Here is a 117,711-nt window from a genome sequence, read left to right as displayed (position 1 = left end):
AGCTATATAATTATAATATTCCTCTTTTGTTTTTGTTCTGTTTGTGTTACATGCTGTAGTTTTGATAACTGTAATGGTTGAATGTGACTTTTTTTTTTTAAACACTGCATTTTTTTTTATTTTATTTGAAAACCTGTATAATGCGCATGGATCTCAAAGCCATAATGTTGATGTCTCTAATTAAAGATAATTGAAAATGGTTCCCATGTTCCTTAATATTTCATGGAACTATTTTGCTTTCAGCTGGAACTTTTTTTTTTTTTTAAATCTGAAATTCTTGATGTCATTAAGTACACCTTATGTTAACTTTTGTTATTGGCAAAGCCATAATGTTAATGTCTCTTACGTATTCATGAAAATATTTTTCATTTTCATTCAAGGGAATGATTTTCCATTCAGGAGTTTGTTTTTTTAAGGTTAAAAAAAGCTGAATTAAACACTGTTGAAGTTTACATTGCTTTTTCAATCACAGTTGATGAATAAGGGCCATTTTGAGTAACATTTTTTTTTCCTTTTGAACATCTCAGTGTGTCCAAGAATTAGTTGGAAATAAAAAAAATTCACCTTTACCACAATCTTCTTACTATTTTGTTTGATGCTGTTAGCAAAGTTGATTTGAAGCTGAAAAGCTGTTGACTCTCACACACATCATTGGATGAAACTTGGGTTCTTGTCAGGGCAGGTTTTATTTTGTGTAATAATTAAAGACTATTTTTACACTATTTAGCTGGACAAACTATTGATTTGTCACAGTGTTTATTTTATATATTTGTATTTCTTCTAAATGCTCAGAAGAAGAAGCCTTAATTTGTCACGTATACACTCAAGCGCTGCGAAATTCCTCCTCTGCATTTAACCTATCTGAAGCAGTGAACACACACATGCACAGACTAGTGAGCAATGAGCGCGCAAACATACCCAGAGCAGTTGGAGGTTCGGCTGCTTCTCTAACATTCAGGCCATGGCTGCCCGCATGATGAATCTACATACAATGAATATAAAAGTCTACACACCCCTGTTAAAATCACAGGTTTTTGGGATGTAAAAATGAAACCAAAAATTCAAGTGACAAATATAAACTTTTTTTTTTTGTGGGGGAGGCAAACATAATTTCTGATTGATATGTGGCAGTCTGACAATAGATGTGACAGATATCACATTAGGTGGCACGGTGGTGTAGTGGTTAGCGCTGTCGCCTTACAGCAAGAAGGTCCGGGTTCGAGCCCCGTGGCCGGCGAGGGCCTTTCTATGTGGAGTTTGCATGTTCTCCCCGTGTCCGCGTGGGTTTCCCCCACAGTCCAAAGACATGCAGGTTAGGTTAACTGGTGACTCTAAATTGACCGTAGGTGTTAATGTGAGTGTGAATGGTTGTCTGTGTCTGTCAACCCTGTGATGACCTGGCGACTTGTCCAGGGTGTACCCCGCCTTTCACCCGTAGTCAGCTGGGATAGGCTCCGGCTTGCCTGCGACCCTGGAGAACAGGATAAAGCGGCTAGAGATACTGAGATGAGATGATGGCAAGCTGTCCTGGCCCAGATGCAGCAAAACAGGCCCAAACCATGATACTACCACCACCATCTTGTTTCACAGATGGGATAAGGTTCTTATGCTGGAATGCAGTGTTTTCGTTTCTCAAAACATAACGCTTCTCATTTAAACCAAAAAGTTCTATTTTTATCTCTTCCGCCCACAAAACATTTTTCCAGTAGTCTTCTGGCTTGTCCACGTGATCTTTAGCAAACTGCAGATGAGCAGCAATGTTTTTTTCTGGAGAGCAGTGGCTTTCTCCTTGCAATCCTGCTATGCACACCATTGTTGTTCAGTGTTCTCCTGATGGTGGATTCATGAACATTAGCCAATGTGAGAGAGGCCTTCAGTTGCTTAGGAGTTACCCTGGGGTCCTTTGTGACCTCGCCGACTATTACACGCCTTGCTCTTGGAGTGATCTTTGTTGGTCGACCACTTCTGGGGAGGGTAACAATGGTCTTGAATTTCCTCCATTTGTACACAATCTGTCTGACTGTGGATTGGTGGAGTCCAAACTCTTTAGAGATGGTTTGTAACCTTTTCCAGCCTGATGAGCATCAACAACGCTTTTTCTGAGGTCCTCAGAAATCTCCTTTGTTCGTGCCATGATACACTTCCACAAACATGTGTTGTGAAGATCAGACTTTGATAGATCCCTGTTCTTGAAATAAAACAGGGTGCCCACTCACACCTGATTGTCATCCCATTGATTGAAAACACCTGACTCTAATTTCACCTTCAAATTAACTGCTAATCCTAGAGGTTCACATACTTTTGCCACTCACAGATATGTAATATTGGATCATTTCCCCCAATAAATAAATGATCAAGTATAATATTTTTGTCTCATTTGTTTAACTGGGTTCTCTTTATCTACTTTTAGGACTTGTGTGAAAATCTGATGATGTTTTTGGTCATATTTATGCAGAAATATAGAAAATTCTAAAGGGTTCACAAACTTTCAAACACCACTGTAAATAACTAACAAGTTGATTTTATATATATATATATATATATATATATATATATATATATCACTATAACACTGAAATAGTTGTCAGGTGGATATTTTACACAATTTATATTTATGTAATAAAACAAACAACAGGGATTTGTATGAGAGTTACTCTGGTTTACGATTACTTCCGGTTTATGTCTCGAGAGGGCAACTTCCGTCTCTAGTCACACCAGTATTCTCAGTTATATTTTGCTTTCATAAACCACAAATATGTATAAAACTTTATTATTACGTCGTGCATTTATTTTTTTTTTTCTGGAGCATTCTTACAATTCGAGCCAAGTGAAAATGTTCACGCTGACTGTTTCCTGATATTTACATGGTATCTTGCAAGTCGCTGCAATCTACACTATTTTCTACCCACCCGTTTTCGGGTAAACTTCCTCATGTGCTTACCGAGTATCCTGTGCGTTGATTGGCTTGTAGCACGAATCTCCTCAGCAGTCAGCCAATCATAGCACAAGAAGGCGGGGTTTACGGAATACCGGTTGGAAGTAAAATATCACTAGCAGAAAACATAGCCTCCAGAACTTTCTAGACGCTAAGTGTGAGAGCAGACAGCGGGCTCATGGCAAGCGACAGGTGCGTGTTTCTCAAACGGGAATGGTTAGTGTTAAAAATGTGTTTTAAAGGCCTGTTAGTCGAGTAAATATTTTCTCGTTGCAGGTGTTTTACTGACAGTTTCATAGACGCGGATCCAACACGAGCTCTGGAGGTAATGAGAGAAGCTGCTAAGTGTTAGCTTTGGGCTGTTTATGGTAATTAGCTAACTCACTTCACGGCCCTGAAAACTTTGACCTCATCTACACATTCAGCATGTGTTCAGTGACCAGAAAACCGAGTGATAATTTCCCTTCAGTTAGGTAGCAGAGCTTTTGGAAAAACAAGCAAAACCGAAAGTGCTAGCTACCTAAGCTAATATGAACAATAATATAAGTTCATGTAACACACCTGTATAATAAACTAGCTGTGGTGGTCAGGGATGGGCTTTGACACTGATTCTAAGTGTAAACCCTGTACCATGTCTTATCTGCTTGAAGAATCTATCTATCTATCTATCTATCTATCTATCTATCTATCTACAGTCTTCTTATTCTTTTGGCTGCTCCTGATTAGGGGTCGCCACAGCAGATCTTTCATCTCCATTGCTCCCTGTCTTCTACCACTTTCATGTATCTCCTCTTTGGCCTTCCTCGTTTTCGTGTGCTCTGCATCTCTTCTCAGGATGTGCCCATACCATACCAGTCTCATCTCTCTTAGCTTAATTCCCAAGCTGTCCCTCTGATGTGCTCGTTCCTTATCCTGTCCAACCTCCCATCGCAAACCTTAACATCCTCAATTCTTCGTTAAGGGTGCGATCTCCAATCCATACATCACAGCTGGTTTTGGTACTATCCTGTACACTTTTGCTGGGACTCTCCTATCACAAATGACTCCCGAAATCCTCCTCCAACTGCTCCACCCTGCCTGCGCTCTCTTTCTCACCTCACTCTTGCAGCAGCCCCTATTTTCCTGCACAGTTGACCCCAGGTACTTGAATTCACCAACTTTTTTTACGTCTACTCCTTGCATCTTCACTACACTCTCATCCCCGTTCTCATTGATGCACATGTATTCTGTTTTGCTCCTGCTCACCTTCGTTCCAATGCATACCTCCATCTCTTCAAACCCAACTCGACCTCCTTTCTACTTTCACCATATATCACAATATCATCCGCAAACATCATGTTCCTCGCTTCGTCCGTCAAGCTATCCATCACTATGGCAAACAAAAAAGGACTCAAAGCAGATCCTTGATGGAGTCCCACCTTCACCTTGAACCATTCAGTTGTTCCAACTGCACGCCTCACTGCTGTTTCACTGTTCTCATACATGTATCTATCTACAGTACCCAGTAAAAAGTTACTTCAGAGAGGTAGCCCCAATAAGAACCCCCATTGAAATAAACATAAATAGAACAATTTTTTTTTTTACATGAGCAATAACTTTTCTGAAACTAGTATTGGATAACCCTGAGTACTCGCTGTCCTATTTATTTTGCAAACTTTTGTTGTAATGAGATGTGGCTTGCTTTGCAGACTTGAGCAATTTGCCAGAAACCTCAAAGCAATCTGTGTCAATGAATTTGTTTATCTTGTAAGACCTCACATTCACAAGTGTTTGAAAGAAAGAAAGTGAAATTCCTCTCTGCATTTAACCCATCTGAAGAAGTGAACACACACGTGAGCAATGAGCACACACACACACACCCAGAGCAGTACCCAGTATGCTAACAGTGCCCGGGGAGCAGTTGGGAGTTCGGTGCCTCGCTCAACGGCACCTCAGCTCAAGGCCGTCCCATAGTAACCTAACCGCATGTCTTTGGACTGTGGGGGAAACTGGAGCACCCGGAGGAAACCCATGCAGACACGGGGAGAACATGCAAACTCCACACAGGAAGGCCCTCTCTGGCTGCTGGGTTCAAACCCAGAACCTTCTTGCTGTGAGGCAACCTTGACAGCTGACTCTTAAATTCTGTCTTGATGTGACGCACCATACTGAAAGCCCTTTCTGCATTACAGTTAGAATTTGGCAGTACCAAATTACTTTGGCCTATATGGGGGGGAAAAAAGGTGGCAAAATATGTAGACAAGGTGAAGCCATGCCCTAAAGGTTACTGAAACAGCTTTGGGACCAAAACATCACTGATTCAATTCCCTAAACCAGCAGGAATGGCTGAAGTGCCCTTGAGCAAGGCACCGACAGTGTCTTGCAAAAGTATTCATTCCCTTGAGTGTTTGTCCTGTTTTGTTGCATTCCAAGCTGGAATTAAAATCGACTTTCTGGGGATTGGCACCATTTGATTTACACAACACTTTAAAGGTGCAAATTGTTTTATTGTGACGCAAACAATAATTAAGATGGAAAAAACAGAAATGTGGAGTGTGCATAGGTATGAAACCCCTAAATAAGAGCTGGTCCAACCAATTCACTTCATAAGTCACGTAATTAGTTAAGATCCACCTGTGTGCAGTCAAAGTGTCTCGTGATCTGTCACATTATGTCTGTATAAATCAACCTGTTCTGGAAGGACCCTGACACACTACTAAGCAAGCAACATGAAAACCAAGGAGCCTCCAAACAGGTCAGAGACAAAGTTGTGGAGAAGTATAGATCAGGGTTGGGTTATAAAAAATATCCCAAACTTTTAAATATCTTATGGAGCCCCATTAAATCCATTATAGCAGAATGGAAAGAATATGGCACCACTACAAACCTGACAAGAGAAGGCCACCCACCAAAACTCACAGACCGGGCAAGGAGGGCATTAATCAGAGATGCAACAAAGACACCAAAGATAACACTGAAGGAGCTGCAGAGATCCACAGTGGAGATGGGAGTATCTGTCCATAGGACCACTTTAAGCTGTACACTCCACAGAGCGGGGCTTTATGGAAGAGTGGACAGGAAAAAAAAAAGTAATTGCTTTAGAAATCACATTTGGAGTTTGCCCAACAGCATGTGGCAGACTCCCCAAATACATCGAAGAAGATTCTGTGGTCAAATGAGACTAAAATTGATCTCTTTGGCCATCATGAGAAATACCATGTGTGGTGCAAACCCAATACCCTGAGAACACCATTCCTACAGTGAAGCATGGTGGTGGCAGCATCATGCTGTGGAGATATTTTTCATCTGCAGGGACGGGAAAGCTGGTCAGGACTGAAGGAAAGATGAATGGCACTAAATACAGAATTGGAATCAGAAAAAGCTTTATTGACAAGTAATTGTTATAACTACAAGGAATTTGGCTTGGAATTAATAGGGTAGTCACACGAGAGGTGGAATGAGCCAGAATGCCATCGGAATGAAAATTCTTCGTATATTCTGGGATATTCGAAGTGCATTCTAAAAATTCTGAGTGCGTTCCAAACATTCGGACCCATTCTTGTGGCCGGCCCGAATGTTTTGCTCATGCTCAAAACATTCGAGGTGCATTCGAAGAGGAGAAATATCGAACGACATTCGAAGTGTATTCTAACTGCATTCTGACTGCATTCTAAGTATTCTCATGGCATTCCAACAGCATTCAAAACATTCTGATTGCATTCGAGGGAAAAGTCGAAATGGCAAGCCACTTCAAATCCTGCCAGAATGTGCCTCGAATGAGCTGAAATGCCACCGGAATGAAAATTCTTTGTGTGTTCCGGGATATTCGAAGTACATTCTAAGTATTCGAGCTGCATTCTCTTTGAATTCTTAGACGTTCGAAACATATTCGGCGGCTATTCCGGGAGCATTCTGACTGCTTTTGAGGTGAATTCATCCAGCATTCGAGGCACCTTCCGATCAGACTTCGGGTGGTATTCGGGCAGCAATCGAACCGCACTCATACGGCATTCGAAGTGCATTCTTAATATTCTTACTGCATTCTAATGGCATTCTAGGTATTCCTACTGTGTTCCAACTACATTTGAACTGCATTCGAAAGCTAATACACCCGGAATGTGAAAGAATCATTCGAGGTGGTTTCGAAGCACATTCTAAGTATTTGAACGGGATTCTTACAAAGCTGTAAGAATGTTGGTCAGTTTGAAATTCCCGCCCGAATGTAGCACGAACTTTTTAAAAATTTTCCATTCCGGCTGGTTCTGCTTGTTTCCTGCTAATTCCGAATAAGTGTGACGGGGCCTTAAGGTGCTCAATAAATAAATGGTAAATAAAGATAGTCTATTCTAATAAAGGAGCTACATAAGAATGGTCTATTCTAAAATATTAAGAAATAAGAACTTAATAAACAAGAGAAAATAAAACTGTGCAAGTAAACAAATTGCAAATTAGGTAAACAACTGGGAGGGCAGAGTAAATGGGGTCACTGGTCTTGTTTATTGAGGTGGGGGGAGCAGAGTGGGTCAGGAGTCTGAGGTATGGAACTGGTGGGGGGGGTGGAGTAAGTGGGGGTCACTAGTCATGTTTATGAGCAGCGGTAGGAAAGAAACTGTTTCTGTGGCGTGAAGTTTTGGTCTTGATGGACCGCAGCCTCCTGCCAGAGGGGACTGTCTCGAGTTTATGTCCGGGGTGGGAGGGATCAGCCACAATCTTTCCTGCCTGCCTCAGTGTCCTGAAGGTGAACAGGTCCTCAAGTGAAGGTTGGCTGCAGCCGATCACCTTCTCTGCCGAGCGAATGATGCCCTGCGGTCTACCCTTGTCTCTGGCAGGGGCGGCAGCGTACCAGGTGGTGATGGAGGTGGTGAGGATGGACTCATTGATGGCTGTGTAGAAGTGCACCATCATTTCCTTTGGCAAGTTGAACTACTTTAACTGCCGCAGGAAGTACATCCTCTGCTGTGCTTTTGAGATGAGGGAGCTGATGTTCAGTTCCCACTTTAGGTCCTGGGTGATTATGGTGCCCAGGAAGCGGAAGGACTCTATAGTGTCCGCTGGTGATCCATACAGGGTGATGGGGCTGGGTTCTTTCTGAAGTCCACAATCATTTCCACTGTTTTTGCAGCATTTAGCTCCAGGTTGTTTTGGCTGCACCAGGTCACCAGATGGTCGATCTCCCACCTGTAGGCGGACTTGTCCTCACCAGAGATGAGTCCAATGAAGGTGGTGTCATCTGCAAACTTCAGGAGCTTGACGGACTGGTGGGTGGAGGTGCAGCTGTTCGTATACAGGGAGAAGAGCAGAGGAGAAAGAAAGCAGCCTTGGCGGGGGGGATCCGGTGCTGATTGTCTGCATGTTGGAGACATTGTCCACGAAGGCGCACAAGTGCTGCAGCTCATTTACCTCTCCTCCGGCGCATCACTCTAGCAGCAGTGCAGGTGAGGACACCTTTGACCAGAATGGACAATAAATCTACGGATGGTGAAGTGAATGTAGGAAATAAGTCCACTGAAGTCGTTTCCCTGATGTTCAGGAGTTCTTCTCATGAAAGAAATTCAGGAAGGGTTACATGAAGCACTATTTACAACCAAAAACCAGACAACACAGAGCACACCAAAACTCCGAGGTGGTCATCTGTGGTGCCATCTTGAAAAACAAGGCAATTCTGGAGGAAAACCTGTTTGAGTCAGCCAGAGGTTTGAGACCAGGATCACATTCCAGCAGGACAATGACCCTAAACATACTGCTAAAGCTACACTGAAGTGGTTTAAAAGGAAATATTTTAAATGTCTTTGAATGGCCTAATCAAAGCCCAGACCTCAATCCAGGTGAGAATCTGTGGTATAACTTGAAGATTGCTGTACACCAACACAACCCATCTAACTTGAAGGAGTTGGAGCAGTTTTGCCTTGAGGAATGGGCAAAAATCCCAGTGGCTGGATGTGCTAAGCTAATAGAGACATACCCCAAGAGACTTGCAGCAAAAGGTGGCTCTACGAAGTGTTGACTTTGGGCAGGGGTAAATACCTATGCACACTCCAGATTTCTGTTTTTCTTTTTTTTTAATCTTAATTATTGTTTGCGGCATAATAAAAAAAAAATCATCTTTAAAGTGGTAGGCATGTGTAAATCAAATGGTGCTAACCCCCCAAAAATGCATTTTAATTCCAGCTTGTAATGTGACAAAAACATGACACACACACACACACACAGGAGAATGAATACTTTTGGAAGACACTGTAACCCTCAACTGCTCCCCAGGTTGCTTGGGATAAGAGCTGTTGCTAAATGCCATTAATGGACAACCCTGATTCCAAAAAAGTTGGGACAAAGAACAAATTGTAAATAAAAACGGAATGCAATGATGTGGAAGTTTCAAAATTCCATATTTTATTCAGAATAGAACATAGATGACATATCAAATGTTTAAACTGAGAAAATGTATCATTTAAAGAGAAAAATTAGGTGATTTTTTTTTTTTTTTTTTTTTAAATTTCATGACAACACATCTCAAAAAAGTTGGGACAAGGCCATGTTTACCACTGTGAGACATCCCCTTTTCTCTTTACAACAGTCTGTAAACGTCTGGGGACTGAGGAGACAAGTTGCTCAAGTTTAGGGATAGGAATGTTAACCCATTCTTGTCTAATGTAGGATTCTAGCTGCTCAACTGTCTTAGGTCGTTTTTGTCGTATCTTCCGTTTTATGATGCGCCAAATGTTTATGGGTGAAAGATCTGGACTGCAGGCTGGCCAGTTCAGTACCCGGACCCTTCTTCTACGCAGCCATGATGCTGTAATTGATGCAGTATGTGGTTTGGCATTGTCATGTTGGAAAATGCAAGGTCTTCCCTGAAAGAGACGTCGTCTGGATGGGAGCATATGTTGCTCTAGAACTTGGATATACCTTTCAGCATTGATGGTGTCTTTCCAGATGTGTAAGCTGCCAGTGCCACACGCACTAATGCAACCCCATACCATCAGAGATGCAGGCTTCTGAACTGAGTGCTGATAACAACTTGGGTCGTCCTTCTCCTCTTTAGTCTGAATGACACGGCGTCCCTGATTTCCATAAAAAACTTCAAATTTTGATTCGTCTGACCACAGAACAGTTTTCCACTTTGCCACAGTCCATTTTAAATGAGCCTTGGCCCAGAGAAGACATCTGCACTTCTGGATCGTGTTTAGATACGGCTTCTTCTTTGAACTATAGAGTTTTAGCTGGCAACGGTGGATGGCACGGTGAATTGTGCTCACAGATAATGTTCTCTGGAAATATTCTTGAGCCCATTTTGTGATTTCCAATACAGAAGCATGCCTGTATGTGATGCAGTGCCGTCTAAGGGCCCGAAGATCACGGGCACCCAGTATGGTTTTCGGGCCTTGACCTTTACGCACAGAGATTCTTCCAGATTCTCTGAATCTTTTGATGATATTATGCACTGTAGATGATGATATGTTCAAACTCTTTGCAATTTTACACTGTCGAACTCCTTTCTGATATTGCTCCACTATTTGTCGGCGCAGAATTAGGGGGATTGGTGATCCTCTTCCCATCTTTACTTCTGAGAGCCGCTGCCACTCCAAGATGCTCTTTTTATACCCAGTCATGTTAATGACCTATTGCCAATTGACCTAATGAGTTGCAATTTGGTCCTCCAGCTATTTCTTTTTTGTACCTTTAACTTTTCCAGCCTCTTATTGCCCCTGTCCCAACTTTTTTGAGATGTGTTGCTGTCATGAAATTTCAAATGAGCCAATATTTGGCATGAAATTTCAAAATGTCTCATTTTCGACATTTGATATGTTGTCTATGTTCTATTGTGAATACAATATCAGTTTTTGAGATTTGTAAATTATTGCATTCTGTTTTTATTTACAATTTGTACTTTGTCCCAACTTTTTTGGAATCGGGGTTGTAATATAATGTAGACTATTTATGTAAACTGCTTATTACTGTTATTTAACTCCTATTTTCTTTTATATTCTTTTGCAACTTTAAGCAAGTCTTCAAGGAGTTTGGCCTCTTCATGTAGCCTGGGCAGCTCGCCAACTATTATAAATAATCTGCACATGAACAAATGACACCTGTTAAACTCACCTCAATATGTTTTTTTTCCGGTCATTTGCCCCACTGTGGGCAATGCTGAAGTCACTACTGCAAACAGTACAGCGTGCAACACCACCTTTTTTTTTTTTTTTTTTTTTAAACCCCTATTAGGTAAGGGTACACTTGTGTAGTCTGAGCTGAAGTGGGTTTTGCATTTTCCTTTTTTTTGGGATGCTTTGCCACGACGCTCCTAGATACACTGAATGGTCTGGGAGAAAAGACATAAAACCCGCTCACACTGAAAACTGACTGCTCCGTCTTGCTAAGTAGACCAATCAGGATGCACTCTCACTCTCGCTCTCTCTCTCTCCTTTTTTACTCTCTTGCTCGTTCTCGGTTCCTGGATATTGTATGTAATTTGTGGGAGTCAGAGAGTTGGTATCAATATGCGTGAGGCTCCCGGCAGGGCTCGAAATTAACTTTTTTTCTTTGTGTCCCCCAGTGGTCCCGAATTCTGTGTTGTATTGTCCCGAATGGAAGCAATAGTGTCCCCATTTTTTTCCTCTCTGAAATAACCAGTGGTTAATATTATCATATGAAGTTACTATTATATTTGTAACTATGCGATTTTGAACCCTTTATATCATTTTTACAATAAGTCACAAGACACAAGCGACACATGTCCTATACATCATCTACTTCAAAATTACAGTTATTGCATTTTCAGTTTATTAAACTTTGGCGATCTCACTGATACTGATAATAGATACCCGTTTATTTAAAGGGGCCAACTAGCTCATTCAGAAAATGTTTCAACTCCCTACATCTGCAGTACACTTTAGTTGAAAATAAGACCCCTTTTATGTTAATTTCATCTACTTATACCTTGAATATCTGTGGGCACTTATAAGGCCAACTTATAATTTTCACCATTACCGTTATCCATTTTTATGAACTTTCCGTTATCCATAGCCCTGTGATGACCTGGCGACTTGTCCAGGGTGTACCCCGCCTTTCGCCCGTAGTCAGCTGGGATAGGCTCCAGCTTGCCTGCGACCCTGTAGAACAGGATAAAGCGGCTACAGATAATGAGATGAGATCGTTATCCATTTTTATGAACTTTCCGTTATCCATTTTTATGAACTTTCCGTTATCCATTTTTATGAACTTTCCGTTATCCATTTTATGAACTTTCCGTTATCCATTTTTATGAACTTTCCGTTATCCATTTTATGAACTTTCCGTTATCCATTTTTATGAACTTTCCGTTATCCATTTTATGAACTTTCCGTTATCCATTTTATGAACTTTCCGTTATCCATTTTATGAACTTTCCGTTATCCATTTTTATGAACTTTCCGTTATCCATTTTATGAACTTTCCGTTATCCATTTTTATGAACTTTCCGTTATCCATTTTTATGAACTTTCCGTTATCCATTTTATGAACTTTCGCTGCCGGGTGCAAATGTTAGCACCATCAGCATAGTGCCAGGTCCAAGCCTAGCTGTGCTGCTGACTGACTAAACTTTGTGAACTAGAAAGACACCAAGAAAACTCACTTATTCTGTTGAACGGTATCTTCCGTCAATATCATCCACATCATTCCTGTTGTATTTTATAACGTGTCTAACAGTGTTCATTAAGTTCATTCAGTTGCTAGCGTTGCCTGCAGACCAGGCGATGACACTTTGGATCCTGAAGGTCCCGGAGACGTTATGTCTGGGCTTTCAGTTTCTTCCCCGCGGTCGGTCCGCTTCAACCACTTAAGCATTTTTGTTCTGGCAAGAGTCGGCGCAGCGTGTGCGGTAGCAATTCCATTCCAAGTCCATATAATGCGGACTCCGGCCGAAGATTCTAGAACAGAATGCGCTGCTCTGTAGCCTACTGAAGCAGGTGCATCGAAAGTGTAGCTACTAATGTATTTTTCGCTGTTAACGTTTTAAAATTAACAAATTAGGTGAATGTCTACGTATGTGTTACGGCTTTGTAAATAATATTAATGTCGAACTTTTTTTCTAGATCTATTTTTTTCCATTGTCCCGGGATTGTCCCAGATATGATAATTTTGTGTCCCGATGACATTTTTTATGGTCCCCGGGACGTCGGGACACCGTTAGTTTCGAGCGCTGGCTCCCGGAACTTACGAGGGAGTTGGGATGTCTGTCTTTACTTTCTGTTTACCGCCATCAGTATCAACTCTATGAATGAATAATCACAACTTGGAAAGCAGAAGTCTTCTTCGTGTTCAGCTGTGTAACAGAGGTCTGTAGGTTTTGTGCCAAAATAGTTTGGTATATGGAGCCATCCATGATTCCTCTATCATGACTAGAGCCCTCGGCCAACGAGAACCAGCCCCATAGCCTGATGCTGCCACCACCAAGTTTCACTGTGGATATGGTGAATAATAACCTTGACTCCGTCTCAGTTATATTCACTTCACCTTCAGTGAATAATTGTTAAAGATTAATCCTGCTTGTTCTCATATTGCTTCTATAGTAACCGCTCATACACAGGAACTAGTGCAACAGATGCTCCACGTAATCCAAGGCTAATAATGAATGGATTTTAAAAGCATGTTGTTGAACAAAGTAAAACGCATAATTGTTGCTGTCATGACGGTTTTGTTTGAAGACACAACATTTTATGGAAGGATTTTTGATTGTAAGTGCTTGCAAAGTTTATCAGCACAGGAAAGTCTTTATAAGTTCGAGTACCAGTTTCTCTGTAAAATGACGAGCCATACTTTAAGAGAGATTAGATCAAGTGGAGAAAGAGAGAGAAGGCGATGTGGGTGATGGAATGACTGTTTATGTAACATTTACTGAGAAGAGGAACTAACTTGTCTTTTAAATGTTCCACAGCATTAAATCTAAGTATAAACCGTTAAAATGCATGACCTGTAATTCATTGTAATTGTTGGCAAATCGCTGTGTTGAGCAGATCTTTGGTAAGTCTGCAGAAATACTGTTCTGAAGTCCCTATTCATGGTATTGGGTTATCAGCAACAATAATGACAACTGATCATTTGTTGGGCAATTCCATGTAAATGTCAACCTCACCATGCAAAAATAAAGCAACATGTAATACATCAAAACCACTCCCAGAGATCTCACCTAGGCCTGTATTTTACAGATGTGAATAAGTTGAACCAATTTGTAACCAACCTAATATGTCACTGTCAGTCTTTCTTTCTTATAATGTAAACCCCAAGCTAAAATCAACTTTGATCATGTACAATTCTATATTATTCCCACAAGCCACAGAAATGTATGCTAAAATCCACAAAACAGCAAAACAATAGCCATCCTAAATATTATTTAAGAACTTTGATAGTTTTAGCTGATATTTAGAGAGTTTTTCAAAGGGTTATGGTGGTTAAATTGCTGATTTTCTAAACATATGCCATGTCTATTTCAGATGCGTCACATCCATAACGGAATTTCGTCACATCCATAACGCTGACTTTTCCTTCCGAGACTCTGCATGAAATACAAAATATTTTAAACAAAGATTTTTTAATATTCACCTTGGACCCCTCTATCAAATGGATATCTCCATTTCGACATTAGGTTTACAATTTCACAGAGTTTGATAAAAATGTACAGTCACCCAAGAAAAGTGATACTTTTTCTGTCACATCCATAACGCATCTTTTATTGGCATTTTCTGGCATGCCCTAGATGTACTATGGGAATTGTTCTTGTTCTATCACTTCTCCAGTATGGTACAGCCTTAAAATATGCAACACCTGTTTAAATACTGGGAGACAATAAAACATGCACTGGGTCATTTGTTGCCATTTTGAGTTCAAGGGTCACGTCCATAACGCTGGAATTGCTCTGTTATGAGGTTTTTTTTTTTTTTATTTGTTTTTTTGTGAGATTCAGGAAGTGTGTGCTAGGACATGCATAATAACACTATTGTTTGTCTCAAATGCCGCTTTTCCACTACAAACGCGGCTGAGCCGTGCCGTGCCGAGTCGAGCTGAGTCGAGCTGAGCGGGGCTGTTGGAGTTGCATTTCGACTACAACCGCGCTGAACCGTGCTGGCTGGAAGTGGGTGGACACATTGGGTGGAGTTAGCGAAAGTGGGTGGACGTCACGTGATGTCGTTAAGCAGCGCAAACAGTGACATCAGTGACAGTGGCGGAACAAGTCAGAGCCGGGCCGGGGGCGGGGCAAATGACCGGGCCCTTTATTAAAGCTTATCATAACATCATTTTAGGCTACAAAATGTCCGCAACTGCGGTGTTTACCAATTTCAACACTACCGGGTGCAACTATGTTATTTAGTACATCAAGTCCTTCAAACGAACATGTAACTCAGAAACAAAAAACATTAGGATACTGTACATGGCTCATAATAAAACATCAATAGCCTATACTGCACACATTATTTGAAGGGCATACGAATGAGCGCTCAGAGGTTGCAACGGTGACAGGAAGAGTCAGAAATAAAAGGAGGGCGGTGCAAACCTCACTGAATGCACTGTGTTTACCAATTTCAACACTACGGGGTGCAACTATGTTATTTTGTACATTAAGTCCTTCAAACGAACATGTAACTCAGAAACAAAAAAACATTAGGCGACATACTGTACATGGGTCATAATAAAACATCAATAGCCTACTGCGCGCATTATTTGAAGGGCATACGACGAGCCTTGCGCTCCGCGAACTCGTCCACGATGCTCTGTATGTCACTGATTCAGTGATCTTTTAAGCGGTAGTCTCACGACCCGAATAGTAAACAATAAACATGGAGGACATGGAGTCGTTAGTGTTGCTGGTCTTGGTGCTGTGGCTTGTTGTCACCGACAACGCCAACAGATACTGGCAAGAGCGTATAGATGAGGCGAGGCGCATAAGGCTTCAGAAATTCTCGTAATTCGTAATTATTCTTCTTCCGGGTTTGCGGTGTTTACAGATCCCAGCGCGCTCGCGGGGCGTGTGTGGGCATGTGAGGACACTCCTCCTCACCAATCAGTGCACAGGGGAGTGTCTGCTCACGCCCCCAACCTCAGTCGGCACGGTTTGGCTCGCTTCAGCCCCACTCCAAAACGGTGCGAGTTTTAGGGGCTAAGCAGGGCTGAAACGAGATGAGTCGTGCTGGTTTTTGGTAGTCGAAACGCGAGCCGTGTCGGGCTGAAGTGAGCTGAAGCGAGCTGAAGTGAGCTGAAAAAGGGTAGTGGAAAAGGGCCAATAGACACTGATGATAGCTATAGGCTACATCCACACGACAACGGCAACGAGATATTATCAAAAAAAAAATCGCGTCCACATGGGCAACGGATCAATAAAATATCAGGTCCATATGGCAACGCAACGCTTGCTGAAAACGATGCAATACACATGCCACACCTCTAGGGGCGCTGTAAGACGGTCCCTTCGGAGACACCAGAACAATAGAAGTAAGGATGCATGCGCATAAACTATTATGCGCGAGACTTCATATTAGCCACAAAGTCAGAAAAATCTGTTCGTAAAATTACATTATAATGACCAAATACAATGAACAGTATTTTTCCAGTCTCACCTGTGAAAGGTAATCCCATGTGATCTCGTTTGGACGGTAAACCTGTTGGTACAGTTAAACGCAGCTAATCTTTATTCTCCGCTTTGACCTATCCAATATGGTGGCGAGGATGACGTATGATTCTACGCGGAAGGCGGCGTCTTTAATGGTCCGGAATAAATTGAATGCTACACGTTGATGGATTAATTTGTTCTTCTACGCCCTTTTTGAGGAATGTATTGTAGGACTTAAACCAACATCTGAAGAGGTGAGCTCGCTCCTTTTTTTTTCCCTATTTTTGCTGGCGGGATTGACTCTCTCTCTCTCTCTCTCTCTCTCTCTCTCTCTCTCTCTCTCTCTCTCTCTCACACTTTGCACCATTACACAATAAATATTCACAGTGAAAATATTTTGTAAGCGCGTTTCATGAACCAAGTTATAGGATTTGTTGACAACTCGCATCGAGTTTGTTACACTTCTACCCGGCGTGAAGCACATGTGGTTGTGACGTCAGCGTAAACAAATCCGTTCTACTCATCCAGACGACTTCGCAACGGCGCCGTTGCCAGATCTTTCCACTCTGGAACCCGTTCTCAAAAGATTTCGTTTTGGGGCACCCAAAACGCCGGTGCCGTGTGGACGCCAGGCCGAAACGATAAACAATTTTATCAGATTCACCTGAATCCGTTGCCGTGTGGACAGGGCCATAGTCGCAACACACACAGTAAGTTTGTCACTACAAATTCCTTGAATTGCAGATTTTATAAGACATGGGGCCAAATTACTCAATTCTGATTGGTCAGTCAAGGAGGGCTTTTTTCCTTAACACGGGGCCATATTTCTGAAATGCTATTGGCTAGTTCGTTGCTTGGTTACGGTTACAAAAATTAGCAAATTTTGTCAACAAAATGGCTGACTCAGCAATGGCGCGTTTCGCTATATTTGACGAAGAAATGATAAACCAATTGAAAGCTGCAAGCGAAAATGAAAATACCCAAAAAACTGAATTTTTGGCTTTCTGTGTTTAAGAAATGTGCCGCAGAAAGACAAATAAACGACTCTCTAGTGGCGTATGAATGTTGAGTTAGACAAGGTGCTATCGCAGTTTTATGCAGAAATGAGGAAAGAAAATGGGGAAAACTACGAGCCAGACTCTCTTAAAGTAATGCAGGCAGCATTGGATCGGCATCTGAGACAAGAGAAATATCCGGGATCAATCCTGAAAGATGTTAAAATCCTGCCCAAAATCCTCGTGTCGTGTCGCCGTGTCATGATAAACGACGCTTTAGAAACTGATTCAAACGTGCAAGATAGTCTCGCGCCCTGATTGGTTCAGAAAACGTGAATGACGAATGTTGTGAACTTGAATGGCTTCCGAAGTATGAATTTGGCCCTATAGATTATAAACAAGTAATCGTATGGTTCCTTGTAAAATTAACGATCAATTTCACTCGTGATTTCGAAGTTTTGAAATTGCCCGAGTCCAAAACTTCGAAATCACTCGTGAAATTAATCCTTAATTTTACTCAGCCCCATATGATTACCTATACCAGCATTTCTCAACCTTTTTCCGGCACGGCACCCTTCAGAAGTATGCAAATTCTCAAGGCACCGCCATATAAAATATACGCAGTCATGCTGACCCCAGCAGTGACGATGTGACATGGGAAAGGGGGCCGTGAGACAAATTTTGATGATGCGTGAGGTGGCGATGATCTGCATTAGTGTAACTATCGTTTTTTGGAGTTTTAATTCATTTTATTTATTACAATGTTAGAATATATAATTTTACTGTCCCTCCATGGCCCCCTTCTGGGAGGGGGTTCATGGTTGCCTGGAGGAGGCACTACGCATGGACATTAACCTGGACTTTAGAACCATGTATTTATGCGATCTTGAGGAACTTGACTGTGGGAGAACGTTGAAATATTTGCTGAGGGTATTACTGGTGGCGGCTAAAAAGGCCATAACTAGAAAATGGCTTCAAAGAGACCCACCAAGTGTGGATGAATGGCTAGATGTGGTGTACGATGTGTATAAAATGGAAAGGATTACCTACGCAATGAGAAACCAACAAGACAAGTTTAATGATGATTGGATGATTTGGCTATACTTTGTGCTACGCAAGAGACCAGATTTTCTTTAAAGTTTTTGTTTCCTGTTTTTGTACTATTTTTTTTTCTTTTTTTTCTTTCCTCCTCAGAATGTGAAGGTTTGTTTTTAAATATCTCCCCTGGTTCCCTTTTGTTTTTTTTTTGTTTTTTTTACTTTATTGTTTTCGTGTACAATTTTGAATTGAAAAAGGAAAACTTCAATAAAAATTTAAATTACAAAAAAAAAAAAAAAAAATATATATATATATATATATATATGTATATATATATATATATATATATATATATATATATATATATAATTTTTTTTGTCTGCACCCCAGCGTGCCGCGGCACCCCGGTTGAGAAAGGCTGACCTATACTAATACCTGTGCCTGGGTTTGTACCCTTCCATTACTCACTTTCAGTGTGCGGTGTTTCCATATAATGCTAAAATCTGCCTCTTACTGAAAGAACACATGGTTAAAAAGTAAGACGTGTTTATTCATCAATAAATTTAAATATTGTTACTAGGGATGTTAACCGATGACCGTTTGACCGGTGGTTGACCGAATCAACATCAACCGGTTAATTTTTTTTTGGTTGTTGGTGAAAAAAAAAATCAATCATTTTGAAGCTGCCGATTTTGGAGTGGAGAACCTGGAATTCTGTGTTGTAAACGCTTGGGCCATGCCATGCGGTGTAAGGACGACAGCTGACAAATCAGAAACACCCATTCAGTCATGTCCCGCCCTCCCGCCCCAGTCAAAGACAGCTGACAAATCAGAAACACCCATTCAGTCATGTCCCGCCCTCTCGCCCCAGTTCAAGACAGCTGACAAATCAGAAACACCCATTCAGTCATGTCCCGCCCCAGTTGAACACAGCTGCCACTCAGCGAAAGAAAAGTGTAGACACAGGCTTTTTAGCTTACAAATTACTATTCTGTTTTTTTTTTTTTTTAAATTATTATTAGAAGGCACATGGAGTTTAGTCCTGCCTTGGCCAGTGCATTCTGAAAGTATGTTTCGGTCTGTAGCCAACAATGCATGTTATTGCAGATCAGATCTCTCCACACAAACTAAAGGCGCAGATGCCGACTTTTTCACGGCTTTTTCGTGGACTGTAACGGCATTTGCTTATGTAGTAATTTTAATACAGAATTTACTCTGATGAAATTATTCAGACACTCCAACGCCCCCCTCCCAAAAAAAAATCGGATCTGCACGAGCCGTGAAAAAGGCACGCTGTTTGCATCCCTGTTTAAACTCACAGGTTAACTGACTTTAACCGGCTAATGAGGCTCGGTGGTCGGTAAAGATTTTTTTGTTTTCGCCATCCCTAATTGTTACCATTGGCCAATTGTTGTAGTATAAGAGGAATAAAACACTTCAGAATATGGCTTTATAGGGGAAAAAAATTGGCTTCAGGGAGGTAACTGTGCTTCATTCCGCGCCACATCACCCTACCCTGCTGTTGATTATTTTTATGTTATAGCATTCCCTGTTGTGTTTAATTAAAACCTTGTATACTGACCGCTTGTGTAGTTTTCTATGTTCTTTCTGCTGTAACACCCAGTGTTTTTTCCCCCCAATGTCTATCTGTTTACCTGTCTGTCCAAGATATTATTATTATTATTATTATTATTATTATTATGGCCATATACGCCTCTGCAGTGTTGATCTCTCAGAAGCCTGCCAAGAGGAGAAATTAAATTTACCCAAATATATATTTTTATTTGCTCTGTGATCATTGTGAATGAGGTTTTCTGTGGGTGTTTCGATTTAAAAGTCTGCACCGGCATGTTAAACACAACATTTGACCTACTACTAGACACATCAGAGTTGCAGTATATAGTAATATAATTACTGTGTGCTAGTTTGGTCCATGTCATGCAGCCCTACTATTTGTCTGTATATCTAATCTTTTGAATGACAGTGAGTGAGTTAAATTATACTCTTAACATAACTACAGGCTTCCGAACCTAGCAAATGAATGCATTAATAACATTTTTATTGCAGTAGCACGTAGTCCTTTATCACGGTTTCTTGCTTTTTACTAACAGGAGCTGAATGCGGCTTTAGGCGAGACGGCTGATAATGCAGAATGGCTGTGTCAACGAGCCTATGCACACATCCTGCTCAAAGACTATAACAGTAAGTTCGTGTGTGTGTTTGTAAGTGTGATCTTATTTTCATGTTATGAAGTTCCTGTGGCTGTTTTATCAGTTCACTCGTCATGTTCTTTCAGAATGACAGTAGGTGTTCTGAAGAGGGTGTTTTTTTTTTTTTTTAAACCATTATGTTTATATATGTGTGTGTGTGTTGTTGTTTCCTTTTATGGTTTGTTTGAAGGGTTTAATACTGACACTCATTATGGTATTGTAATGCCTCATTTGATAGTCAAAAGAAAAATACTTGTAACTTTGCTCACACTGTCCATCCCAATGCTTTTGTTTTTGCTTCTCTTGCTTGTTTATAGGATTTCGCACATGTAACTGAAAGGGGGTTAAAAACCAAAAAAAAACCATTGTCGTATTCATACTTGAGTTACATAAGCATAAGTCCACACGCTTCAAGCATGTAAGACTGGCCCTAATGATTATTTTTGTATCAATTGATCTAAAATCATATTTTTCCCTTATTCATCTAATCTCACGACTCATTTGTTAATTTAAAATGCTAATTAAAACATTTTCATTACTCCATTAAATACCAAAAAGTAAACACTACACACTCTTACTATCAGAATATCAACATTTCATTGTCTAATAAATGTGTTATTTACCAGCTGGGAGGTCCGTATCGTGAAATACCGTGACCGAGGTCTTGAAAGTACTGAGCGAGGCCCTCTGGGCCAAGGTCAGTATTCAAGGCCGAGGTCACGGTATTTCACCATACGGACCGACCTTAAAGGAACAGTCCACTGTACTTCCATAATGAAATATGCTCTTTTCTGAATTGAGACGAGCTGCTCCGTACCTCTCCGAGCTTTGCACGACCTCCCAGTCAGTCAGACGCGCTGTTGCTCCTGTTTACTCCTGTTAGCAATGTAGCTAGGCTCAGTATGGCCAATGGTATTTTTTGGGGCTGTAGTTAGATGCGACCAAACTCTTCCGCGTTTTTCCTGTTTACATAGGTTTATATGACCAGTGACATGAAACAAAGTTCAGTTACACAAATTGAAACGTGGCGATTTTCTATGCTATGGAAAGTCCGCACTATAATGACAGGCGTACTAACACCTTCTGCGCGCTTCGACAGCACATTGATATCTGAGCTCCGTATCAATGCGCTGCCGAAGCGCGCAGAAGGTGTTAGTACGCCTGTCATTATAGTGCGCACTTTCCATAGCATAGAAAATCGCCACGTTTCAATTTGTGTAACTGAACTTGTTTCATATCACTGGTCATATAAACCTATGCAAACAGGAAAAACGTGGAAGAGTTTGGTCGCATCTAATTACAGCCCCAAAAAATACCATTGGCCATGCTGAGCCTAGCTACATTGCTAACAGGAGTGACAGCGCGTCTGACTGCGTCTGACTGACTGGGAGGTCGCGCAAAGCTCGGAGAGGTACGGATCAGCTCGTCTCAATTCAGAAAAGAACATATTTCATTATGGAAGTATGGTGGACTGTTCCTTTAAGCTGGTAAATAATATATTTATTTTTTTCTTTCCCAAATTCTAACAGAAAACGAGAGCGCCCGAAAGGGAAAACCGAGCCGAGGCACCATTTTGAATCCTCATTCACGGCTGTCATGCAAATTGCTTCCTCCTCGGTATACAAGTGCACTTCCATGGCAGGAAAAAAAACTATATTTTGCTGCCTATGTAGTCCCCTATTTATACAAATAGGAGTCATTTAGGATTCAGCCATGTTTTTGCTCGGCGTTAGCAAATTACAGGTTTTTATCTTTCTCCTGAAATGTTTTCTTTTATTTCTTCTTCCTCAGGGTAGTAAAACTCGCTTTCGCTGTGAACACTGTCGTTATCGCTATCCATGATGCAAAATTAATGCTATTATGCTGAGAAATGCTGGAAAAATTTATAAGATTTTTGATAATCTTTTCAATAAATCTTATAAAAAAAAGATAAATGTTGACAAAAAATGCTACTATGTTTGCTGCTGTTGTGAATGAGCGAGTTACCAGAGGTCCGTAACCGAGGTCCGTACCGCAGGATACGGACCCGCTCGCCAGCCAATCAGAGCGCAGGATTTGGACCGTGAAAAAAATAAAACAAGTTATTCAAACTAGGAATCTTTCCAAATAAATTAATTAGTTCCAGTTCGGCAGTTTAACAAAAGCAGTGCAGTTTGTGGTTATGCAGTAATGCTGGAGAGGAAATGAAAACTTGTGCAGTTTCAACTGGACATCAGGATAAATAGTCGGCTCGAATTTCACTTTTTCAAGTGACGCAGGATGTAATGAACTAATGTGATCAGTTTGAATCTGATTTCAGTAACAGACAAAATGCATAAAATTTTCCTCAAACCCCCCCCCCCCCCCCCCCCCACACACACACACACACACACACACATGTAATGTATTGTTTGTTTATTTCGCTGGCTCGCATTATGTCGGAGGTAGTGCGTGCACGCTCCTGTGATGTCTGAGGCAGGCAGCAGAAGCCGGCGCAGCACCAGTCAGGAAAATAAGTGATCATAGAATGCAGCGCTTTTCCAAACAGCATTATGTATCAGTATGCAGTACAATGATCATACTTAACATTAGGGGGAAAATGAAATTACAGCTTAGGCGTCCTCAGGAAAAAAAAAAACCTCCCAGAATGTTTTCGTCTTGGATGCCTCTGAATAATTGTTGTACTCAAGTTAAGTTTATTTGTATAGCGCTTTTAACAATACACATTGTCGCAAAGCAGCTTTACAGAATTTGAATTACTTAAAACATGAGCTAATTTTATCCCTAATGAGCACGCCTGTGGCGACGGCGGCAAGGAAAAACTCCCTCAGACGACATGAGGAAGAAACCTCGAGAGGAACCAGACTCAAAAGGGAACCCATCCTCATTTGGGCAACAACAGACAACATGACTATAACATTAACAGTTTTAACATGAAGTCAGTTTCGTTGATGATGTAACTCTTCATTGATGGAAACTTGAGTGCAAAACTGTTCATGACAACTGCAGTCCTAAAGTTAGCAAGTCAACTGTAGTCCTCAGCCATAAAAGCATTACTGTAAGTGTCCAGAGTGTCCTCCAGGTGTGGCTTTCGTCTGTCCATATGGGGCAGTCCTCCACAAGGGCAATGTGATGAGACTCCAACCAGACATAGGGCATCAGGAGGGATCAGGCAGGTCTGAGGAGCAGAAGAGGTCAGCATCTCGATCTCAGGCTTGACATGTAACTCTAAGGGACAGATGGGGGGGGGGGGAGAAAACGCAGGTTGTTAGGTATGCCCATGCCTAATAGTAGTCGTTGTACTCTTACGATATGCCATTTCACATTTGTAAAGTGTACACAGGACTAGGGCTGGGCGATATGGCTGAAATCTGTATCACGATATAAGTGTTTCATATTGGTCGATATCGATAATTATTGAAACATTTTATGACCTATTTAAAATAAGGACCAGGAGGGAACAATACTAAATTCAAACATTTATTTTAAACTTCCTCTGACAGCCAATAAGCAAGGAATGTCAACACGCATGTTCAATGTTACGATCACAACAAAAACTGAGCAATTATCAATAATAAAGTGCTTAAAAAACTCAAGTGTTATAAAAACATGAGCAAAGTGTTAAATGTAAACATAGCAAAACCTGCTATGTGAGAAGGACTGTCATATTTTTAATTTTTTACTGCAAGTTTAGTGCAAAAAAAGTTCACCGTCTGGTGAATAACATTTAAAAACATAAATAAAAATATGCAGTGCTTTATAAACATAAAAGAAATTGAGTGAAACTGAGGTAGACTTGGACTATTCTTAAACTATTCAAGTATATTTTCATTGAAGGTTTAATAAAATAAAAATAGTGTTTTGTAAACATAGAAGAAATTAAAGTAAAACTGAGGTAGACTTAAGACTTTACATCTGTAACATCTGACCTTACTGACTTTATCCACAATTTCCTCGCTCGTTCCGGCACTCATCTTTCTTTTCTTGGCCACGCTGTTTCTGGAAAAAAAACAAACACGACCACGAGACAACGAGATGGCGCAACCAAACGCGATACTGTTACATGATTGGCTATCAGCGTGTCACTCCCTATGCGTTGCTAGGCACCAGAGGACGAGTGCCTTTGCTCATGCAACCAAGCTTGCTTCGCAACAACAGTTGATTGAAAGCGGACCTAAACCAGAGAGGGCTCTGGCTAACGCTTGTTTCTTGAAAAAAAACAAAAAACATTCTATCGAAACGTTCTATCGAACGCATTTTCTGTTGATATCAATTATGTGTCTATCGCGATACGTATCGTTGTCATTTTATCGCCCAGCCCTACACAGGACATTATTTTTTTTCCCTTAAAATATTCCCAGACTCCGTATTCCTTTACACAGGGGATCTCCACTGCTAGGCGCTGCTGTCTTGCGTTCTTCCAAGTTTGCAATAACTCAGTGTGTTGACCTGCACAACGTTTATCGGCGTATTTACATAATCGATTGCGTTACATTGTCCCAGCATTAAACCCATGATTCCAGTTTACATCCTTGCTGCGCTTTCTTGTGTTACTGCCGTAGTTATATACTCAAACGATGTCGAACTGTAAGTCAGTATGAAGGGAGGCACTTCTTCTTGTATGGCAGGACGACAGTTGCGAAATATAACTAGCTTCTTCACCGTGCCTTACTGTACTGTACAGAGGAGAGAGCTGCCACGCTCCCGTAGTTGCGTCAGAAGAAAGCACACTGTAACGTGGGCTGCTTCTGAATAACGAGTCATACGTCTGTACAGTATTACTCTGCCACAGTATCCAGTGATGTTTACTCCCTTATATTATATAGACCTGTATGTTATGTTACCTGCCAACCTTTAAACATTTTGTGAAGGACCTCTGCAGGTTAACATTGGAACACTCTAGTAAGAGCGCAGTCTTTTTCTGCCTGATGCTGGGCATACACTGTGCGAATTTTGGCCCGAATTTGACAGGATTTTCACTCGTGCGACTATTTTGGAGATCGGGCCGAGTTTTGGCTCAATCGTGCGTCTCGGATCGTGTAGTATACATGGGGTAACGACAAGCGATTAACACCCCACGACCTCCTCCCGATCGATCGGATGAAAATCAAAACTGTTTGAAATCTTGAGCATCGGATCCGAGCATCGCATCCGAGCATCGGATCGTATAGTGTGAGAACAGGAATCGTAAGCCGCGTGCTGTTTACCCCTGCGATTCACTCGTACAGTGTGAGCAGCAGCTGAATACCGCGATTGAAAAAATCGCACAGTGTATGCCCACCTTAAACAGAAAGGGAGACCAGGCAGGAATCTGGAATGATTTGTGAAAACTCTGATATTACTTGATGCTGTCTAGAAGTCCCGCCCATTTTCCTCCATCTCACATATTCACTGTGGACTTGTGTGGCGCCTGCACTTTCTGTAAGTGGAGAATTTTTGAGTTTATTAATATGAAATAAAAGCCATCAGTGTATTTACCAAGTAAGCAAAAACATCTTGGTAAATGTGCAGCCTTTATGAAGAATTCTGATTTCCTGTTTCGGGTGAAACAAAGTTTTGGATGCTGCCCTGCTAAAGCCCAGCACACACGGGCGATTTTTTTATTTTTTTTCCGTCACTTGGTTGTGCAACTTTTTGACACAAGTGAAAAATTGCTTCATGTGCGGATATTCGCGACGGCAATTCGTTTATTGCTTGCGACAGAATAAACATGCTTGATATTCTGAGACAAAAAAACCTGCCAATCGCTGACTTGTTGCAGAGATGTTGCAGAGATATTGCAGCGCGTGCGTGTCTTTGTGATCGCAAAGCGATCACCTCCAAAGGCTAAGCCCACGAAGTAGTCATATGATTTCCACATGACTTGCATCCCCCTCCCTGAATCGCCCACTGGTCGCAGATAACGCGCACACCAGGGGAAACTTGCGTCCAAAAATCGCAACACGCTTGCGACGAGAAGTCGCCCGTGTGCACCGGGTATGGTTGCGAGTCCTGGCTGGGATCAGGCAAGAACGCAGCCCAGTCTGTATGTAACACAGCCTTGAAAATTCTTCTAGGAGTCAGACAGACGGCACCCGATGATCTCCAGTTCTAAAAGAACCAGTACCGTTTGTTACAAGCGAAAGTGATAAATGTTCAGCGAAGATTTCTGTCACATGTTAAATAACAAGCGGGTTCCCCAATAACCCGTTTTACACCATATGGATGATCTGTAGTGATGCTAAAATGTCTGGCATGAGGTACCTACAAAGTGTCCTAAATGCAGATGATCATGTGATGGCGGATATAACATGCTGCGCAAACGTTGTCCTCTCATCAGAACGGTCTAAGACGTATAGGAATTTGAACCCGGACTTATCCTCGCTAGGTATATATACCTCGTCTGACATTGCAGACCATGAGAGAATAGCAACCACTAGGTTGCACCTTTCGGCTCATGGTCTTGCTGTAGAGACTGGCCGATGGGCTAGGACCCCACGCAATGAACGATTATGCCCTTGTGCTGCGGTTCAAACTGAAGAGCATATCCTTTGTAAGCGCCCATTGACAGCAGATATCAGATCAGAGAACTCAGATATGAACTTTTTGAACATTCATGATTTTTTTGAAAAACTCTGATAAAGTAAGTGTGCAAAGTCCATGAAAAGGTATTAGTCGTTTTCATGACCCCAGGGTTTTCTTTTGAGTAATAGGGCCTAGGTTATACCTTGCTGTCTAGCTTTAAATCCTCTGAAATTCTACTGTGTTAGGTTCATATTTGTAGCCCTTGAGAGGTTCTTGTTGTTTTATTTGTGCTTATTTCCTCATCTTGGCTTGATTTTTTTTTTTTGTAAAAGCTGTATTATTCATGTTTTTTTTTTGTCCACCCTGTTCGCTGTACATATATCGGATATTATAGCAATAAATAGAATAGAATGCCTTTATTGTCACTATACACATGTACAATGAGATTAAAGCATCTCCAATAACAGTGCAAAGAGTGTGTAGAGAGAGAGAGAGGGGGGGGGGAGGGTGTAAGGAGGGTAAGGTGCACAGTCCTGAGGTGTATGTGTTGCACATTATGGAGTGAGGTATTGCTCATTGCACATTATAAATTATTGCACGAGAGAGTCACATTCTAAGATAAAATATTACACATTATGAAGTATTGCAAGCAGGGCTTTGAACCAGAATTTTTTTCCTATTGGTTCGTTCCGAACAGAAACGGAATTTTAACGTTTCCGGTTTTGGGTTCCACCATTAAATAGACGTTCCCGAACCGGTTAGAACAAAAAAATTGCGTTCCCAGAACGGTTAATTACGTTCCCTGTCAGCTGTTTAACAAATGGCTATAAAATTATGTCTCTGTCTCATCCAGCTTAAGCCAAATGTAGGCTAATTCTATTACAACCTTCATTAAATAAGACAAGAAATAATTCAAAACAATTATTATTTCAAATGTTGGCGATTTGGATTCTCAGTATGTCTTCCCATCTACACAAACAGAAAAAGTGCCAAAAATGAAAGATAATTCGTTTAGTGTGCTACCAAAGGCTAGTCAGGCCCTATAGAGGGCTACCGCATGACGTCACCGCGCCGCGAGATTTTGTTAGGCGCCATATTGGAAGACCAAGTACACATCTATGCAAGTACATACATACATAAAACAAACTACACCTGAAATGTAGCCAGGGCCGGTTCTGCCCTAATCTGGACCCGGGTGCAACATCGCGCAACCCCCCCCAAAAAAAGTCTAAATCAGGACAACCGTCACATAACTATAACTATAAACATTTTATATCAACTATTTTAACTAAATGGGCTATAATAAATAAGCCTGCAGGCAGCCACGGCGGGCTGCCTCAGAAAACTAACCATTTGTCCTACCTTAAAACTCGTTTTGCATTTTCTGCCTCCTTTTTTGTATTTTCGACCCTCCGTTTATTTTCTTTCCTTTTCTGAAAACCCGATTTGTGTCCAGACATTTTGTTCTGCTACCAATGAACTAACTCGTCAGGTCTCGTCTCTCGAGTCCGCGATGATTCCCGTGGGAAGGGCAACAATTGATACATTTTTACAAACAGCCAATAGGGAGGTTGCAACGTTCAGGCTCTTCTTTGCTCAGACACTCAGTAATGCACTTATTATCACGTGGAGACGTGATAGCAGTCCACCTTCCCGCTCTCTCCATTCAGTCAGCGAACGTCACACAGGAAGTGAACCCCAGCGGGTCATAGAAACTTGCGCAGGAGAAGAATGACTTTTTTATTTGTAGGCTACAGAAACTTTGAGGAACGAAATAAAAACCGGTATTAACCGGTTACCATTATTTTTAATAAGTGTTTCTGTTCCGGAACATAAAAAATAATAAGTTTCTGGTTTCGTTTCTGTTCCATGTGAAATAGAAAAAGTTCCCAGTTTTCGTTCCTTGAACCGGTTCAAAGCCCTGATTGCAAGGTAAGGTAAGGTGCACAGTCCTGAGGTGAATGTGTTGTGTGTAAGGTGCACAGTCCTGAGGTGTATGTGTTGCGTTTCACATTATGGAGTGAGGTATTGCACAGAGAGAGTCACCTTATAAAGTACCGCACATTATAAATTATTGCACGAAGAGAGTCACACAGTAAAATAAATAGACAGAAAAGTCAGAGCATATCCGAGTTCAAGAGCCATGAGCCGCTGCAACCACGCGCGCCGCCATTTTGGGAGGGGAGGGGGGGGGGCCTAAACTAATCTATGTTTGACGAGTATACTTTTAACATCCGTTCACGATATTTATTTGTAAACTAATATATTTTGACCTTAAAAGATTACAACGAAGTGTTGGATTTAACACAAGTACTGTTAATGTTGAAGTTGGTGGATTAAGAGAGGTTTATTTATTTATTTATTTTTGTGCTCTCGTACATCAGTCAGCGCTCAGACACTTTGAGCGGTAGAATAACAGAAAATGTTGGCCACGTGGACATTAGACAACCTATTTGTAAAAGGATTTTATCTATTTTAGATTGTAAAATAAGCAATACCGGACAATGTGCAATATAAAGTGCAATATCTCTCTTACTGCCGCTTCCCCCCCCCCCTTCCTCTCTTCCCCATATCTTATTCTTTTTATACTTGTATATGTAAATACTTAAATTAAAATAAATTATCTAGAAGTTTTTCTCTATTTCTTTTCTCTGTTTATCTGTAATGATGGGCGGCACGGTGGTGTAGTGGTTAGCGCTGTCGCCTCACAGCAAGAAGGTCCGGGTTCGAGCCCCGGGGCCGGCAAGGGCCTTTCTGTGTGGAGTTTGCATGTTCTCCCCGTGTCCGCGTGGGTTTCCTCCGGGTGCTCCGGTTTCCCCCACAGTCCAAAGACATGCAGGTTAGGTTAACTGGTGACTCTAAATTGAGCGTAGGTGTGAATGTGAGTGTGAATGGTTGTCTGTGTCTATGTGTCAGCCCTGTGATGACCTGGCGACTTGTCCAGGGTGTACCCCGCCTTTTGCCCGTAGTCAGCTGGGATAGGCTCCAGCTTGCCTGCGACCCTGTAGAAGGATAAAGCGACTAGAGATGATGAGATGAGATGAGATCTGTAATGATGCTTCTGGAATCTTAATTTCCCTGAGGGAACCCTCCCAAAGGGATCAATAAAGTTTTATCTAATCTAATCTCATCTAATCTAATTGTTTACTGATATTTACTGTGGAATCACCGGATAGCCCTTTTCCACTGCATGGTACTGGATGAGTTTGACTCGACTCACTTCTTTCGGTTTTCCATCAGGTAGCAGTTATGGATGATATCTGGTTCTTTTTTTGGTATCACCTCCATCGAGGATCTAAGCGAGCTGAGGTGATGCCAAAAGGTGACATTTAAAGACTGCGCGCGCGCACTTTTTTATTTTTATTTTTTTATTTCACACCAACTGAATGAGCAGTGAAGATGACAAACGTGATGGATCAAAGGAGAAATCCGTCTCCTCGCTGTGACAAAATGGCCACATTTTGGAGAAACCGCATCCTCCATTGTTCCTGTGCAAGTTGCGTTGAAGATGACATCACGGCCATTTCAGGAGGTGTTGCGATGACCACCAGCTACATTTATCTACAGTGGGAAACAAAGTACCTGATACCAAAAATGAGTACAGTCGAGTCAAGCTAGTACCATGCAGTAGAAACGGACCATAAAAGTCCACCATTTCAGCTGAGTTTTGACAATTACTGCTGCTGGAAACCTGCACAGCTGATATTACACCTTCCTGTAGTCTCCTTAACCCTGAACTGGTGGAGATGCTCATTTTCTTGTTTCTTCTTCGGCTATCTTGATTTATTTATTTATTTGTTAAATTTGAGGTTTGTTTTTAAATGGTAAATCACAAGCAGGGAACAGTCAGTATTGCACAAGCCTACGGTAAATACTTTTGTCGCACTCCTTGTAAAATGGTCAGAATTCAGATCATGTTTATGGTGATTTTATCTGTCGCATTGTGAAGGTTTAAGAAGCTGGAATGAATGGAATAAACCTTGCGTTACTAAAAGTGTACTTGTGAACGGTGTGTCTTGCCATTCACCGTTTTGTAGTTCTTTTTCACTGCATGTTGGCTTGATAAAATAACTGTGAGATCATACCCGTTGTTGGTTTTACCATGGCCAAGTGATCTGTGTTATACAGTACCCTGTGCTGAATTTGGTTACTGTTCTTGCCCGTACGGCATGCGACCTGAGTCGGGACACACAGGTCAAAGTCCCTTCCTACGCCATGTGGCGCATAGGGTGGCGCCGAGCTCCATTTCCGTAGCCCTCGGCCTCTCGCCTATTACATAGCTAGGGTTACAGTGGGGGGCTAGTCCTCTGGTAACCACGAGAGTTTGACTTCCCACTCGCATCTGTATTGCAGCGTGCCTTGCCAGACGGCAGTAGGTACCATTTTTATGACGGTCTTTGGTATGACCCGACCATGAGTAGAACTCGCGATCTCCCGATCAAGAGGCGGACATGCTAACCACTAGGCCAACTCGCGGTTTAAGGTAGATGGATCTAAAAATGGTGCAGACCAACGATTAGTCAAATCAGTTAAACTGGCCAGTGTGTTGCACAGCAGGAGGTGTGATTTGGAAGCATGGGCACATCATATTACTGTAATTTATGAAAAAGACCACTTTTTATTTTGGTTTTATGAAAGATATTAGGAAATGTTTTTTTTTTTTTTTCCCTTCTTCTTCCCCTCCTCTGTGAATGCACTTACAAAAACAAACAAGCATAAAGCTTGGACATGAATGTGCTTGTCCCAGGCTACTGACTTGTCCACTCCTGATGATATTTGTGTTTGAATTGCATGTTCCTTTAGGAGCAGTTGATGATGCTAAGAAAGCACAGCAGCTTCAGCCTGGTATGGCGCTTGCATTCCTGAGAACAGGGTGAGTTCTTACACAGCGTGATCGCCCACGTTCACTCCGTGGCTGTTTATTATAAATACTGATTAGTCAGTAACAGGCCATTTTCAGTTTTACACACTGTGTTCCAGTCACTTTTCAGTTCCTTCAGATTGTGATCTATTATTCACACACATTTGAATATTAATCAGCGTGTAATGTTATATTGCCAGATGCAGAAAGAACAGTAGCAATCCTACTATGCTTTCTGTATGGCCTAAACCACAAGAAGCTAGAGACGTAATTTCTGTCTTGTTGCCCTTATTTTGCTACAGTAACTTGATTTACATTTCATTACATCTACTCGTGTTTCTTGTTTTCAGAATTGCAGAATATCATCTTAACAACATCAGTGCTGCACACCAGGCCTTCACAGCTGGAAAAGGACTTGAAGGTGAGTCACTGAACACAACCAAAACATTATTGTTAGTGAGTAATAAGTTGCCTGAAGCATTCCCCCCCCACCTCTTTTGAAATGTCTAATGAAGTAGGTCTTTTAATGTCAATCACTATTGCGGTATTACATGGTGTTGTGTTATAGTCAAGACCACCTAAACTGAGACCAGGTCATGATTAAGACCTGTCTCAAGTACCACAACACGAGTATTATGGTCCTGAATACACTTGGAAGATAAATTATGTAGGTATATGTATGTGCAATTGGTTTTAAGTGATCAAGCTCATTAAATCAGTCTCATTAATAATACCATTAATTTTGGTGCTTAATAATAAATTACCAAACAGCTAAATTATGGTATATTCCAAATTATGATCACTACCGTATTACCTAAATACTGCAACCAATGGCGTTCATATACACTTTGGAATTCTTTGAGATTGGATGACTTGGGTACTGTAAGATTGTAAATGATAGAGATTATATACTTTTTAGGAAGTCTGAATTTTGAGATCATCTCCAGTCATTTACCCGTATTTTCTGGACTATAGCGCGCACCTGTATATAAGCCGCATCCGCTCTATTTAAAAAAAAAAAAAAAAAAAAAAGATATACAAGCCGCACCGGGCTATAAGCCGCAGATATCTATGTTGAAAAATTAGATGTTTACTGCATGTACAGAACGATTTTGTACTGTAAATGTACATGTATGTACCTGAACAGATTCTTTCCGAACAGTGCCTTTTAACACGGCAGCAACTTTGCTGATTAAAACGGAACAGAACCAAGAGAAAATAACCGGTATTTATTTACCTTCATTTCTCCTGTGTTTGAAACCACAAGTCACTTTAATCATCTTTGCTGGATTTGAAAATAATTACCAGTTAGTAATTTGTCGTGCATGTTCTATCTGGGCGGCACGGTGGTGTAGTGGTTAGCGCTGTCGCCTCACAGCAAGAAGGTCCTGGGTTCGAGCCCCGGGGCCGGCGAGGGCCTTTCTGTGTGGAGTTTGCATGTTCTCCCCGTGTCCGCGTGGGTTTCCTCCGGGTGCTCCGGTTTCCCCCACAGTCCAAAGACATGCAGGTTAGGTTAACTGGTGACTCTAAATTGACCGTAGGTGTGAATGTGAGTGTGAATGGTTGTCTGTGTCTATGTGTCAGCCCTGTGATGACCTGGCGACTTGTCCAGGGTGTACCCCGCCTTTCACCCGTAGTCAGCTGGGATAGGCTCCAGCTTGCCTGCGACCCTGTAGAAGGATGAAGCGGCTAGAGATAATGAGATGAATGAGATGTTCTATCTGCTAATTCTTCTTTGCATTGATTTTTCGTCTATCTTATTTTTGATTCTACTTCCGGTTAGAGCGCCCCTAGCGGTGGAAGAAAAATCCACAGAATAGCCGCACCTTTGTATAAGCCGCATGGTTCAAAACCTAGGAAAAAAGTAGCGGCTTATAGTCCAGAAAATACGGTATGTCAAAATCTAGTTTAAACATAGGTAGATTGTTTAATGTTTTTCACTTTCATGAAAGGTGGTCTGAACAAAACAAATATGATAGCATTTTTAAATATTTGAGTGATTTTATTTTATTCAGAAAGTCAGATTTTTCATCTTATTATTAATAGTGGCAAGACTACATGGATTTTAGACTTAACTATATCAAATGATGTAATATTAACCTAGTCATATTTGAAATGCAACATTATACTACTGGTGGTCAAATTGGTAAAAATAGGCTAGTCACATGATTTATAGTAAAACAGTAACCTAGTCATATAACAGAAAACTAGTCGTATTTGTAAGGTTTTGCAGTATATAATTCTTCATATAGTTTTTGATCTAAAATCTTTACGTTTTTAAAGTTCAAATGTTTGTGCAATACTATAAACTGTGGATAAGTGTTTGCTGATATGGTTTTCATTTCACTGTATTAAAGGATATGTATAGTGCCATAGTTATGATATTATATAGATTAACATCTGATAAAAATGTTTGTTACATGTATTTAGTTTTATTAATAAAACTGTTCTGTTTATAGATGTACTCTTGAAAATATCTACCAATGTATTACTTATTTTTCTGTCCCCACTAACTGGAACAAATGAGGGATATTTTTACCCATGTTAATATTTTCTGTCCCCTGTTTCTACAGCTAGTGAGGGATCTGTCCCCTGTTTTTAAATTCCTAGATTTGGCTCTGCTACTGCTGATTTTATTTTATATTGTCTTTTTTTTTTTTTCTTTTTATTGTCGTTTGTGTATTGTGAGGTGACCTTGAGTGTCCTGAAAGGCTCCTTAATAAAATGTATATTATTATTATTATTATTATTATTATCATTAATGGTGGAGGCAAGATGAGATTCTTGTTACACTTTTGAATGGATACACGCAGGGTTGACCTGAGGTTTTTTTTTCTTCGATAGCTTCCTTCCTGTTTGAAGTATATTTTGAGGGGATTTCAGACATGCAAATTAGTAACAAGGAGGACTCGACTTATTGGTGATTGAGGTATTCCTGTTGGTGTTGAGTTCTACTTGTTGGTTTATACCTGCCCTCAATATTTTCTAAGTGAGTTGCGTTGCCCAAAATGTAAAACCTGCCATGTCCAGTACACTCCTATATTAAGCAGTGTGGCCATTCTTTTTTCCCTCGTATGAGCTTCATACTGTACATGATCATCTGCATTAAAGTAAAAATTGCCACCACTTGCAAATAATTTTTTCCAGTGTACACCAATAGTTTCTATTTTTTCCACAGGTGCTAATGAGGCCTTTCAAATGTGGATCAAGAATTGTGAAGAGAAAATGGCAAGTAAGTTTACTTATTAATTACTACATTTCAGACATTACAGTGTTTTCCCCAGAAAAAAAAATTTAAAGCCCTAAATTCTGGCCTGATAACACACAGACAATTGAGCGCCAATGGCGCAAAGCGAAACTAGGGGGGTCCGGGGGCGTGCCCCCCCCCGGAAAATGTTTTGAAAATAGATGCTCTCAGGTGCATTTTCAGGGTCTCTGAGAGGTTTTAGATCCATGATTTATAGGATAGATTTTACCCGTGTTTCAATGATTTCTGACCTAAATAGTATTCATGTATACACATTTGAAATTTCACCTTAAAGTTTAACATGCAAGTTAAACTGTTTTGTTATAGATTTGAAAATCTATGGGGATCCCTTAATTATCTCTGATCAAGTAGTGTTGTAACAAAAATACGTGCATGAAAATATGACCAGCGGTTTGCTCCATCTTATGCAATCCGATGAAGAGAATCGATCATCATGACCTCCTGTTGATCACAAATACCCCTTTTCCACCAAATCAGTTCCAGGGCTGGTTCGGGGCCAGTGTTGGTGCTGATTCACAACTCGTTCAACTTGCAAGCCAGCTGAGAACCAGTTTGCTTTTCCATAGCTCGCGGTGCTAAGGGAAGCCACGTCATTACGTCGCTGTATACGTCAGTTACGGCGCTACGTTTGCTTAAACCTTGGCGTGAATATCGAAGCAAAAACAACACGGAAGAAGCAGCAACAATATAATTTGGTATAATTATAGCAAAGCAAAGATAAATAAGATTAAGGTGGCTTATAATGATGCACTGAGAATATTGCTTAAGGCCCCGAGGTGGGAAAGTGCAAGTGCTTTGTTTGTAAATGCTAATGTTCCTACATTTCAGGCTCTGATGAGGAAACTTATGCACAAATTTATGTGTAGGTTATATGAATCTAGAAATGTTATCATCATGAGTTTGTGTAATATAAAGGAGAGTGATATTTTGTATATTTCTGACATGTGGAAACATTGGAAAAGCCAACTTTATGTAGGCCTATCTTAAATGTTTTTTTTTTTTTATATAATGTCTTGTAATTGTAAGTGTGTATTTTTATATGTATTATTTGGACCTTTGAGTCTGTAACAATAAAGTGTGTATATATATATATATATATATATATATATATATATATATATATATATATATATATATATAAAATAATAATAATAATAATGGATGACTTCGCGTTTGTACAGCTGCTGCTTCTCGTCGCTTAAAAATGGCGATCTTTCGTGGTCTTGTTATTGTTGTTGGTCTTAACAACTCCGCCCCCCCGCTGATGTAAGCGGTTCTTTCCTCTGGCCCAGCAGAGAGTTGGTGCTAGCCTGGAACCGGTTTTTCTGGCCCCAGAGCCAGTTCTTTGTCAGTGGAAACAGAAAACCCGGTTCCAAACTAAGCACTGGCCCCGAACCAGCCCTGGAACTGCTTTGGTGGAAAAGGGGCAAAAGGGATCTGAACCTAAGACCTGCCACCTTAAAATAAGTTGCTGTGTTACTATAACTGTAATGATTTAGAATGTTTCTGATGCAATTACCGTAATATATGTATCACTAAGCTACACTGAAAAGAAAAGTAAGACAACTGCATATTATAAAGTTTAAATTTTGGCACTTTATTAAATGGACTAGATTAAGATTAAAACATATTTAAAGGAAAAGAAAACTTAAGTTTGCAGAAAGATTATGTACTTATAAACACATTCACGAAGAGAATTTGTTAACAAGTGTCAAATGTAGCATAATAATGATAAGCATATTTGGCAGTGTGATGTCACTGTGAGCCTTTAACACAAGAATAATCCGGAGCCGCCTTTTGTTAAATGGATCCCAGTGACATCATACTGCCAAAAATGCTTATGATTATTATTTGAAATTATACTGTATTTGACACATTTGGACAACTTCACTTCGTGAGAGTGTTTATAAGTACATAATCTTTCTGCAAACCCAAACTAATGAATTAAGTTTTCGACTCCTTTAAAGCAGATTAATTCTCCTCGGCTTTTGCTTGGCCCAGTGTTGGGCAACGCTCTCATAGTCCATCTTGCTGTCATCCATGCTGATGTGGATCAAATTGTCCAGCGAGTCTACCCCTAGCTTATTCCTCGCTGGAGTCTTTATACTCTTTAGGCAGGAGAAGCCTCGTTCACAATCTAAACAGAATAGTCTATCAAATAAATCAGTCGGCTTTGTCCGTCTGGTGCGGGACAACATCGGCAGCCAATGAGATCGCTTATAATGAATCGGAAAATTCCGGGATGTCTGACGTTTTCTTTTGATATTTTTATTGGACGGTTTGAACACATGATCTTGGCCTAGCCAACAGATTAGTTTGATTAGATCATACCACGCGGACATATTACTTTGACAGAATCAACACAAACATTGGACAAAAAGGCCGCTTGTTTAACACAAATATCAATCAATATGTAAATGGATCTGTTATTTGCTCTCCTATGTATCGAGTTACTTGTGGGTAGGAAATTTAACGTCTTGGTATAAATCTAAGCGTATCAGACTTTAACTAAAGCGACTAAGCGTTATCGGCAGGCAGAGCAAGCGTATCAGGCCCGATATGCTAAAATGCTTTGGGCAAAACTATGCATTATAGACACCAATTTCTGAATCTGAGTGAGTAGTTTCCTCATTTTAGGTGTATGGTGGTGGTTGTTTTTTTTTTTAAACCCAACATTTAGCTCCACCCCCTAGTCTGACCCATTTCCGTAAAAAGCAACATGCGAGTCAGCAGGGTTTAGTAAAACCTGTGTTTTCACTGCACTTACATTTCAGGTCAAGTGGTTTGTGATTCCTCTATATAACTCGTACACACACATTGGAACATGTGTGTTTTAAATGATGTTTGTACAGTAATGCAGTACACAGGACTCTATAAAGTGCAAACACATGACAAGTGCAAAATATACAATAAATGCACAGGACAGTGCACATTATTTGGATAGTGTTGGATGGGAGAAACCGTTGTAGGTAAACTACCGACTCTGGAGAGAAGTACAACAACAATATCAAGTGAAAGGTAGCAGCAAGTCAAGTTTCCCATACCAGCATTTTAAAGAGCACTGATGGTTGTGAAGTGGCATGGTGTTGGGAAGGGTTTGACTAGTCCAACACTACGTTCAGACTGCAACCTGAAACGACCCATATCCGATTTGTTGTGAAATCCGATTTTTTTGTTAGGCTGTTCACATTACCAATGATATGAGACTTGTATGCGATCTCCAATATGAACGTAAAACGACCCAAAAGTGTCCCGCATGCGCAAATTGACACGTAATAAGCACATCTACGTAATACGTAAACAAAAAAAAGCGCACTCTTCATGTTTAACCCTTTGGTGACTGACCCCTTGAAAATGGTTCCTCCAGGAACCATGACGTTTCAGTTGTCAAGACAATGGAAAAACTAAAATACAAATACAAGAGCATTTTGTTTTGTGCACAAGAGCATTGTGACGTATCTTTCTGTTTTTGTATTTTAGTTTTTCCGTTGTCTTGACAACTGAAACGTCATCGTTCCTGGAGGAACCATTTTCAAGGGGTCAGTCACCAAAGGGTTAATGATTTCTTTTTGTTTGTTTAATTATCTGGTTAGTGTTAGTGTGAGGTCTCATGTGTGTTTTTGTTTCTGAACTGAAATGAAAACGTGTAGCCTGGTAACGAGGGTTGACTCCTAAATGTCTCTCTAATTTCTATATAAGTGCACTACATGTTACTAGGAAGTAATGGATTTTTAAACTCTATATAGTGCACTCGAGCTTCAGTAGGCAGTCATTTGGGATACGGCCGCTGTATTACCAAACTCTTAATTCAGGCTTAATAATTTGCACATTTATTTCGTCATATTAATAAACTTTTTCTACATTTTTATAAATATTTATTTAGATTGTTTATAGTCAGCTGAATTCTGCAGCTTCTCTCAGCGCTGGCTCAAGGTGCAGAAAGACCAGTGCAGTTTGCTATGGAGATGAGGCGAGACCTGGCGATGTGGTTTTTGTGGCGGAACTCACACAATAATCTGATTAATGTGGGCAGCAGACTAATGAGACCGAAGGTGTCAAATTACTGGAAATTTCCAGAACAATCTTATAATCTTGTAATACAGGATGGTTTAAGTTATAAATCAGTTATAGAAACTGTTTTATTTAATCAGGCTAACAGATCAACATCCAGGTCCCTACCAAATCCACCATTAGCTTGATCAATTCTATAAAAGTCTATTTAAATTCTGAAAACTGTACAAATGTTGTTTTCCACCAAAGAGGCGGGATTACCCAACGCAGAATAGTGACGTTTGTCTCTTGTTGATGACGTGTAGGTCGCATGAATGCGACCTGTCCGGTCAGACTGCAGTCGCATGTGAAAATAATGGATATGCATCGGAATTAGGACCACATATCCAAGCGGCCTGGGTCGCATGTGAAAAAATCGGATCTGCGTCGTTCAGATTGTCAATAACAAATCGGATACAGGTCGCATATGGCCAAAAAAATCGGATATGGGTCGTTTCAGGGTGCAGTCTGAACGTAGTCCAAGTAAACGTCTAGAGACGGCAGTGCGTTATTTTCTGACTGCATCAGGGAAGAATCTGTAGCAATGACTGGACGTGGTTGGCATGGAAGCTCCGGTACCTTTTACCCGATTACAAAAGGATGCTCAGGGCTCGACGTTAACTCTTTTATGCACTTTGTCCAGTCGGACAAGCAGCAAGATTTTTCAGTTGTCCTGACCCATAACCTTTTTATTACTATGCATTTACTAGTTCAGTGAAAGGAAAGTGGTTAAAAAAGTTTACCAAAAAGCAGGTATAGTTATGATCATCATTGTGCTGTAATGATTTTTAAGTCTTCAATAAAACTCAAACTTTAACTCTAACATTAACAGGGCTGTGAAAAATCCCCGGAATTCCGCGAATTTGGCCGCCAAAAATATCATTTTAGTAAATCATCTAATTTTGCAATAAAAATTGGGGGGGGGTAGGTTTCTTTTGCGGCAATGACAGACCGGTTTACGGCATTTGCGCCATGCTTACAAACCACGGCGTGAATCTTGTGCTCTTTAAACACGCTTTCGATATCAACGTTTTTGAAAAGGAGAATTTCGTGGTATGTCCGTGTCACGGAGGGACATCGTTCAGAGGGAGGATGGTGAGACCGACGATGTCAAAAACATTTGCCAAGGAAAACCGCATCAAAAATCCATGGAATTGGTGATGGCTGGAGTTTAAAGCCGGTAATGAATGAGCACATACGGAAGATAAAAGAACCGGGGAAAGCTTACTGCATTCTTGTGCCATCAGGATGTGAAGTACGGTTCTGGTGGAAGAACGCGTTTGGTTGACCATGTTAAAGGAAAAAAACATGTGGAATTGGTGAAATTGAAGCTGTTGAACTATAGATTACCAGGTAGACCATCTTGTTCACATTTATATATTCAATTTATTATAATAATAATAATAATAATAATAAACAGTTCAAATTAAATGGCATGGTTGAGAAAATATTTGCTTTCAGGAGATGCTTCAAATCTATCAATCTACACAAAATCTGTTCAGCTTCTGGGGCCCTGCGGGCCCCTGGCTCCTGGGGTACTGCTCCCCCCAGACCCCCTGCTAAAATTGTTTCCTCGGATTTTGTCATTTCTATTTCACAGCCCTGCATTAAGCAAAAACTATCCAGAGTGCCCTTATGGTGCATGTGTTGTTCTAACCCATTCCCCGATCTGCAGTTTTAAGTTAGGGCCAATTTATGCTGACAACCCAGTCCTCGCAGATGGCGTTGCAGACAGCGTCTGCGTAGCCCCCCCACCTTCACAGACGCTCTGCGCGCACCTCCCAAAAATCATGACCACCGCAGAAGCCTCGCAGACAAGAGGGCTCTGATTGGTCCACTCTACATCCGCTGTACACGCACTAACGCTTCCCTACTTTCCCGGTTTGGTTTGTTTTCACGACCGCCATTTTTAAAAACACGAGCGAAGATGGAGCAGCACGAAGAGCGGTTGATCGAGGAAGTGAGGAAGTGCGTACATCTATACGACTCCAGTTCTAGTCATTATAAGTAACCGGAGGATAAACACTCCACTAACCACACCCACCAAGTACTCCTAGCGATTTCGCGACTTTGCACCCCCTTGCGTTATGGCGGTGAATAACATCGCGCACGCCTATTACTCCCCTCTCAACGATAAATTACAACTGTCTGCGAAAGCCTTGTCGCAAGAGCATGCAGAGGCCTTTAGACTCCCTCAAATTCGAAGCTTCTAGAGGAAATAAAGCTACATCTTGATTAATCCAGTAAAACTTGAAGCATAAAGTAATGAAACTGAACGGAAACAAGTCGGACATGATAAGGGGGACAGAATCGCGTTGTAAATGAAAACAAACTCTAAGTGAGTTTGGCACAGTCATAAAATTCCCGCAAAATATTTTACATTTGTGATTTTGTAAATGTGACCCATACAAAAGAAAAATACACTGAATGTCCGAATGAAATGAAGATTCACCACAGATATTTATTTTATTGAGATATTCGACTGCCATTTCTCGGATTTTGGTGAATTCAAAGTCTAATAATCAATAATTAGATATTACAACATGGTTATTTTTACACGCGCGCACACCTGGTGTACTCGGCTTCCCTGGAATTTTGTAAACGATAACGTGGCCGGATCACTGAGGGGATTGAACTGGATTTGTTGGAACTGTATTGATGTGACTCTTGAATAATTATTATTAAAAATGATTGTTGAAAATCTCTACAAGACGTGGTCCCTAAAACACATAAAGCATAAGGTATCATTTACTATATTGCCTGGGGTGGCTATACATAATACTCCGAGTAATTTTGTCTCGTTTGTAAGCCAAATTATATAGGCCTGTATGAAGAAAATGAGACGACAAAATATGTAGACTATACTATTTATTGTTAGCTAGTATAAATATGCATGTGAACAAATAACGCCTGTTTAAACTCACCTCAACATGTCTTACAATCGTTTACCCCGCCATGGGCAATGCTAAAGCGACTGTTGCATGCAGTACAGCACGCAACACCATTATTTTTTACGCCTATTAGACAAGGGGACACTTGCGTGTCGTCTGAGGTGAAGTAGGTTTTGTATTTTCGAGTTTTTTGGGACGCTCTTCCATGACGCTCCTGGATACACTGAACTGATGGATTCTCGGTCCAGGAGAGAAGACGTACTGTACAGTAAAGGCCGACCACACAGGAAATGATTGGGCTACTTAGCAAGACGGAGCAATCAGGATGTGCTCTCTTTCGCGTGCTGTAGATTCCGGGATATTGTATCTAATGGCCCTTTTCCACTACCCTTTTTCAGCTCGCTTCAGCTCACTTCAGCCCGACACGGCTCGCGTTTCGACTATCTAAGAACAGCACGACTCGGCTCGCTTCAGCCCTGCTCAGCCCCCAAAACTCGCACGGTTTTGGAGTGGGGCTGAAGCGAGCCAAACCGAGCTGAGTGAGGCTAGGGGCGTGAGGAGACACTCCCCTGTGCACTGATTGGTGAGGAGGAGTGTCCTCACATGCCCACACACGCCCGGCGAGCACGCTGGGATCTGTAAACACCGTAAACCCGGAAGAAGGAGAATTACGAGAATTATGAAGCCTTATGCGCCTCGCCTCATCTATACGCTCTTGCCAGTATCTGTTGGCGTTGTCGGTGACAACAAGCCACAGCACCAAGACCAGCAACACTAACGACTCCATGTCCTCCATGTTTATTGTTTACTATCCGGGTCGTGAGACTACCGCTTAAAAGATCACTGATGTCACTGTTTGCGCCGCCTAACGACATCACCTGACGTCCACCCACTTTCGCTAACTCCACCCAATGTGTCCACCCACTTCCAGCCAGCACGGTTCAGCGCGGTTGTAGTCGAAATGCAACTCCAACAGCCCCGCTCAGCCCGACTCAGCCGCGTTGGTAGTCGAAAAGCGGCATAATTTGCGGGCGTCAGGGAGCTGCTATCAATATGCAGGAGGCTCCCGGAACTTACAGAAGAGTTGGGAATAATTCCAGGACAGGCAGATGCGGATTTGGTTGTTAGGGTGCATCAGTTGCCCTCACTTTCATAAAATCTGATGCATTTTTGTTTGGGTGTTCCTTTTCACCAATAAAGACATCCTGTAAAATTTTTTTGACCATATTCAAAAGTCTAATGGTGGCACCATGAGGTTCATTTTTTGCCAGAAAACGCTTAATGTTTTCACGTAAGGTTTGAATCACAATGTTGGACTCCATTTATTGATTCCTTGTGACCCAGAGATCATGTTAAGAACCTTTGCAAGGGATTGAGAAGCATTAATGTGATTCATAATACATTTGTATTGTTTAAAAGTAGTTGAACAATGATTCAGTGAACAGCTAAAACTCAAACTGTGCTTGATATATTTAGAATATGTACTAAAAATGTGTATCTAAGATATTTGGTATACTCTATAAGGTGCCATAATGTTTCATGAAAAGTGATCGAAATTTTGGTCATAAAAGTCATAAAATAGCAGCTTTTTCCATAACTTTGAGCTCCTGGTGCCACCATTAAACTTTTGAATTTTGTCAAAATATTTCACCCAGTGTGTTTTCTTCCCAAAAGGAACATAAAAACAAAAATGCATCATGATCGGAGGAACTTTTCATTTTTAGGGGGCAACTGATGGTTGTCCTGGACAGTCAGACTACCGTTAATGTCGAGCCCTGATGCTGGTGGGCTTGCAGATGCTGCGTTTGTTTGGGTATAGAAACCCCAATGATCTGAGTTGTTCTTCCAGTCGGCAGTAGGGCCTCAGTCTGAGACTGTGTGCATCTTCCATACAAAGCAGTGAGACAGCTAGTCAGGATGCTCTTTTCTCCCCCATAGAATATGCTCGGGATGAGAAGGGAGAGCTTTGCTTTTTCAACCTCTGCAGAAAGTGAAGATACTGCTGTTCGTTCTTAGCGAGACAGGTGGTGTTGAGAGTCCAGGAGAGGTTCCCTGTGATGTGCATACCAAGAAAGCTTGGAGCTTGCGAGCACCTTGTAGCATAGAATAAGTATAACTTGCTCTGAATATACAGTACATCCCCAACACTGTTCCATTTGCCTGGCTTTGTCCCCACCACTTGTGAACGTGTGGTTTGTTAGAACTCAGTATGTATTTGATGCCAAACATAAACTAGATTTCTTCCAAAGCGTCCATCTTTCTGTGACTGAAGTGTTTAGTAGCGGGTGTAGGTTTCCAATGCCCTTGAAATGGCACGATTTGATTTTGCACCTTGATGGATGTACACTCGTTGTCCACTCGTTGTGCGTTCTGAGGTGCTTTTCTGCTTACCGCGGTTGTAAAGAGTGATCATTTAAATTACTGTATCATTCCTGGGAGCTTCCCCCCCCCAACACACACCATTCTCTATAAACTCTAGAGACGAGAAAGCGAGAGAATATCCCAGGAAATCAGTAGTTCATGAAATAATTCTGATACAGTGCCTTGAAAAAGTATTCATACCCCTTGAACTTTTTCACATTTTCCCACCTTACAACCACGAACTTCACAGTTTTTTATTAAGATTTTATGTGATAGACCAACACAGAGTAGCACATAATTGTGAAGTGAAACGAAAATGATAAATGGTCTTCAAAATTTTAAACAAATAAAAATCTGAAAAATGTGATGTGCATTAGTATTCAGCCCCCCTGCGTCAGTACTTTGTAGAGCCACCTTTTGCTGCAATTACAGCTGCAAGTCTTTTGTGGTATGTCTCTACCAGCTTTGCACATCTAGACACTGAAGTTTTTGCCCATTCTTCTTTGCAAAATAGCTCAAGCTCAGCCAGATTGGATGGAGAGCGTCTGTGAACAGCAATTATCAAGTCTTGCCACAGATGCTCAATGGGATTTAGGTCTGGACTTGGACTGGGCCATTCTAACACATGAATATTCTTTGATCTAAACCATTCCATTGTAGCTCTGTCTGTATGTTTAGGGTCATTGTCTTGCTGGAAGGTGAATCTCCTTCCCAGTCTCAAGTCTTTTGCAGCCTCCAACAGGTTTTCTTCCAGGATTGCCCTGTATTTAGCTCCATCCATCTTCCCATCAACTCTGACCAGCTTCCCTGTCCCTGCTGAAGAAAAGCATCCCCATAGCACGATGCTGCCACCACCATGTTTCACAGTGGGGATGGTGTGTGCAGGGTGATGAGCAGTGTTAGTTTTCCGCCACACATAGCGCTTTGCATTTAGGCCAAAAAGTTCAACTTTGGTCTCATCTGACCAAAGCACCTTCTTCCACATGTTTGCTGTGTCCCCTACATGGCTTCTGGCAAACTGCAAACGGGACTTCTTATGCCTGTCTTTCAACAATGGCTTTCTTCTTGCCACTCTTCCAAAAAGGCCAGATTTGTGGAGTGTACGACTTATAGTTGTCCTGTGCACAGATTCTCCCACCTGAGCTGTGGATTTCTGTAGCTCCTCCAGAGTGATCATGGGCCTCTTGGCTGCTTCTCTGACCAGTGCTCTCCTTGCTCGCTCTGTCAGTTTAGGTGGACGGCCATGTCTTGGTAGGTTTGCAGTTGTGCCATACTTTTTCCATTTTTGAATGATGGATTGAACAGTGCTTCTTGAGATGTTCAGAGCTTGGGATATTTTTTTATAACCTAACCCTGCTTTAAACTTCTCCAGAACTTTATCCCTGACCTGTCTGGTGAGTTCTTTGGTCTTCATGATGCTGTTTGTTCTTCAGTGTTCTCTAACAAACCACTGAGGCCTTCACAGAACAAGTGTATTTATGCTGAGAGTAAATTACACACAGTAGGACTCTATTAACTAATTAGATGACTTCTGAAGGCAGTTGATTGCACTGGATTGTATTTAGAGGTATCACAGTACAGGGGGCTGAATACTAATGCACACCACATTTTTCAGATTTGTATTTGTTTAAAATTTTGAAGACCATTTATCATTTTCGTTTCACTTCACAATTATGTGCTACTCTGTGTTGGTCTATCACATAAAATCTCACTGAAAAACTTAAGTTTGTGGTTGTAAGGTGGAAAAATGTGAGAGTTCAAGGGGTAGGAATACTTTTTCAAGGCACTGTACTTTTTCTTCATTCTGATATTTGACGTGAACATTAACTAAAGCGCTTTAACTGTATCTACATGATATTTTTTTCTCTTTTTTTTTTTTTCCTGCCACGATTGGCTGATTTTAGATAACTGCTTGAATGTCCCTAATTAAGTGGGTTGTATGTATGTAATATAAAATAAACAGGAAATCGGAGGGCGAACTTATTGAAGCATTCAAAATGCACTGAAAATGCTGCTTATATTATATTATAGAAACTCAGCAGTGGTTGAGACTTTATAGAACTTGTTTTTAAATGTGTGGTATTTTTCACTGCTAATTTTCCCTTTGCGACTTTTGTTTTTAACGGAGCCGAGGCTTCCAACCACCGTGCCTCAGGCTGCCACTGGGCTGTGTTTGCCTGCAGCAGTTTTTTTTTTTTTTTTTCCCTCTCCCTTTCAGTGATCTTCACAAGGCCGTGAGAGCATAAGGCTTCCTGCTGATTAAACGCAAGGCGGTGAAATAAAATGCAACAGTTTGGGGGGGGAAAAGCCTTCTGGCCAAGTTAGAAGCATGCTGACATTTATCAATATCTTAAAATTCTTGCTTGCCTGCCATGTTATGCACTCATTAGCTGAGCATCATAACGCGTAGACCGTCATTCAGGATCTATGCGTGATTTTGTTTTTGGAGTAAGGTCAAAGATACTTGAGCAGAGATCATGATTTTGGAGCAGGAATGATCAGACATGCAAAAGAAAAAGGAATAGGTTGCAGAAAACTGCTTGAACAAACCGACGCAAATAGTCTTTTTGATACCAACCACCTGCTGCTGTAATGTTTGTTTATGAAAGCGGCACACTTGTCTCCTTGAGAGTGTTTGATTGGACACAAGTTGGATGAGTGCAGTGAGGGTTATAAGAATTTTTCCAGTATTTCTCAAATTATAAACTCTAAAATTATCGCATTTACAATACACTTCTTTTCTTATGGGTGCTACACCGATTCAGTCCTGAGCTTGGGTTAAAGGTCTGATGACACGTTTTTGACATCTTTGGCGATGTTTTATAACATAAAAAGTAATTCCCGATGATCCATATATTAATTCACGAAGGCACCTATTTTACAAGTTATGATAAACGTGGCTATTTGGGCAAATTTGACGGGGCTGCAGCACCCAGGAGACGAAAGAGGAGGAGGAGCTATATGACGTCAGCAAAAGAACCTTCCTCCTCACTTACCAGTTTGTTGTTGATGCAACAGGTGTTCAGTTTGTCATTATTATTATTATTATTATACATTATTATACATTTAAAAAAAAAAAAAATATATATATATATATATATATATATATATATATATATATATATATATATATTTTATATATATTTTTATATTTTTATATATATTTTTATATTTTTATATATATTTTTATATATATATATTTTATATATATTTTATATATATTTTTTATATATATATATATATATATATATATATATATATATATATATAGTTATTATGCCTTCGCGTTGTGTTGCCGGCTTTTGCTCCAAAACCCACAAGGATGGGGTAAGTTTATTCAAGTTTCCCAGAGATCCCGAGCTGCATGCGAAGTGGGTGAGGCAAGTCAGGTGCACTCGTGACAAGTGGGAGCCCTCACCAACATCCGTCCTGTGCTCTGAACACTTCGATTTGGATTGTTTTGACACCCTTCCCAGCTTAAAGGAATCTCTTGGGTGTTCAGTTCAGCACAAACGTGCGTTACTACCATCAGCAGTGCCTACAGTATTCCGGAGGGGGTTTACTAGTAGCTATGCCGGATCCAGCAGTCGCCTGGGACAAGGCGACTCCTCCAAAGACAGTCCTCCTGTCAGAACATGTGTTGTGAAACGACATAAGATAAAGGTACGTAGAGCTATAGAGTGCTCCGACGTGATGCTAAAAATAGTAACCATGCGGTCTGCGCGGCCATCTCGGAAGTGACTCGCTCCAGAGCGCTCATAGAGTACACATCATAGAGTACACATTCATGATAATCATAAAGTCGGCGTGATATCAGTCATGTATTTGCTTGTGAAAGCTTGCGGCTTTCATGTAACTGCCGCCTAGCAACGAGAGGCAAAGGGTAAAGAGGGTAGGCTATCATAGATTCTATTCGGAAGAGATCAACACATGATTGCTTAAAAATGAGGTATTTTAACAATTTGCATCTGTTTTGTGATTATCGTGACACTTGTGTGTTATATAGAACTGGATGTCTTATCAGCACATCGAGGATCTTCCACTGGAGGCTTTAGCAAGTACTCGTAGCAACACTACACTTTACCCTTTGCCATGCGTTGTTAGGGAACGGTAGCAAGTACCCCGATGACCGACTTCAAGAATATGTAGAAAAAATTTAGAAATTATACTTTCCAAAAGTCATTTGAGCTTAGTGTATTGCATTTCCATTTATATTGTAGGTTCTTGCTGATGTTTTTGCGGAGTATGACGCAGCTGCTGAATCAGAAGCTGCAGAGTTTGTATGTACTAGTTGTGAACATTCACATTATCAATCTCATTTATTTAAAATCAGATAAAATCATGCCATCATGATCACTGCTTAAAGTACCAGTATTTGGTTGTTCTTTTGTTCAGAGGAAGAGCTAGCACTAGAGAGTTCACCGGCGTTTTCATGCGCCATTTCCATTGAGTAGAACAGCCAGTGAACCGCAGCGTGTTCTCCCGCTGACGTCACAACATGGCCGCGAGCCACGGACCCAGTTTTCTTGCGCTGTGCAATTAAAAGTTGGATATTCGCGTAACAACAGCTTCTTTTCACGTAATTATAACAGAAATCTAACATGTTTGCCATGTTGTATAGTTTATTTAAGAAATTGCATAGAGTCATGTTCGTGTCATCAGACCTTTAATGTGTGAATTAAAGTTCTGTGTGTGTTCTCCTTGTGTTCCTGTGGGCTTCCTCCGAATTCTCCGGTTTCATCCCAACTCTCAAACACGCCAGTAGGTGAACTGGCTTCGCTAAATTGTTAGGTGTGAATGTGCGTGTGTGATGGTCTGCAGTCCACCTTAACTCTGGCCAGAATAAAGCAGTTAATGTCAATGAATGAGACCTGACCAATTTACTTTATAGTGGCTTGACCATATAGACCCTTTTCAGTCACGTGACCTTCGTAAACGCGACCGCCATTTTGGACATGTAGTGGACTTCGGTTCGAATCGGTTTGAATGCTAGGAAGGCGACAAACGAAAAACATATAAAAGAAAAAGGAGCGAGATGCAGAAAACACCTTCACTATCCAGCGACGTAGGGCATTTACAGGGCGAGCAGAGGGAGAGGTATTTGCAAAAATTGAGGTTAGCAGGCTTAGAGAACGACATTTACCTGCTTCCACCAGGATTGCTCACTGACGTACGGAAGTACACGAAGCCCTCGTCTTTACCTGACTTCGGCCCACATGATCTGTATACCTATGTCGTTAAAAACCCATCGCCATACACAGGTATTGATCTGAAAGCATATAAGAGTTTGTATGCCTACAAATATTTTGTGTCAGGCTGGGTAACATGCCTACATCAGCAGGTCGTCCCTGGAGCCGGTGGCCGCCATCTGATTACAGCTAAGGTTTGTTCACATTTTCATTTACTTTCGGTCCTCAGGATAAACAAAATGTTATTAAATGTCATTGAAATAACTTCTTAGTCTGTTGAGACATGGCCCGTTATAAATTTGCTGTTACCAGGCAATGACCAAGAACTGTATTATTAGGGTCGGTGTCTGTGTTGTAGCAGTGTACTAGCAGCTACCTGTTAGCACTAGCTAATGTCAACAACATAGTAGCTAGTATGTTACTGTAGCAATGTTTACGTTCAGTCATTTGGATGACTGTTAAAACCTTTCAGTCTCAAGTTTTTCCTTTACTGTATTTACTAGTTTACTGTAATTATGATCCGGCAGCTATTTACACCGGATCCAATGTAAATAGCTGCCAGAGCCAACGTCTGAGGTTCCGGAGCGCGCTCCGGCTTCCTCCCCCTCAAATTAAGCCCACCCTCAAATTAAGCCCACAGGGCTTAATTTGAGGGGGAGCAAGCCGGAGCACGCTCCGGAACCTCGGACGTTGGCTCCGGCAGCTATTTACACTGGATCCAGTGTAAATAGCTGCCGGATCATAATTACAGTAAACTAGGGCTGTAATGATACACCCAATTCACGATTCGATTCGTATCGCGATTTTTGACCCACGATTCGATACGCCCACGATTTTTTTTAAAATGTTTTTTTTTTAAGTAGTAAATTTGACTTATTAACGTTTACTTACTTACATTAACTATTTAATAAATAATTCAGACCACTGCAGAGAATGAGTAGTATGTATGCAAAAATGAACAAATGTATATCCAAAGACTGTTTTATTCCTCAAAATAATACTGTTGAGCCGGAAGCTCTGTTATTTTCGGTTCTGAAAAAGTCATTTTTCCAAATCGTGTAAATCCGTTAAGATTTTTTTGGGGGGGTGGCGCGCTCACTGTCTCACTCTCATAGGGCCAATGATTTTCTGTGATCGCAGAAAACAGATGGAAATTACGGAATTTTTATGGTGAAACATTGCTCGCGTGTCAAAACGTAACTACCGCAGAAGGCTTCCGCCCAAGCAGACATGCCTTCAGTGTTGCCAGATATTGCTAACGTTTTCCACCCCAAAATATGTTCAAAACCAGCCAAAAAGCACCTAAACCTGCCCAATCTGGCAACACTGCATGCCTTTCCGGTCAAGTGATTGTGATTGGCTTGTGGCACACCTAGCCAGCCAATGAGCTGCTTGTTTACAGATTCGCTCCCCGCGTCGCAACCAGAATGGCGACCGCTTCAAAGAAATGAATGCTCTGCCAGTGGCGAGTGTGGATGTTGCGTGACTCGCAGAAGATTGTCGCAGGTCGGCGAAAAAACGACTTACTAATAGATATAAAAAATAAAAGTAATTTAAGTAAGTCTCATCTCATTATCTCTAGCCGCTTTATCCTTCTACAGGGTCGCAGGCAAGCTGGAGCCTATCCCAGCTGACTACGGGCGAAAGGCGGGGTACACCCTGGACAAGTCGCCAGGTCATCACAGGGCTGACACATAGACACAGACAACCATTCACACTCACATTCACACCTACGGTCAATTTAGAGTCACCAGTTAACCTAACCTGCATGTCTTTGGACTGTGGGGGAAACCGGAGCACCCGGAGGAAACCCACGCGGACACGGGGAGAACATGCAAACTCCACACAGAAAGGCCCTCGCTGGCCCCGGGGCTCGAACCCGGACCTTCTTGCTGTGAGGCGACAGCGCTAACCACTACACCACCGTGCCGCCTTAAGTAAGTTTAAAATGTAATTTAAATAAAAAGTAAAGTATTCATAAATTGAAGTTTGGAAGCGCCTCTGTTTTTGGGCTGAGGAGAAGTTTGAAAGGGTGTACCGCGATTCTGCCTTCTTGTATCGCGATACGGATTGTGGCTCTGCGGATTTCGATACGCATATCGTTACAGCCCTACAGTAAACTAGTAAATACAGTAAAGGAAAAACTTGATACTGAAAGGTTTTAACAGTCATCCAAATGACTGAACGTAAACATTGCTACAGTAACATACCAGCTACTGTTGTTGTTGACATTAGCTAGTCAACAATAGCTACTACAGAAGAACAAAGAGGTTACAATGGGTTATTTTAGCCTATTTGGTTACACACTCGCCGCCACAGAATGTTAACAGCAATGTAATGCCTTTTCTGGCTAATTTTATTCGTCTTACCTCCAACAAAGTGGTCACTACACAAGCGCTGGTATGCCGAGGGCTGCCAATCTTTCCTGTTAATGGCCGCTATCCATCTTCTCCGTCGGGATCCGATAAAATGATAACCCTTGCCTTGTTTGTTGATGGTTACTACATCCAGGTGCACAACAATATAGTGGCATGATGGAAGTCTTGCTGAAAATAAACACTTTCTTTGCTGCCGTTCCTCAATGTTGGCTGTGGTAAACTACTGGTAGTACATGTCCAAAATGGCGGCCGCGTTTGTCGTGACGTCACGTGAAAAGGGTCTATACTGTATGCCAAGGGGGGCGCGCGCGCACGCACACAGCTCTAAATCACCCATTAGATTTCATGAGCACCATTTGTAATTATGGTCACGTTAGAATTATATTACAGAAATGCAGTATTTTTTTTTTTTTTTTTCTGTGAAACGCAGCTGATGCAGACGACTGATCGGTTTGGAAATGTGTTCGGCGCACGTTGATCTGGTTTCTAATTGATTGATTAAACGAGGGTTTTTTTTACTCCCATACCTGTTTTTCAAAGACTCTGAATGTTCCAGACTTCTCCTTTGAAGTGCTTTTAACATAATCCTCATATTTGGTATGTAGTAGAAATATACTGCTGATCATGCAACAAAGCTTTGTGCTTACTAAAAGATATTTAAAAAGGTCCGATAACTCAAATGGAAACCATATGACACTTTTTTCAAAATTTGTGAGTTGTCCTTTGTTTGCAGTGCCATGTTTTTTCTTTTTCAGATATCCTACTCATGATAATTAACGACGATTATCGTTTTGTTTTGGGTTTTTTTCCTCCCTACAGTAATCTAACGTACTTAACTCCTGGTATTCAGATGTTTTTAAGTCCTTGTAGATCTCTGAGAGCGGGAATGAACACAGCTGGCAGAATAAATATTAGTATGGATTCCGTGGCTGCTGCATCGTTATGACCCAGTTAAACGTGCGTGTCAAAAGTGAGCTTATTGACCCAAGATCTCCATTAGCAGCTCGCTCAGTATCTTTCAAACAGGGTCTATTCTTAGACCCAGCATGCTGAAATGAATGCCTGAGGGCAACAAATAACTGTTAATGCACTGATGTACATGATAAACAACCCTGCTGAACTTGCCATCAGCAGAAGTGTGTGTGTGTGTGTGTGTGTTTAGAATAACACTATGCAGCACATGCTGGGAGCAGCATGCTTGTTTTTTTTTTGGTTTAAAAGCAGCATCGCTCTTTGGCGCTTTTAGCTGATTTAAGAACCAAGCAGTGTGCCGTCCTTTACCGGTCACTGTCATTTCTCATGCAAAGTTCTCATAAGTCATATATCTGAGGGTTGAATTAGAAACTCAGGAAAATTGTGTTATTTAGCGCTTTATCCTTTGGATTTTATGGCATGGAGTGTCTAGACTGATCAAGGCCGTCTTCCTCCCTTCTGTATTGAAATGCTGCTTTGTGTTACAGTCCTTTTATGTCGGAAGGGACATTTACCATCTGTCTGCTCTTTCGTATTTTTTATTTTTTTTTAAATCCCCCTTGGCAGCCTCTGGCGCTCTCTTCTATATAGAACAAAAATAGAGAAAATTCAGAACTAGAGATTTTTTTTTTTTGTTAACTTCGTATCTCTCCCCCCATTTTCCCTCTCTTTTGAAATGCGACCTCATTTTAAGTGCCATTAATGCACCGTCGGATGCTTGCGAGCTCCATCTCGTACTGTTTATGAAAATATTCAATAATTTATGAGACATAACAGCTTAATACTAGGGGGAAAAAGACCTCTTAGGCTCATATTTATGCTGCCACAAAATGCACTTGGAATGGTAAACAGCTCTCAAACTATAGAATTGTATGAAGTGAAGAAATATTTTGAAGTCTAAAGTTTGTTATAAAGAGGCTGGGTTTGCCTTAAAATGGCTGGGTGAGCTGTGTGGGCTAACTAGACTTGGTTTACGTAAGGGCGTCTCTTTTATTTATATCTGTTTCTCCTTGTGTATGCTTCAGATGTACTTTGTCAAGCATAAGATGTGGAAAAGTTATGCTTTAATTACGTATTTATTTGCATTCAGATGCAGTACGATGTGCCAGATGAACAAAAGTTGTAGACATGGGGGGCCTCATGCAAGAACGACTTTGTATGAACAGAGCGGCTTGTACGAGCAATTTAGGAGAACTTGCCACGTTCTTCCTCAGTCTTCTCCGACTTTTTTTTTTTTCCTCTCTCTTAGGCAGGAATACAATTTCCAGGTGGTCCAAACCTGTTGTAGGAGTCGTGTGTTTAGTCTGCCGTTATCCAAAAGTTTCTCACTAATGAATTGTATATTATTTTGAAGCAATTTTATATACTTTGTAATTACGTTTGCATCGTTCTGTTTGACTCTACAATTCGAATTATAATGAAAAATGTATTCATATAGGCTTAGTGATGACATTTAATTTAAACTGGCTCTTGATGCTATTTTATAACGGTACAATATGAGCATCTCAAACTGCAAAACAACTTAAATTATGCAGTAATTTTAGATGAAATGGTTCTCCGAAAGCAGGACTTGTGTCTCCGAACTAGTCAAGATCTTTTAGTCTTTGTTGCCATTTTCATGAACGAACACTTCCTGACATATGGGGCAGGACACATAGCCTTATATGGTATTACTGGGTCATTAATTATGCTAGTTCTCGTGCATGGCACCTGTGCGTAATTCAGTGCACATTCATTATGTTTGCACAGGGATATTTTTACACGGTTATCTGAAGTTAGGAACATTCGTGTCGAATTTGACATGGCACACTCGTACAGTACAAGCCCACCATGCAAAAAAAGATCATGCGAAAAGGTTCTTGCATGAGGCCCACGGAGTGTATATTTAGGATAAGTCTGCTGACGGTTTATCTAATTGATGGTTTCTTCTTGCTTGTAACAGCTAAAGACCAAAACGGAACCTCAAGTTTGGTATGTATGCTTTTAAGCTGTCTCATGTAATTACTGCTGCCATTAATATTGCAACAGAGTCAAATGAATTAACCAAACCTCAACACACGAATGGCCTTAACATGGGGATTGCACACTTTTTTTTTTTTTTTTTTTTTGAGATCATGGTGTCAGTTTTCATGTACAACCCCGATTCCAAAAAAGTTGGGACAGAGTACAAATTGTAAATAAAAACAGAATGCAATAATTTACAAATCTCAAAAACTGATATTGTATTCACAATAGAACATAGACAACATATCAAATGTCGAAAGTGAGACATTTTGAAATTTCATGCCAAATATTGGCTCATTTGAAATTTCATGACAGCAACACATCTCAAAGTTGGGACAGGGGCAATAAGAGGCTGGAAAAGTTAAAGGTACAAAAAAGGAACAGCTGGAGGACCAAATTGCAACTCATTAGGTCAATTGGCAATAGGTCATTAACATGACTGGGTATAAAAAGAGCATCTTGGAGTGGCAGCGGCTCTCAGAAGTAAAGATGGGAAGAGGATCACCAATCCCCCTAATTCTGCGCCGACAAATAGTGGAGCAATATCAGAAAGGAGTTCGACAGTGTAAAATTGCAAAGAGTTTGAACATATCATCATCTACAGTGCATAATATCATCAAAAGATTCAGAGAATCTGGAAGAATCTCTGTGCGTAAGGGTCAAGGCCGGAAAACCATACTGGGTGCCCGTGATCTTCGGGCCCTTAGACGGCACTGCATCACATACAGGCATGCTTCTGTATTGGAAATCACAAAATGGGCTCAGGAATATTTCCAGAGAACATTATCTGTGAACACAATTCACCGTGCCATCCGCCGTTGCCAGCTAAAACTCTATAGTTCAAAGAAGAAGCCGTATCTAAACATGATCCAGAAGCGCAGACGTCTTCTCTGGGCCAAGGCTCATTTAAAATGGACTGTGGCAAAGTGGAAAACTGTTCTGTGGTCAGACGAATCAAAATGTGAAGTTCTTTATGGAAATCAGGGACGCCGTGTCATTCGGACTAAAGAGGAGAAGAACGACCCAAGTTGTTATCAGCGCTCAGTTCAGAAGCCTGCATCTCTGATGGTATGGGGTTGCATTAGTGCATGTGGCATGGGCAGCTTACACATCTGGAAAGACACCATCAATGCTGAAAGGTATATCCAGGTTCTAGAGCAACATATGCTCCCATCCAGACGACGTCTCTTTCAGGGAAGACCTTGCATTTTCCAACATGACAATGCCAAACCACATACTGCATCAATTACAGCATCATGAAGAAGAAGAAGGGTCCGGGTACTGAACTGGCCAGCCTGCAGTCCAGATCTTTCACCCATAGAAAACATTTGGTGCATCATAAAACGGAAGATACGACAAAAAAGCCCTAAGACAGTTGAGCAACTTGAATCCTACATTAGACAAGAATGGGTTAACATTCCTATCCCTAAACTTGAGCAACTTGTCTCCTCAGTCCCCAGACGTTTACAGACTGTTGTAAAGAGAAAAGGGGATGTCTCACAGTGGGAAACATGGCCTTGTCCCAACTTTGAGATGTGTTGTTGTCATGAAATTTAAAATCACCTCATTTTTCTCTTTAAATGATACATTTTCTCAGTTTAAACATTTGATATGTCATCTATGTTCTATTCTGAATAAAATATGGAATTTTGAAACTTCCACATCATTGCATTCCGTTTTTATTTACAATTTGTACTTTGTCCCAACTTTTTTGGAATCGGGGTTGTATTCACATTTCTGTTCAATAAAGGTACATAAATGGTTCTTTTTGTTAAATGTAATGAGATTAAATTGATGTTATTTATTGTGAATAGCAAACGAATGTAGTCTGAGCCCTCTGTGCACTCGGTGATGGATCAGAGATGCTTTTGGTTTTTTTCCCCCGTTGGGAAATTCTGTGTATTGACTTTGTCGATTATTTTTCCCCAGTTGGGGGCACTGTTGGTCACGTTAAACAACACAACTCCACAAGACTTTAGATACAGTGGGGTATGAATATAGCTATTTTCTGGTCTGGTGTGTTTTCATTGATCTGTGACTTGTTTCTTTTCCCTTTGGTTCATGTGGAATGCGCGCGTGTGCGCACGTCTCAACATCAACAGCAAACTGCAACTGCACATATCAAGTAAGTGCAAGAGTGTTACTGACCGATGCATTTTGATGGTTTGAAACCCAGTCCACAGTCAAGTGAATATTTTGTGTGAGGTTCGAAGAAATGGTTGTTTTGATCACTTTGGTGGTTATAGTGGTAATAAAACCATAATGGTTCACTTTAGGTTGCTCAACTTTCCCTGTTATCCCCTCAGACATGACTGGTACCAGACAGAATCTCAGGTTACTGTCACACTAATGGTAAAAAATGTCAAGAAGGAGGATGTTCGCATCGCGTTTCAGGAAAAGGAGGTAACGATCAGTTCTCTCATGCTTTGCTTTAACAAAGGGGTGTTCAGGCATCGGATGGCTTCTGTAATACAATGATTTTATTACTAATTATGTTGTTAATAATAGTGCTTCAGTATCACTGTCCGTTCCAGGGTTGTTGTTGTTTTCTGTTTTCTAATCTAGATGTTTTCGAAGTGCAGAGATTTCATCGAATCATTTTCCACAAAACACAGGTTGAGTCTGTTTTGAATTACAGGGCGTACGACGTGTCGTCACAGTTACTTAACATGCCCCCTCGCGTAGCGATAAACAACCGCTCGTGTCCTTTCACAAAGCATACGGATTAAAGCGGGGGGAGAAAAAAGACGTCTACAGGGCCCCTCCCCCTCTTTCTGCATTTATCTCATCCCTTTCTCACTAATAAAAGGGAAAATCAAAGTTTTACCCGTTGTTTGATGTGAATCCTATAAATTAATTACAGATAATGTGAGTATAGTGTAATAATTTGGTTGCAAATGAGTTGGAGATGAGATAAAATATGGATGCCTGCTATCAGGGGAACCTGCCTGCTGGCTGTTTTCACAGCTCCTGCCGGGATATACCAGCAGTCTGTGCAGCATTAATGAGGAGGCCTCGCCAGCTCAAAGCATCATCCTCTAAAGCACACAGACTCTGAATATATGTGGGGAGTGGAGGATAAGTAGTGCGAGTGAGACTAGAAGAGAGGAGAGGAGGCGTGATCAGGAGACTTGGAGATGAAGTAAGCCTCAAAGCTAAGCCTTAGGAGAAGTTTCAGGGCTGGAGGTTTCCATCTCTTCCTGCTTTCTTTTCCATGTGTGATGGATGCCCTGGAGTACAACATACCCCCTGGCTTCTCCCTTAAAACATCTGCCGTGATGTCTTCGTAGAACAAAGCTTCGTTGATCTACATATTTCTTTGTCAGATCTCTAATCATATCGACAGCAGCGTCTCTGGACAGCAAGGACTGTTAGTAGAGGTTTTTATTTTTTATTTTTGGAATGGGTTGGCTGGACTGAAGCATGTCGAAGTTCGAATATTAATCTTCAAGTCATTGCAGATCAGTTCATGTATTTTATAATTGTACACATTGTAGACCAGCCTGACAAAATGAAAGCAAAATGTGTCATCTGCCTTTCCTTTCTTTTCCTTTTTTTTTTTTCCCCCCGCCCCACCCCACTCCACAGTTGAACGCAATGGTGAAACTTCCATCTGGTGAGGATTACTACCTAAATATCCACCTTCTACACTCTGTGGTTCCTGAGCAGAGCGTATACAGGATCCTTTCCACCAAGGTACGTCATGAACCTTTTGTGTTTTTCGATGTAAAAATTTATTTTTTTTATTTTTGATTGCTGGGTTGCGTCCGACATCACAGCTGCCTCATTAGATATGCAAGACATGAAGTGGTGGTCAGTTCAGCTCACTGTTCACCAAGCGTTCCCATCACTGAGGCGCCTTACTAGTCATTAAAGGAACAGTCCACTGTACTTCCATAATGAAATGTGTTCTTCTCTGAATTGAGACGAGCTGATCCGTACCTCTCCGAGCTTTGCGCGACCTCCCAGTCAGTCAGACGCGCTGTAACTCCTGTTAGCAATGTAGCTAGGCTCAGCATGGCCAATGGTATTTTTTGGGGGCTGTAGTTAGATGCGACCAAACTCTCTTCCGCGTTTTTCCTGTTTACATAGGTTTATATGACCAGTGATATGAAACAAGTTCAGTTACACAAATTGAAACGTGGCGATTTTCTATGCTATGGAAAGTCCGCACTATAATGACAGGCGTACTAACACCTTCTGCGCGCTTCGACAGCGCATTGATACGGAGCTCAGATATCAATGCGCTGCCGAAGCGCGCAGAAGGTGTTAGTACGCCTGTCATTATTGCCGGAGCTCGTTAGGCAGGCGCGCCTTCAGGTGCACGTGCTAAGGCGCGCAGGACTGACACCGTTCTGTGCAAGCGCAACACGATCGCACTAGAAAGCATGCTCAAGCTGCCAGTGTAGCTGCAGTCTTTTTAGTTGCGAATTACAAATATTTCCTCGTGTTAATAATTCGCCGTGTCAAAACAAGCGAAACTTTCCTCCTTCTTTCGACGTGAAGAGAGGTAAGCAATTTATTATATTTTTTTTTTCCACCAACGTTGCGTTTTGTGGCTTTGAAGCTAAGTTTTAGTGCCGTTTCTAGAACACAACATCAAGAAAACGTGGAAGAAACAGCAATAATGGAAGAGCCGGTTTCTAAGCTGCCTAAAACTAGCAGTGGTAATTTATTTTTTGTTACATAATGCACTCGGCTGCCAGTCAGTGTGTCTCTCACACACACACACCTGAAAAATCCTAGCTACGCCCCTGATTTACATGAGAAATGTGGTATTCATTGGTGTGTTTAAGTTTACAGACAATACGAACTAATGTAAACAATTGGCTTCAACTCGCATAAATGTGAATTGGAAATGTTTAGTTCACTTGAGCTTCTGCAAACGCACAACTCTACTAAAAGATTGATAAACGAGGCTCAGTGTCCCCAACATTGAAACCTGAAAGCTTTAGAAACTCTAACAGACCTTTACTTTTTAACAGGACTGTTTTGGGATTTTGCTGAGTTTACCTTCAACTGTCTGATTTTTCTTTCAAAGTAATGAACTGTGTAGCAGGAAAATCACCGTGTTTTCTAAATGCACTCCTGAAAATTACTCATTAACTAGGGGAATTAAATTTGATATTTTTGGCATGTTAATCATTAATGTACATGAAAGAAAAAGGCTTAAAAGTTATAACTTGTTTTAGTGAAAATAAGTACTAAAATGAATTAGAATGCAGGATTTTGCATGTTAAAATTTTTGGGGGGGACGTCCCCCCCCCCCAAATCTTAGTTTAACTTGCAAAAGTTCAGGATTTTTTTCTTTGCTCCACTTTCATCTCTAAATAAACACGGTCTCTGACCTTGAAGGAGGCACAAGAATATTGTTGTTTAAAAGTTATTGAAGGTTTTTTTTAATTTTTTAAACTGTTATACAGTTAAATGACCATGTTCTAACACATTGTGCGTTGGTCCTTGCAGTCCAGAGCTATCAGGCTACGTGTCACTTCGCAAGTGGAGATAATTCCTGGTAATGGTGCAGGCTCTCCACAAACAAAGCGTGCTTTCTATATGGTTTTAACTCCTATGTGTTGCACAGAATGGGACCTCTGGTGTTCAAATACTGAAACTGCATAAGGTGCATAATTAATCAAATGTGGATTACCATACGTTACCACACGCAAATAATCACATTTTCATCGAATGCCTCAAGTCATGATGTATTGTTACAGCCCTGTGGTAGAATTTTTGGTAGACAGATAAATTAACATACACCTGTGTTGTCGAGTCACTAAACCTCGAGTCCGAGTCCAGTCTCGAGTCCCTAGTGTTCAAGTCCAAGTCATTCAAGAAAATTTCGAGTCAAATCCAAGACTCCAACCGCACCATTTGGCGGCGGCTGTTCTAGTGCCATTAACATTAGTTTGTTCCTGAACATGGTGTATGAACAGGTGAATGTGCTTCTTTTTGTCAGGGAGTGCGAAGTATTCTGTCAGAGATGGTTGGGAGACGGATGTAAGTGCAGAAGGTGTGTTTATTGATTCAAGTGAAGACTGGTAAACAATCCAGAACGGCAGGCAAAATCGTGAAACGGGTTAAGTGAGGCACAAACAGGCTATCGTAGACTCGGCAGAATCAAAGACGAGAAGCAGGAAATCATGGCTCAGGAAACCTAACAAGGAAATAAGGCTCGGTAATGTGTCAGCGACGCAACTCAATAATTTGCAAAGTGCGTGCGTTTTCACGGTTTTTATATCTGCGCGCTGATTGCGCCTTAATCCTGTGCAGGTGCGAGTCGTTTACGGTGCACGAGAGAGTCTGCTGTCCAGAGCGCGCCCAAGAGTCTATCTGGTGCATGCGCCAAGGCACGCAGGTGTGACACTCTTGCGTGAAATTAGTACAAAAGTTAACGTAGGTATAAATATCTTATGCCAAATTATTATGGCATGTTAGAAAAAAAATCAGAGTCCTCATCTCCAATTTATGAGTCCGAATGCAGTTGAGTCATGAGTCCTTAAAATTAGGGCATGAGTCGGACTCCAGTCCAAGTACTGGACTCGAGTACTACAAGCCTGACATACATGAATGACAGACTATCTTTTCTGAATCAATAACATGCAGGTATGTGGAAGCACTGACGGAACCTAGCAATATAAATCCAGCACAAAGCGTTAATATAACTCTACAGCGTTCTAAATCCTGTTACTCTATTGATAGAAAATGAAGCTAGCCACACTTGGATAAGATCTTCAGTAATGGTAATATCCTACTGGCCAATAACTTGCTGATAGAGCCCTGCACTCCCGCGGGAGTCCCACAGGACCCACTGCAAAGCAGTGTGGCGCGGGACAAATTTTGAAAGCTCATTCCGGGTGTGGGCGGGAGGGGGAGTGCACAATGCGGGCGGAAGAGGTGATAAGCTGCAGTCCCGCTAACTAAAAACGTGTTTAAAATAAAATTTATAAATTATTAATTTATGTCTATCATATATAATTTGTGCTGGATGTTTTATTTGGCATTAATAAAAACATTTTAAGATGCCTAAATTTGCGGATGTGGTCTAATCTCGCGTACGTTTCCGATTCCTTTCCGCTCTTCCGTGTTTGAGATCTCCGATCATGGCAGAAGAGCAGAGCTCCTCTAGTGAAGCTCACAGTGCTTCAGAAGTAAGTGCTGCTTTAAAAAGAGGTACATTTACCATTAAAAAGTCAAGAGTCCTGAAATCAGACATTTGGAAGTCGTTCTCAAATCCACTCAAAGTAGGGGGCGGGGCACCATCACGTCACACCATGTGTCTTTAAATTATATTAATTTCTTATAGTCCTACAGTACTTGTATTTCCTAGAACGTAAATGTGAGGAGTGACATATAAGCTATGTGCAATGTACAATATTCTTAATATCCATTGTAGATTTTGGTAGATGTGTTGGGTATCTCTGTAAAGCCTCGGCTGCGCATGCCGCCTGGCAACGTGCACCCTCGCTACGTGCGCTAGGTGAAGGATCGGTCAGTGGAGAGCTCAGCTAAGCTCAGCATGTTTAATTCCCCAAGCCAATGACAAGAACTTTCGTGAGAAATAACGCGAACGTCTGCATCATGCGAGATTTGCGGGCGGGAGCGGGACAAAATATGGCAGGCGCGGGCAGGAGCGGGACTGAAAATCATAATTCTTTGCGGGAGCGGGACTGAAAATTCTGTCCCGCGCAGACCTCTACTTGCTGACTTTGCCATGTTGATTTGATGTTACTTGCTGAACTCAGGGTGTTTTTCTTTCGGTTTTCGAATCAGAAGTTGGAAATTGAGTTCCAGCCATTAGTCGAATGCAGCGTTATTTCTTCACATTTCCCTTAGTCTATATTAAAGCACTACACAAGCAACCATACCCATTGTCTGTAATTACATTGAGAGCTGCCACCTTTGAGCCTCGCCAGTTTCTGGGCAACCAAAACATGGGACTAGGCAGCACATTGTAGCTTCTCTTATCATTAGAAAAGCATCGTTAATGTAACAGATTCCAGTCTATAAATATCATACCTGTGTGTGTGTCTGTGGTTACGTCTGTAAACCAGTTTTAATAGGTTTTTAACTTGATCACTCATGAAGGATTACGTTAAAAGGTTTTCTGTGCGATCAGTTTCAAAACTGGCATGTAGGTACAGTTACTGCATCTCTTTGCGCTCTGCACTAAACTTTAACAGCAGAAGCAAGTGCGAGCAGTGAAAGACACTTGACCTTCAGATAAAAGCCAAGATAAGATTTTGAAGGATGCTTGCTTATAAAAATGGAAAGGTAGTTTTCTAAGCTAAGAAGGGAAAAAAGATGGAAAAGCGTTTTGTTTATTTATTTTAAAATAAAATTAATGACTGAAACCTTGACGGATATTTGCCGTTTTTGTTTTGGACTTGGTATCAGACAGGTAGCTGTTGAATTTCTACCCTCTGTAGAACAAACACATTTCAAAGCTTGGCAAGTAAATGATTGTTTTGGTGAGAGCACACACACACACACACACACACACGCTTGTTAAATATGCGTCTCTGGGATGTGTCCCGCCAGATTCACCTCACTTCCACCCTAAACCTTGTACCATGGCAACGGTGGAAAGAAGTGCATACCACAGGTGCCTGTATCGGCCTGTGTAACAAGGGCCCTGTTTAAACGTGACTGAAAGGAGAGGGAGGTGCAACCCACCTCTCTCTCTCTCTCTCGGACACTGGACCTGAGCCTTCACAAAGCCCCACTTGTCCTTGGGGCTGCTCGGCCCCTCTGGACCTCCTGGTTTTAGTAAGCATGCAGGCATGGTGCATTGCTCAGCACTAACCCACTATCATTACATGGCACATGCTGTGAATCCCAATCTTCTGCCTTCATTGCAAAGCAGTTGTCAGCTGCTCTGGAGTTTGCCACACGGTCGCATTTTTCAGATCCTTAATTGTGTTCAGTTGTGGGTTTGGGGGTTTGTTTGTTTTTTGTTTTAATTTCGCACCAAAACTAAAGTGTTCTCTAGTTTTTAAAAGCAAACACCTCTGTCTATCTAGCTACAGTGGTGCTTGAAAGTTTGTGAACCCTTTAGAATTTTCTATATTTCTGCATAAATATGACCTAAAACATCATCAGATTTTCACACAAGTCCTAAAAGTAGATAAAGAGAACCCAGTTAAACAAATGAGACAAAAATATTATACTTGGTCATTTATTTATTGAGGAAAACAATCCAATATTACATATCTGTGAGTGGCAAAAGTATGTGAACCTTTGCTTTCAGTATCTGGTGTGACCCCCTTGTGCAGCAATAACTGCAACTAAACGTTTGCGGTAACTGTTGATCAGTCCTGCACACCAGCTTGGAGGAATTTTAGCCCATTCCTCTGTACAGAACAGCTTCAACTCTGGGATGTTGGTGGGTTTCATCACATGAACTGCTCACTTCAGATCCTTCCACAACATTTTGATTGGATTAAGGTCAGGACTTTGACTTGGCCGTTCCAAAACATTAACTTTATTAGTGTGCTTGCTCAAGCACACAGCAGCCTTCAGCTTTAATAAGTTCACTTATTCTGCCTTATTCTGACACGTTTTTTGGATCCACTACTCCTCTTAGGGCGTTTGAGATAGATACACCGTTCCAACTCTGAGACGTCTGGCCCGAAGTGGTGTAGTGTGCTTGTATACAGCTTTTGGATCAACGCACCCATTCTCTTGTTCTTGTTGTTTTTCTTTTGGTTTTTTCCCATAGAGAATGAATAGGGCTCATGAATCGAATTGTCCTACTCGGACACGCTCCATCGCAGATGCACCAAACTTCATGTGATGCTTCAGGCCAACTCCCCTGACATATACATGCCATCGGTTCTGACCCACACGCATATTTTTCCTTTCTTTTTGCTCATCCCTTTTTCCTCCATAGGCTTGCATTGATTTTTGGCCCTATTGAAAATGAATGGTGTTTCAGGAGAAAAACTTTCACACTCAATTTTTTTTTTTTTAATTAAGTGACCAAACTTCAAGAAACTTCACTTGATGCTTCAGGCCAAGTCCCCGCACAGATCCATCCCCTCATCTGAGACCTGCACTCGTCTTTTCCTTGGTTTTCACGCATCTCTTTTTACCTCCATAGGCTTCCATTTGATTTTTGGCCCCATTCAAATGAATAGAGTTTTGCTCAGTAACACTTCACCACACATCCACCAAACTTCATACGGCACCTCAGGCCAAATCACCCATCACACACATGATATCGGTTCTGACCCGCACTCGTCTTTGTCTTGCCTTTCATCTGTCCATTTTTTCTCCATTTTGCTGCTAATCAATGGAAGCTTGACTGAGTCATTCCTCCCTTCCCCGAGAGGTGATGATGCATTTGGCAAGGATCTGCTCATTTGAGACTTTGACAGCAAATCAACTTCAACTCAATGGCCACTTTATTAGGAATACTTACGCGCGCACACACTATAGCAATTAGCATATAAGCATTCACATGTTACCATGCTTAGCTGTTAGCATGTTACCCATTACGATATCATGCCTGCTGTTAACTTGCGAGTTGTTAGCATGTTCACCATTAGCATGTTATCATGAGAGCTGTTAACATGTTAGGATTAGCATGGTAGCATGCAGATTTTGCATGTTTGCTGTTAGTGAGTTCGCCTGAGCATGTTAGCATGCTAACTGTTAGCATGTTAGCATGTCACCCTCAGCGTGTTAGCACGCTAAAAGTTAACATACTAGCCGTTAGCCTGTTAGTTGTTAGCATGATAGCTGTCCGCATATTAGCCTTAAAGTGTTAGAATTTTAACGTTAGAATGCTAGCTGTTAGCATGTTATCTGTTAGCATGTTAGAATTAACATGTTAACATGTTAGCTTTTAGCATGTTAGTATGCTGTTAGCATGTTAGTATGTTAACTGCTAGCATGCTAGTTGTTAGCATGTTGGCATGCTAGGTTTTAGCATGATAGCTGTTCTGCTACAGCTCAGCAAGCACACTTTGCATTTTCTCTGCGGAAATGCAGTCTAGTTCTTCTTTAACCATTCTTTGGTAGAACAACTTGTGTGTTCAGGGTCGTTATCTTGCTGCGTGACCCACCTTCTCTTGAGATTCAGTTCATGGACAGATGTCCTGATATTTTCCTTTAGAATTCACTGGTATAATTCAGAATTTATTGTTCCATCAATGATGGCAAGCTGTCCTCGCCCAGATGCAGCAAAACCGGCCCAAACCATGATACTACCACCTCCATGTTTCACAGATGGGATAAGGTTCTTATGCTGGAATGCAGTGTTTTCCTTTCTCCAAACATAACGCTTCTCATTTAAACCAAAAAGTTCTATTTTGGTCTCATCCATCCACAAAACATTTTTCCAATAGCCTTCTGGCTTGTCCACGTGATCTTTAGCAAACTGCAGACGAGTAGCAATGTTCTTTTTGGAGAGCAGTGGCTTTCTCCTTGCCAACCCTGCCATGCACACCATTGTTGTTTAGTGTTCTCCTGTTGGTGGACTCATGAACATTAACATTAGCCAATGTGAGAGAGGCCTTCAGTTGCTTAGAAGTTACCCTGGGGTCCTTTGTCACCTTTGACTATTACACGCCTTGCTCTTGGAGTGATCTTTGTTGGTCGACCACTCCTGGGGAGGGTAACAATGGTCTTGAATTTCCTCCATTTGTACACAATCTGTCTGACTGTGGATTGGTGGAGTCCAAACTCTTTAGAGATGGTTTTGTAACCTTTTCCAGCCTGATGAGCATCAACAACACTTTTTCTGAGGTCCTCAGAAATCTCCTTTGTTTGTGCCATGATACACTTCCACAAACATGTGTTGTGAAGATCAGACTTTGATAGATCCCTGTTCTTTAAATAAAACAGGGTGCCCACTCACACCTGATTGTCATCCCATTGACTGAAAACACCTGACTCTAATTTCACCTTCAAATTAACTGCTAATCCTAGAGGTTCACATACTTTTGCCACGCACAGATATGTAATATTGGATCATTTTCCTCAATAAATAAATGACCAAGTATAATATTTTTGTCTCATTTGTTTAACTGGGTTCTCTTTATCTACTTTTAGGACTTGTGTGAAAATCTGATGATGTTTTAGGTCATATTTATGCAGAAATATAGGAAATTCTAAAGGGTTCACAAACTTTGAAGCACCACTGTATCTCTGCTGCATTTTGGAAAAAAAAATTATAGAGACTTGTGACTAGGGCTGCACGATATATGCGATGTTCGATAACATGACTGAATATCTCGATATCGATATGTATCACGATAATTAAATATATAATGTTTTTCTTACCTCTACTCGTCGTTCTGCCCTGTATCTAGCATTTAAAAAAACACCCAATGCATCGCTTCCATTCCAACATTATTTTTTATTGGAAAAACATGGCTATACCTGCAATGGTGTCCATCAATCATCTTTAAATCTCTTAATTTTTGTGAGCGCAGCAGAAAATGTCTTAAGTTGAAGTAAACAAAAAACTGAAAACTACATTACATTAACATAAAGCATTCAAAATGGCAATTTCAGCGGCTCCCGGGAGATGAAGGTGAGCGACACAGATTCACCATAAACTCAAACACAATCTGTTAATAACACATGTGGGTGAGAGGGCAGTGGTGTGTGTGTGTGAGAGAGAGAGAGAGAGAGAGAGCGGTAGTGTGTGTGTGTGTGTGTGTGTGTGTGTGTGTGTGTGTGTGAGAGAGAGAGTGAGTGAGAGCGGTAGTGTGTGTGTGTGAGAGTGAGAGGTAGTGTGTGTGTGTGTGTGAGAGAGAGAGCGCGGTTTTATGTTTTTATGCTTCTGTACAGCAGTGTTTGTCCCAGTGAGCCGCCCCACCCTGTTTTACAGGTACATGTCTTGCAAAGTACCTGAGTTTGCAGTGCATCACCCCTCCTGAATCCAAAGTACTTCCAAATAGCAGACGTGCATTTTTTTTTTGGAAACCAGTTCCTCCTCACACAAGTTTGTCTCACCACACTTGCTCCCGCCTTCCGCCATCACCACGAGGCTTTTACTTGTTTTGCAATAGGGGGCGGAGTTATCCCGCGGCGCTTGTTGACATTCAAATGTGATTGGACGGCACAGAAAAATGTGCCTTTTATCGAAATTTAAGTAATTTTTGCGGTATGTGTATCGCAAACTATGATATCGCGATATCGATACTTTTTCGATATATTGTGCAGCCCTACTTGTGACCTTGAAATTTTATTAGAACCCCATACTGGTTTTTTTTGTTTGTTTGTTTTTTTTTTTTGCTTACTTTGGTACTTGTGTAGATTTCAGTACAGAACCTGCAGAATGAACCGTTTGAGTGAACTGAAGACCCTGCAGTTGTCCGACCTCAAAGTGACTGACCCACTCATCATTATTGTTGCTGGCTGACTGCAGCGTACCCACATTAGCTTATCTTACTAACCTTCTTATTTCAGCAAACCTGCCTGATTACACTTCTAAACATCTATTGTATATGTGGGAATGTTTATTTAATGAATTTACAGGACTATATTATTAGGCTTCTCCCACATGCCTTTGAATATCCCAGAAGCAGTAAATTGCTGGGTAGCTGCTTCAGATGCAGACTTTGGTACTGATCAAGATTTTGTTGGCAGTGAACAGTAAATTATGTGCATTGTGTGTATCAGCTGTGTAATTAATCCTTGATCTAAGTCAGTGGTTCCCTAGGGCTCGGGAACTTTGGAAATGGATGGAAGCCCTAGGTTTTTAAAGCAAAAGCTTGTTTTTTAATAAAGCATCTTGGGGTTGGTTTTCACTTTCACTCGAACATGGTCTCAAATGAAATGTCAACATGGAATTCTGAGCTGGCAAATAGGATTTTTTTTTTTTTTTCTTTCTTTGTGAAAAACCGAGCCTAAGGCATCTCAAGTAGGAAGTGAATTAGAATGTCAAAAGTTGGACTTAATCTTGTTAATGCAAGCATATTTTTGTGCTTGACATTTTATTTCATGTGGGTTTTTTTTTTTTTAATGCAAGTGTGTTTCTGGAGGTCAAAACATTTTAAATCTCTGCTGTATCTTTCACATAAAGTTTTGCTTGTTTGACTATCTTAACCCCTCGCATAAGTCCATTTCGTCAGTGAGAGGTGCCTGACCTTGCTTGTTATTCCGGTATGACGAGAAACCAATTACCAGCTGCCTTAATGGACAGAACGGAGAAGGGGGCGGATGAGGAAGGAATGGAAAGGCAGAGGGCACGATCTGAAGCTCTGCTGCTGTTGTGAATCATTTCCCTTGCAAACAAATAATCAGACCCATCCCCTTTTAATTCCCACACTTGGCTCTGGTGGTTTATTTATTTCTTTTTAATGAGATGTTTTATAACCCACAGCCAGATGTCAGCGTCTTGTACATTGACACTTTTACCCCTCCTCCCTACCGCCTTCTTTTGGGTATTTTAGGTGGTGCGAATTAAAGAACCTCGGGATCTGTGACATGCCAGGGATGGTCACCGGCTGCTCTAATGGCTGTGACGATGACAGGCAGGCAGTTTTTAGGTGGGATGGTGGGATGATTTTTTTTTTTTTTCCCTTCCCGCCACCCCTCAGGGTCCTAATGGCACTGTCAGGCTGCTTCGCTGATCCCCGTCAGGATTCTCAGCAGTTGTGCTGTGCTTGTCACCTCCCCTTCCACCCAGCCCCAACAGGAGATTAATGGTGCATAGCCCAACGAGTGAGTGAAGAAAAAAAAAAAATGAGCCAGTCCTCACAAGTCATCATCCATGGCAGTGCTGGTAACTGCTCAAAGCTGTAAAAAGCAGGAGAGGTGTAAAAATGTTCACCTACTGTTCAGAGGGCAATCCCCACCCCCACACCCTTTCTTCAGTTTCTCTGAGGATTTTTTCCCCCTCCTCCATCTTTCACATATTCTCACTTGACTCTTTCACCAGGCCAGAGGTTCTAATTTACAGCTTGATTGCCTCCACCTAAATCACTATTTGAGGCACTTTGCTGTAGCTGCACCATTGGAACTGATTTTAATTTTGTCTCGTTTATATTTCCGTTATTAGGTTTAAAGGATGCTTGGTGATGATGGAGCTCTGTTATAAAAGAATATATTGACCAAGCAGTTTCAACTGCAAAATTACTTGGAATAAAATTGTGTGTCAGAGGTTTAATTCGGGTTTTATCCCCCCCCCATCCAAAACATTTTTTCAATCCAAACATCTACCATGCCCTAGCATCCCCGTTTCTAATTTACAGCCATCTGCACCAAATCTCCTGCTAACCTTTATGAAAGATCAGGTTTTTTTCATACGGTTCGCCACTCAGTACACTTCTTCTTTCTTTTGTAAGCTCATTGGTGATTTGTGGTGCACTGCTCCGTTGTACTCTACTGTTTCTGAGGAATGTTCTCCTATCAGAATTGCTCATTATGTCTGTGAAGGGTTTCAGGCATCCCAGTCATTTTACATGCCTAGGCAGCAAAGCAAGGTGACTGGATATGACAGTAGCTCATTGCCTGTTTTTGCTCGCCCTCCATTAGATCGAGATAAAAATGAAGAAAACTGAAGCCATCCGTTGGGAGAAGCTGGAAGGCGAAGGCATCCTTCCCAACTTGAAGTACTTTTCTCCATCTCCGAGTCAGTATCAAGAAGCACATATCTCTTCTTCAGAAATCAAGTCAGCCTGGCAATTCCCTCCTCTCAATTTTTGCTTTTCTCTGTTATTCCCGTTCTCATTTCAGACCAATACCCATCATCCTCCCACTACACCCGCAACTGGGACAAGCTGGTGGGTGATATTAAGGAAGAAGAGAAGAATGAGAAGCTAGAGGGAGATGCAGCACTGAATAAGCTGTTCCAGCAGATCTACTCTGATGGCTCAGATGAGGTCAAGAGGGCCATGAACAAGTCCTTTGTAAGTAATGGTTTGGAAAGCAATCACCCTTTCATTGTTTTGCAGTAACATTAGAAAAACACTCGATACTTCGCATCCTTAGGCTACGTTTACATTAGACCGTATCTGTCTCGTTTTCTTCGCGGATGCACTGTCCGTTTACATTAAACCACCTGGAAAAGCTGGGAAACGGGAATCCGCCAGCGTCCACGTATTCAATCTAGATCGTATCTGGTCCGGTGCTGTGTAAACATTGAGATACGCGAATACGCTGTGCTGAGCTCTAGCTGGCGTCCTCATTGGACAACGTCACTGTGACATCCACCTTCCTGATTCGCTGGCGTTGGTCATGTGACGCGACTGCTGAAAAACGGCGCAGACTTCCGCCTTGTATCACCTTTCATTAAAGAGTATAAAAGTATGAAAATACTGATGCAAATACTGCCCTTTGTGTAGTTATGATTGTCTTTAGGCTTGCCATCCTTCCACTTGCAAGTAGTAAGTGATATGCACTGGGATCACACACACAGCGGCTCAGTCCCGAATCGTGGCTTGTGCACTTCACTCGCGCGCTGTGTGAGCTGCGCAGGGCCGGAGTGCGCACCCTCCAGAGGACACTCGCTGTTCAGGGCGGAGTGATTTGGAGCGCAGGATGCCTGCGGAGCCGAGCGTATCCGTGTATTGGTGTTGCTGTGTGCACGGCTAACGGTTTTAGTGTAAACGTGAATCGTTTTAAGAACGTTAATCTGATGATCCGCTGATTCGACGTAATGTAAACGTAGCCTTAGAACCCGGCTGATGCAAATTGCATCCAACTTCACATCTGTTTTTCTCAGTTGAATTTCTCATGAAGTGTTCATCACAGCAAGGTGGATTGCATAATGCATTAAATGGAATGCCTTGGCCTTTCCAGCAAGGCTAGTTCCTTTTCTATGCAACAGTGTTAGCAAGAACAGTAATTTTGAATTTACATCTAATTTTAATCGTAATTACAATCTCCATGCAGCTCTGCGTCCATCGCCGCACCCGTTACTTTTTTTTTTTGTCTAGATTACTCATGAACTCATCAGTGCAGAGATATGAAACGCATATCACAAGAAAGCAGAGTCAGCGCTTTAAGGATGCTAGTCACGTGTGCAATATTTGCACATACCAAAGTAATTATGATATTAATACTGAGTAAACTTCTGCAAAGTGATCACTTCACTAATTTCTTCACCCATTTTCACTCTCCAGTTTCTCGGCTCAATAAGTCACAAAGTCCCCATCACTTCACAACGTACCATTAAAGCAGATACGCAGAACCATGGCCTCAGTTTTTGTTTATACATGCCTTGAGACCTCAAGAATGGCACAGGAATAGTTTTAAGCGTGAAGAATAAATCTAATCGTAATTTTTATGATTAAAATGATTCATATAGGTAGCGGTCTGAGTGAATGACCTTGACACCTGTGAGGTCACCGCAGGAAGTCTATCGGTCTCATCGCCATTTCCGCTATACTAAAAAACAGAGCTGACTGCAACTCCAATCCTCCATTTTGAGCTAATTTATCGTCATGCCATGTAGACGTGTTGCTGGTGGGTGCAGTAACACGACAGAAGGTGGATATATGTTGCATTCATGGCCCAAGAATGTTCAAACTGCAAAGATTTGGACGTGTTTTGCGAGAAGTTTACGGGTATATTGGGCGCCTACGAAGTGGTCTCTCCTCTGCTCTGCGCATTTTACTGAAGACTCGTACGAGACCTCTGATCTGTTGAGGAGCGTTGGCTATAAGCCCGTATTGAAAGAGGGTGCAGTATCAACAATTTTTAAAGGAAAAGGAAAGCAAGTTCAGTTGCACCAGTTCTTCTGGAGTGTGAGCCGAGGGTTGTTGCTAAAACCCGGGAGGGAACGGGACTGGACGTATTATCGCTTGGGCAGTGACCTTCCCGCGGTTGTTGCTAAAACCAGTGACATCCCATCCCGGGTTTTAGTAATTGCCTGAGCTGAGCAGTAATGGCGGAGTACTCCATATGGAGAAAATGGAGAATGAGTGGACCAGCTGTCTGATTTTCTCCACTGGATACGCTTGCCTCAGCTGCAATATCTCGCCCTTACGTGGAAGAAGCGAATGAACAGAGAACTGAACGAACAACTGAAAGTCAGATTGTTTCAAAATAATCGGCCACAAGAAGCGAGAACGCAGACAGATAAGCTGCGACTCTCATTTGGATACAAAACAACAAAAACAACACTCGTTGTTTACCTGCATTGAGATTAATACATGTAGCTTGTATTGTGTGTTTAAGTTACCGGTATAAGATTATTTAATTTGCTTCAGAATGTGATTGTCTCAGTTCATCTGATTATTTAATTAGCCTTTTATGTTTTATCAGTGAAAATGCATGCATGTACATGTATGTTGCATAAGTTATAACACCCATCCTGTTTTAATGAGAGTCAACCCACAATCAATGAAGTCAAATCAGTCCTAGTTGAGCCAGTCGGTAACGGGATTTCTTACTTTCACCATAAATTATTTATTTATATGACTTTGGTCTATAGCTGTCAAAGGCCTCGGCCTTAAAACCGGTTACCGCTGTGACGTCACGCACTCAGGGCTGGCTGGCTCAGCGGAGCAGCTCGAATGCCAACTTTGCGGTCGATTTTAACTCTCAAAAATATATATTATTTGATTCCCATTTATGCAGCATACAAGAGTCAAGGATGGAGATACTATCCACTCAGAAATTTATTTAAAAATAAAGGTTCTGCGTATCTCCTTTAAGATCTCCTTACCCTTTTCGATGGTAGTGATTGTTTCTCTGTACGACAGAGTGTTGTCGAGTAATTTTTGCGGTGAAATCAATGACATTTATTTCCATTAAGCACTAAGCACACATTTTGGCAAATTGCTAAGTTAGAGAGTATCTCACTCTCGTCATAATGGTTCTGATATTGTCAGATTGCCCTACACAGTTATGAAAGGATATCTCTATTGCTGGCATTTTATAGCGAGATATGTGTCAAAACAATTTCATAAAACATGATTTTTTTTTTTTGCCTTAGTATAACGGCTGATCTGTAAACACTACACATTTTTATATCATAACACAAGTCACGTACACATGGATAATAAATTTTATCTAAAAACACATATATATATACACACACACAGTACGCTAGCCCTTTTAATGACCAAGATGTAAGAGCTTAAACGTGAAGGTAGTGAAAACGACCTCGGCTTCAAATTTACATATAGTCTTTTAAGATTGCCAACATAAGATTTAGATTCATTTACAGGAATTGACAAATCATAACGTCATTAAAGGAGAACTGAAGTCATTTTTAAACTTGCTTTATTTCTTAATTGGCTTGTTATTCAATTACGTTTTCAGTTTTAGTAACCTTATATCGTGACTCGTATCGGCAACTAATTGCAATTAAATATGATACTTATCGGCCTATTCAGTTTTTAGCCGTGTTAAATTTAGTTCGTTTGGTCCACGGCAAGTGTCGCTTATCCGCGCGATCTTCACGAGACTTGTGCGAGACTTCGAAACGTCAAGTGTCAGCCAGGTGTCAGTGCCGCCATTTTGAAAACTGTTTTCCAAATGAAATCTTGCACAAAAACGAGTTTAAATGACGATTACTGCCTACTTTTTTCAAACTTTCCTGATTGCTATCAAAACAAACAAAACTTCTGGCTTGATTACATCAGCATTCGAAAGAGGGTGCGTGCTTTGGCAGATGTTGGTCACTTTCCCTGTGTCCGAAATCACCCCGTACTCACTATATAGGGCACTATATAGTGGGGACGCCATTTTGTAGTGCTGTCTGAAACCTTAGTGAGGATTATTTACACCCTATATAGACCCTTTTCGCGACCGCCATTTTGGACATGTAGTGGACTTCGGCTCGAATCGGTTTGAATGCGAGGAAGGCGACAAACATGAAGGAAAAAGGAGCGAGATGCAGAAAACTGTATTTACTAGTTTACTGTAATTATGATCTGGCAGCTATTTACACCGGATCCAGTGTAAATAGCTGCCGGAGCCAACGTCCGAGCTTGCCGGAGCGCGCTCCGGCAAGCTCGGACGTTGGCTCCGGCAGCTATTTACACTGGATCCGGTGTAAATAGCTGCCAGATCATAATTACAGTAAACTAGAATGGAATGTTAACAGCAATGTAATGCCTTTTCTGGCTAATTTTATTCGTCTTACCTCCAACAAAGTGGTCACTACACAAGCGTTGGTATGCCGCTATCCATCTTCTCCGTCGGTCAGCATCTACCGGGATCCGATAAAATGATAACCCTTGCCTTGTGTGTTGATGGTTACTACATCCAGGTGCACAACAATATAGTGGCATGATGGAAGTCTTGCTGAAAATAAACACTTTCTTTGCTGCCGTTCCTCAATGTTGGCTGTGGTAAACTACTGGTAGTACACGTCCAAAATGGCGGCCGCGTTTGTCGTGACGTCACGTGAAAAGGGTCCATAGTGCACTCAAAGTATCCCACAATGCATCACGAAAAGTAGTGTACAACCGATGGTCACTAACCAAAGCAGTATATGCCATCATGCATTGCGGTTGTGCCGAAAGAAATAAAATTAAAAATCTCAAATTTGATTTAATAAAAGGCAGCGGCAAAGAAGAAAGTATTCAGCCTTGATTTAAAAAAAACCTGGAAGATGCAGGTACTTTGTATTGATTAATGTGGGTAATGGATTTATCACAAAATCACATGCACGTATTTATTATTTTGAAAACCCACCAGCCGACTGATCTGGCACATTTTAATTGTGCGACAGTAATGACGTAAATACCAGCGCGACGGACTAGTGTCCGAAAGCCTTTTTTCATTTTACCAGTGAGCTCCTCTCCTCTATATAGTAATTCCCTATATAGTGAGTAGTGAACGAGTGAGCGATTTCAGACACGGAACGTTGGCAGATGTCGGTCACTTTGAGTTCCGCTGTACGTTTTACTTCCGTCCTACGATGTCTCGCACAGGTCTTAACGAATCTCGTTTACGGCCATCACTTTGACATATGGACTGATATATAACAGAGCATATTTCAAACACTCGTAACTTGCTACAGCAGTGACAAAATAGCGATCAAAGATGCATTCCGATATTTACAGGGTTTCCGCGGAGTCTTTAAAAGTCTAAAATTTGATAATCCTAATTTAAGGCCTTAAAAAGTCTAAAATACGAGCATATTTTGCATTGTAGGTCTTAAATGTAATTTTGTGAAGTCTTAAATCCTTACGTCTGTTTACCCCATTCGCGCTTTTTTTTTTTTTGTTAAATGCGTTGGTGATATTCATAATTAGTCGTATAGGCTAGGCCTACTTAATATCAGCAGTAGGCTACACTGCAAACTACAAATGAGACACAGTGGAATCTGGCGTCTAGCCTGGTCGGCATGGTGATGCACAGGGCATGGTACGTGCGCATTTAGACAGTAGAGCCTAAAAGAAGCGAGGGAGATTGTCACGGTTTGTAGCAAAATGGGCAAATGCAAGTTTAACGCCTGCTGGCTTGAACGCAGTGATTTCGTAGACTGGTTAAAACGCGTACCAAACAATCCGTTTGAGGCGTACTGCACATTGTGCAAAAGAACACTCAAACTCGGCACCCTGGGTGTAAAGACACTGGAATCGCACGCGAAAGCGGAGAAGCACCAGGCTGCCCATAAAAGTCTGCAACAATCGCATGCCATCACTCAATTTTGTTCACCGTCGTCAGGTCCAAGCACATCTTGAGACGGTGTATCAGCTAACTCCGTGCGAACTGTCACGTTACAACACACAAACCGTACGGAATCGAATGCCTCATAAAAGCAATGACAAGATTGGGGAGCTTTTTCAGGCCATGTTTCCCGATTCTAACATTGCCCAAACGTTCCGCTGCGGCAGTGTAGTTCTCTCTCTCTCTCTCTCTCTCTCTCTCTCTCTCTCCATTTAATCAATTTGTTAATGATCTAGTGTAATGCAGTGGTTTTTTAACTTTTTTTCCAACATCCCTTTCTCCCTCTCTGACGCCCCACCCCACCCCCATTTTAGTCGGTTTGTCAATGATCTAATGCCATAATCTTTCACTTCCTGTTATGTTTCTGTTCCTCATTAATGCAAGAGCGCACCTTAGGGATGTAATGAGTTCATTGGTGAATGATAATAAATTTTGTTATTTTGAAAGTAATTCAGGCTCTCCCAATTTTCTTTATTTTTTTTGTGCGGCATAAGTCTTAAATTTAACCTGTTATGGTCTTAAAAAGGTCTTAAAAAGTCTTAAATTGATCTTGTTCAAGCCTGCAGAAACCCTGAAATGAGAGAAATAGAATTTTGATTATGATAAAATTTGCCTTCAGTTCTCCTTTAACTAGCCGGCTGGGTGACTGAAAGCTCCGGTGCTTGTTTGGGTTGCCCAGAAACTTTATTAAGTTGGCTAAAATTTAGTAGTTCGGGTATTTTAACTCAAAATTATGGACAGCTAGTAAGAGTAAGGAAAATGAGCACGTACTCAAATACCCAGGGAATCCTGAGCAAGGGACAACTGTGTAGCCAATCCATTTAGTAAAAAATAGCTGCCACAAATATCCAGACTGCCTCAACTGATGCGTGTTGTGCATCAAACGGCACGATACTAACACTAGTTATGTTCAACATGCACGCAAATAATACACTTCTTCACAAAAACAAGTTTAAGTATAAGGGTCTCCCCCCTTTTTGGTTTCTGGGCAGAAAAGGATAAAACTCTCGTGGTTAAAGCATCAACAGCCTGCTGAATTTTCTTGTCTGTTGGCCAACTAGGAATAAAAATAAATAAATAGGCTTGAGACGCAGTCTGCTTGTTCTATGCACTCAGCCTTGGTAAGGGTAAGATTTTCATAAAGTGTAGAGCTGACTTTTTTTTTTTTTAATTAATGAAATAAAACAAAGACACATCCAAGGATTTTAATTATACATTTGAGAATTACTTTTCCGTTTTTCATAAAGGCTGATACTGAAAGGAGAAATCTTTGTCTCCGTTAGTGTAGATCAGTTATTACTGATGTGACTTCAAATAGTACCGCTGATGCATCTGAATTTTTTTTTTTTTGTCCATTATAACTTCAAATACTTTAACATTTACTCATAGTACTAACTAGTTTACAGAAGTACTTTCTTTTAACTGTGTGTTATATCTTGCTCATTCTTTAAAAAGATTGTCATGTTTCATCTGGTGAGATGCGGAATGATGAGCTGAGAGACCTTTGGCCCTCTGGACCAAATATTAATATTTAATGAAGATTAATATGATATTTGTGATCTCTGTGGAAACATTGCTTAGCTCTCTTTGGAAATGAAAATTGATTTATGGTCTGATTTTTATCCTTCCTTGCTTGCTTGCTTGCTTTATTTATGAAATATCAATGAGATACATTTTGAGGTTTTACTTGTTTGTTGTGACGATCATCATGCATTCAGCTTCATACATTTCCTGTGCTTGTCAAAATAGCAGCTTTGTTCCATTATGCAGTTTCCTGAGAGTTTAATCTCTCCTTCATCTCTACACAGATGGAATCCGGAGGCACAGTCCTCAGTACTAACTGGACAGACGTGGGCAAAAGGAAAGTAGAAGTAAATCCCCCTGATGATATGGAATGGAAGCAATATTGAAGGAACTTGGCGTGATGATCTCAACAGACAGTTTCATCACCACCAAACAGTCCTGGCCTTCCCTTCATTACGCTCACTGTGTCTTATTCACAATTGGCCTGTCCTTCAGACATAACTGCATAATTATAAGTTGGGACTAATGATTGTAGTGAGCACTTATCACTCATAATTATTTACCGGTGACGCTGAAGATTGGTCTAGGGTGAAAGTTCATCTGTGTCGAAGGACCAACTCCTGATGTTTTAGACGTCTTCGACACATGCCGTTTTTCTTTTTTTTTTTAAATAAAAACTGGTGTGTGATACGGAGGCTGGCTGTCTCCGTCATCTCGTCACTGACATTATTCAACCTCAAGTATCGCTCATCACTTCTCAAGTAGTCATGCATCAGTATACATATGGTCATTTTTACAATGTATTTTAGGGGTTGTGTTTTCTTTAAATATTATTAAAATGCATTGTAAATAAATATTTCTCGTGGTCTGGAAATTGAAGTCTTTTTTTTTTCCCCAATAATTAGGATGGTTTGTTAAGCCTCACACTGACTGACTGACTTGTTTTCTGGGGGAATGTAAATATTTCATATGAAGCTACTTGACAAAACACTTCAGTCATCGGTTAAATGACAAATTCATGTCACACAGTTCATATCTGAAGCTAATCAAACAGGAGCGTTTTATGGCTCTAGAGTAAACTGGCATTTTCTCCCTCGTCTAAAGCCTAGGTCACAACCGGACGTACGATTTTTTTGGCCGTGCGATTTTTGGCGTTTCCCAAATCGCTGCGTTTTTTTTGTTCGTGGAGAAAGACGCACGTTGGCCCTAAGTTTGTCTTGCAACCTGAAAGAAACGTAAGCGCCCGTAGAGTTCGTTTGACATGACAAAGAACCTCTGCGGCCGGTCTATGGCTCGAAAATCAGCACGTCACACGCGCGCCCTCCGTGCGTTTCTTGCACGTAGACCGGCTGTAGGAGCACGTACGGCCGGTTGGGACCGAGGCTTTATGCAGCTTCTCTAGTCAGACATCAAAAAGAACTCAACCATTTGCATTATGGGTATGATCTCAAGTCATGAGCAATAAAAAGCACTAAGCAATAAAGAACTCCTGCCTTCTTTATTAATGTAGTGATTTCCCCTCATTTTATCCCTGAATTCTGGCCTTCATTACTGAACAAAACAACTGCTGAAGCAGAGACGATGTAACACAGGCGTGCACAAACATTTCTAATGTAGAAAATGTAGACCTTTATTACACTTTGGCTTTATATTGAAAAGGCAGTTTGAAAGCAGCAATATTTGTCTAAAATTAACATAAAAAGGCCAGAAATCATTTTATGTTGCATCAAAAGTAATATACAGGGAAAGACAACAGTTTTAAGGCAAGCAAGAATATCTTGAATATCTCATTTAGGCATTTATGCTTTGCTGCTATTCAAAGACTTGTCTGCTGCTCTCTGAAGCAAATTATTACATATATTTACATCAAAAGGAAAAAGAATGTTTTACTTTAGCTTGCATCTCATTTGATGTGGGCAAGATTTTAATTCCTTACTAGCTTGATGGCACCAGCGTGTAAAAAAAAAAAATTTCGGACAAGATGTCTTGGCTGTTCAGTATGTAAAACTATATATTAGAATTCTTTCCCCATAACTAGTCCTTTTAATGTACATTGTTCATATTTTTTTTTTTTTTGCCAGAATTTTTTTCTTCACACTGTTCCCCAAAAATGCTGGCGTGATTCAATAACAGACTTTCATACTAATACAAACAGTATTCTAATACATTAGACTCCATAATAATAACTGGTACATTTTTTTTTGCATGATGTGATGGCCTGTGCTGAGGCTTCTCTGTTGGAAACTAGCTTTCTTTGTGAGTCCATCCTTTATGGAGCCTTTAGACAAGGCCCATGATGCGAGCCACCCACCAGCTGCATGGCATGATCAGACGGCACACTTGCCTGCAGCCGCTGTAGTGGTATGGCCATGGTTCGAAGCCACGCAGAGGCTCGCAGACACGCATGCAGTGTGTATAGCTACGGCGACATTCGGAGCAGCACACACCCGTGTGGTCCAGCATGGTGTCAACCGTCATTGGGCTCTCCTCACCCTCCTCACGACGCTGCAATTGGGCCAGACATGTTAGTCATGGATAAACATCCCAGTTTGACGATTATCATGATTTTAAAAATGATGACAAATTCATAGAAGAGAAACCGTGAAACTACACAGATGGTAGTCTGAGCTCAGGACACTTGTGTGGTGCCAGTGCTACTTGCTGTGTTAATGTCCTTCGCCCTCAACAGTAACTTGTATTGTTCTGAGTACAGCTTTTTAAACAGTACTGTATTGAGCTTTCCATAGTAAATCAACAAATACAGCCCCGATTCCAAAAAAGTTGGGACAAAGTACAAATTGTAAATAAAAACGGAATGCAATGATGTGGAAGTTTCAAAATTCCATATTTTATTCAGAATAGAACATAGATGACATATCAAATGTTTAAACTGAGAAAATGTATCATTTAAAGAGAAAAATTAGGTGATTTTAAGTTTCATGACAACAACACATCTCAAAAAAGTTGGGACAAGGCCATCTTTACCACTGTGAGACATCCCCTTTTCTCTTTACAACAGTCTGTAAACGTCTGGGGACTGAGGAGACAAGTTGCTCAAGTTTAGGGATAGGAATGTTAACCCATTCTTGTCTAATGTAGGATTCTAGTTGCTCAACTGTCTTAGGTCTTTTTTGTCGTATCTTCCGTTTTATGATGCGCCAAATGTTTTCTATGGGTGAAAGATCTGGACTGCAGGCTGGCCAGTTCAGTACCCGGACCCTACCCAGACCCTTCGTCTGGATGGGAGCATATGTTGCTCTAGAACCTGGATATACCTTTCAGCATTGATGTCTTTCCAGATGTGTAAGCTGCCCATGCCACACGCACTAATGCAGCCCCATACCATCAGAGATGCAGGCTTCTGAACTGAGCGCTGATAACAACTTGGGTCGTCCTTCTCCTCTTTAGTCCGAATGACACGGCGTCCCTGATTTCCATAAAGAACTTCAAATTTTGATTCGTCTGACCACAGAACAGTTTTCCACTTTGCCACAGTCCATTTTAAATGAGCCTTGGCCCAGAGAAGACGTCTGCGCTTCTGGATCATGTTTAGATACGGCTTCTTCTTTGAACTATAGAGTTTTATCTGGCAACGGCGGATGGCACGGTGAATTGTGTTCACAGATAATGTTCTCTGGAAATATTCCTGAGCCCATTTTGTGATTTCCAGTACAGAAGCATGCCTGTATGTGATGCAGTGCCGTCTAAGGGCCCGAAGATCATGGGCACCCAGTATGGTTTTCCGGCCTTGACCCTTACGCACAGAGATTCTTCCAGATTCTCTGAATCTTTTGATGATATTATGCACTGTAGATGATGATATGTTCAAACTCTTTGCAATTTTACACTGTCGAACTCCTTTCTGATATTGCTCCACTATTTGTCGGCGCAGAATTAGGGGGATTGGTGATCCTCTTCCCAGCTTTACTTCTGAGAGCCGCTGCCACTCCAAGATGCTCTTTTTATACCCAGTCATGTTAATGACCTATTGCCAGTTGACCTAATGAGTTGCAATTTGGTCCTCCAGCTGTTCCTTTTTTGTACCTTTAACTTTTCCAGCCTCTTATTGCCCCTGTCCCAACTTTTTTGAGATGTGTTGCTGTCATGAAATTTCAAATGAGCCAATATTTGGCATGAAATTTCAAAATGTCTCACTTTCGACATTTGATATGTTGTCTATGTTCTATTGTGAATACAATATCAGTTTTTGAGATTTGTAAATTATTGCATTCTGTTTTTATTTGCAATTTGTACTTTGTCCCAACTTTTTTGGAATCGGGGTTGTATAACGAAATGTAAAATAGTCACGGTGTCTGATACACAAAAATAAGGTACTAAAATGTTATCTAAGCAGCAACACTGTGCAGCCAAAAGTATGTGGACACCTCACCATCATTGCCCTGTGTGCTATTTGAAAGCTATGGGTATTAATATGGATTTGGTTCCCCCTTTGCTGCTATAGCAGCCTCCACTCTTCTGGGACGGCTTTCTGCTATTTTAGAACATGGTTTCAGCCGATTCAGCACAAGAGTACAGAGTTCCAGTTTATCCCAAAAGTGTTCAGTAGGGTGGAGGTCAGGACTTTGTGCTGGCCATTTGAGTTTCACACCAACTCAGCAAACCTTGTCTTTATGGAGATCGCTTTGTGCACAGGACCACTGTCATGCTGAACATATTGATACTACAGTACACAAAGACATTCTAGACAATTGTATGCTTCCGATTTTGAGGTAATGGTTTGAGGAAGGCTGACATACAGTGGGTATAAAAAGTGTACACACCCTGTTAAAATGATAGGGTTTTTCTGATGTAAAAAAAAATGAGACCACAATAAATAATTTCAAAACTTTTCCTACCTTTAATGTGACCTATAACCTGTACAATTCAATTGAAAAACAAATCTGTTCTGGGGGAAAATGTTTAAAAAAGTACACTAAGCTGGTTGCATAAGTGTGCACACCCTTAAACTAATACTTTGTTGAAGCACCTTTTGATTTAATTACAGCATTCAGTCTTTTTGGGTTCACACCTGCCATCAATTAAAATGACTCTCATTAACCCCAAATAAAGTTCAGATATTTACTCAGTTGCATCCTCCAGCAAAAGCCAGGGTTCACAGAGAGCTTACAAAGCATCAAAGGGAGCTCATTGTTGAAAGGTATCAGTCAGGAGAAGGGGACAAAAACATTTTCACAGCATTAGATATACCATGGAGCACAGTGAAGACCGTCATCAAGAAGTGGAGAAAATATGGGACAACAGTGACATTAGCGAGAACTGGACGTCCCTCCAAAATTGATGAAAAGACAAGACGAAAACTGGTCAGGGAGGCTGCCGAGAGGCCTACAGCAACACTGAAGGAGCTGCAGGAATTTCTGGCAAGTACTGGTTGTGTACTACATGTGACAACAATCTCCCGCATTCTCCATATGTCTGGACTATGAGGTAGGGTCAAAGAAAAACATCCAGGCCTGGCTAAATTTTGAAAAAAAAAAAAATTACATCAACTCTCCCAAAAGCATGTGGGAAAATGTGTTATGGTCTGATGAAACCAAGGTTGAACTTTTTGGCCACAATTCCAAAAGGTATGTTTGGCACAAAAACAACACCGTGCATCACCAAAAGAACCCCATACCCACGGTGAAGCGTGGTGGTGGCAGCATCATGTTTTGGGGTTGGTTTTCTTCAGCTGGAACAGGGGCTTTAGTCAAGGTAGAGGAAATTATGAACAGTTCTAAATACCAGTCAATTTTGGCCCAAAACCTTCAGGTGTCTGCTAGAAAGCTGAAGATGAATAATTTCATCTTTCAACACGACAATGGCCCCAAAAAAGTTTTGAAATGGCCCAGCCAGAGCCCAGACCAAAATCCAATTGAAAATCTGTGGGGTGACCTGAAGAGGGCTGTGACCAAGAGATGTCCTCGCAATCTGACAGATTTGGAGCATTTTTGCAAGGAAGAGTGGGCAAATATTGCCAAGTCTAGATGTGGCAGGCTGATAGACTCCGACCCAAAAAGACTGAATGCCGTAATTAAATCAAAAGATGCTTCATCAAAGTATTAGTTTAAGGGTGTGCACACTTATGCAACCAGCTTATTGTACATTTTTTATTTTTTATGTCCCCCCCCCAACAAATTTGTTTGTTTTTCAATTGAATTGTACAGGTTATAGGTCACATTAAAGGTGGGAAAAGTTTTGAAATTGTTTAAAACCTATCATTTTAACGGGGTGTGTACATGTTTTATATCCACTGTATGGGTGTGAAGATCGAATGTCTACATACTTTCAGCCATATAATGTACAGTGGCAAGAAAAATTACTTGAACCCTTTGGAATTACCTGCATGTATGCATAAATTCATCTTAAATTCATGGTTTTCAATAAAAACATGAATGATTATATTCGGGCGGCACGGTGGTGTAGTGGTTAGCGCTGTCGCCTCACAGCAAGGAGGTCCGGGTTCGAGCCCCGTGGCCGGCGAGGGCCTTTCTGTGTGGAGTTTGCATGTTCTCCCTGTGTCCGCGTGGGTTTCCTCCGGTTGCTCTGGTTTCCCCCACAGTCCAAAGACATGCAAGTTAGGCTAACTGCACTGTAAAAAAAAAAAGTTACACCAACTTAAAAATTCAAGGCAACTTACTGCACAGGATTTTTGAGTTTATGTGACAACTAAGATTTTTAAGTTTTGAAGAAAGTTGTGCCAACTTATACTTTTGCTCTCAGATAACTTAGCCTTCATATTCACACAAACTTAATTTTTTTCAGTTTTACATGATAAGAATTCAACTTTAAGGCCACTAATCTTTCATCCAAGTAAAAACTAAAAAATTTGAGTTCAATTTTCTTTTTATCCCACAATAAAACAAATAACAATCCAGTTCAAATAGCATGTTTATTTTAACATGATGGTAGCAAAACTGCTATAAAACTGTAGTGGCAGTGCTTTTTTGTGAAGTCACACATTCACTGATTTTAAGCCTGAAGCTAATTTGACAAACGAAATGTGCAAACAATTCAGTATACTGAATTGTTTGCACATTTCATTTGTCAAATTTGTTTTTACTTGGATGAAAGATTATTGGCCTTAAAGTTGAATTCTTATCATGTAAAACTGAAAAAATTAAGTTTGTGTGAATATGACGGCTAAGTTATCTGAGACCAAAAGTATAAGTTGGCACAACTTTCTTCAAAACTTAAACATCTTAGTTGTCACATAAACTCAAAAATCCTGCGCAGTAAGTTGCCTTGAATTTTTAACTTGGCGTAACTTTTTTTTTTTTTTACAGTGTGGTTACTCTAAATTGAGCGTAGGTGTGAATGTGAGTGTGAATGGTTGTCTGTGTCTATGTGTCAGCCCTGTGATGACCTGGTGACTTGTCCAGGGTGTACCCCACCTTTCGCCCGTAGTCAGCTGGGATAGGCTCCAGCTTGCCTGCGACCCTGTAGGACAGGATAAAGTGGCTAGAGATAATGGATGGATGGATGATTATATTTGTTTTTGTGTTATTGGTTAAAACATTGTTCATTATTTTAACTTGGATGAAGATTACATCCATCCATCCATTACCTGTAGCCGCTTGTCCTGTCCTACAGGGTCGCAGGCAAGCTGGAGCCTATCCCAGCTAACTATGGGCGAGAGGCAGGGTACACCCTGGACAAGTCGCCAGGTCATCACAGGGCTAACAGATCAGACTATATTTGAAGATAAATTTATACATAAATGCAGGTAATTCCAGAGAGTTCCCATACTTTTTCCTGCCACTGTATTTCAGACCTGTTAGTTTATTTGCTGAGTCTGATTTCAGATCAAAACTGATTGATTCCTCTTTGGTTTGGTTTGGTTTCACCTCATCAACAAGTTTGGCCAGAAATATAATGATGTAAAAAAAAAAAAAAGGAAACAAACCTTTGTCAAACATAGGCAGAAATCATACAAATCACCTGAGCATGGAAAACCGAGCTGGCTCCAAGTAAATAACTAGTTGAAAGATTTTGTGTCCTGCACCCAGTTTTAACAATACGAGGCATTTCCGCAGTGCTACAGCTCTGTCCTTTGGCACACGCTCTGCCTCAGCTTGTACCTGTATCTATGGAAAAATGTTGTTTGCAACTCGCAACAGATGACTTGCAACCACGTGATCAAAATGTGCTACATCATGAGCGTCCGCCATGATGGTGGATATACAAAGCAACTAGGATGGCAGCCATTGAAAACATCTGTAAACAATGCTGAATTTTCTCAGTATTACCACGATTTGAACGGTCGAGCGAAGATAGATATATGTGTGGTTTTGACCCATATTATTTAAAAAAGTCAGACTTTTCTGAAGATAAGACGCTTGTACCGACCATTGAGTACGAATACAGGTCATTTCGTCCAAAGCCTTTTTCATACGCACTATCAATTATTTTATACTTCAGGTATTTGTTTGTTCGAAAAAAAGGAGGAATTCTCAATGGAATTCAACCGAAGCAAAACACATTTTTGTAAAGCAAATGCGTGCATAGTATGGATCATATTAAATCTTTAGGCGCCGAGCAGCACTCTCGCGGGGGCTTCGTTTGCAGATCCCAGGCTGAAGCGCAGTCCTACTGACCTGAGACTGTGCTCTTTCGAATGGGGAGGCTTAGAGTGAGGTGCCTGCAAAATTTGGCTTTGCTGTGAGCTCCACTGGCTGAATTATAAATTTTTAAAGCCGGCTGGATCATGTTAAATCTTTAGGCGCTCTTGCAGCACTCTTGCAGGGGCTTCGTTCGTGAATACCAGAATACCTGAAATATAAAATAATAGATAGTGCGTCTGAAGGCTTTGGATGGAATGTCTTAACTATTGGACGAAGTGTCCTGATCCCCTCGTCTCCTCTCCGTACTAAGCCTGGGAGTTTCCTCGCCCTCTTTCCGAATCACGGATGGAATTCTAAAAAATCGGAACATGCCACGGTCACGAGTACTGTTGTGTACAACCATATACAGCACAAATATATGGCATAGCTAAAAGAATGCGTAAAGCAGTGGAAAAACAAATAGAGTTGCGCATACGTGACTATGTTTTGTATGGAATGTCGCTTGACCCCGTATTTGTATATCCACCAACATGGCCGACATCCAGGTTTCTATTTTGCTTTGACGTCACTTGCAAGTCAAGGTTACATGGTGTGTTTGGTTAACTTCCTGTGTTTGGGTTAATTCAGAGTTGAATCACTTTCTCACTGCAGTTGATTTGGAACAGTCAGTACGTTTACATGCACATCCAAATCAAGCTACTGTCGGTAATCGAGCTAAGGGTCCCAGCAGGGTGCCAGAGAAATCCAATCCTACATGCACACAAGGAAATCGAGCTATTGTGTGAGGTACATTGTGCACCCGAGCCACAGGTGGCGCTACACGCCCCATCGTGTTGGTACACTTCCGGTTGTCGTCATGAAGAAGAGCTATTCAAGAGTGTAAACAAAGTTATCAGTTCCGTGTTCTCCATTGCGCGTTTTTCTCCCGTCCATGAATTTTAATATATTCAACTCCTTAAGCTGAATGAGCATGAACTCTGTCTCCTCATTGCTCCAGAAGTGCATGTTTCTGCTCGCCATTTTCTCTTCTTCGTTTGTTCCTCCTGACCTCTTCTGCTGCTCGGTACTACTGTTGTCATGCCGACCGAGGCTGTTGTGTTTCCCGCTTGTGGTCTCGTCACTCGTCACTTCCGGAAGGGGCAGTGCTGAAGTAAGTAGCTGGACTACGTAGCTCGATAGGGTTTACATGCACTAAGTAGCTCGGCAAAAATCGCATAATCTAGGTTGTGTAGCTCGATTACGAGAAATCAAGTTCGGTTCAATTTCAGCCGAGCTAAGGTGTTTCCATGGCATTTAGAACTTCGATTTCAGTCGAGCAACGGCAGAAATTCGATTTTCTCTATGTGCATGTAAACGCACTGAGTGAGACAACCTCACTTAGAGGCTGTCAGACTGATATCTGAGTGCAACGGCTGTGTTCTCACCTGCTTGTACAACCCACACTAAGGGTTTGATTCAAATGGGTTAAACATTGCATATGTGAATGCACCGAAGTGAATCAGAGGTGAAAAGATTATTGCAGATTTGAAAGTTAGTGGGTACAGGATAAATTCAGTACAAATGTACAAAGTCTTTCCACAAGTTTCTACAATAATATCATGCAACCGTGCATCATCTGGATGCCAAAAGCTGAGGTCTATTATCATTAAAAACAAACAAAAAAAGCATTCTAAGACTGAGTCGATACGCATGTACTAAAAAGTAAAGCTGTATCTGCGGGCTTTTTTCTCAAATGGTTTTTCAGTTTTGTGGAAATGGACTGAAGAGAGCGATTTTTGGAAGAAAGAGGAGGAGAGGGTCAACAGAAGGATTCTGGTTCTGTAGAAAGGTCTGTTAGATTAGATGCTGGGTGACAGGCATGGCCTCCTACAGTGACCCTAACATCTGTCCATGCTCTCACATCTGTGCATATTGCCTTCTAATTTATAACAATAGGAGGGTCCAGTTACAAGATGGTACATTAGGGTGCCACTGAGTCTAATGGCCAACATTTTTTTTTCAATGTTTTCCAGGTCCCACCCTCTCATTTTGTTCCTTTTATGAAGCATAGTAATTATTCCAAGTTTCATACAAATATATGCATATTTTTTGGTAGCTCAATGGGCTGAAATGTTTTCATAGAGTAACTATTCAGTAGCTGTTGCATGCGTGTATTAACACTCTTATTCAACACGTTTGTGATAAAGGTCTACCTAAAAGCCTAGTTCACATGCGCATGTGCAAAATCTGCTCCGCAGAATGATTGGCGGCTGTTGCTAAAGCTGCAATAAAATCATTCTCTGGACACTTGTGGTACTAAGTGAAATCCTGGTCGGTTTAGCATTCTTTGACTCTGCAGTGTCAGCTGAGGTGAAGTCAGCCATGGTGAAAGCCCTTGACAAGAAAACAACATATCGTCCTCGACGCATTGCCTTCAACCCCACAGTATCTCAGAAGCAGTTGTTTGACTTTGTATCACAACACACCAAGCAGCTTTTCACAGCTTTTAACATACCGCAGAAATTCCTCATGAACAGTCCAGATACATGGAGCAGTGACAATGATTACATTGTTGGCCAACAGAAAGTGAGAAGTCTGAAAGTCGTCAACGATGCAGCCGAGCAAGGGGTGGCCTTGATTCAGGCGTTCAATGGAGTCCTGACCAATCAAGAAGAACAAAAACAGTTCTTGTTGCAAGTCGTGGAGAAACACCGCCATGACTTTCCAAACAGTAACAAATCCACCTTGACTGCACTCACTGCAGCTGCTGTTGACAACTAAATTGCAGACAACTCATTTGACATTTTGGTCACTGTTTGTGTTAATCTGTTTGTGTTCAAAAATCATTTGTTGACTTTTGAAGTAACTGCTAGTAACTGTTTGATATTCATGATTTCTGCAGTATTCTGGTTTTTTATGTTAAATTTAACATTATATGATTATATCAGAATTTTTCGGAAAATTACACATATTGTATAACTTTGGAACTGTTGAGCTACCATAGCTTGGGCCCACCCATCCTAAGTGTGACGCAACACGAGGGTCTGTTGCGAGCTTAGTCTGGCAAGGCAAGCTATCTCCAGCTCTTCCAAGCTCCCGAAAAATCGGGAGCCAATCAACTTTGAGCATCTCCAGCGGCCCTGGGTAGAGGCGTGTTCAAGGCAGTGACGTAGTAGAACTGCGACCGGAAGCCATAGATTGTTTACAGAATCTATGCCGGAAGCGCTTCATTCACTAGAAACGTTACGAACATGGAGCAGCGGCAAGCCTTTGACACAGCGGTAGATGCTGTATTGAAAGCATTGAACGGGAAGTTCTCATTGAAAACGGAGCAAAGAGCAGCCCTGGAGGTATTTATCTTCTTCCTGTTACTCAAGCAGTTTCCGTCGCGTCACATACGTCAGAGGAAAGAGTGATGTGATTGGTTTAAGCTTCGTCACAGCCTTTTCTGGCTTCGACCATTAGCAAACTGAGGCATTTCAGGGAGGCGGGTCAACCACACGCTTTGGGAAACGGTTGGGCTTAATATATTTGCCAGACCAAATGCTCGCAGAGCTTTGAAGTTGCGTTAGCCAGACTAGAGCTACCAGTAGATATTAATATAATACATCCACACTTTGTCACATTTTTTCTTTTCACATTATGAACACATTTAGGGGGTGGGATAATGAAAATTAGAAACTTCATTTTTGAGTGGCACCCTAATGGTACATGCATATTCTGTGACACAATAATACACCAAATACATCCCATTCTCATTATCTCTAGCCGCTTTATCCTTCTACAGGGTCACAGGCAAGCTGGAGCCTATCCCAGCTGACTACGGGCGAAAGGCGGGGTACACCCTGGACAAGTCGCCAGGTCATTATAGGGCTGACACACAGACACAGACAACCATTCACACTCACATTCACACCTACAATTTAGAGTCACCAGTTAAACTTACCTGCATGTCTTTGGACTGTGGGGGAAACCGGAGCACCCGGAGGAAACCCACGCGGACACGGGGAGAACATGCAAACTCCGCACAGAAAGGCCCTCGCCGGCCACGGGGCTCGAACCCGGACCTTCTTGCTGTGAGGCGACAGCGCTAACCACTACACCACCGTGCCGCCATACACCAAATAATTTTGGTTTATCTCATCTCATCTCATCTCATTATCTCAAGCCGCTTTATCCTTCTACAGGGTCGCAGGCAAGCTGGAGCCTATCCCAGCTGACTACGGGCGAAAGGCGGGGTACACCCTGGACAAGTCGCCAGGTCATCACAGGGCTGACGCATAGACACAGACAACCATTCACACTCACATTCACACCTACGGTCAATTTAGAGTCACCAGTTAACCTAACCTGCATGTCTTTGGACTGTGGGGGAAACCGGAGCACCCGGAGGAAACCCACGCGGACACGGGGAGAACATGCAAACTCCACACAGAAAGGCCCTTGCCGGCCCCGGGGCTCGAACCCAGGACCTTCTTGCTGTGAGGCGAGCTAACCACTACACCACCGTGCCGCCATACACCAAATAATTTTGGTTTATATATAGACAGTTATGGGAGGGAAAAAATCAAATAGAACAATCCTCAGCATTATATTGTTGTTTTCTTTGCTGAAGAAAGGGTTAAACAACTATAGGCCAAAAATTGGCCCAAAATAAAAATAGCATGATCAGTGGTCCACAACTGATGTAGACAAGTATCGACTGGTGAGCTCTGAATTGACACTCCTGAAATATTGCTGCGCTGCTGTCTGGCCTCGAGCATCAGAGTGATGACAACTGGGATGGACATTTTTGCCAAATGGATGTTCACATTTTATTGAAATTACTGCCATGTTAAGTATGGCTGCAGGCGGTACAACTACCATTACATCAAAGCTGTCAATCATGCAGGGGTCGCTTTTTGAAATCCAATGTGACTTCTGCATGTTAATTCAGATTTATATCTTTCGCTCCCTCTCCCTCTGGTTCATCCTTACACATACAACCATCATGTGGAAAACATTTCAAGCCAAATGGCACTCACATGGTAAGGGTTGTTAGGGTTGAATGGAACGCTGTCATCATTGTCTTCAGGAGCCTGTCGTCTGGCCCTTGGAACCGGTTTCTTTTGCTCTCCTGGAATGGACAGCGAACATGATTCATGCAAAACAGCAATTAAATTGATCACATTTTTGTTCTTTAATTTGAAGAATATTGTGCATGCTGATTGTACAGTTGAACCATCTTTTTTGAGTCATTGTTAATTCAAAGTGTGATGATATACTGGGATACTATGATAGGAAATATTATTATGCATACAGGACACTTTTTTTGATGGAATAAAAACATGTATTCTATTCCCTTCTAGAAGCTTTCATTCATTTGGTTTGATAGCATGCAATATTGGGGCGGCACGGTGGTGTAGTGGTTAGCGCTGTCGCCTCACAGCAAGAAGGTCCGGGTTCGAGCCCCATGGCCGGCGAGGGCCTTTCTGTGCAGAGTTTGCATGTTCTCCCCGTGTCCGCGTGGGTTTCCTCCGGGTGCTCCGGTTTCCCCCACAGCCCAAAGACATGCAGGTTAGGTTAACTGGTGACTCTAAGGCTACGTTTACATTACGTCGAATCAGCGGATCATCAGATTAACGTTCTTAGAACGATTCGCGTTTACACTAAAACCGTTAGCCGTGCACACAGCAACACCAATACGCGGATACGCTCGGCTCCGCAGGCATCCTGCGCTCCAAATCACTCCGCCCTGAACAGCGAGTGCCCTCTGGAGGGTGCGCACTCCGGCCCTGCGCAGCTCACACAGCGCGCGAGTGTAGTGAACAAGCCACGATTCGGGACTGAGCCGCTGTGTGTGTGATCCCAGTGCATATCACTTACTACTTGCAAGTGGAAGGATGGCAAGCCTAAAGACAATCATAACTACACAATGGGCAGTATTTGCATCAGTATTTGCAGTATTTTCATACTTTTATACTCTTTAATGAAAGGTGATACAAGGCGGAAGTCCGCGCCGTTTTTCAGCAGTCGCGTCACATGACCAACGCCAGCGAATCAGGAAGGTGGATGTCACAGTGACGTTGTCCAATGAGGACGCCAGCTAGAGCTCAGCACAGCGTATTCGCGTATCTCAATGTTTACACAGCACCGGATCAGATACGATCTAGATTGAATACGTGGACGCTGGCGGATTCCCGTTTCCCGGCTTTTCCAGGTGGTTTAATGTAAACGGACAGTGCATCCGCGAAGAAAACGAGACAGATACGGTCTAATGTAAACGTAGCCTAAATTGACCGTAGGTGTGAATGTGAGTGTGAATGGTTGTCTGTGACTATGTGTAAGCCCTGTGATGACCTGGCGACTTGTCCAGGGTGTACCCCGCCTTTCGCCCGTAGTCAGCTGGGATAGGCTCCAGCTTGCCTGCGACCCTGTAGAACAGGATAAAGCGGCTAGAGATAATGAGATGAGATGAGATGAGCATGCAATATTGTTAGCATATCGCTTATCCTACATGTATTACGTCACTCTACCCAGTGGAGAATGAGTGTTGAATATGGCTTATGATATTGCATGGCTGTCAAGACACCATGACGTCACACGCCAGAGGTGTAAAACTTCCGCGCTAATGAGTGACCACGACAATTTGTAAACAAACATGGCTGCCAGGTTTGCTTTGTTAAATACAGAAGATTTTGAGAGAATTTTGAAAGCGAAAACTGTAGTGAACACCTGAAAGGGATGCGTATGTATAATAATATTATTGGCTGGCTTTTTTTTTATCATGGTATATTAGATATATTCCATTCAGCTACCATGATATTGAACTCGTCTTCGAGTATTTCAATATCATGCTAGCTGAATGAAATATATCTGATATACCATGAAAAAAAGTCAGTTAATATTATTTAATTATTATACGTACAGGACACTTTTTCAATGGAATAAAAACATGCATTCTATTCCCTTTTAGCGGGTTCCATTAATTTGGTTTGATAGCATTCAATATTGTTAGCATGTCCCTTATCCTACATGTATTATGTCACTCTACCCAATGAAGAATGAGCATTGAATATGGCTTACGATATTGCATGGTTGTCAAGACAACATGACATCACACGTCAGAGCTGATATGGATATTCAATGAGAGAGATTTCTGCTGCGCGTGCGTAGAAGCATTTCTTTGTTCGCCAGGAAAGAGAAAGACACATTGAACATTTGAAAGGCTATCAAAACTTCATTAGATATTCTTCACGCATATTTACAAGAGAAAAACATACCAACGGACATCGAAAAACTGGAAAAGTGTGTATGTACACTACCGTTCAAAAGTTTGGGGTCACCCAGACAATTTTGTGTTTTCCGTGAAAAGTCACACTTTTATTTACCACCATAAGTTGTAAAATGAATAGAAAATCTAGTCAAGCCATTTTTCTGCCCATTTTGAGCATTTAATCGACCCCACAAATGTGATGCTCCAGAAACTCAATCTGCTCAAAGGAAGGTCAGTTTTATAGCTTCTGTAAAGAGCTCAACTGTTTTCAGCTGTGCTAACATGATTGTACAAGGGTTTTCTAATCATCCATTAGCCTTCTGAGGCAATGAGCAAACACATTGTACCATTAGAACACTGGAGTGAGAGTTGCTGGAAATGGGCCTCTATACACCTATATAGATATTGCACCAAAAACCAGACATTTGCAGCTAGAATAGTCATTTAGCACATTAGCAATGTATAGAGTGGATTTCTGATTAGTTTAAAGTGATCGTCATTGAAAAGAACAGTGCTTTTCTTTCAGAAATAAGGACATTTCAAAGTGACCCCAAACTTTTGAACGGTAGTGTACTTGTCTTCAACTCATTCAATATCATGCTAGCTGAATGGAATATATCTGATATACCACTCGATGCAAGCCAATATTATTTAATTATACCATGGCTCTGCTTCAAGACAAATCATATGGATATACTCATTCTAATGTTATCCTTTCTCTAGTGGGTTCTGTTCTATAATATAGTATCGTAACAGTCTGAGAAATGTTCTCGCACTTTCTTTAGCCAAACAATCTGCTACTTGACCTACCACTTCAGTGGCTTAATGTCATCATATTTCTACATTATGTGAAATGAAAGCACAATATACCAGCAACTTGGCATGATTAATGTCCCGTTGTCAATTATGCCTCATGATGATGACTAAAGGGACTGTTGTCTTGTAATTTTTGTGACCTTATAGTTTCTCAACTCCAATCCAGAGTTCTCACACGTGTTCTACAGGCACTTTTTCTGCAAAATGGAAGGTCCTGTGATTTAGTGTCCTCAATCATTTATTTTGGAAATTTCAGTTTATTGCACACCCTGAAAGAAACATATGATGTTATGACACTGCAGCATTTCAAGGGAAGCTTAAATATCTAATTAATGTTATGCTGTACTGATATATATATATATATATATATATATATATATATATATATATATATATATAACACCCTGAAGAGTTGCTTGAAATGAGTCAAAGCAATCTTTTACCAGGCAAAACTCATCTCATCTCATCTCATTATCTCTAGCCGCTTTATCCTTCTACAGGGTCGCAGGCAAGCTGGAGCCTATCCCAGCTGACTACGGGCGAAAGGCGGGGTACACCCTGGACAAGTCGCCAGGTCATCACAGGGCTGACACATAGACACAGACAACCATTCACACTCACGGTCAATTTAGAGTCACCAGTTAACCTAACCTGCATGTCTTTGGACTGTGGGGGAAACCGGAGCACCCGGAGGAAACCCACGCGGACACGGGGAGAACATGCAAACTCCGCACAAAAAGGCCTTCGCCGGCCACGGGGCTCGAACCCAGGACCTTCTTGCTGTGAGGCGACAGCGCTAACCACTACACCACCGTGCCGCCCACTACTTGTATCACTATCAGAATTAATATTAGCATTAATGGATGTCCTTTTTTAATATATATTTTATGAGCTTTGTTTTTTCAGCAGTGCTGTCTTTTTACTCAAAAAAAAAAATTGCTGATAAAATGTCAGACAAACAGGAAAAGCAATAAGAGGCAGTTCTACTGTTGGGGTAAGTAGGATGCAGCCAGAAGATGGGCACATCTTTGCAGAGGTCCAAAATTTTGGCACTGAGGAAGCTGCTGTCTTTCAGAGGCTGATCAGCTGCAACCCAGATTAGAGAGTCTTCTTCAAACTTGGCAGGCATAACCTCATCTTCCTGTGGAAATCCAAATACACATGCGATTCATTATACCTTTGGGTTTGCAAAGATGCAAGATGTCTTGCTTTCTGTGCTCCAACAAAACAGCCCAAGCCTGCATTAAGTTAGGTTACACTCATTTAGGAAAGGCTTAAATTAGGGATACACGCTCCTTTACTCAGAATTGTTCAAATTCTATGATACCAAAATCCGATACCATGTAGCATTTTATTATCTTCAATTTCCCAGTTTCAGTGAGCCTGTGCCCACTGTAGTTTCAGATACCTGTCCATGACTGATAGGACTGAAACCCGATTATATCTTCAGCTCTTGAACCCTTTCACCTCAAGGTTCAGTGTGTTGTGCATTTGCGGATGCTTTTCTGCTCACTGTGGTTGTGAAGAGTGGTTATTTGCACTACTATAGACTTTCTGACAGTGGCACGGTGGTGTAGTGGTTAGCACTGTCACCTCACAGCAAGAAGGTTCTGGGTTCAAGCCCAGTAGCCAACGGGGGCCTTTCTGTGCGGAGTTTGCATGTTCTCCCCGTGTCCGCATGGGTTTCCTCCGGGTGCTCCGGTTTCCCCCACAGTCCAAAGACATGCAGGTTAGGTTAACTGGTGACTCTAAATTGACCGTAGGTGTGAATGTGAGTGTGAATGGTTGTTTGTGTCTATGTGTCAGCCCTGTGATGACCTGGCGACTTGTCGAGGATGTACCCCGCCTCTCGCCCATAGTCAGCTGGGACAGGCTCCAGCTCGCTCGCGACCCTGCACAGGATAAGCGGTTATAGATAATAGATGGATAGACTTTCTGACACTTCAAACCAGTCTAGCCGTTCTCCTCTCACTTCTCGTATCAACAAGACATTTCCATAAAGCAGAACTGCTGCTGACTGGATGTTTTTTGGTTATCATACTTCTTCTTTCGGCTGCTCATTAGGGAGCAGCAGCGGTTCCGTTCCACGTATTTGATTTGGCATAGGTTTTACACCGGATGCCCTTCCTGACACAACCCTCCTCAATCTCGGGACCGGCACTAAGTATGCACTGTCTTGTGCAACCCCAGTGGCTGGGTATTTTACCTAATCTACATGTCTTTGAACTGTGGGGGAAAGCGGAGCGCCTGGAGGAAACCTACAGAGACATAGGGAGAACATGCAAACTCTACACAGAAAGGCCCCCGTCGGCCATGAGGTTCAAACCTGGAACCCTTTTGCTGTGAAGCAACAGTGCTAACCACTACACCACTCTTTTGGTTATCACACTCTTTCTGTGTAAAATCTACAGACTGTTATGTGTTAAAATTCCAGGAGATCAACAGTTGCCGAAAAACTCAAACCTCAAAGATGTCTACAGACCACCATGAGATAGTGAAAATACCAGCTTTTACTCAGCATGTTGTTCTTGATGATCATATACTATAAATAACTGAAGGCAAGGGGTCTCAACACAATGGAGACATTAAAATATATTTTACTTAAAGCTGCACAGGCAACATTCCGTGCAACCCTACTCAAACCAAGATAACTAATGCAGCTAGAGTAGCTAAAGCAGTTCATTTAAAATCACCTCACTATCGATATAAACAATGGGCCTAGTAGTATACACTCACTGGCCACTTTCTTAGGAACACCCATCTACCTGCTGTTTTATGCAGTTCTCTAATCAGCCAATCCCTTGACAGCAGCACAATGCATACAATCATGCAGATACAAATCAAGAGCTTCAGTTCATGTTCACTTAAAACATCAGAACGGGAAAAAATTGTGATCGCAAAGTGTGACTTTCACTTACCCCTTTTCCACCAAAGCAGTTCCAGGGCTGGTTCGGGGCCAGTGCTTAGTTTGGAACCGGGTTTTCTGTTTCCACTGACAAAGAACTGGCTCTGGGGCCAGAAACACCGGTTCCAGGCTAGCACCAACTCTCTGCTGGGCCAGAGGAAAGAACCGCTTATGTCAGCGGGGGGGCGGAGTTGTTAAGACCAACAACAATAACAAGACCGCAAAAGATCGCCATTTTTAAGTGACGAGAAGCAGCAGCTGTACAAACGTGAAGTCATCCATTATTATTATTATTATTGTTGTTGCTGTTGCTGCTGCTGCTGCTTCTGTGTTGTTTTTGCTTCGATATTCGCGCCAAGGTTTATACAAACGTAGTGACGTAACTGACATATACAGTGGTGCTTGAAAGTTTGTGAACCCTTTAGAATTTTCTATATTTCTGCATAAATATGACCTAGGGCGGCACGGTGGTGTAGTGGTTAGCGCTGTCGCCTCACAGCAAGAAGGTCCTGGGTTCGAGCCCTGGGGCCGGTGAGGGCCTTTCTGTGTGGAGTTTGCATGTTCTCCCCGTGTCCGCGTGGGTTTCCTCCGGGTGCTCCGGTTTCCCCCACAGTCCAAAGACATGCAGGTTAGGTTAACTGGTGACTCTAAATTGACCGTAGGTGTGAATGTGAATGGTTGTCTGTGTCTATGTGTCAGCCCTGTGATGACCTGGCGACTTGTCCAGGGAGTACCCCGCCTTTCGCCTGTAGTCAGCTGGGATAGGCTCCAGCTTGCCTGCGACCCTGTAGAAGGATAAAGCGGCTAGAGATAATGAGATGAGATGAGATGAGATGAATATGACCTAAAACATCATCAGATTTTCACACGTCCTAAAAGTAGATAAAGAGAACCCAGTTAAACAAATGAGACAAAAAATATTATACTTGGTCATTTATTTATTGAGGAAAATGACCCAATATTACATATCTGTGAGTGGCAAAAGTATGTGAACCTTTGCTTTCAGTATCTGGTGTCACCCCCTTGTGCAGCAATAACTGCAACTAAACGTTTGCGGTAACTGTTGATCAGTCCTGGACACCGGCTTGGAGGAATTTTAGCCCATTCCTCCGTACAGAACAGCTTCAACTCTGGGATGTTGGTGGGTTTCCTCACATGAACTGCTCGCTTCAGGTCCTTCCACAACATTTCGATTGGATTAAGGTCAGGACTTTGACTTGGCCATTCCAAAACATTAACTTTATTCTTCTTTATCCATTCTTTGGTAGAACAACTTGTGTGCTTAGGGTCGTTGTCTTGCTGCATGACCCACCTTCTCTTGAGATTCAGTTCATGTACAGATGTCCTGACATTTTCCTTTAGAATTCGCTGGTATAATTCAGAATTCATTGTTCCATCAATGATGGCAAGCCGTCCTGGCCCAGATGCAGCAAAACAGGCCCAAACCATGATACTACCACCACCATGTTTCACAGATGGGATAAGGTTCTTATGCTGGAATGCAGTGTTTTCCTTTCTCCAAACATAATGCTTCTCATTTAAACCAAAAAGTTCTATTTTGGTCTCATCCATCCACAAAACATTTTTCCAATAGCCTTCTGGCTTGTCCACATGATCTTTAGCAAACTGCAGACAAGCAGCAGTGTTCTTTTTGGAGAGCAGTGGCTTTCTCCTTGCAGCCCTGCCATGCACACCATTGTTGTTCAGTGTTCTCCTGATGGTGGACTCATGAACATTAACATTAGCCAATGTGAGAGAGGCCTTCAGTTGCTTAGAGGTTCCCCTGGGGTCCTTTGTGACCTCGCCGACTATTACATGCCTTGCTCTCGGAGTGATCTTTGTTGGTTGACAACTCCTGGGGAGGGTAACAATGGTCTTGAATTTCCCCCATTTGTACACAATCTGTCTGACTGTGGATTGGTGGAGTCCAAACTCTTTAGAGATGGTTTTGTAACCTTTTCCAGCCTGATGAGCATCAACAATGCTCTATCTGAGGTCCTCAGAAATCTCCTTTGTTCGTGCCATGATACACTTCCACAAACATGTGTTGTGAAGATCAGACTTTGATAGATCCCTGTTCTTTAAATAAAACAGGGTGCTCACTCACACCTGATTGTCATCCCATTGATTGAAAACACCTGACTCTAATTTCACCTTCAAATTAACTGCTAATCCTAGAGGTTCACATACTTTTGCCACTCACAGATATGTAATATTGGATCATTTTCCTCAATAAATAAATGACCAAGTATAATATTTTTGTCTCATTTGTTTAACTGGGTTCTGTTTATCTACTTTTAGGACTTGTGTGAAAATCTGATGATGTTTTAGGTCATACGGTATTTATGCAGAAATATAGAAAATTCTAAAGGGTTCACAAACTTTCAAGCACCACTGTACAATGACGTAACTGATGTATACAGTGACGTAATAACGTGACTTCCCTTAGCACCGCGAGCTATGGAAAAGCAAACTGGTTCTCAGCTGGCTCGCAAGTTGAACGAGTTGTGAACCAGCACCAGCACTGGCCCCGAACCTAGTCTGGCTAATGCAACTTCAAAGCTCTGCGAGCATTGGTCTGGCAAATATATTAAGCCCAAACGTTTCCCAAAGCGCGTGGTTGACCCGCCTCCCTGAAATGCCTCAGTTTGCTACTGGTCGAAGCCAGAAAAGGCTGCGATGAAGCTTAAACCAATCACATCACTCTTTCCTCTGACGTATGTGACGTGACGGAAACTGCTTGAGTAACAGGAAGAAGAAGGAGGAGCTGAAGAGGAAGAGGACGATAATAGCGCGATCAAAGGCGAGACGACCACAACAATAGGATTCTCGCTGAGCCCCATTGATTTGGCTACCAGCGGGGCTAACTGGTAGATTAAACTCTTACCGAAGCCGGTCAGGAGCAAGGCGAAAACGTCCTTCCTTTCAATAAATACCTCCAGGGCTGTTCTTTGCTCCGTTTTCAATGAGAACTTCCCGTTGAATGCTTTCAATACAGCATCTACCGCTGTGTTAAAGGCTTGCCGCTGCTCCATGTTCGTAATGTTTCTAGTGAATGAAGCGCTTCCGGCATAGATTCTGTAAACAATCTATGGCTTCCGGTCGCAGTTCTACTACGTCACTGCCTTGAACACGCCTCTACCCAGGGCCGTTGGAGATGCTCAAAGTTGATTGGCTCCCGATTTTTCAGGAGCTTGGAAGAGCTGGAGCTAGCTTGCCTTGCCAGACTAAGTTCGCAACAGCCCCCCGTGTTGCGTCACACTTAGGATGGGTGGGCCCAGGCTACCCCGAACCAGCCCTGGAACTGATTTGGTGGAAAAGGGGTAACTGTGGCATGGGTGTTGGTTTGAGCCAGATGGACTGGTTTGAGTATTTCAGAAACTGCTGATCTCCTGGGGTTTTCACACACAATGGTTTCTAGAGTTTACACAGAATGGTGCGAAAAACAAAAAAACACTGAGTGAGAGACAGTTCTGTGGGTGGAAATGCCTTGTTGATAAGAGAGCTCAGAGGAAAATGGCCAGATTGGTTCAAGCTGCCAGGAAGGATATAGTAACTCATAGAATCGCTCTTTACAACTGTGGCGAGCAGAAAAGCATCTCAGCAGGCAACAGCAGGAGACCACATTGGGTTCCAGTCCTGCAGCCAAGAACAGGAATCTTAGAATCAAGAACAAGTTCCTATTAAAGAGGCCGGTGAGTGTATATCTTTGGACATAATGCATTTTTTATGGCCACTATCTAAACAAGGGGAATCATGAAAAGAGCTAAATTACATGTTCCATGATGGCTCTGATTGATTAGTAATGAGAGGATTACTCATTTCAGTATCAGGGTAGGTATCAAGAACATGGTGCCATGCGTAGAAGCTCATAGTTGCACACTCTCTCTCATTCATTTTACTGACTGTGTCCCATCCATTTCATACTTTATTCCCAGCCGCACACATAAAGCTCAAAGATGCTGCAAAACATCACTTTTGACAGGACCACGCTTATCAGTGCAGCCCAGCGAGCACGTTGTAAAACACATACGCCGCATGAATATTCAAGTGGCTATTTGCATTAAATCATTTAAAGATGGATGCGTCCTTGAAAAAGAACGGAGCAACTTCACAGTCACGGCTGTTTTGAGAGTATCATCTTTAAATGCACGATGCAAAATGAATGTTGCAGCTGTGAGGTGAGGGGGCACTGGCGCTCTAATTTGGAGCCCGGTCTTGGCAGCATTCCTGAAAAATTGAGCCGTGAGCAGCTTTTTAGGGGTCTCCCGTGCCGTGGACTTGTTCGTGTTTGAAAAACTGGATGGAAGCGCCTCAGGCAGAATCACTAGCTGTCGATCCTGTGGTGTGCTCTGCCAAAAGCAATAGCCTTGTGTGTACTCAATCACTTCAGTTTTTCTCATGTCTCTTTCACTCAAAGAAAAATAACATGTGGAACAGGGCGCAACAGAAATCCAAACCTATTCTGGGTTCGGTCAGTTCTTTTGAGTGGTAAATATTCTTCACGTCCTAACCACAAATGTTTAACGCATGTGCTTCTCATTCAGTCATGACCATTATTTATAAGGCCTGGAATTCTGAAGTGGTTACAATTCTGCCGTCAATGAAAGATGCATAAGCACAACTATGGAGGGTTGATCTCCTAGTGGCAGGACATGCATAAGAACAAAACCAACCAAACCAACCAAAAGTTTTTTCTTTTTTTAACGATTCTGTCATGACTTATTATTCTTTGGAAATGAAATGCAAAAGCACAGATATTTGACAGTGGTGTGCCAATCAGTAAAGTGATACTGCACACTGCAAAAAATGGCCTTTCAAAAATAAGAAATAAAAGATTAAAACAAAGCATATTTGCTTGAATCAGGTGAAAAAAATCTGCCAATGGAACTAGTCTAATTTGACTTGGTAAGATTTCTTAAAGTAAGATGAAAAATCTAACCTGTTTTTAGATTAAATAATTCCAAAATAAGATTGGGGAACTTATTATGCGAGATCTGATTAACTCAAAATAATCAAAATAGTTCTTATAACAAGATTGTACTTCTTACATTTAGCCATTCAAGTCATTTTTATTTATTTCATTTTAAGGGTATTTCACTTAAATTCATGACAAAGTCTTAGCAGTAAAAACTGAATTTAAGATATACTAATATTAGGATTGTTAAATTCTACAACTAAGCATTGCTAGCTTAAAAGATTCTCCTTTTGTGACCTGTAATTAGTAAAATACTCTCGATATGAGACCAGAGACTATCTTGAATCAAGTTGATGACACGTGTAGCATTGCAACAAGTTTATTTTTTTTCCATTTCAACATTCAAACATTAAAACATCTCTTAAGATTTCACTTCCCCAGGACCTCAGGCACCAAAAAAAATTTTTTTTTAAAAGTCTACGCATTTTGACTTACAGTGCTTACACAACGCCAAAGCAACAGTGCATTTTGGGGGCACTGACTATTCATGTGTACGAGGGGTTTACAAGATCAGGCACAAAAAAACCCCCAAACAAACAAACAAACAAACAAAACACTGAACTTAACTCACAGCATTCCAAAAAGACGTCACTAAAACGCCGTCCACTCACTCATAGCCTTTTTGAAGGCACTTTTCTGGTCTAGAGTCTGTACAGCATCTAGAAGGAGCTCACTCTGAATGACTGAGAAAACAGTCGCAGTAAACTTACGATATGTAAGGTGGAGTTGAATTGTAATGAAAGATTCAAAGATTTCAGTAAAGTTCATTTATTCCCAAAACAAGCATACTTTGTTTTTTTTTCTTGAAACAAGATGAACCGCATTTGATAAATGTCCAAAATGTACTTACTTGTTTTAAAAAAAACTTGTTTTATTTTCAAAGGTGCTCCAAATAAGACTTTTCAAGACATTTTGTCTATACAAGATTTTCAAGATGGACTGTCTAAAAACTAGCCTTTCTAGCTAAATGAGGTTTTGCTTGTTGGGCAATTATGTCTTATAATAAGGGTGGCTAGATGTTTTGACTTGAAAATAGACAAATAAACTTCCTAAGATTTTTAATTTTTGCAGTGCAGTTGTAAAATGTTGTGGCTCAACATACCAAGTCAAATTTCAGGGGCTCCTTGTTCAGTGATTCCAGGTCTGGAAGGTGACCTTTGGCTTCAGTCTTGATGTAGCATTTCTCTCCTCCAGCAAAGCGGATACCAGTAATCCCCTGAGTGTAAAAGACACTGATCAAGTGATGGCAACTAAGAAAACGAAGTATTCCAACCAAATATTTTTTATTCCAACCCAATCTCACAAAGAATTCATATGGAGTTTTTGTTGGGGTGGATTTTATATGAATAAATAAGTCAACAATGGCTAATTAGCCATTTTAACTTTAATCATAAGCCTTTAACTAGTGCACATTTTGTATTGCTGCAAACTAGAACCGAAATGGATGTAATTGGGATTATATGTCCAGAGTCTCAATAAAATATTCCATAAAAGGAAAGTGGGAACTCATGAAGGTGGCATGGTGGTGTAGTGGTTAGCACTGTCGCCTCACAGCACGAAGGTTCTGGGTTCGAGCCCAGTGGCTGATGGAGGCCTTTCTGTGTGGAGTTTGCATGTTCTCCCCGTGTCCGCATGGGTTTCCTCCAGGTGCTCCAGTTTCCCCTACAGTCCAAAGACATGCAGGTTAGGCTAATTGGTGACTCTAAATTGACCGTAGGTGTGAATGTGAGTGTGAATGGTTGTTTGTCTCTATGTGTCAGCCCTGCGATGATCTGGTGACTTGTCCAGGGTGTACCCCGCCTCTCGCCCATAGTCAGCTGGGATAGGCTCCAGCTTGCCCGTGACCCTGCACAGGATAAGCGGTTACAGATAATGGATGGATGGAAATCATGAAGACCAAGGATCTATCAAAACATGTAACTGATAATGGACTTATATAGTGCCATTTCCGTGAGTTCAGTAGCACTGGAATCATCCTTTCTTACAGCTGAATTATGAGGACACAGCTCAACATGGCCAAGTCAAAGGCATACAAAGGCACCACTGGCAGCCGCCATACTACCCATGCTCAGATAATCACACCTACTGGCAATTTAGAGTAGCCAGTTAACATAACTGCATGTCTTTGGACTGTGGGGTAAACTGGAGCACCCGGAGGAAACCCACACAGACACGGGGAGAACATGCAAACTCCACACAGAAAGGCCTCTATCAGCCACAAACCCAGAACCTTCTTGCTGTGAGGCAACAGCACTAACCATTACACCACCATGTCCAGGGGCAATGTTCTGGAAATGTATCACGTTAAATAATAAATATTTTTGGAGCATCACTAAATCCATTATTTTAAAAGTGGAAAGGTGAAAGTAAAACCATAACTCTACATAGAGAAGGTTGTCCACCAAAAGTCAGTGACTAGGTAAGGAGTTATTTCGCCAGAGAAGCAATGAAGAGGCCAAACATAACTCGCGAGATGATTCTACCACCACCATGTTTCATTGTGTGGATAGTGTGATTTACAGTGTTACAGAAAAAAATTCTTTAATTAATAGTATTCATGTAGATGCAAAAGTAAGTCCTACCTAGAATTTCAACTGTGTTTGTGTGTAATTTACGGTAGAAAAAAAGAGAAAAGTATTGCTAAACGCTTACAATCTGAAAATCATGGACTTCAACTGCTTCGTCATTTTTGTTTCCTGTTGTGAACCTCTCCAAGTTGTTCACTGTGTCGATCTCCATGGAGCCCTCCTCCACCTTACCGTCAATGCTCATGCTGTAGTGGACATTGTAGACCTACAAGAGGCAAGTGGGTGATGTATAGTAAAGGTAAAAGACAATTTAAAGACAGGTTAAAAAAAAAAGATTTTGCCTGTCCTATCCCACTATAACTACACCTTACCTGGAAATATAATCATTAAAATACTTTTTTCTTCTTTTTTTTTTGCATGATTGTATGAATTAATTTAACATCTCATGATTGAAACATCCTTTTCTATGAGTCACTCATTATATGCTATAAACAATATACAGTATACGTTTTAGTATCCCATAACATTCACCCAACACTGTTACCTCTACACATTTATGCCTGTGAAATTATTCAGAATATCATTATCAATTATCATTATCAAAATAATTAGATTAAATAATTATAATGTCCTTCATGTCCTCATGCCATTTGCATGGATGTTAGTTAACCACTGTGTATTTGCTAATTCCATGCAAATAAACTTCAACCCTGGTGTTTTTTTAAAGATCAGAAATAATTGTTGTAGGCAAAGAAATCTATTGCGGGCTATCATTGCCTGAGATATAGTAGGTTTATGCATTTTAGTATAAATATGGAGGTGATTATAGGAAATCGCGCATGCTGATTGGTCGAGAGATTCGGACCATTTCTCGATAATCACCTTGAGCGACTCGGCAAAATGGCGGCCAATCAGTTCGTCATCGTAAGTGAGGAAGAATTAGAAATTCTGAAAGAAAATGCTGTTCCGAAAAGCACTAAAGATGCTACGAAGTTTGGTCTAAAACTATTCCAAGGTTAGGTGGGATTGTGATTTATTTTATTGATTTCAAACAAAGTATTTTATGTGACTCGGTGTAGATAAGTGACAAGTCTGCGCCGCACCTTTATTACATTTGCATGCCGCTTTTGAAGTTTGAGAAATTATTTTTTAAATACATTTTTAAAAATAATCACCTGTGTATTTATGCTAAAACAATTGCCCGCCTCAGGTTCAGTGAATATCGGTGAATAATAACCTCGACTTCGTCTTGTTTATTATTCACCGATATTCACTTCACCTTCAGTGAATAATTGTTAATTAATGATTCCATGCATGTTTTATACACTTGGGAAAGTGAAGAAAAGACAAACTGAGGTTGATGAGCAAATTATGAATATTGGCAGTGATTAACAGTTCCAGTGTTTCACACCTCCATTCTTCACATTCACAGAAATGTTGTGTCTATATTAATACGGTTTACAAAAACCTTTAAGCTTTCATAAGCATTTATAACCCTGCTAAGCAAAGAATTTAAAACTGCATACTTTCCTGACCAAAGTTTGAAATGCAAAGCTATATTTTTAGAATTCAGCTTTACTGAATGAAGCCTAGTCCACATTTCCTTCTCCTTGGCAGGGTGGCTTGTGTGTTATTGCAACGGATGGAGGTAGTTACATAAAGGGATCCTTTCATACCAACCATATGATGTACAGCAAGAAATGCGGATGGTTGCTTCTGAAACGAAACTTGTTGCCAAATAAAATGATCACTGACTCATGCCATTATTTACTGGCACGGATCCAATATGGAAACCTGCTAAAAATAATTTGATTATGTGGCCAAAACTTTTGAACCATGAAGCAACTCTAAATCAATATTTTCTTGTTAAAATATTAGCAGATAGCAAATTGACACCATCTGCTTCATTGCAGATCAAGACGACATGAATAGTGGTTGGGAAATATGACTCGCCCACAGCGTTGAATTAGTGCCACGGTAGTTAGGCTATGTAAATCCAGATGGACACAAATGAACATTGTAAGAGTGAAGTAAACGCTGGAGAGGTTAATTAATGCAAGATGTTACAGACAACTTTGGTCACGTCAATCATTTGGTAGATTTCTGAATAAAATAGCATGTCTGCTCTTAAACTGTAGCAATTCAAGTGTTAAACCTCAGTAGAAATATGTTCATTTCACTGTTTTTTTTTAATTAAACGTACGACCATGGCATTATCGGAAAACTTTGCAACTTTGAAGAAGGCTTTAAACTCCACCCACTCAGCACAATTACATTATGACATACTCTATGTACCTGCAAAACTTGTTTGCAGATGTAAACATCAAGTATTTGTCATGATGACACTTTATATCGCTTTTGTTTATAAAGCCATTTAGAAGTTAATTGCACTGGAATTTCCCAAAATGTTGATAAATGTTGGCTTTATGATAGATTTTATCCTGAAAATTGCATGAAAATGATTTTTATCACAGTGCACGATATGTTCTTGATTGAACCAGAAGTAAATGCATTCCAATAAACTGTTTTGCAAAACTCGTTCACAGTGAAATCAACATTGTTAAATTGTAAACGTACAGCTTGATGAAGCCTCATTTGCATGAATTTTGGAAAAGTTCGAATGCAAAAATAACCTACATGAAAGATATCAGCAATCCAACAGCAAAGACTGGTTTGGATTTTTTTTTTTAAATCGCCTTATTCATCTGTACTAATTTTCCTTCATTCCACAAGTCTTAACTTCATAAAGAATTCATTCAGTGCTTTAAGAGTCGACACTGAGCTGATTCCAGAGTAGGAGCTTATTTAACACTAAGTGTTGATGCAAAACTGGAAGAGCTCAACACTAAGAGTGTGTTCAATCCTGTAAGTAAATTTAACAGTAAATTTATAGATCAGTGTCAGTTAGTGACCTTTTTCTATTGAAGGAAAACCTTTAAGCTAAAGGTAAACACTACAGCGTATAAATTCCTAAATATTCTCCACCTCTCGGACCTTGGGCTTCAGCTAGACCACCTTCCACTGATATACAGCCAAACAGCACATCATTCATATATTAGACCCTGGAAGATTAGAAGAAGAAGAAGACAGATAGGGGGCATGAGATAGAAAATGTATCCATTGTCTTACGTGCTTGTCGTTGCCATTCCAAAAGTAAAAGGTACCCACGGCTCCGAGCAGCAGGACCGCGGCCCCAATGCTCAGTGCACCCACGGCAATCTTGAGAGCACGCACAGAGCTTGAGGGCTTCACGGCGACGGCAGCATATGCCTGCAATACCATACGATATTTATAAAGCTCCTCAGGCATTTCAGTCATTGAATGTCATGTCAATTAGTACATGCACATGAATTACTATCATGAACGCGTCTATGAATGAGCAATGAAGCAACCTTGGCACTTGATCAACCCAGAAAGTCATTTAGAGTTGGATTTCCACTCTGAAAACTTTTGCCTATGTCTGCAAAGAAACCTTGCTTTGAGTGACATGTTCACTCAAGCAAACTGTGTAAAAATGCTGGTGGATATTAACCTAAAGTGAGTACTGCATGGAGAGGACTTACAGGCGGCATGAATTGTTGTAAATCCTCAGGTCCGGCTAAAGCGATAGGAATTTTCTCTGAGGTCTCCTCCATGGCTGGGTGTAGACTTCTGTCACAGTGTTCACTTGTTCAGTTTCAGCAAGAAGAGAGGAAAAGTTAGGTATGGGGCTCGTGACGTGAGGGTGTAAGATTACAGGTGCTTGGGAAGGCCCTCTTGCAAGACTTAATGGCATGTTTGAAAGCAGTGTTAAAAAAAAAACCCTAGTGTTTTGTTGTTTTATGGTAATCATCACTCGTCAAAGTAGATCCTTAAATTGATCATTTTGTGTCGAGAAACACTAGCCTATAGATTAGCCTCTAATTCAGCTTTGGGATTTTTGCTGTGATAGTAGCCCTTACAAAAAAGAAGTTTATTCAAGTGTGCTTCTAGTATACTTCTTTTAAACTAAAAAGAAGAGCGTATGCTTTCAGTTTACTTTTTTTTTTATCAGAGATATACTTAATAAAGTTATACATAAGTATACTTGGGAAAGTATATAGAAAAGGTCTAAGTATATTAAGCTTATACTTAAACTTTTGTTCAAGATATACTTAACAAAAGTGTAATAAAGTATTAAAATATTTGTGCCTTATATTTAAGTGTACTTGCCCTGTAGTTGTGCTTATCCTTTTGATAGTAGCCTATAAAATACTTCTTTTTCACACATATTGGCTTCATGTTTTAAATCCCATCTTTTAAACCTACATGTACCATAAGTTTGTGGTCAGCTCAAAACAATTAAGTTGTCTACTGGTAGTGTGCATGAGGTAAGGGTTAGGGCTAGAAAACTAATAGTATACCTAGAAGGGTAATTGCAGTATACTTCAAAACTAAAAAGTGACTAGATGTATACCCCCCCCCCCCCCCAAAATCTGTCCCTCTGAGTTACATGTCAGTCCTGAGATTGAGATGCTGACCTCTTCTGCTCCTCGGACCTGCCTGATCCATCCTGGTGCCCTGTGTCTGGTTGGAGTCTCATTGCATCGCTCCTGTGGAGGGCGGCCCCATGTGGACAGTTGGGGGTTGCGCCTGGAGGACGCTCTGGACTCTTGCAGTGGTGCTTTTGTGGCTGGGGACTGCAGCTGACTTTAGGACTGCAGTTGACTTGCTGACTTTAGGACTGCAGTTGACTTGCTGACTTTGGGACTGCGGTTGACTTGCTGACTTTAGGACTGCAGTTGACTTGCTGACTTTGGGACTGCGGTTGTCGTGAACGGTTTTGCGCTCTGGTTTCCGTTGGTGTGGGGTTTATAGCATCAACGAAGCTGACTTTATGTTAGGACTGTTAATGTTATAGTCATGTTGTCTGTTGTTGCCCAAATGAGGATGGGTTCCCTTTTGAGTCTGGTTCCTCTCGAGGTTTCTTCCTCATGTCATCTGAGGGAGTTTTTCCTTGCCACCGTCGCCACAGGCTTGCTCATTGGGGATAGATTAGGGACAAAATTAGCTCATATTTTAAGTCCTTCAAATTCCGTAAAGCTGCTTTACAGAATGTTTAACAATGTTTTAACAATGTTTATTGTTAAAAGCGCAATAAAAATAAACTTGACTTGACTAGATGTATATAACAGTAACTAATGGCCCTTTTCCACTACCCTTTTTCAGCTCGCTTCAGCTCACTTCAGCCCGACACGGCTCGCGTTTCTACTACCAAAGAACGGCATGACTCAGCTCGCTTCAGCCCTGCTCAGCACCCAAAACTCGCACGGTTTTGGAGTGGGGCTGAAGCGAGCCAAACCGAGCCGAGTGAGGCTGGGGGCGTGAGCAGACACTCCCCTGTGCACTGATTGGTGAGGAGGAGTGTCCTCACATGCCCACACATGCCCCGCGAGCACGCTGAGATCTGTAAACACCGTAAACCCGGAAGAAGGAGAATCACGAGAATTATGAAGCCTTATGCGCCTCGCCTCATCTATACGCTCTTGCCAGTATCTGTTGGCGTTGTCGGTGACAACAAGCCACAGCACCAAGACCAGCAACACTAACGACTCCATGTGCTCCATGTTTATTGTTTACTATTCGGGTCGTGAGACTACCGCTTAAAAGATCACTGATGTCACTGTTTGCGCCGCCTAACGACATCACGTGACGTCCACCCACTTTCGCTAACTCCACCCAATGTGTCCACCCACTTCCAGCCAGCACGGTTCAGCGCGGTTGTAGTCGAAATGCAACTCCAACAGCCCCACTCAGCTCGACTCAGCCCAACTCAGCACGGCACGGCTCAGCCCGACTCAGCCGCGTTTGTAGTGGAAAAGCGGCATAATAGTATATTTCCAATATGCTATAAAGTATACTTTTATAAACTAAAAAGTAGACTAGAAGTGTGTAACAAGTAAACCAATAGTATATTTCCAGTATACTACAAAGTATACTTTCGTAAACTAAAAAATTGGACTAGAGGTATAAAACAAGTAAACTCATAGTATATTTCCAGTATACTATGAAGTATGCTTTTGTAAACTAAAGATTGCTACAAGTATAGAACTAGTAAACTATTAGTATATAAGTTTACTTGTGGTACACTTGCAGTACAAAATAAAAAATACTAGTTGTATATGTAACTTACTTCTCTTAGACTTAAAATATACTTTTTATAAACTAAAAGTGGGCCAATTTAATCCCAAGAAGTATTAGATTAGTTTACTTACAAGTCTACTGTAAGTACATTGATATCAGTCTACTTGGTACACAAAAGTATACTTAAGGAAATATACTTTACTTAAGTATACTTGTTTTTGTTAAGGGAGTGCTTACATAGTTCTCTAAAAAAGCTAAAAAGAAAAGGTTCCACTAGGAGGAAGCTTTGGGTCCTTAATGGAGGCACTTTTCATTGTTGCATTGTTGAAACAATCAGAAAAACCTTTTTAAAAAAATCCTTGGATTTTTTTTTGTGAGTGAAGAATGGCAGTTAATTTACTTTTGTTATCTCATGAAAATGAAATACAAAAGATTCATATCATGTTTGAGTGCATGACTGGAACAAGATAACTTAACCCCTTCAGTCCTGAACTTTTTTTTCCACCCACAAAAAAAGAAATTTTCCACTTTCTAACATTTTCTAACCCTTCTGACATGTAAATAGAAATAAGGTTGAGATCAATTATTTATGCAGACAGACTCACGTTTTTATTTTATACATATTTTTTCATGTCTACTACAATCAACACCATGACCAGAACAGTGTAAAAATTCAAAAAAAATTATTTTGTTTCATTATTCTTTTTCACAATACATGTGTATGTGTGATAAATAAAGTTGTTGTTGTTGTTGTTGTTGTTGTTCTTCTTCTTCTTCTTCTAATCTTTTAAAAGCCTGGAAACCAACGAGTTTGACAAGCCTACTGTACTCATTCTTTTGCTTACAAATAGCAAGCAAACATGAGGGTGGCACGGTGGTGTAATGGTTAGCACTGTCACCTCACAGCAAGAAGGTTCTGGGTTCAAGCCCAGGGGCCACTGTGTGGAGTTTGCATGTTTTCCCTGTGTCTGCATGGGTTTCCCCCAAAGACCTGCACGTTAGGTTAATTGGTGGCTCTAAATTGACTGTGATTTTGAATTGTTGTTTGTCTCTATGTGTCAGCCCTGCGATGACCTGGTGACTTGTCTTGCCCATAGTCAGCTGAGATAGGCTCCAGCTTGCCTCCGACCCTGCACAAGATAAGCGGTTATGGATGGATGGATGGATGGATGGAAGAAAAATGAGGCTCTTTTAGAAATGTCGTCCTCAAAGCTAACCTCAGCATAATGTTTGCAAAATCAAGTCATAAAACTGTATTAATACACCAATCAGCCATATCATCAAAACCCCTGACAGATGAAGTGAATAACACGGATTTTCTCATTACAATAGCACCTGTCAAGGGGCAGGATATACCTATTATGCAGCAAGTGAACAGTCAGTTCTCGAAATTGATATATTAGAAGCAGGAAAAATGGGCAAATGTAAGCGTCTGAGTAACTGGGTCAAATTGAGCTCTATTTATAACCTAGAGAGGAGAAGCTGTACTGAATTAACATGAAGTCAGATGATCCCGTACACTGTTGAATCAACTTGTTCTTTCATGTCTAGTAGAGTATGTGTAAACACTGTGCCATGTGTGAATACAACACTGACTGGGTTGTCACTGAAGCCATCTTCAGTGGTTGTGATAGCCATCTGGTAGCATTCCTTATGTTTAAGTAAGCGAATGAAAGTCGATGAAAATTGACTGATATGCATTTCAGTTCAAGCATGCACAGATGTCCAAGGTCAAACAAGGTGCCAAAAACATTTAATGTCTTATCACTCAAAACTTTAATACATCCTCGGCTATAACAAGTTTAAGGCTGGTGTGAGGGAATGAACCAACTATTGATTAATAGTCTCATCTCATCTCAGTATCTCTAGCCGCTTTATCCTGTCCTACAGGGTCGCGGGCAAGCTGGAGCCTATCCCAGCTGACTACGGGTGAAAGGCGGGGTACACCCTGGACAAGTCGCCAGGTCATCACAGGGCTGACACATAGACACAGACAACCATTCACACTCACAGTCACACCTACGGTCAATTTAGAGTCACCAGTTAACCTAACCTGCATGTCTTTGGACTGTGGGGGAAACCGGAGCACACCCACGCGGACACGGGGAGAATATGCAAACTCCACACAGAAAGGCCCTCGCCGGCCACGGGGCTCGAACCCGGACCTTCTTGCTGTGAGGCGACAGCGCTAACCACTACACCACCATGCCGCCCTTGATTAATAGTGTTCATTCAATTCAATATAAGAAAGAGAGAGAGAGAGACTAATTAATAGACCTACCTTCCTACCTTAGTGAAACCTTACTGACCTTACCTTGGTGACATTTACATTACTGAAAATAGAAAGGTGTACTGTGAGGATTATTTCAGGCCCTACTTCCAGCACCAATATGCTCTTACCCTCAAATTGTGCAAACAGCGCCATCATCTGTCCCTAAGTACATATCAGCTTTAGAAAGGAGAAAAAAAAAGATTTCATTTCAGTGAGCCTGAAAGGGACTCCAGAGAATCGATTTTCAATGTTTATTTTTATAACACAGTGGGAGAAATCAATCAAAAAGTTACATCTCACATTCAATGTTTGCACATTTATCAACTTGATAGGGTTTCTGACCATGAAAAGGGTCTTTTTTTTAAATAAAGGACATGCTTTTAATATAAAGTATATAATCTCCAATAACCTTTGTTTTACTTATCAATATAAAAATAGACTCTGTATTTACAAACTTGAATAATATATATACAAGATTTCCAACAAGATCAGGTGATTGCTTAAAATTGTCCTAAAATTGAGAGCAACACTGATTTTTTTTTTTTTAAATAGACAAATACTTATACATTTTCATCTGGCCATATACATTTATTTTTAGAGAGACATGTTATTTCGAATCCCTTAGTCTTCATTTGTGGAACAGCGTGCTGTTGTGGGAGAATACACTGGGATTGTGACATCATTGATATCTTGCACCCTGCTAGGCTGAGGTGGGGGAATGACGACATATTCCTGGTGTAGCACTCTCTCATAAACACTCTGCAAGCCCACTGTTTTGGGGATGTGTGCCTGGGAATTGTTCTCTCTTTTGAGAGTGTCTCTTGGAAGTGAGCCTGTCTTAGCAAACGTGGACAGATGCTGTCTGGAGCTGCTGTTCATCCTGGTGGCGTTTGGACTCCAGCAGCGGTCTGAATGGCCGAGGATCCTGCACTCGCTTGTGCAAGCCCACAGAGCTGGAACAAAGAGCACACACAAAAAAGTGTCTTTTAGTCACAATAAATATTATAAAGAAGAGGCATTTATTTGTCACATACACACATTTTATATATCCATCCATCCATTATCTCTAGCCGCTTTATCCTGTTCTACAGGGTCGCAGGAGCCTATCCCAGCTGACTATGGGCGAAAGGCGGGGTACACCCTGGACAAGTCGCCAGGTCATCACAGGGCTGACACATAGACAGACAACCATTCACACTCACATTCACACCTACAGTCAATTTAGAGTCACCAGTTAACCTAACCTGCATGTCTTTGGACTGTGGGGGAAACCGGAGCACCCGGAGGAAACCCACGCGGACACGGGGAGAACATGCAAACTCCGCACAGAAAGGCCTTTGTCTGCCACTGGGCTTGAACCCGGACCTTCTTGCTGTGAGGCGACAGTGCTAACTACTACACCACCGTGCCGCCTATATAAAACATCAGTGTGAAATTCTTTTCTACACATATCCCAGCTTGTTAGGAAGAGCACAGGGTCAGCTATGATCCAGCACCCCTGGAGCAAAGCGGGTTAAAGATCTTGCTCAAGGGCCCAAAAATGTCTTGAGCCTCTGACCACTGACCTACCATCGCCTTGTTTATCTGATTAGCCTAGAAGTTTTCAATCCAGTCTATGGGATATCACATCCATCCATATTTCTATTCCACTCGAACGCAAATCTAAGACAGGTGTGAAATGTGTGAAAAATATAAATACAGCTATAGATATGGATGGACCTCCTTGAGGACTGGATGAATTGAAAGAAAATAATACGCTCATTGACTTTACCATCATGCGTGCTGTTTTGGTGTCCGTCCTTTTTCAGGCCATCTCCGCTTATATCCGAATCGCTGTCGTTGAAGTCACTGTCCCCTTTGCCACTGTCCTTCCCACTGAACTGAGGATCTCGTGCTGAAATGGTTGTATACGAGTTGCCCTTCCATATTGTAATTGGCCTTACAGCCTCTTTGCCATATCCAGGCAGTGTTAAATATCCCTGTATGAAACACACACACACATACGCACAAAAGCATAAAGTAAGCTATAAAGCAGAGGTGCATAACTCAGAGTCCAGCACAGTTGAGTGATTTCATATTCAGACGCGCAGCTTGTGAACAGGCAAGGCAGGCAACTGCTTGGGGCCCCCTAGCACAGGGGCCCGAGGGCTTATTTATTTTGTTTTTTATTGTTCTTTACCATTGTGTTTTCACATTTGGAATTTAAAAAAACTTTGGTTTCATACATTTTTCGTTGGTGTCAGATTATTTATAACATATTGGTGATGAACACTGGTCAGAAGGGCCCGCTGGAAATTTTTTGCTTGGGGCCACAACAGACTCTAGAATCGCCTTTGTTCATATTAGAACAGAAACATCAACCGACCTCATGTGCTGCACTTCAGAATACAAGCTGATAAAAGCGTAAACATGACAAAACAGACTCACATCTAATTTTGCTCCGTGGCTTTTGTCCTCAGCCTCATACGAGGTATGGACTCCATCCTCAGAGCTGCAGCACTCATCATTTCCGACCTGCACGGATCCGGAAAAAGCGGGTTTATTTGAGTAGGGCTGCACATCAAACACGTTTTCACTGTGAACCGGAATCAGTGGGTCACTGTTATTCTTCTCGACGTCCACATTCCGGTCGTCTTCCTTTTCATCTCCGAATCCATCGTGCCTCTTGTCTAGTTTGCGCTTATTGCAGGTGGTTGCTATTAAAATAATGGTCAAAAGCAACAGCGTGCAGCTTCCTGCCAGAACCACGATGATCACCACGGACACATCCCACTCGTGAACTTCATCCTCACTGCCAGCGTTCCTGAAGAGGTTGCGGTCTCCTTTGGGGGCCCCGGCGACCACTGTGAAGCGGATGGTGGCTGTAGAAGTGAGAGATGGTCTGCCGTGGTCGCTCACCGTTACCGTGACTTTAAACGTCTCTCCTACGTCGTAGGCGCCTTCACGGGTCACATAGATCTCTCCGTTCACCTTATTGATCGAAAGCGCGCTGGTTTCGGACGAGATCATCTGGTAGGACAGCTCGGCGTTCATGCCTTCGTCGGCGTCTCTGGCATTTATCTGCGTCGCAACGTACCCGGATGGGGTTTCTTTAGGCAGGAGAACGTCTACAGAGCCGTTACTGAGCACTGGATGGGTGATGACAGGAGCGTTGTCGTTCTGATCCACTATTTTGAGGTTGATGGTGGCGGTGCCGTGCAGCTGAGGCGCGCCACCGTCACTCGCCTGGACGCGCAACTCGAGCTGCTTGAGAACTTCGTAATTGAAACTTCTCAGTGCGTAAAGAGATCCAGTGGCGGGATCTAGAGAGACAAACGTTGATGCCGGAGAACCCATCACGTAGGTTTCAGCGAGTTTATAGCTCACTTTGCTGTTGGGTCCGGTGTCCGGGTCGCGCGCCACGACCGTGGTGATGTACGCGCCCGGTGCGTTGTTTTCGACCAGAGACACTTCATAGGCGGCTTTGCTGAAGACTGGCGCGTTGTCGTTCTCATCAGTCACTCTGACGGTGTACTGGGTGATGGTGCGGAACGGTGGAGAGCCAAGGTCCTCGGCCACCACTGTCAGGTTATACTCGGCTATTTTTTCCCGATCCAGCGGCGCCGTGGTGACGATCATGTAGCTGTCCTCGTACGCCTGCTGGAGCCGGAAGTGATCGTGGCCGTAGAGGGTGCAGTGGACCTTCCCGTTGACTCCTGAGTCCCTGTCCGAAGTGCTGATCAGAGCCACGAACGTGTCCTTGGCGGCTGCTTCGGTCACGTGCGCAACTCCTGCAGCCATGGACGTCATCGGCGTAATGGTGATCTCTGGCGCATTGTCATTCACATCCTGCACCTGAACGACCACTTTACAGATAGCCGGCGGACTCGGACTCGGACCCAGATCGGACGCCTGGACGTCGAACTCGTACGTCGTCTTGCTCTCGTAATCCATCGGGCTCTCGAGTGTGATGCGCCCGGTTTTGCGGTCTACACGGAAAAGTTGCCTGATCTCCGAGGGCACCTGGTTACCCA

The 117,711-nt window shown here is 41.5% G+C and overlaps 3 protein-coding genes across 3 annotated transcripts in view; 1 reads left to right on the top strand and 2 right to left on the bottom strand.

Moving 5' to 3' along the window:
• The first annotated feature begins 3,021 nt into the window (after positions 1 to 3,021).
• sugt1 (SGT1 homolog, MIS12 kinetochore complex assembly cochaperone) lies at positions 3,022 to 79,176 on the top strand. The gene is made up of 13 exons (XM_060898722.1): positions 3,022 to 3,127; positions 3,212 to 3,260; positions 20,635 to 20,725; positions 32,020 to 32,089; positions 32,428 to 32,498; positions 35,256 to 35,309; positions 55,129 to 55,157; positions 57,293 to 57,315; positions 57,497 to 57,593; positions 58,779 to 58,886; positions 70,683 to 70,779; positions 70,884 to 71,056; positions 78,587 to 79,176. Exons 1-13 carry the CDS (start codon positions 3,114 to 3,116, stop codon positions 78,686 to 78,688), a joined length of 978 nt encoding a protein of 325 aa, XP_060754705.1. The 5' UTR covers positions 3,022 to 3,113; the 3' UTR covers positions 78,689 to 79,176.
• Positions 79,177 to 80,582: 1,406 nt separating this feature from the next.
• On the bottom strand, positions 80,583 to 108,959 carry cnmd (chondromodulin). Its single transcript, XM_060899498.1, has 7 exons — positions 108,888 to 108,959; positions 108,454 to 108,594; positions 105,449 to 105,589; positions 103,899 to 104,012; positions 95,901 to 96,054; positions 91,867 to 91,958; positions 80,583 to 80,807 (listed from the first exon to the last, which is right to left on the bottom strand). The coding sequence occupies exons 1-7, from the start codon at positions 108,957 to 108,959 to the stop codon at positions 80,583 to 80,585; spliced, it is 939 nt and encodes a 312-aa protein (XP_060755481.1).
• A 5,360-nt stretch (positions 108,960 to 114,319) lies between these two features.
• si:ch211-199f5.1 (protocadherin-8) overlaps positions 114,320 to 117,711 on the bottom strand; it is a 4,239-nt gene continuing 847 nt past the window's right edge. Inside the window, exons 1-3 of the mRNA XM_060899497.1 lie at positions 116,126 to 117,711; positions 115,470 to 115,677; positions 114,320 to 114,651 (exon numbers count right to left, since the gene is read on the bottom strand). The exon at positions 116,126 to 117,711 is cut by the window's right edge and continues 847 nt beyond it. Coding sequence (XP_060755480.1) covers positions 114,320 to 114,651; positions 115,470 to 115,677; positions 116,126 to 117,711 — 2,126 coding nt within the window. The remainder of the gene's footprint in view (positions 114,652 to 115,469; positions 115,678 to 116,125) is intronic.

The sequence above is a fragment of the Neoarius graeffei genome, chromosome 18, assembly GCF_027579695.1.
Source record: "Neoarius graeffei isolate fNeoGra1 chromosome 18, fNeoGra1.pri, whole genome shotgun sequence".
Taxonomy (NCBI): domain Eukaryota; kingdom Metazoa; phylum Chordata; class Actinopteri; order Siluriformes; family Ariidae; genus Neoarius; species Neoarius graeffei.
Note: the sequence above shows the minus strand (reverse complement) of the source record. Positions and strands in the feature narration are given on the sequence as shown.

What these genes read in the sequence shown, in the direction of transcription:
- sugt1 (XM_060898722.1), top strand. An exon ending in TTGTGAAGAGAAAATGGCAA is followed by an intron (nt 35,310 to 55,128) that starts GTAAGTTTACTT and finishes TGCTTGTAACAG; the next exon opens with CTAAAGACCAAAACGGAACC. An exon ending in ACAGGATCCTTTCCACCAAG is followed by an intron (nt 58,887 to 70,682) that starts GTACGTCATGAA and finishes GCCCTCCATTAG; the next exon opens with ATCGAGATAAAAATGAAGAA.
- cnmd (XM_060899498.1), bottom strand. Translation starts at nt 108,959, where the DNA reads ATGGAGGAGACCTCAGAGAAAATTCCTATCGCTTTAGCCGGACCTGAG. An exon ending in TACAACAATTCATGCCGCCT is followed by an intron (nt 108,595 to 108,887) that starts GTAAGTCCTCTC and finishes ATGGTATTGCAG; the next exon opens with GCATATGCTGCCGTCGCCGT. An exon ending in AAGTCCATGATTTTCAGATT is followed by an intron (nt 104,013 to 105,448) that starts GTAAGCGTTTAG and finishes TTTTACACTCAG; the next exon opens with GGGATTACTGGTATCCGCTT.